This window comes from Mesoplodon densirostris, chromosome 14 (genome assembly GCF_025265405.1).
Source record: "Mesoplodon densirostris isolate mMesDen1 chromosome 14, mMesDen1 primary haplotype, whole genome shotgun sequence".
NCBI classification, from domain to species: Eukaryota; Metazoa; Chordata; class Mammalia; order Artiodactyla; family Ziphiidae; genus Mesoplodon; species Mesoplodon densirostris.
Window position 1 is genome coordinate 15237373 of NC_082674.1, and position 144179 is coordinate 15381551.

A 144179-nucleotide genomic window follows, 5' to 3' on the forward strand; every position below is an offset into this window, starting at 1 on the left:
TGGACAGGAGAGAGGGAAGCCGCCCCACCATGTTTACCCAAGCGGGTCTGCCCGATTTGCGTCCCACATCCTCCGGACTCCACGTTGAGACGCCAAGTCCTAGGAGGGACAGCAAGGTCTCCTTCACCTTCACAGGGCCATCTGACCGCCTACACAAATATTTAAAAGAACAAAACCAGGCACGAGAGTGGGGCAGCTGAGCCCTCCTATTCAGACCACTCGTGCCAGCTGTGGACAGTCGAGCTGACCCTCTAACAGGGTTCTGTTCCCCAAGGGACACCCGCAGCAGGGCTCCCAGGCACCTCCCAGCAGGCCTGGAGTACGGGAGCAGGGGGAACTGAGCGGCGACCAAGGCTCCAGGCCTGGCTCTGCACCAGGACCCGGGAAGCCCTCACCCCCGCCGGGACTCGCACACCCCATCCCTGAAGTGTGGGCGCAATGGGGATATAGCAAAGCACCTCTGAGGGCATTTGCAGCTCATATGCCCTCTGGGTCGTTGTGAGCCACTTACTTTCAAGACCCTGAGCCTTGTTGGCGTCAGGCAGAGCTGGGTTCGAATCCTGCCTCTGCCCTTAACCAGCTCTGTGGTCTTGGGCAAGTCCCTTAACTCCTAAAAGCCCATTTCCTCTGATCTAAAATAGGCTTTCAAAAGAACTTGCTTCAGGGTTACCGGGAAGATTCGATGATACAGTATATGGAAAGCACCCCCACACTGTACCTTTCCCATAACAGGTGCTCTTATTACTTAAAATAAGGGTTCTTTTAAATATATATATAACATGAAAATAAAATAAGGGTTCTTCTCTTAGCCTCAGCTCTACAGCACGTGTCGAAGACAGCTCAGTATGGAATTAACTAATGGAAGATCAGAGAAGGCATCTACTTCCTCTGCTCTTCCGCAGAGCCTCTCAGCCACAGACCCCACCCAGCCCTGATCACGCACTCCCACCCAACACGAGGACAAGACCACTCACTGACTGCCTCAGGGTCAAGTCCACATTGATCCCGCCCTGCATTCCATCCGGGAGCCCCCTTCTGATGGGGGGGTGGGAGAGGGGTGTTCCTGTTGGGCTGGGGGTTCTGCCCCGGCCCAAGTCCAGCCTCCCTGTATGACTGGAGACCATCCCACACCCACACCAAATGTCAGCAACAGCCCCCCGACCTCAGAGCTGGCCACAGTCTGGGGCGAGCACAGAGGGTCTTTCAACTCAGTGATTTTAGATAAAGGAAAACAGCTGCCCAGAGCCAGTAAGTGGCAGAAGCAGGTGTAATTAAGTTTAAGTGTATTTAACTTGACCTAATCTATCCAAATATGTTATCTTTTCGACCCACAGTCAACATGGAATATAATTCATGAGATGTTTTACATTATTTTATTGGTACTAAGTTTTCAAAATCTGGTATATATTTAACACAGCACATTTCAATTTGGACACTAAATTTTCATCAAAAGTACTTGATCTGTGAATCTGTTGTTCCAAACATCTTTTAAATTTTTCCAATAACTGAACTGAGTATTTTAAAAATTTAAGTTAATTCAAAGAAAATTAAATAAACAGTTCCTCAGCAGCAGCAGTGACGTTTCAGGTGTTCAGTAGCCACACATGCTAGTCTACCAAGTTGGACAACACAGCTCTAGATCCTTTGAGTAATTCTTTTTTTTTTTTTTTTCTTTTTCTTTTTGGCCACGCAGCTTGAGGGATCTTAGTTCCCCGACCAGAGATCGAACCTGTGCCCCATGAACTGGAAGCATGGAGTCCTAACCACTGGACCGCCAGGGAATTCCCAAGTAATTCTTAAATGAACCCACACCCAGAGACACAGACCTTCGAAGTCCACGTCTTTTCTTCTTGCTGTGCCCGGGAACTCAGTGTTTTTGACCTTCATACATTATTGGGCTGGCTGTGTGTCCCAAACCCCTCCTGACGATCCATGGGTATGTGTAACAGTCAAAGCATCAAGATCAGTATCCATAGAATAGAAAGGAATATGGCGCAACTTCTGAGAAAGTAGCCAGTGCCCCAAAGAGTCCACGCTTGTAAAGAATCAGAGGGATAAGTCCAGTCTGCACATCTCACAGACTCGAGGGATCCGAGAGGAGGTGCCATCCAGCTGCCACTCTGCTACTCAGACAGCTGTGCAGCAATGGAGGCCCGCACAGAAGAGTGACTGGTCCAGACCACAGAGGCAGTAAGTGGCAGAGCCAGCACTGGAGCCCAGGTCCTCGAATGCTCAATTCTGAGCTAATAGGTGAGACAACTTCACCAACTCCATTTCCTGCAACCTTGGGTTTCCCTAGGAAGGCCGAGTCCTCCACCACGGGGGCACCTGGGGGCAAACGTCCCACATGGTCTCTAGCCTGGGAGACAAGATCCCGACCCTCAGCAAGCCCTGTCCCCACTCACACTCATCATCTGTAAAAGGAGGGGTGTGTTAGTTTCCTGGGGCTGCTGGAACAAAGGACCACATACTTGGTGGCTTAAAACAAGAGAAATTTATTCAGAAGTCAGAAATCAAGCTGTCGGTAGGGACCATACTTTCTCCAATGGCTCTCGGAAAGGTTCCTCCCTTGCCTCTTCCAGCTTCTGGGGGTTCCAGAAGCTCCTCAGTTTGTAGCTTCATCACCCAAATCTCAGCCTCCATCCACATGGTCTTCTCCTCTTCTCTGTCTCAAATCTCTCTCTGCTTTTCTCTTAAAAGGACACTTATCATTGGATTTAGGGTCCACTCAAATAATCCAGGACGCTCTCTTCATTTCAAGATCCTTAACTTATTCACACCTGCCAAGATTCTTTTCCAAATAAGGTCATATTCACAGGTACAGAGAGTTAGGTCTTAGGCATATTTGCAGCAGGGGCGTTCTGGACCAAATGAACTCCAGGTCTCACTCAGTTCTAAAACTCTGACACAAAAATGTCAAAGGGCAACTATTTCAATATCTCTAATGCACCCAGGTAGGCTAAAAAAAAAAACGTCAACATCCCAAGAGGTAAATGGACAATTTTTACATACAATTTGGAAGATACTCCAATTAGTAAGCAGACATACATGGATGCACTGCCTTCCTCATGTCAGTCTTAGATGTGTTTATTCTAAGAAAATGCAAACCCAGCGCTGGCAAGGATGTGATGAAACTGGGACTTACACGTGGACCCGCCATTTCTTCCCAGGGAAAGAAAGGGAGGCACGAATTCAATTGAATTGAATTGCAGGGGGTATGTAAATTAGCAAAACGCCTTGGGGGAAAAAGTGTGGCAACATATTCCAAGAACCTTGAAAATAAAGATGTCCATTGGCTGAAAATTCCACAGCTGAGAATTCACCCTAAGGAAATCATCCTTGTAAACAAATGTCTGTCTTACATTATTTATAAAATCTGAATATTGCAAACAACGTACACTTCCAAGAGAATGGGACGAGTTTTGCATGGACACTCTGTAGCCACAAACGCAACTTTAAAACCGGGAAAGCAGCTAAGGCTAAGTGAATAAATCAGGATCACTGAGGAGGAGGGAAGGGAGTCTTCAGAGATGCAAGCGGCGTTTATTTGTGGGTGATCAAGAGTGTGATGTGTCTGCTTTATAATTATGTCATAAACTGCGTCTGTTTTAAGCATTTTATACTTAAGTCGCATTTGAGGATGGATGGATGGATAGATATATAGTTGTTTGGGGTTTTTTTCATTTTGTTTTGTTTTGTTTTTCCTTTTTAAGAGGTAGATCCAAGAACCGTTAGGACACCAACTGCCCCAGAAGCGGAACTCCATCTGGGACAGAGCCTTGAAGGGCGCCCAGAACTGGAAGATGAATCGGCAGCGATTTCTTTGTACTTCCATGAAGTCCACGGCTGTGGCACACACGGTCCTGAGTGAGGCTGAATGGAAGGAGGTCCCTAGGTTTTAGGTCCCAAGAGGTGAAAATGTCATGACCGCGACTCCCGGGCCACGCCCTTGCCTCCTAGGACGCTCCCCTCACCCTCCCATGGGACGCCAGGCGCGGGGAGCGGGTGTCACTCTGCAGCCGAGGAGCCTCCGCCGCCGCATCACCCCGGGGACGGCCGCGCGCGGAGCTGCAAGGCCGGTGGCACGCGACACACGCCTGCCCCTCGGGGCCACCCCTCCTCTCCCTGGCGATCGCCCCGCGCAGCCCACCCGGCTCACCCCAGCTGAGCGCGCAGCCCCTGCCCGCGCGGCCCTCCCGCCCAGCTCACCGTGCTCCCGGGGTAGGTGGCCCCGGTTCCCCTGCCCCTGGCTCCTCGCCGCCCTCCCCACCTGCCCGCTTCTCTGCCACAGGCTGTCCTTGCTGTTCCGGACCTTCTCCCCACGGCCGGGCCCTGGGGCGCCGAAACCGACCTCTCGCTGCCCCCGGGTCAGTGAAGGGTCGAGTGGAAGTGCTCGCGGGGACTTCCTGTAGGGGCAACCGCCGGGCCCGCCTTTTCCAGCTGACCCTGCACCGGGTCTTCCCAAGCTGCTTCCCCAGAATCTTCTGGATGAGGGTGGCCCGGGCTTTCTGAAAAACAAAGCCTACCGCTTAGAACTTGTTGGTGGGGACTTCCCTGACTTCCCTGGTGGTGCAGTGGTTAAGAATCCGCCTGCCAATGCAGGGGACACGGGTTCGAGCCCTGGTCCGGGAGCATCCCGCATGCCGCGGAGCAACTAAGCCCGTGCGCCACAACTACTGAGCCTGCGCCCTAGAGCCCGCGAGCCACAACTGCTGAGCCCACATGCCACAACTACTGAAGCCCACGTGCCTAGAGCCCGTGCTCTGCAGCAAGAGAAGCCACGCAATGAGAAGCCCGCGCACCGCAACGAAGAGTAGCCTGCGCTCACCCCAACTAGAGAAAGCTGGAGCGCAGCAATGAAGACCCAACGCAGCCAAAAATAAATAAAATTAAATAAGTTAATTTTTTTAAAAAAGCACTTATTGGTGGGAGGGGAAGGGTTCTTGCGGCTTCTTATGGTCCCATGTCCCCAGAGCAACCTCCTGTCCCCCACCCCACCACCCTGACCAACAGGGTAAGACTGGCCTGGCCGGGGGCAGGAGAGGTAATGAACTGAGGGGCCTCCCAGCAGAGCTGCCTTCCGGCATCGCCTGTCCTTCCATCTGTGGGCCCTGCCCGCCCCCCTCCTGACATGGAGGTGAGCCACTAGGACCTGGGAAGCGTGAGGAACGCCAGTCAGAATGCATGTCTCCAGGCCTGAAACCACTTCATTCATTCCTTCACTCTGTGAATGTGAGCCACACTCGGTATTTACATGGAACACAGTCCCTTCGTATCTAAGCCTTATCAGCCATGAACCAGATCCTTTCCTGGAAGCAAGCTCTGAAGAGGTCCTCTGTGGAAGATGACTGAGACAGTCACATCTCAAACTCACCTCCTGTCACTTCCACACCTTCGTGAAAACTATCCCATCTCTTCCTATGTGAATTCTCAGGCTTCAGAGCGCATTTCAAATGCTGCCTCTTCCACAAAGCCTTTCTGGTTCTCCCTTCCCTCTCCCCCAACCCTCCTTCCTTTAAATCAGAGTCATAACTATATTCTACCTTGTATGGTCATTTGTCCCTTATTGTTTGTCCTTATTTTCCTTTCTAAATGGATTTCCTTGAAGGCAAGGCCCATGATCTTTTCCTCTGGTGGCATTCAGCCTTGACATTCAACTCCTAGAATGTATGTGAAAATGAGTAACTTCTAATATTTGTCCACTCATCCTAGGTCAATGTTATTCTGCTGCTACTTGGGTAAAGAAACACTAACCCAAGTGGGCAGGCATGGGGACAGGCCAAGGAGATAGCTGTTCTGCCACCAGGAGATGGCTCAGTGGTGTTGCAGACCCAGATTAGAGGTCAGTGGGGGACCGAGGGAGAACTTTCCTTAAGTATTTCTACCTGGTTGCTCTAGGCTTGGCATTCTCGCTCAGTAGGGCCTATGAGGGGGCAGACAGACACTGGAGATGCAGACAAGGATGGCTAAAGGTGAGGGTATTCCAGGGTGTATTCTGGGGGAAGGAGGGCAGAGGAGAAAATTCTCCCTGAGTTCACCAAATGCTTCCCCTCCTAAGATGAATCCTTCACTGAGTTCCACTTTGGGAAAATGACTACCGTGAGTCAGACGTCAGAGTCGCTGTTCTTTTTTTTTTTTTTGCGGTACGCAGGGCTGTCACTGTTGTGGCCTCCCGTTGCAGAGTACAGGCTCCGGACGCGCAGGCTCAGCGGCCATGGCTCATGGGCCCAGCCGCTCCGCGGCATGTGGAATCTTCGCAGACCGGGGCACGAACCCACGTCCCCTGCATCGGCAGGCGGACTCTCAACCACTGAGCCACCAGGGAAGCCCAGAGTCGGTATTCTTTGAGATGGAACTGATGAGCTTGGTGGATATCACAGCAGAATTACTCCTGGGCAAGTGCTGGGTGTCAGTGTCACCAGAATTTGACACGGGAACACAGTGAAACATCATTGTAAATGGCAAGTGCCCTCAGCTAGAAGCTAAGAGGGCAGAACCAGAACCCCAGTCTTACCCGAGGTAACAGTCCAAGATTCTGTAAGGACACCTCGTGTGACAGAGCAAGACCCCTAGAGTGGGGGACCTGATCTCCTAGTGGATCTTAGTGTCACCTGAGCCTGCCTGAAAAATTTTCCAGCCCTTCTGTGCAGTTGCTCAGTCAGGATCTTCCCCTGACTTCCTAGCAGTTCCCTCCAGCCCCACGCAGGCTTCCTCGTGTGTAACAAGGGGCCAGAATGGGCTGTAGGCAGATGGTGATGGACACAAGTTTTCTCCAGAGTCCCTCGCACTTTGTCTCCAAGTTCTTCCTGGAAGCTGCAGAAAAGGGAGTAACTTGTCAGAGGTAGGCTTTTACCCTGTTTCCCAGAGTGAGGGAGTCCTGTACCCCTCACTGCTCAAGAGGCTGGTGGGGAAGCAGGTGGCATCTGCACCCAAAGAGGTGACCTCTCGGAGGACCAGAAAGCACCAAACATGAATCTAGACTCCCAGTTACAGGGACAGTTTGGAGACACTGAGCAAAGTCTCCGGGAGCCCCAGGCCCCAAGTACTTTCTAGATTTTGGGGAAGAGATCTAGCTCACACATACTGCTTGGTGACTTGGCGTCAATGTCCAGGTCAAGTCCAACAAATGGTGACTAACTCAGGTTAAGCGTGGTGGGAACAGCCTGGCGTAAGTTGGACTTCTAGCTGATCCTCTGCCCAGCCAGCTGTTAGCGGGTGACCTGGACCAGTCATTTCTCCTTTTTGAAACTCCCTACCTTCTCTAGCAAAATAAAGACTTGAACCTATGAGGTCACTGAAGACGTTCAAAGTGGTGGTAAAGCATCTAATTCATAGACATCCTGTTTGGGAGTCTCCACTGTTCCCCACTTCTGTTCTCATGAGTGTCTGCATTGCCTGACCCGAGTCTGTCTACATTCCGACCCTAATAGTCATTGTCCAGGCCAGTGTCCTGGGGAGGAGAGGAGAGGAGGTGAGAGCCAAACCCTACCGAGTTGTACAGCAAGGACACTAACAAGTTCTGCCCGTGAACAGCTTCATCTTTCCCCTCCGTTGCCCAATATGAGCCTGACCTTCTGACAACTGCCTCAAGGCCTGACCAACCCACAGACTCGCCTTTCTGTCGAGCTCTCTGAACAGCAGGCTGCGAATCACGGCTCCATCTCAGCCAGGCCCATTTTGTTCACTCAGCCCAAGGAAGAGGCTTTGCCTACAGATCTGTGTGAGTTCTAAAGACTCTGGCCCAAACCACCTGGCCCTCACCCATCAAGCTTCTCTAGTGTCTGGCTATGCTCATTTTCAGGCATTTTATGAGACATTTAACAAGTCTGGTTATCCTTCTAGAAGAAGGAAGTCCTGGAAGAAAGTCCACATGAGCCAAGAAACCTTAGTTTTCCTCGCCTCGGTGACTTCCCCTCTCTGCATGCACCTTGAACTTGGGCCAGGAAAGTGTACTTAACCTTATGGCCTGGGTTCTCAGTCAGGATCTTCCCCTGACTTCCTAGCAGTTCCCTCCAGCCCCATGCAGGCTTCCTCATGTGTAACAAGGGACCAGAATTGGCTATAGGCAGATGTTGATGGACGCAAGTTTCTATGGGGCCAGAAAGTCAAGATCTGAGAGGGAACCTCAAAACACAGGTCACCTGCGACCCTGCTTTCTTCCTCCTCAGAGGGTGGCCCCCAAAGTTCCTGGCCGTGGTTCTGCTGGGCTGTCTGCTTCCTCATCACGGAGGTAGCCACCGCGCCGGCACTATCCAGGATGACCTGTAAGTCATTCCATAAATCTCAGCAGGTTTCAAATTCCAAACGCCCTTAACCAAGGGCGTGTCAGCCCCGCTGCCCCGACAGTGGTGTTCCAGTTCAGGGATCTTGCACCCTTCCTTAAAACAGGGAGAATTCTCCTCAGCGTGCCACGGCAGGGGCCCTCCCAGCTTGTTACCTTAGAATTTGTTTTATGACATGAGATGAATGACCTCAGCCCGGTTGTCTGGTTTCCTGTCGGCAAAGAAAAAACATTAGGGACGAGGAGATTCACCACATGCAGAGTCCTTTTGCGGAGGAGAAAAGCTGCTCAGTAACTAAGTTCTCCACAAGCACTTTCAACAGCTCCAGTCGGTCTGTCCCCACTTTCTCACATGTCCTCACCTGTTAGGAGCAGTTGTGGTCTCCATAGCAGCACGTGTGAGGCCCAGTTGCCCACTTCTCCAGGTGAGAGTGTTTTCCAGTGGTGACCACATGACCGTCTTCACCCGCGGGGACCAATATTAACCCCACTGTGGGGGTTCACAGAACACAGTCTGACTTTGGAGGTCATCTTTGGCATGGCTCTTGCTTCCTCCACGTGTGATCTAATGGCCTCAGATGTAGGCCTGCAGTTGTGGAGCAGCCTCTGAGGAGGGCGGCAAGAATGCTTCCCCTGGGCCCAGTTATGGAGCTTGTCTCCTTTCCAGAACATGCCGTAATGGACTGAGCCCTCAGCTCGGCCCATTCTCCCCTTCCTGGCCCCCGTAACGGTCTCAGGTGGGCAATGTTTCTCACTGTAAAAATGGGAGGTCCGTCCTGTTAACCTAGCTGAATGTTATGGGTTGGCTAGCTATCATGGCCAGGGTGGTGTGAGTGGAGTGTAGTTCTTGGCTTTGGTGATAAAGAGCCCTGGCCGCAGAGTCCCTGCTGGGCCACAGACGCTGATTCAAGATGCTGGCTTCTCCCCATTGAGGACCTCAGGCCCCCAGTTCATTATGAGGATTTTAGAAACACCGAGAGCCTCAAAGAAAAGGAAGAACACAGTTGAAGTGTAAGTATTGGCTCACATAAAGGAGACCCTTAAAGGGCCCCTAAGAAGACAGGATTTGCATGTAACCACTGACTAAAACTTGCACTGCTTTAAAAAGCAGAAGCCCCTAAGTAGTGTGTATAAACTGATGGGCGTAAGTACTCAGAGAAGAGACAACAGCTCCGGGGAGAGTGAGAAAGTCTTCAGGAAGGAAGTGGCAACCCAGAGCCTCCTTGGAAGGGGAAGGGGCTCTGAACTTGAAGAGCAGAGGGTGTAATGTGCCCGTAGGGTGGACGGTGGCCGAGAGCCAAGGCCGTTGCAGCTGGACTATTGGGAGAGAGAGGAAAGGCTTATTCCCCCCTCCTGACGCCTCCTTCCATGCGGGAAGAGCTCTAATAGCAGTGACACTCAACATTTCTCCACCCCCTTACCCCCTCCTCCCCAACCTGGGGTAAAGCGATTCCCCTCCTTAGTGGGATAAAGAACCAAGCTGCATAGCTGGGACACGGACTCCCGTCCCTTCCTTCCTCTCCTGGGAGTAGCCTGGGTTTCAGAGTCTGTGCTTCTCTGGTTTCCTTCCGGCCATAAAGTCTTCCCTGGGCCGCAGCAGCAAGCCACGTCTTCCCCAACGATGTGGCAGAGCAGCGGGGGGGAATAAATTGTCCTCATTCTAAGTCACTGGTTGGAGGATACAGCTTACACTCTCTGTAAGCCCTATATGCTGGGCTTCCCAGAGAAGCCCAGCATCCCCACTAAATGTGTCTGTCTGCACTACCAGTTGGTTCAAAGCCCAGTGCTATTTCCTTGGGCCCTCAAGACTGGGGGCAGCTGGCAAGGGGTGGCCACTCCCATCCTCCCTCCTCCCCAAGAGCGCATGTGAAGCTCATTCTTGGATCCCATGAAACTTGTATCCTTAAAATAAAGTCCTGGGCTTTCCTGGTGGCGCAGTGGTTGAGAGTCCGCCTGCCGATGCAGGGACACAGGTTCGTGCCCTGGTCCGGGAGGATCCCACATGCCGCGGAGCGGCTGGGTCCGTGAGCCACGGCCGCGGAGCCTGTGCTCCACAACGGGAGAGGCCACAACAGTGAGAGGCCCGCGTACCGCAAAAAAAAAAAAAAATTCCCTTTTGACTTGAGTTGAATCTGAATAAGCTTTTGATCCTTGCACCTAAATTTGTCCCAAGGTGGAAATGGCAGGGATTGGCTTCCTAGGTGGCTGAGCCACTATTCTTCCTGTTTGTCATCACCTCAGTCTGGGCTGAAGCAGAACCAGGTGGATAGTGCCTCCTGCTGGCCAGTGCTCCACAGTGAAGTGCAGCCTGACGGGGGTTGGCGGACCCCAAAGCAGGGATCTTCTTGCCCACCTGATGGGCACCTGGCAAGACAGGCCAGGCTCAGGCCCTGTGGTGCCAGGATGGCTCCTGCCAAGATGCCTTTTGCCTGGGGACAAAAAGAGGGAGAGCTAAGTTTACCCCAGACTGGGGGTGTTCCCAGGATGCTGGACTTCCCACCTCGAATCCAAGAAAGTCTTGGGCAAACCAGGGCAAGTTGGTCCTGCTACAGGGAGCTTAGGTTCAAGGAAAAGAAGAACCTGGACTCTCTAGGAACCTTGACTCCAACCTAATTTATGTCAGGACGCGTCCCTTTTGGTAAAATGGATATAATGTCAATCTTGAAGGGATATCATGGAGCTTAAGTGAGAATGCAGGGAAGACGGCAGGCGTTTACCTTACTGGAAGGCTCTCTAACTAGTGCCCGACCCTACTCCCAGCAGGTTGCCTTGATTTTGTGAGATGACTGTTCTCCTTCCCATACCTGCAAGTCAGATTATAACAGCATTGAGGTGGGCGGAAACCCCATTGGGTCTATATGCCCTTCTCTACCCTCCCAGAGCTCTTTGTATCAATTCCTTCCCTGCAGCGCACCCCCCACCCCACCCCAGCTAGGGCCCCACAGCTTACCTGTGCCTTGGGCATCCTCTCTACCTCAGGGGTGTGATTTGGGTGCCTTTGTACATAGTGCTTCCCTGTGTTCGTTTTCCAGGCCTTTGCACAGGGCGCCCCAGGCCTGGGCCTGTGGGGCTCCTGTTCTGGGCAAAGAAGTGGATCTTGAAGCAGGTCCGGGTTTGGATTCATGAAAATAAGTATAAACTGAGGTGCATCGCCCACTGGTAGTCACTGTTATTCTTAAACTGAGGGTTCAGAAGGGCTGATCCAGTCATAGTTCTGTTGTTCAACAACTGCCTAACCTTGACGCCAGAACCTTCTCCTGTTTGTCTACAATAAATTAATAGGCAGAGCACAGAGGAATTTTTAGGGCAGTGAAAACCCTCTGTATGATGTTATAATGATGGATATCTGTCACCACACATTTGCCCAAACGCATAGGATGCACACGACCAAGAGTGAACCTTAGGATAAACTATGGGCTTTGGCTGATTATGATGTGTCAGTGTAGGTTCATCCATGGTAAAAGATGTACCACTCTGGGGAGTGATGCTGCTAATGGGGAAGGCTGTGCATGTGTGAGGGTAGAAAGCATATAGGCAATCTCTGTAACTTCCTCTCAGTTTTGCTGTAAACCTAAAACTTCTCTAAAACATAAAGTCTTTTAAATAAATAACAAACAAATAAAAATACACGAGGAGATGATTTCTTCCAGCTCAAGGGTCATATGACTCTGATTAAAATGATAGGCCCATTAGGCAATTCAAAAGGAATTATGTCTAGAAATTTGAAAGCTAGCAGCCAGCTTGAGGAGGAAGAACACTTAAGGAAACATTCTGGGACATTCTGCTCCCAGCCGGGACTGCTGGCCGTAGTGGTAGCTGACGGTGATGGGACCCAGCAGTGTTTTATGAGAGCCCAGGAGTAGGGAGCCCAAGGAGGCTATACATTAGTCATGTCTGAAAATCCTTCTCGCTGATGCTGTGTGCCAGAAGCGCTAGCCACCGCCACTTGCCCAGATGAGGGACTTAATTGATCCAGGGAAAGGAACCTCCAGCCAGCATTGTTTTACTTGCTCAATGGCAATGACTTTTTCCAGGGAGGAAAACCCACATAAAACTGTTGGAAGTAGAATTCTGGATCAAGTCAGGCCCTGATGTGTTATTAACCCATTATGCAAAATTACATGGTGTCCATTTGGTCTCCAATTTGAGAGAAGAAGCTTAATGCCCTCCCCCCCGCAAACTAAAATCCTAGAGAAACTCAGGAGAACAAAGGGAAATCTCCCTGCATCTTCCCTTTCACCCTCTCGCCTCCTCTCCAGTCCCCACACGCTTGAATAGAGACACTGGTCGGTTACTCTGGACAGCAGTCATCCCATGCTTAGACCTGGGCTAAGTGCCAGAGAGACGTAGAAACACTGCTCCTGTCCTCAGTGTCCCCAGCTTGAGGGGAAGGACAAACACACAGGAAGGGAAAGAGCATAATTAGATGCTGGACTGAACGATACAGACGAGCGGTTCGCAAATTCGAGTGTGCATCAGGGCCCCCTGGAGGAGGCTGGGCCCTACTCCCAGGGAGTCAGTGGGTCTGGGCTGGGGCCCCAGTGTTACGTTCTGACAAGTTCCTAGGTTATGCTGGCACTGCTGGTCCAGAAACCACACTCCGAGAACCAGCGAAACAGACCACCTTCCACTTTGCTCCCTGCACCTTAGTGTCCAGCCGAAGCACGTGGCAAGCTCATGAAAATGTAAATTCTGAGTCCGTAGGTCTAGCATAAGGCCTAGAATCTGCACTACTAACAAGCTCCTAGGTGATGCCAATGCTGCTGGCCTGTGGACCACATTCAGTGGCAAAGGTGCTCTGTCTAGACCATCATGGAAAATGGGAGAACAAGGAGTTGAGTTTGGGTTGATCTTGGCAGGCAAGGGTTAATGGTATTTGCTGAGGCTTGAAGGAGGGGCAGGATTTAAATAAATGAGGGCAGGAGGGCATTCTGGGAGAGAATGCCAGAGTAGAAGCAGGGAGGTGGGAGTGAGAATAACCAGGGGAGAGAAGTGGCCCCTGGCCACTGTCACGTGCTGGCATCAGGGACAGATGGAGGCTTGGGGCTCTGCAAGAAGGCGCCTCGCTCCATTCACCCTCCACCCCACCCTCCGCATCCAAGAGGCTGTTCCTATTCCAATAAGTCTACAAGCAGCTGGTCTTCATAATGGAAATGATTATTGTTCTGCAAGCCCCACTGACAGCTCCCAATCCTGCCAGCTTGGCCAACTTGGATGCCTGTCACCTGGCTTGTTGTAATGTCTTGTTGTTTGGCAGCCTGAAGGAACTCCCACTTTTCTTTTCCATTCTCAAGCCAGAGGAGCCTCTGTCCTCCAAGACCTGAGTGTCTCAAAGGCACGGGGGATGGTTAGGAACTTCTCAGCAGGCAGCCGGAGCAAAGCAGCCTGTTTTTGTAGGGAACTTACTCCTGGGTCCCTCTCCTGATTCAGTCAAGGTCATGACCAGATAAGGAAATAAGAGCCCTCTCTTTCCTCCCCTGCCTTGTTCTAACAAAATGTTCACCCTCTTCCCACAGAGCTGCATTTTGTGGGTGCAGGAACACGAAGGCATACGTGTAAAAAGTTTGGAAATGGAACTAATATTTACTGGGTAGTCTTTTAATTTTCCCAGGGCTGCCATAACCAAGTACCACAAACCGGATGGCTTATAAGAAATTTTCTCTCTTACAGTTCTGGACACTAAAAGTCTGAAATCCAGATGTCGGCAGGGCCATGCTCCCTCCAAAGCCTCCTGGGGAGCATCCTTCCTTGCCTCTGCCGGTTCTGGTAGCTCCAGGAGATCCTTGACTTGTAGCAGCATCACTCCAGTCTCCGTCTCCATCTTCACATGGCCTTCTCCTCGGTGTCTGTCTGCATCTAAATTTCCTTCTTATAAGGACACCAGTCGCACTGGATTAAGGGCCCACCCCTCTCCAACATGACCTCATCTTAACTAATTACATTGCAAAACCCCCAATGGGGTCATATGCTGAGGTACCAGTGCTTAAGACTTCAACATGTCTTTGGGGTGGGGTGGGGGGGGAGACACAATTCAGCCCATAACAAGAAGCCCGTTATAAAGCCATATTAAAACATCAAGTCCTTGCAGAATTTGACCTTGTCTTTTAGAGAGCTTTCGTCCTCTAAATTAAACTAGAACTATGAGCTGTTTTAAATACAATGAAAACGACTATAAATCAGGCCCTTTCTCAAGGACAATGTTGAAACAAGAGGTCAAACACCTGTCCACCCCATACCTAATAGCCAGGGATGAATCTGCAAGATCTAAACAGCAAGTCAATTGGCAGATTATGGTCACTAATTCATCTATCCATTCAACATATTTGAGGCCCTTCTGTGTGCCAGGCCCTGTTCTAGGTGCTGATGATACAGCAGTCAACAAAACAGACAAAAACCTCTGCCCTGGTATAGCTTACTTGCCCAGGGGTGAGAAGACATGCAGACCAAATCAATAAAAAGGTGGTACGGGTTGAGAGGGAAAAATAAAGTGAGATGAGGATTGGGATTTGCATTTTAAGTGGGGTGGTCAGAGGAGGTGACAGGCAAGCAAAGGTCTGAAGGACAGGAGGCTCTGGCCTTGGGGTGAGGGGTGCAGACAGGAAACAGCAGGTACAAAGTTCCTCAACAGAAGATTTTGTGAGAACTCTGCTTCTTACTCTGTGATGAGCCACTGCATGCTTTCAGACACTCACATGACAAGTGTTTACTTAACTGAAGAACCAGAGACCCACCAGGATGAGAGACTTTGAGGCACTGTGTAGTTACAGTCAATGAGGAAGGTCCTGATTTTACCTGGGAATAAAGTTACTGGGTTAAAATCAAAACTGGTTAATGTCCTCCGGGCCATAAAAACCATAAGATTTGGGGTTATCATTTCTACCCGGCTAAAATCATTTGCACCTCCTCTGGACAAAAATCTTCAAGTTATGTGTATTCTCACAGAGTCCAGGCCCTAATCAAGAGTAAATAGGAAATAAAAGAAAGACACAACCCTGGAGAATTAAAACAGATCATGGGTAGGTCTGTTAGGCTGTACTCAGTATGATACTGAAAGGCTATGCAATCCTCCTTTTGCCTTCTTCATAAATGTTGGACCCTTTTTCTTAACATAAGACACTAATTTACATATTGGCAGCCGAGGCTTTCAATTTTCCAAATGCAGTGTGCTATTAATATTAATCTGCTTTTCACCGTCTTCTGTGTCTGTTTTCAGTCAGGCAGGAAAATTACCAACAAGCAATTCTAGAATTACAATAATGTTCCATTATAAAAACTAAGTATATTTTAATACTCTTTTGATACTCACCTTTATGGATACTAAAACATTTTATGAGCAATTTAAATTTTGTATCAGGACAAAAAAATAATCCACATATCTGCTTTGAGTTGAAGCCAGCAACACAAAAACTAATTGACACTAACTGAACTGCGGTTTTGAATTTTATATGGATTTTGGGCATAACTTTGGGCAAGTTACTGAATTTCTTAGCCTCAGTTTCCTCCTCTGAAAAATAAAACCTTCGTCACTTCACTGTTATACATGTGATTGTGCTGACAGACACAGAGCTGGGATTATGCTGCTGTGTTCGTTTTCACTCTGTTAAATGCATATTCACAGGTCATAATTTCTGCTTTTTGGGCTTTCTTGTAGGTTTCTTCTTTTTATCATGTCTTTTGCTACATGGATGTGTCCTTTCATCTTCTTGTGATTGTAAAAAGTAAAAATCAGGTTTTTTAATCTTACCAATTGCTTTTTTTTCCCCAAGGGGAAAAAAAAAGTTTTACTCATATTTCTCATCCTTCTTTCATTTTGTAAAGAATGAAATGGTGTTTTCTGAAGTACCCTTAACATTAGATATGAAATTCAACAAACCTCAATCTCTCTCACTCTCTCTCAATCTCCCTCTCTCTCTCTCTCAATCTCCTCTCTGTCTCTCTCTAAATGCCATTTTTAACTGGAATCCCTTTCCCATAATTTAGTGTCACATTTTTGAGAAATATAGAAAACAACACAACGTGCATTTATCTAGAAGCTGTTAAAATTACACACTTAGCTCATACCAACTGTTCTGTTAACTCTTCACTAGGAAAGTTACACTGTATGTTTTTTAAAATAACAACCTGTTCACCCAAACGCATTAAATAAATATGCCATAAGAAGTGAAAGTTCCACATCACGGCTTCAGGCAGAGATGCACCTCCCGTATACTCCACACAAGTTTCTTGTCAGAGAACATCACATGAGCCAAATTGGAATCATGCTACTTATTTGGATGGAAGCAGAAGAGGCAGCAGTTTTTAGGACTCTTGCATCTGTGTTGTGTGTGTGCTACTAGGTGTTTTGAAACACTCTCATGTTTAGCCTTTAATGTGCCCAAAAGTGTTTTTCTGTTATAACTTCATGAAGTGCATTTTGCATGCCAGGAGACCATGAGACCCGAAAAGCTTGAAAAAGTTAAGAATGGTACAGAAACTCTGAATATACTTAAAAACCACTGAATTGTACACTCTGTATCTCAATAAAACTTTTTTTAATGGTACAGAAAAAATAATGAGTAAAGGAAGTATTCATGCCATTACAGTTTATGTAACTGTTGTAATTATGTAGTTCCAAATTATTACTTATATAAACTTGTCTTTATCAGTCAATTGATATATTTTTTTAAAATTTTTATTGGAGTATAGTTGATTTACAATGTTGTGTTAGTTTCAAGTGTACAGCAAAGTGAATCATTTATACATATACTTATATCCACTATTTTTTAGATTCCTTTCCCATATAGGCCATTACAGAGTATTGAGTAGAGTTCCCTGTGCTATACAGTAGGTCCTTATTAGTTATCTATTTTATATATAGTAGTGTGTATATGTCAATCCCAATCTCCTAATTTATCCCTCCCTCCCCTTACACCCTGGTAATCATAAGTTTGTTTTTACACCTGTAACTCTTTTTGTTTTGTAAATAAGTTCATTTGTACCCTTTTTTTAGATTCCACATATAAGCGATTTCATATATTTGTCTTTCTCTGTCTGACTTACTTCACTCAGTGTGACAATCTCTAGGTCCATCCATGTTGCTGCAAATGGCATTATTTCGTGATATATTTTTTTTTATCTGCAAAAAGTATTTGGGTATCTTGGGCTAAGATGGAATTTGTAATTTTTCCAATTTTACATGAATGTAAAATGTTTTCATGTAATTTTTCCAAATTTTACATGAATGTAAAATGTTTTCATGTAATTTTTCCAAATTTTACATGAATGTAAAATGTTTTCATTTTATGGCTTTTCACTTAGCAGAAGCATTTTCAAGGATAAATTAAAGTTGTTAAGCAAGATAGGGGTTTAATTATTTGAAGCTTAGAGTTAGATGTTTACGGGGGATTAGACTTGGCAGAGATGGAGATATTGAGATGTGTTGGTGTATGCTGAATTGATCTGTGCTGAGTGGCAGGGCTGAAATATATTCTGCCCATTGAGAAAGTCAAAGACCTGCAAAACAGCGGAAGGCTAAGACTATGTATAGTGTTGTGGGGGAAAGGGGTAGAGAGGCCAGTGAAAGGCAGAAAAACCAGAAAAAATCTAGAAAAGGGCAAACAGATAATGACTAAAAGCTGACTTGGAAATTTCATTTGCTCATCCAGCAGCTGGGCTGTGGTTTGTTATCATAAAGGAAGTCCACATGCTTCATTCATTTCCAGATTTCAGACAAAAAAAAAAAAAAAAAAGCTCCGTGCTTAAGAGTTAAAAGTTATTTTCTAAGCTCAAAAGTAATTTATATCCATTTATTCTCTCTTACCTTACTTTGTAAAGGAAAAACCTTAAAACAAACCACAATTTTCTGCCTTGTTTGTAGAGAGAAAAAAACTGGAAAACAATATAGTTTGGGCACTTTTCTAGTAGAAAAAGAGCTCAACAAATACTGAAATGTGGGAAATATAAACAACAGCAAACATAAAATAACGTCTTTTTTAAAAGGTACATAGTGGGACTTCCCTGGTGGTCCAGTGGTTAAGACTTCGCTTTCTAATGCAGGGGGTGCGGGTTTGATCCCTGGTCGGGGAGCTCAGATCCCACATGCCTCGCAGCCAAAAAACCAAAACATAAAACAGAAGCAATATTGTAACAAATTCAATAGAGACTTTAAAAATGGTCCATATCAAAAAAATCTTTAAAAATATTTTTAAAAGGCAGATAGCAAAGGTATTAGTCAATCAGAAATTTAGAATCTGAATGTGTAATGTCGAAAGTTTTGAAGAAAATACATGAGGAAAATATATTATTCTTTAGTTATTTCCAGTAACTTGAGAAAAGTAAGTAAGTGTCTGGGTTCCAAATCACAAGTGATGATTCTGAACTTCAGTGACTTTTTTCTGATAAAGGATGAAGAAATGTTGAATAAAACCCTACAAACCAAATTAAATTTTTAATAAGCTTTTTTTTCATGTTACCTCTGATCCCAGTCAAGAGTAAAGAAAAGAGAATATAAGCCAAGAGAAAATAAAGTTATTGAAGCATTTTTTAAGTATTTGATTTTCTGGACAGACTGGCTTTAAACCTTCCCAAGGTCTACGGACTTTGCTTTTTATTTTATTTTTTTAATAAGTTGTAAAATAAGTTTTTAAAATAAGTTTCCTTAAGAGGAATTTTTCTACATTTTAATGCAACTTTATAAATTCTTTTAAAGACAGTTCCAACAAATAGAAAGATAAGTCATATTGGAAAATGTGAATCATTCCAGAAATAGAGATTTTAGTTTCCTTTCAAACTTCATTTCTTTTTAATATTCATTCACCTGCAGCCCAAATTCTTCATGTATTTTGCCAGATATTATTTATGGACTACCAACGAGGCAATTACGTCCTCTGCTTTATGAGATCACTTAAACTCAAACAAAACAAAACAAAACAAAACACCCTTTTAAGGGTGAGGATGGTGATTGCATCTGAGGTCACAGTAGTTACGCTGAGCCTTCCTCTGGAGACACTGGGCAAACACACTCTTTTCTCCTGATTAGGGCAATTTCCACCCCAGAACAGTTTTTTCCACAGCAATAATAAACTAGTTTGGAAGATCCCCAGACACAGGCTCTGAATCTTTGAAAGCCAAACCTCAACAATAAAAACACACACACAAAAATGTAGGTGAGACATGGTGACTCTGGCTCATTTTCCCTTCAAATCCTTCCCAGCTCTTGAAAGCTTCATCATAGCCTAATCGTGCGTTGCAGCACCCAAATAAAATAGATTTTTTAAAAGCCTTCTATGTACTAAGTGCTTTTTGTCAGTTTCTCAACTCTCTAATCACCCCCATTCCACTCGCAATTTATTATATAGAGTGTGAAGAGTTCTTGGCTTATAGTGAGTATTCAGTAAATGTTGATGATGGCGATTATTAGTGTCATTATCCAGAGACAAAAAACGATGCTCGATATTTAAATCTTAACTACCTTATCAATGATTACTAGAGAAAATCAAGTGTAAGTTGAATTCTTTCAAATTGCTCTCATGCAAGACATGTGTTTATTTTTAAGCCCAAATGTTATGTCTCTCTAGCCTAGCTATATAAAATAGCTTTGCTCTCAAAGTGAATGCCATGGGGAGAAAATGGGCAGGGGACTATTGTAGATTAAAAGAACACAAAGAGACTTAACAACAAAATGCAATGTAACTTGATTGACTCCAGATCCAGAAATAAAAATCTACACAAGACATTTTGGAAACAATTGGGGAATTCGAATATGGGCTGGGTATGGATGATATTATAGAATTATTAGTTTTATTAGGTATTATAACAGTATTGTGGCTATAAAGAAGGCTGTCTCTATTAGAAAATGAAGGCTGAAATATTTAGGAGTAAAGTATTGTGATATCTGCGCAACTTATTTTCAAGTGGCTCAGCAAAAAGTTATATATTTAAGTATAGAGAAAAAGCAAATGTGACACAATGTTAACAACTGGTGAATCTCAGTGAAAAGTTTATAAGTGTTTATTGTACTATACCTCCAATTTTCTGTAGAGGTAAGATTTTTTTAATAAAAAGTTGGGAATAAAAAATAGCAAAATAAATAGTTTTACTGAAGAAAATACCACACATTTCTTTAAATATTTTACTGTAATAATATACAATTATACATTCTTTTTACTCATTTACACTTCATAAAAGCATACCTACTCAACACAGTTACTCAAGCTGAAATTAACTACCTTAAGTACATCATTTAACTTTCAGTGCTGATGCATGAATCTCTTTATCTTAAATATAAATCAAAATAGCTTAACACCAGCTTTAAATTAGAGACAGTGAGATGCCAGGTGGATCATGAGTTAGTATCTCAATTAAGTTAAAATTTTCAATAATTTCTTCTTTGCTTTTCTTTTTTGTCTAGAATAGTCTGTTTTAAGCTCAAAATAGCATCTTGAAATCCAGGATTTAAGTCTAATACTTTCTTGAAATCTTCCAAAGCATCATCAAAGTATCCTGTACCAGAACCCAAAAAAATGGAAAAGAAAAAACACTGAGTATTTCTATATATTATTCATAGCAAAGTTTGGATACATAAACTTTTGCTTTTATATTTACAAGCTTTCAACCACTCCTGCTAAAGGAATATTTTCCTCTTGATAATGATGTAGGGATGTTTGTATCACAGTAACTTTGTGTACCCTTACAGATTAATACACTTAAAATTAGTTATGGGTTTACGTACTGGGATTTAACAGGTACGTAGCCTAAATCATCACAAAATTTCAACAAAATCATATCACCTATTTTATATAATTACAGTAAAATTAAGAAACAGGAAATTAATATTCTTTTTAACACTTTAATGAGAAACGATCCTAACAGTCCCTTTAGTCCAAGAATCTAAAACCCCTTCACTTTATATTGTCTTGTATGCCTTCAATGATTTTAACTCAGAAAAGTTTCACAGGGAATCAGCAGCATTACCCTCATTTCACAGCTGGGGATGCAGAGGCACAAAGTAATAGGATCACTCTCACTCCAGTGCCCAGGTCCAGTTCCCACCCCAGTGCCCCGCTGTGGTCTGTAACACCTACTGGAAGCCTAAAATAAATTCAGGTAGGCTTCCTTTGCTCCAGGCTCTAAACCTAAATTTCACATCACTTTCACACTGGATGATTACTACATTAGTTTTACAACATTTGAGAGCTCTGAATTCACAGAATACAGTCAAGGACAAAAGGAGGGAAAAAAATTCTTACCCAGCCTATATAATATCAACCCTCTGTTGTAATATGGAACTTCAAAATTGGGTTGGACTTCTATGGCAGATGTGTAGTCATCCATGGCTTCATAAAAATCCACCCTGAAGTACTTGATTTGCCCCCTGTTGTTATATGCAGTAGCCAAATCCTCAGGGCTGCATTTGCTTTAAACAAAAAGTTCACATTAAAAACACAGTGTTGCCAAATTCCTCTTGCTTCCCCTTTCATTCTCTTTTGGGTGTTGTCAAACTCATAGCCTATAACATGCGGTATCTACAAGCGGAAGAAACAAAGTGCAAGGAAATAAAGCAGTGGAGTCAATTTTTGTTTAATCCTGTTTTCTACATTGGCAAGGTTATATAGCACTACAATGTCAATCTGAAAAGCACATTCATTTTACTGTGTGTTCAAAGCCCCTGTTCATTGTCAATTTGTTTTGTTGAATATAATATGAAAATGTTTATTTTCTAAAGCACATGCCAGTGAGGCAAAGAAGACAGCTCATAACTGAATGAAGCAAGGAGGGAAAGCCAGCCCAAAGTTCAAGTGTGCTACGGACATGTCATAAAGTGAATCGGTTTTATCCTCAAATTTTTAAATGATCTCAAAACACTGAGATTTTAACTCATTTTCCACCAGTAAAGAAACAGAGGTTAACTCTAAGTGAAAAATCAACATGCTGATCCCTAGGGAGTGCTCTCTGGGGAGAGAATCGCCCTCCCTCCAGCCTCAGCAGGTATCCTTCCCAAGGCCAGATTGGCTTCCTGCTAGTGGGACATCACGGCTCTGGTCCACACTCAGGGTCCTGTGTGCAGAAACGGCACTGCATCTGAGGGCTCCAGAGGTGGTCCAAGGAGCTTTGAGTGAGCAGACTTCTGTGAGTGGCTAGACATCCAGGCAGCTCTGACCAGCCACCAGCTCAACAGGACACACACACACACACACACACACACACACACACACACACTCACACACCAGCCTCTGCTGGACAAATCTTCTACACAGAGAATATCAGTGGGCTCTGTTCCATGTCAGAGATGATTCTGTTTTCCTTTCTTTTTTTCAAAGGATTCTCAAATTTGAACCAAACAGGGAGATGCAGGCTGAACTCAGCTGTCATTCTTTGTTATACTCCACAGTTCAAAGTCTAGTTCTCAGAAAATATTTGTGACTGCAGCCAGTGTTATTAAAAGTTACTTCTCTTAACATCTTGAGCCTTGAGATCTCAGACAGGGACTGTAATTACTGCTGTCAGGAGGGGTACGCACAGCCTAGGGGTCTCCTAACAATGGAAAGGAATCACTGCAACTTTAGAAAATGTCTGTTTCTGTGAGCTAGGACTGAGAGAGACTGGGTACATGGACACTTCTAGATGCCACTAGCACCACCGTTAAATCCTAGTGAACAAGAAGGGACACTCCGTTTATCTCTCTGTTATGATATAGCTGAACTGCTGCCCAGTAAAGAGTATTAAGAAAAATGCAGCCTCAGGACTCGGTAAGGCTTTAGTCATTAAATTTCTAAGCTTCAAAACTTTGTTATAAATGTCTTATTATCAGAGGATCATCAGATGTCTGATTTAGAATTAGATCTCATTACAACAAATTCTAAAAGCCTACTCTCCATACGGAAATCGTTTCATATTTTAAAGACATGGGCTAACAGTTAAAGCCAAATTTTTTTAATATTGAGAACTTTGTAATGATAGTGTTTACTTGGATGGAATATAACCAAGTCACCTAATCCAAAAGTAGATTTTTTTTTCTTTGCACTTGCTAACTTTAGCAAAGAAAAAACAATATTTGGAAATTAGGTTTATGGCTAAGGCTGCACTTTTGGATATTAAAAAAAAACGTTATAAGCCATTCAGAGTGGCAGGCATACAAAGAGTGTGAGTACTGTTTCAAAATGATTCACGGACCCATTGTTTTAAAAATAAACGAACCCTAAGAGATATATTTAAGGAAGAAAGTTGAAATGACAGAACTCAGTTTAACCATGAGTTCCTAGAAGAATTTCAGAACTATAAGGAAATTAGAAGGTTCATGCAGGCATACTGAGCAACCTTCTGCTAAACCTCCACAGATTTTCTCTCCTATGCTGGTAAGGGGCAGAAATTACATTTGCCACACAACAAATTTGTGATCTCAGGCTGAGATGAAAAAAGGAGGAGGAGTAACAAGACTAGAGGCATCGATGCCTGTTGCTGATGAATCATTTTTGAAACCTACTAGATAAGTCTAAAAAATATAACAAACTAGGGCTTCCCTGGTGGCGCAGTGGTTGAGAGTCCGCCTGCCGATGCAGGGGACACGAGTTCGTGCCCCGGCCCGGGAAGATCCCACATGCCGCAGAGCGGCTGGGCCCGTGAGCCATGGCCGCTGAGCCTGCACGTCCGGAGCCTGTGCTCCGCAACGGGAGAGGCCACAACAGTGAGAGGCCCACATACCAGAAAAAAAAAAAAAAAAAAATATATATATATATATATATATATATATACATATATATATATATATATATATATATATATATATATATATATATAAAACAAACTAGTGAATATAACAAATAAGCAGCAGACACAGATACAGAGAACAAACTAGTGGTTACCAGTGGGGAAGGGGGGAGGGATAATACAGGGGTGGGGGATTAAGAGGTGCAAAATATTAGGTATAAAATAAGCTACAAGGATATATTGTACAACACGGGGTATATAACCAATATTTTATAATAGCTATAAATGGAGTATAACCTTTAAAAATTGTGAATCACTATATTGTATACCTGTAACATATAATATTGTACAGCAACTATACTTCAATAAAAAATAAAAAAATAAAAAAATTTAACCTACGAGATAAGTCTATGCTTAGAGCTTGAAACAAGAATAGAAAACTACATTTTCTATGTTTACTAACTTTGGGGGGGTACCATCTTATTGCTTGCCCCAAAACTTCTATTAACTATTATTCTGGTGTATTACTGAAATAAGAAAGCCACTAAATGTTTCTGATTTAATTCCATGTGAGTTTAACAAACAGGAGAAGAATCATAAGCCTCATACAAATAAGACAAGCTGGCATCCTGTCAAGAAAAATCAAATCCTTGAGGGGAGAGGAGGGTGATAGTGCAGACAACTCAAAACTGTCCAAAAAACCCTGCTCATTCAGCTGTCCTTTCTTTTCTCATCCTGGACCACTCAACACAATCAACAAGAACAACAAAGGCAAAACCTGGAGTACAACACATGCTACACACTCAAGCATAAATCCAAGATGCTTTGAGAGAGTAGGTATTAGCAGGTGAGGTTGACACAGGCTGGGACCTGGGACCCTTTGCTACAGTGCTTGCACCTGGACAAACATCTCCTTGAGCAACAAAATACAAAGAAACTATACGGGACTAAAAAGTTGGTGCAAATTATGGACAAGATACAAAACCAAAACCAAAAACAAACCCCAACTGCCATTTCTGAAGAGCCGGGAGCAAAAACAGGGTGTCGGGAGCAAAAGCAGGGTACAGCGCATGCCCCCTGCACTCACCACCACCAAAGGGGTGGGCAGACCGCCTAAGCCACCCCTCTGGCCAGCTGGACCCCTGGACACCCCCCTCCCGTCACCCCTTATAAGGAACCAGCTCGCCCCTCCTCGGGGAGCACGGGAATCTGTTACTTGTGTTTGCTCCCTCCTGCTGCAGCAGGGGACCCAAGAAAGCCTTGCCTGAATTTCTTGTCTAGTCTCATCAGTGTCTATTGATGGGGGAAGGCCAAGAACCCTAGTCGGTATCAAGGTTGATAACATCACAAAAAGAAAGACATTACACGTTCTCTGACAGAAGGACACAACACCACCTACAATAGTGTTCTCACCATAATTCTGGATCTGAATTGGATCAAACCTCAAGATTTAACTACCAACTCACAAGAAATGTAGGAGACAGAGGACCATATTAAATGACATCAGGGGGATGAATTCAGCAAATCCAAAATGCGGGAAACTCTCAGGACACATGACCCGGTTTGCTCACCAAATAAACTGCAAGGCAAAAAAATGAAGGGGAACCTTAAAGGCAAAGACTTGATGCGCATCCCGACTTTAACCAACTGCTAAAAACCAACCAAACAAGCAAACAAAACAAAACAACCTTTATTGATCAACCAGGAAAATTCCAAAACTTGACATTAGCAATTATGTGCTAATGATATTGTGGTTACGCTTTTAAATCCTTAATATCTAGAAATGCACTCTGAAACATCCATGGATGAATAATATGATGCCCTGGATGAACTGATAATGCTTAAGCCCTGTGATGGTTACCTGGAGGTTCATTACACCATTTCCATATATTTAAATTTTTCACAGTGAAAAACAAAACACCTGCTGTGATGTCGTGGAGTTGTGGTACTGTGTGCTAGCGTGGCCCTCACGGCACCTCGCCCTCACCAGGTCTCGCTCTAAGACTCTGGATCAGAGTAACATGGAATCGGGACACTCGAGGTGAAAGGCAGCCGGCGCCTCGGTGTCCGGACACCCTCATGGCTGTCCCAGAGGAACGCGCACAGGGCTGCGTTCTAGGATGCTCCCTCACTGCCTTTCTGGAAACACAAACGTCTCCCGCTGCGCCGGTGAGCTTGGGTAACCTAGAAACCAGACTAGACCGGCCCTGCCGCCCACCTTGCAGAGGTCCCGCTGTGCCCACTTCTCGCGATACTTACCTCCCGGGCGCCTCTCCCTCGGAGGCCGCACAGGCGTACTGGCGAAGGTAAGCGGAGTACAGCGCTTCGGCCTCCGCGTACTCGCCCTTCTGGAAATGAGCTTGGGCAAGCGCTAGGGTCGCGAGGTTTTCTTGCCCTTGCTGCCCTTCCATAGCGGTCGGAGGCCTAGCTTTCCGTGTAGAACTGGGGTTGATTTCTGAGCGATTAGAGGCGGCACGACAAAGCTACTTCCGCACCTCGGAATTTAACTTGACAGCAAAAACCTGGGCTCTAGCAAAGGGGGAATTTTGTGCCTTCCGCGGACCCGTCGTCTCGCGGGATTAATGACGCTGCTGGTGGAGAGCGCAGGTGCTTCAGGAAAGCCTGGGCAGACGGACCCCTCTGAAGTGCAGTTCTCTTGTTACTGCCAGTCTCGCCAGCCTCGTCTCCAGAAGAGCAGTACATCGATAGTCCCAAACTGGTTTCTAAGTCCGTGGTTACATGTTGTAAGGACTTTGCCCTTTGTTACAGTGAATGGTGGGGGCAGGGGGGCGGTGCCGGAAGCGGAAAAGATGTAGGTTTGTTTTATGAATGGCTAAATGACCCAAGGATTTATTGTAGCACTTTTCCGGTTCCTGCATCCACCGGCTAGAGGTTGTTCTAAGTAGGCTGTGGTTACACTGAGACATTTTATGTCGAAATCCCATGAGCTTAGTTGTCACATGGACCTGAGTCCAGTTTCAAACACTGCCATTTATTAACTCCAAGGCTCTAGACTGCAAACTTCTCAACCTTTTTGAACTTCTAGAATAGTGTAAGGATTAATCGAATAGTATTTTGTGTTAATAGTCTGGGGTCGAGGACGTCAGTTTACATTCCCTGGCCCTTTATGCCAAAGGGAAAGCCATGTAGTAATGTATTAAGCACAATATGTTTAATCCAAGTAAAAATTACGTAAAATGAACAGTCCTGAGAGAACAATTCCATTTAACATAGCATTAAAAAGAATAAAATACTTAGGAATTAACCAAGGAGATGAAAGACTTGGTTAGATGAAAACTACAAAACATTGATGAAAGAAAGCCATAAATAGACAAACCATGTTGGTACTAAAGCAATCTACAGATTCAATGGAATCCCTATCAAAATCCCAATGATGTTTTTACAGAAATATAAAACTCTATCCTAGAAATTATAAGAAATTTCAAGGGATTCCAAATAGCCAAAACAATCTTGAAAAAGAACAAAGTTGGAGGACTTATACATCCTGATTTCAAAACTTACTAAAGCCCAGTAATCAAAACAGTGTGGTATTGGCATAAAGACGGTCTTTTCTGTAAATGGTGGTGGGAAAACTGGATATCCACATGCAAAAGGACGAAGTGGGACCTAAATACCATATTAGAAAATTCACTCAAAATGGACTAAAGACCTAAACGTAAGAGCTAAAGATTAAAGATTCTTAGAAGGAAACATAAAGCAAAAGCCTCATGACACTGGATTTGTCAATGATTCCTTGGCTATGACACCAAAGAGACAGGCAACAAAAGAAAAAATAAACTGGACTTTATGAAAAGTAAAAACTTGTGCATTAAAAGACTATCAACAAAGTAAATAACCCAGAGAGTAAGAGAAAATATCTGCAAATCATGTATCTGATACGGGTGGGAAATGCAAAGATGGAGGTTCCGTGGAGCAGGTTTGGGCTGGTGTGTCCATCTACTCACAGAACCAAGGGATCTGACATGGCGTCTCCATCACACTTGGGAAGCTCTGGTCTACAGGACACTGGAGGGCCCTGCCCCGGGACTGAGCTGCTGGGCCCAGGCTCAGTTGCTGTCCCTCTCCGACTCTCTTGCCCGTCTTCCACACCTGCACTCGGTGCTTTGCCTGCAGGGTGGCATCATCAAGATTTCCCTCAGCCAGCTCAGCCAGCAATACAACTATAAGATGATCTGCTGAAAGCGTCATGCACGCCTTTAACCCCACACTGTCATCTGCCTCAAGAAGTGTGGCCACAACAACAGCCTGTGCCCTGAGAAGAAAGTCAAATAAGACTCCTCCACAAGTTCCTCCTTCCTCTGCAGGGCAGCCCCCTGCCTGAGCCCCATGGCTAGGGGGCCTCAGTAAGGTTTCCCTGTCATTGACTGGGATAGTAAAAATAAATAATAAATAAATTTTAAAAATACGTGTATACACACACATACACTATACATATATATTTCCAGAATATACAGAGAACTTCTAAAACTCAACTTTTCCAGAGTGGGTGTACTACTCCGCATTTCCCCCAGCAATGTATGAGGGTTTCAATTACTCCATATCTTCACCAACATTTGTCAGTTTCAATTCTAGCTATTACAGTGGGTGTGTAGAGGTTTCTCATTTTTCTCTAAATTCCTCTATATTTTACTAACTAGAAATTTAAACTGTGCCAAATAAGAAATGAGTAAATAAAATAGAAACTCTAATGTCTACTTTTTCTTTTAATTTTTGAGAAATCTCTTAAAAACAAAGAGCTCTTATTATGAAGAAAACTTACAGAACAGCAATTTCTTCAGTTTCACCTCTTTTTTTTTTTTTTTTTCCTGGCCACACAGCGGGGCTTGAGGGATTTTAGTTCCCCTACCAGGGATCAAACCTGCACCCTTGACAGTGAAAGCATGGAGTCCTAACCACTGGACCACCAGGGAATTCCCATTTCACCTCATTTTTTTCTTCTCCTAAATTCAACTAAAATATAAATTAATGCCTTTTATTTTAAAAAAGGTTATTAAGACTATTTTTACTTTCTCATCTATACTCTTTATGTACTTTTGAAATTTTCTCACATGAGCATATGTTAGTTTTATACTCAGAAACCAGTAAGTGGGACTTCCCTGGTGGCACAGTGGTTGAGAATCCGCCTGCCAATGCAGGGGACATGGGTTCCAGCTTTGGTCCAGGAAGATCCCACATGCTGTGGAGCAACTAAGCCTGTGAGCCACAACTAGTGAGCCTGCTCTCTAGAGCCTGTGAGCCACAACTACTGAGCCCACGTACCACAACTACTGAAGACCGCACACCTAGAGTCCGTGCTTCACAACAAGAGAAGCCAACGCAATGAGAAACCCGTGCACCACAACGAAGAGTAGCCCCCACTCGCCGCAACTAGAGAAAGCCCACGCACAGCAATGAAGGCCCAATGCAGCCAATAAATAAATAAATAGATAGATAGATAGATAATTTTAAAAAAACAGTGTTAATTTCTTTTAAAAAATGAACTGAGAAAATGATAAGAATAGGCAGTAGGGGGCAACATAATATTGCTATTTTCATTTTAGAAACTCCGTAGCAATATTTTGGAGCTATAACATCATCAAATTAGGTACTCTTGATTTTCCATTAAAAATCTGGGAACAACGTTTCCCCCATTTCTAAATGTGAACTCTGTATGATCTCTAAGGAGTAATTCACTGCAACCTCCAGTCATCAGACATTTGCCTAGTATCTTTAATAAGTTGTTGTTGTTTTCCTGTAGGTAGCAAAAGTGATATTGTACAACTACTATACCTCCTGTCCCTATCTCCCCTTATCCACTCTGGAGCCCAATACCCTTCGACCCAACCCCCATCAAAATATTTAAATCAAAACAAGACAAATACCATGTTAGCATGAGTTATAGATAAAGAAAACAGGACAAATACAATTTTTACCTCAATATTTATTATTTTTATGTTTTTTCACTAATGCCACATAAAACCTAAGATCTCAGCTCTTAGAATACAAAAAGATAATTTCAAAGTGTATGTTAGCAAAAACATGTATGTAATATATATATAATACATATATAAAATAAAATTAGCATTTGTGCATGACAGCAGGTCAACAATGCTATGCTGCTTGTTAGCACACTGCTTATTTGTATAGCTTTATCAATCAGTTCGATCATCTCAATAGTTCGGCCTACCACGCTACTTTGAAACTAAACATAATTCAGGCCAAATTTTATGATAAAGAAAAGCATTACTTAAAGGGAGTCAGCTCATGTTTATTACAAGAAGAGAACAACCTTTATTATAATGTCTTCAATATACTGCCTCATTCTGTCTATCCGAATTCTCTCCAAGTATTTGTTATATATAGACTATTTTGCTTCTCACTGCCCCTTTAATCAGGGGAGAATTTGTTGGTGTTGTTATCCTGAAATTTCCTTCATGTTGAATAAAACCAATTTTCAAGCAGGACAAAGGTCTGTCCCCAAGACATTACGGCAGATCCCTAAAACATTCACAGATATAAATCCCAAATAGTCATAAGCTTTTACAGTAGTTGGAAAGATATGTCTGTGTGTGTATATATATATATATATACATATACACACACATATATATATGTGTGTATACACATGTGGGTATATGTATGTGTATAAGTATATATACCTACATACACACATATACATATGTGATAATCTTGGTCTACAAGGTATGAGAGGTTGTTTTTAGAGATTTTGGTTTCTTGATTAAACTGAATAAGAAGTAGTGACAACAACTCGGGATCTATCTGAAATAATTAGTTGGAGGAAAAATTCTAGCGCTCAGGTAGCAAGGAATTACTGGCAAATGAGAAGGCTCCAAAAGAGAGTTCCCATAAGATATGTTAGGAAAAGTCTGAGGAGTCAACAGCTGATTTTGGAATTGAAGCAAATGGGAGTGTAATCAACAGGTAACAGTAAGGGCTAGAGGATGACAATCTAACTTTGAGTTCTCAGCCGATTTCTGGGATGAGAAAGGGAAAGAAGAGATATTCAGGCATTAGACCATGGACCAAGAATCACAACTCTGAACATGCAGTCCTGAAGGAATTCCTAAACCTACATCCCTGAAAACTTCTCTCTCATTGATGAAACAGAGAATAGTTTCATTCTTGAAAAGAGAAAGTCTTGTGGGAAGATGTAATTAAGTTCAACAGGAGATATATTCCCTAGGGCTGATATCTTAGTTAGGATGTTGTTTTCTGATTTGGGGGAATACTGCATTCTGTTACAGACAAAAACAAATGAGATAGATGAAATTCACTGTCTTAAACTTAGATAAGTTAGAAACTTAAGAGACATGTTAGACAAAGTAAATAGAAAATATATGTGTGACTATACCTAATATTGACAAGGCACTAAAAATACAAAAGGCAACCAAGGCACTAAATATTCACGGCACACTAGGTATGCATAAGACTTATCAAGGGCTTCCCTGGTGGCGCGGTGGTTGAGAGTCCGCCTGCCGATGCAGGGGACACGGGTTCATGCCCTGGTCCGGGAGGATCCCACATGCTGCGGAGCGGCTGGGCCTGTAAGCCATGGCCGCTGAGCCTGGCGCGTCCAGAGCCTGTGCTCCACAACGGGAGAGGCCACAACAGTGAGAGGCCCGCGTACCGCAAAAAAAAAAAAAAAAAAAAAAAAAAAAAAAGACTTATCAAGTGCTCAATATGCAGGAGGTCTTAATTCAATTACCCACTGATGACACTTATTCTGGTCTGTCCTCTGCCCAGGAAATACAACTGAATCCTCAACTGCTCAGCAGGCTCACTGGCACCTACAGCTATGACCAGGTAAAACTGCCTTCTCTATTGAGCAAATGTGCCTCACTGGCCTCAGGCACACTCCATTCGATCAGGTCCCCTGGCTCAAATCTCAGCTCTGGTCCTCTTCCTAGCCACACTATCAGGGGGAAGGTGATGAGGCAGAGTAAGAGTCAGGACATAAGAACAGTATATAACTCAGGAATCAGGAACTGTACTCTCTCTACCTGACTGGCATCCTATACTAATAGTGTTAATCTAACCCGTCACTTTCTCCTTGTCCTTCACTGTATATTTCAAGTTGATTCAATAAACCATGTGATTTGAGCTTGTAACCCTTTCTGTTCCGTGACCTCTGGAATGGCTTGCTTGGTAGTGTATTTGGAGGCTACCATCATTATATCAAGGTAACTTCCCACAAGGCACGTGAACACAGTCAGAGACTTCGAAGATTTCTGGTCTTCTCATTTTATTTAGGCACAGGAGCCTGCTATCTATTATGAGCTCATTTAAGCTCTAAACCTCTTCTCATAGCTCACTATTCTCCATCTGCATCAGGCTTAACTTGGCTCTAAAGGACCAGAAACATATCACATTGAGAGAGTTAACTAACCTAAGTATTGAAGCTGCAATAACAACCTTGCATATTTCTCTTTGTTGCCTCTGCTAAATATCAGCCAAACTTCAGCAAATAATCTTGACGGAATAGTGCTTAAGTCTGGCCTGAAACCATAAAATGAGAGGAAGTAAGATCATGAGAAATGGAGAATATTATTAGCTATATAAAACAGGTAGGGCTTCCCCGGTGGTGCAGTGGTTGAGAGTCCGCCTGCCGATGCAGGGGACACGGGTTCGTGCCCCAGTCTGGGAAGCTCCCACATGCCGCGGAGCGGCTGGGACCGTGAGCCATGGCTGCTGAGCCTGTGCGTCCGGAGCCTGTGCTCTGCAATGGGAGAGGCCACAACTGTGAGAGGCCCATGTACCGCAAAAAAAAAAAAAAAAAAAAAAAAAAACCAGGTAAGAAATTACCCATTACTGATTACAATTTTTCTTTTTTAAATTAATGACAGTAAGTCAAAACAGATGCATATTGAGAATCACTCCCCACAACCCAAGAGTTGTTTAAAGAAAGGATAGAGCTTGGTGACAATGTTTCAAGTAAAACTACAGCTACAGGTTAGATGTTTTTGTATAAATGTATATCATTATAAACACAGCTAAGTGCTCGGCACAATAATATGAAGAGTAAAGTGCCAAATGTCATCTCTTAGATGAAACTAAAAGGGTAGATTAAAAAGGAAAAGCTATGTAAAAATTAAGCTATTAGAAACAATTCAAATTGTAAAAAACTATGTCTCAAAATGCCTTCTCTTCACTTCTGAAAATAAAAGAGAAGACTTTCAATGCTTATTTAATTAAACACAGCTAGAGACAGTGCTCATTTTGGTATTACAACTGTTTAACCTCCGTCTAATACAGGTTATGTCAGTTCCCTAAATTCAACTTTGCCCCATTCCCATGTTTCCCCCATCCCTCCCTGCTAGTAACCGTGACACTGTGAGAAAAATTTTCTTATTTGGAATATTTCCATAGTATCATATAACCAACCACAAGATAGATAAATAGATAGATAGATAAGACAGACAGGCAGATAATATGGTCCATTGCCATACATTTATATGACAATCAGCATCATTATTTCATGGTTGTATTTTTACACAAAATTTTATATATGTATATATTATGTATTTTATATATATATAGAAAATTTTTATAAAACTACAACTGAAATAATGATGCTTATTTACATAAAGTCAACATTGTTATATAAACACTCCTATTATATGCAGTTTGTCATTTCTTCATCCCACTGCACTATGGCATAAGGGACAGAAGTTATAGTTACTTATTTCCTGAGCCAGGACACAGTGCTTGCACACACTGCATGTCCAGAATTGATATTCAGTGACCGGGTTTCCTGTGGCAACACATGTCGGCAGCTTGCCTTCCCCCCTGTAAAATAAGAGGGGACAATTATACTTTGAAACTTCTAATTCCTTAAAACTTCATTACGCTACAAAAACTGAAGAATGAAAAGCATTTCAAGGTAAGTTTCAAATAAAAAACTTTCCTTACAATGAGAAAATCAAGTATTAATCACTTATAAGACTAAATTAAATAGGGTATAATGTTAAGGTAGATTACTTCAAAATTTAGTGCTTTAATTATTATATTACACTATTTAGATATAAAAATCCAAGCTTCTAGTAAGGTGTTATAGAATGACATCTACTAGTTACATTTAGCCTACCCTTCAAGAAGGCTGTCCAATTCAGATTTTCTGTTATCTTTTGGAGTATGTTTGGTGAAGATTTCTAGAGCAAGATTTTCATATTGCTGTTTCTGTTCCGAACCGAGGGTCTCTAAAGATTCAAGTTTAATAAAAGCTTTTGAACAAGTGCCAAAAGCCCTACTGGCACATGCACAGAGTGCTAACAGAGAGTAGATCTCAACGGCAGGGATAATGTCTTCATAGTCTCTCAGGTGAAGAGCTAGGAAAGAGAAGACAATTTGGATTTTTTAAAGCAATCATGATATCTTGAACATGCATGGGAAAAAAAATCTATGTTAAGCTGTTTCAGTTTAACCTACATGAACTTTAGCAAACTTAAAGAAAACAATGGTAGGTGCCCAGAGAACAAGTAGGAGGAAGGAGGCTCCATGATCTCCACATTCTGTGACTCCAGCTAACAGCTCAGGGCCTATAAAAAATAACCATCATCAAATGATGCACATGGCTGTGCCACTTAGAAATATATACACAGACCAAAAATAACTGGTGTCAAAACACCCATCTTTTGTTGCATATAAATATGTTAGAATTTCTGTGGATTCTCAAGATATCATGTTTCTTTTTGTTACAAAAGCAAAGCATGAAATCATGTTTTCTCTTTGTGTTTCTTTGAACAGATTATTGCTTTTGTTTGTCTTACTGAAACAATAGAACTTTGAGAAAAAAAGAAGTGAAAATGAGACTATAAGTTGTCAGTTCAGACAATTTATTTTGACAGCTACCATACCTTATTTTCAATTTTTCTATGCTGGAGATATAATCTCTTTCTTAAAAATGCACTGCACAGGGGCTTCCCTGGTGGCGCAGTGGTTGAGAGTCCGCCTGCCGATGCAGGGGACACGGGTTCGTGCCCCGGTCCGGGAGGATCCCACATGCCGCGAAGCGGCTGGGCCCGTGAGCCATGGCCGCTGAGCCTGCGCATCCGGAGCCTGTGCTCCGCAACGGGAGAGGCCACAACAGTGAGAGGCCCATGTACCACAAAAAAAAAAAAAAAAAAAAAAAAAAGCAAAAAAAAAAATGCACTGCACAATTAATATCAGATTGGTAACCAAACTGTATCTTTTTATTCTCTAGACCTTGCAATCTTAAAACTATCTTGTTATAGTATGATATTGGAAATTTCACAAAACAATTTAAAACAACATAATCATGTATTTTACAACTAGATTCCTATAAACTGGTGTTGGGGTCAAGTGTTTACAACAAAGTTCAGTGGAAGAAATTTATAAAAAGGAAATTCATTGAGTTACAATAAAGCATACACTCTAATTTCACAGGTTCACAGGCAATAACTTACAAAGTATACATTGTTTCAGATCATTTTATCACTGAATGACAACAATATTAAAGCATATGGATATCTTCACCCAACAGGTAAAGAATCTCAAGTTAAAAGTCCAACTGAAAAAAAAAAAAAGGGCTTCCCTGGTGGCGCAGTGGTTGAGAGTCCGCCTGCCGATGCAGGGGACACGGGTTCGTGCCCCAGTCCGGGAAGATCCCACCTGCCGCGGAGCAGTTAGGCCCGTGAGCCATGGTCGCTGAGCCTGCGCGTCCGGAGCCTGTGCTCCACAACGGGAGAGGCCACAACAGTGAGAGCCCCGCGTACCACAAAAAAAAAAAAAAAAAAAAGTCCAACTGATCTTGTAATATAGTAAGTCTAGATACTGTGCATAAATTATATAAAATACAACTATTTTAAACAGTACATAACTTATATCACATATTAATCAGTTAAAATTCAATGAAGGTAAGTTATAAACATACAAAAATAAAAATGATTCCTATGTATAGCTGATAATCAATTAGAAAAAAAGGTACATTCCCCAGTGCTAACAATGACAAAAACAGGAATCAGCTACAAGAGAAATGTACAGAACATACAAGAAAACTACAGAACTTTAGAAACACAGATATACAAAAGGTTTTTAAAAATTGATGTTTATGGATGAGAAAACTCAATATTATAAATATATCAATGATCCCAATATTAATACATTAAATTAACGTAATTCTAATTCAAAATCCACTAGGACTTCACTGAAACTCTTCCCACCTTCGAAAAGATTCTAAAGTTAATCTGAATGAACAAATGCAAGCGAATACCCAAAATGTTTTTCATAAAAGAAGAGGAATGAAGGATAACAGAAATTCCAGATATTAAAATGTAAAAGTAAGGTAAATAAGAGAAAGTACAGACACGGAGGTCCATGTCTAGAAAATAACTGCCTAGGAGGAGATTAACAAAATGTGTGAATTTAGTTTCATAAAGGTAGAATTTCAAATCCGTGAGGGATGAATATGTTTTTAATAAATGGTTTTGGAATAACTAAGAAGTTAAAATAAAATACAATATTTAATAACCTTGAAGGGAAGGACTTCCTCAGCATGACCCCCTATCAAGACTGATTGATAGGACTATGTAAAAAGCCACTGTCAATATCATCATCATGACTACCACTTCTCGAGGGCTCACAATATCCAGGCACTATAATAAGTAAATGTTCTTTTCATAAATTTCTCACTTAATCCTCAAAACAACCCTACGAAGAAGATCCTATTATCCCTACTTTTCACAGAAAGAAACTGAAGCTTAGAGAGGTTAAGTAATTATAACTTATAAATGCCAGGGAAAATCAACAGATATGACAGAGGGTTACTATATATAATTTCTAAAGAGCTCTTACAAAAATAATGAATAAAGAAAAAGAAAAGTCATCACTATAGAATTCCAGAAACATTCAAATAAAAGAATTTCTCTAAGAAGGTTTCTTTTAAAGATGATGCCATTGTACTATAGATTGATGATGTATTGGGGTATGATGTGTGCTGGTGATGGCTATTTCAGAGTGGCCCAACCAATGTGACCCAGGGTGGGTGGTGACAGTGCCGGCAATGCTGTCATGGCCCATCTGAAAGTGCTGTAACGATTCAGTCATTCATATGCTTTGGTTTATAACATAATTCTCATAACTATACTCTTTTGGAGTTAACCTATCTAAACTTGAAGATATTGTTAATCCAGAAATGAAGATCCTGATACTACATGTAAATAATCTTCTATAAATTATAGTACGTAAATACGATGGCACATTATATAGGTATTAAAAATGACAACATAGATCTACATTTATCAACGTAGAAAGATAACTGCAATATACTGTTGAGGGTAAAAATCAAACTCAGGAGCAACATACATTGTGTGATATTATTTTAAATAAAACTGTATACAATTTTATAGGCTTGGAAAAAATGTCTAAAAGGTGGTTCACCCAAATGTTAGCAATGATTATCTCTGAGTTATAAGATGATTTTACTTTTTTTGTATTTTTTTCTGTTTTGGTTGAAATTGTTATGTAAGTATCATTTTTATAAAAAACATTTAACATACAGTTAAATGCTATAGAAATCTATCTACTAATATGGAAATATTTTATAACATATCATTATGTTTTTTTAAAAGTACACAAAAGTATGGTTTCTTATACTCTCAATATTTTAAAAAAACAAATTATTTCTAAATATATATACTTATTTTTATTTAAATATATATTTTATATAATTCTTATATATAATGTAATACATATTACAGATATTAAATATGTAAATAGTTTATATTTTATATATATATATATACACATACACACACACACACACACATACACAAAAGGATATGAACTGGGCTATTAAGTGTTTAAGTGATAGTGAATGCTATGTATGTTCTTTTTGCTTATCTCAAACTTCTGGTTTTTCTGTGAACTGTATATATCGCTTTCCATGTATTAAAAAACAAAAACAACTTCAAAAAGGGAATGTGAAAAACAGATCATAAACAGCAAATCTCAAATATATGAAAATAAATCCACAGAAAAAAAGTGTTATTGAAATTAATATAGGGACAACTTGAAGGAGCTAGCCCTTCATTTACAATTTATGATATTTTAGACATGTTATATACATTAGGTAACATGCCCACCTGTCTTCAATGCACTGTCAACACAGCCCTCGTAGAGCTGCCTCTGCGCCAGTATGAAGAAGTGGTAAGCCTCAGCCCCTCTCCAAGCATTATCAGTGAAATGACTAGTTGTGGACAGAACTTCTTCTTCTAGCAAACCAGCCAAAGCAGAAGTGGCCTACAAGGAAAGCAGACCCACATTTTCTGTCAGCACAACCCTAACAATGGTCCTTCCAATAGAGATGATTTCTTTTTTTTTTTATTAGTTTCTGCTTTATAACAAAGTGAATCAGTCATACATATACATCTGTTCCCACATCCCTTCCCTCTTGCGTCTCCCTCCCTCCCACCCTCCCTATCCCACCCCTCCAGGCGGTCACAAAGCACCGAGCTGATCTCCCTGTGCTATGCGGCTGCTTCCCACTATCTATCTACCTTACGTTTGGTAGTGTATATATGTCCATGCCGCTCTTTCGCTTTGTCACAGCTTACCCTTCCCCCTCCCCATATCCTCAAGTCCATTCTCAAGTAGGTCTGTGTCTTTATTCCTGTTTTACCCCTAGGTTCTTCATGACATTTTTTTTCTTAAATTCCATATATATGTGTTAGCATACGGTATTTGTCTTTCTCTATATTACTCAGCCATAAAAAGAAACGAAACTGAGCTATTTGTAATGAGGTGGATAGACCTAGAGTCTGTCATACAGAGCGAAGTAAGTCAGAAAGAGATGATTTCTGAAACTGGTATATCAATACATTAAAATAGCTCAATTAGCAGATTTTATCATGATAAAACTGTCACTACAGACTTAATGTCTCCATTATAATTCACATTTTGTTAAACTGATATGATCAAATTTTTTCTTCAGTTTTATTAAGGTATAATTGACAAATCAAATTGTAAGATATTTAAAGTGTACATCGTGGTGATTTGTATACGGGTACATCTCCTCCCCATAGTAACATCAAATTTTTAAATAGAATTGATTAAACTTTAAGTTAATATAAGGCTGATCTGCACATTAAAATAATATATATATTCTAGGAAAGTTTTTAAAACTCACTGATTAGAAAGGATTTACCAAGTAAGGAATTTAAGCAAAGATTACAGATTAGTAAAAAAATATAATTTTCAGTATTTCCAAGTTGAAATGTCTAAATGTGAGCAGTAATTCCAAATCAGTCATTCCTTTTCCTCATATCATTTAAGAAAATAAATGCAAACAAGTAAATTAAATGGCCTGTCCATAAAGAGAAGTTTGATAGTTCTTTCTTCCTTAAACACTTCAGATGACTTAACGTTACTTAATGTTCTACCTTACCTCTGAGCTCTTTCCTTTAGCTTTTCCTCGTTGGGCATTTTTCATTTGTTCATGGTACTGCTCTATAAGTAAAGCTGATAGTACATAAAGCTTCTTAACACGTAAAGGTTTAGCTCTTTTCTTTGCCTCTTCATCTGCAATCTTCAAACATTTAAAGAATTGGGGGAAAATATTTCTTAATCTATACTTGTACACATATTATCATTTCTGAAATATGATTCTCTAAAAAAAGGAGGAAAGTCAGTAGGGTGGAATATAAATACCACCCATTTTCTTTTCCATAGTACTGATAAGTACTTAGTTCTTTCCTTAGTATTTAGCCATTAGAGTTAAAACTCAAAACAATTTTAGAAAATTACAGATGCTGGTAAATAATTAAATAAAAATGAAGAAAGCTTTCATAGAATGGCTAGTATTTTATATAACAAAGAGATTTTAAAAATAATGTTCCAAGTATCCAGAGATAAGATGGCTTTAACATGGTACATCCTTCAGAAATTTAAATTTTTTTAAATGATTCGGAGGGATATTTTTCCTTTGTCATTAAATCGAATGGGAAAAGTATAGACTAGAATGTAAAATTTGCATACATTAATACTGTTACCAGTCATGTTCCCTCCAAATGCATACTATGAAAAGTGTAACGTCGAGATTGGGATTGACATATATACACTAATATATATAAAATAGATAATTAATAAGAACCTGCTGTATAAAAAAAAGTGATATATAATAAAATCTTTCTTAAATAAAAAAAAGTGTAATGTCTTTAAAACTTGCACATTTAAAAGGATTTAAAGTTTTGTTATCATCAGGATTTAAATTCCAGTTAAGGGAATTTGTACTTTATGGTCCCTGAAAATTCTATAATTCTCTGTTAACTTCGGTATTAAGTAAATATAAAACTGCTTAAGCATCAATAAGGTGCTAAAAGTAATAAACAGCCTTTTTATTAAAATGTAATAATACTAAGATAACACATAGTTATAGTAGTAATAAATGAGAGGGATTTTGCAATAACAAATATTTGTCTCCAAAAAACGGAAAATGTATCCTTGAGTTATAAGAAAACACTGGTAACTAGAACAAGCCAAATACTCACCAAGATTATTACATTACCTTAAACATCAGCTTAGCAGCATCATAAAAGTAACTGGCTTTCCGATAGAGTTCTATGGCATCAAGAATTTTATTCTTTTCCAATAAATGAGATGCATACCTCGCTAACAGGGAACCAATTTCTTTCATATTATGACTTTTAGCCAATTCAACAGCTTTGTTCCACTGGGGAAAAAATATATATAGCGTACAATTACCCAAGCATTTATAGTCAGATATGTCTTAAAATACATACAATAAAGCTTTAAGTTTATAATAATAAATAACACTATATCAAAATTAAAAACTGGTATATGTTTTTAAAAATCACTTAAAATCAGAGCAATTATACATTTTAGGAGTCAAACATGTCAAAATAATCAAATGATCTAAGACTGATTTGCTTAAGAAGTACATCTGAAAAAGAAAGCGTCAAAGTTTATAATCACATTAATCTTATAATTCTAATTTTGCACAAACTATGAGCAAGAAAAAGATACATTTGTTTATAGTAAAAAAATACACAATTTCAGTTAAGAAAAGGTCCTATCAGATCTAACATTTTAAAGTTATTTTTATAAAGCAAATGGAGCTTTATAAAATACTTCAAGAAAATACTTAAAAGAATACATTGATAGTCAACAATTTCAACAATTCTGCATTTTAATTTTAGTTAAATTCCAGCTCTTAAAAATATCAAATATGTGTTTCCTATAAGGGGAAAGGAAAATAGATTTGCCAAAATAAATACTGATAAAATAACTCAATTCCTTCCTCTTGCAATGACCATTAACTGGTCTTTCTTTGGAAACAAAACCCAAGCCTAATAAAATGCAGAAAATTATGAAATTACTTCCAGACAAAAACTTGCCAGACTAAAAGCACAGGGTTTGTTCAGATTCCCATACTGAGTTAGTTATGAGCGGGTCACCCTTAATGGTAGCATTTCAAGAGGTAAATGCAAATTCCAACATTTTCTCAGTCCTCAACTAAGTAAGAAACTATCTGGCTCCTTTCACAAGATCCATTTCAAGCTCTCCAACCCTTACTGGCAACAGTCTTTAAAGCATCACTATGGTGACTTTAATTTTCAGTTCCTTACTCGGTTGAGATGTACACAGGTATCCACTGCTGCCTTTGGTTGGTTACATTTCAAAAACGCAGTCACTGCTTGTTCACACATTCCCGCTCTCACAAACATCTGTGCTATTTCCTGTGGACAAAATAATACTATCGATCTCATAGAACAAGGAAATCACTTATACTTTAACTTATAAAACTCCATAGGGACATAAGAATATTACATTTTCTGGTGGCTACAGTAATTTTTCTTTTAAATGGACGTAGGGGCAGGGGCTACAAACCAGAAGAAATGCTAAAACATCACCTTCTATAAAATCTGTGCTTCACTGCCTCACAGCACGGATCTTATTTTCAGCCAGGTTCTGAAGATACTGCACTCTTACCTTCTCTCAGTGCAGTAGCTAGCTTACAGAAATACCAAGCTCCAAAACAAACCCCACGCTAGTAAGTAAAAAAAAAAAACTTTAAGGCAATTGATGTTATACTCAATGTCAATCATTAATTAGAGGTTTAAGGGAAACCTGACACTCAGGGCTCTCAAATACCTCTATAAAGCAATGCCCCAGACAAGTTGGCCATTCATCAGTTCAGGAAGCTGGACCAAAAACAGAGGAGGAGAACCACAACAACCACCGATCATACCCCTTGGGCTGTACTTGCCATCTTCAGAATATCACTTTTTTTTCTTTCTTAATATCTAATTGGTCAGAGTTTTCTCTCCCCATCCCTCCTCCTAAAATATTTTGGGATATATCATAAAAGTACAATTTTGTACCCAACTATCTTTTTCAAAGTAATGCTTATATTTTCCTGCTTATAAAGTAATACATTCTTATGGTAAAAAAAATTAGAAAATATGAAAAAATAAAGGTACACATAATCTTATTCCCATAAGAAACCTCTCTCTATATTCTGGTGTAATTTCCTAATATCTGTGTCCTATGAATATATATGTATATGTGTGTTTGTGAATATATCGTAATCATATTATATATAGTTTTGTAACCTGTGTTCCTCACTTAAATATTTTGTACATTTTTCCATATTATTAAAAAATCCTCCAAAATTTGATTTAAAATTTGCAGTACTACTGAAAATTTTTAATTATTTTAAATATTTAATTATTATAGCTATAATTACTTAGTACTTAATCAGTAATATTACTGCTCTGGATACCGTACAGCAACATTTTTTTTCTGTCATCAGACACACCTAACAGATGACAGTGTAATGTCAGATACACAGTCCCTAATCCCAGGGTTGTAAGTAATTTCAGTTTTCCTACTCAAGTAAATATATAAGATTGAGAATAAGGGTGTGTAAAAATGCCATTATTACAGGGATAATTGCTCTGATTCACAACAGAGAAAAGAACTGAATTAACAGAATTCTATACTCATCTATTAAGTAACTGACAAAATTTTGTAGCAGAACCCACAACTGATATACGTCCAGACCCTGCAGTTGAGAGCTACTACCTCTCCAGGTCTTGTACAACTCAGTGATTTACCTTTCTGATAAAACAAATAAAATACAAGCTCACTTACATTATTCAACAATTAATTTAAAGAGCCTTAAAAAGAAAATTTAGAACAAAGTTATAGAGAACTCTGCTTTTAGTTTCTCTTTTTTTCAACATTAAATCCTTTATTGTTAATATAACCTAATAAAAGTCAAGCTATCTTGACTTTTATTGCTAATATAACCTAATAAAAGTTTATTGTGAACCTAATAAAAGTTGAAGCTATCTTTTCTTATAGCAAATTTCAAACATACATATGCACACGCTACTCCCCAGACCCACCTCAAATCATTTTGAAGCAAATCTCTGACAACATGTCATTTCATCTGTAAATATTTCACATGTTCAGCTAATTTTTTAAAGCAAGTTTACAAAACTGACAAGCCTACACAAGACTGTGATCATGTTAAAATAGTAGGAATATGACTGATTTCTTTCTCTCCAGTTTCAATCATTCGGTAATACTGGTAAATTGTTTTAATAACTAAAGCATCATTCCATGCCTAAGAAACAGTAAAGTTTTAGTTAATTTTTAATTTTCTGTATTGCAGAGGACATTTCCAGACTATGACATAAAAACCTTATAAAGTAACCTAACAACTCCAAAAACTGACATTTATAATACCTACTGGAAGCAACTTGTGGTTTTCTGGAAGTGAATTGGCAAGATTCTCCAACCCCTCATAATCCTCTAACATATAATAACACTCAGCTAAGCGTTCCTGGTTCCGGCCTTGTACATAATATTGTACAGCATTCAACCTATGGAAAGAAAAAAAAAAAACCTTTTAAAACTAACATGAATCTCCTCATAAATAAGCACTTTTACTAAAAATGTTCTTTCATTAGAATGCCAGCACTAGTATTATTCTAATCATCTTTAGTTACAGCATGTCTGTGAAGCATATAAATGGAACGAAAAACAAAACTAAACTAAAGACTGCATAGCATATTTTAGTTACAACATTCTTTGAATGTTCTTAAGAAATATGTTTTAATCTGATATACAGTTGTATTTCCAAACAGTGACATAAATAAATAAGCATACTGATCAAAATAACTTAAGAATAAAAGTCAATGATTTCTGAAAATAATCTATAATAACAAAAGAAAATATAAACTGTGGCCTCAAACAGTAGAAAGCTACCTGGAACTACAGGACAAGTCTTCTGGGTTTTGAAACTCCAAAGTCTTACGGTGCTTACCTGACAGCTTGAAGGATCTCTTGCTCCTCAATGTGAAGCCAGAGCTATGTGAATTTTGGGATCTGGAAGGATGATCTTCATTTCCCTAGCATTATTTCATAGGGAAGTACTCAGGCAGTTACAATTTTAAGTGCCAAATGAACGGATGAGGGGGTCCAGATAGGTTACTTACCACTTTTGCCGATCAGCAAAGTAGTCTCCGATGGCATTGTGGGCTTGTTCAAGGAGACTGTCATCCGCATCACCAGATCCAGTTTTCAGGAGCTGGAGTACTCGAAACCAATCTCCCAACTTCAGCCGGAGGCCAATAGCCAGATCTCTACAAAAAATGACATTCACTCATTCATTCATTCACCAAGTATCTATCAAGCGCCTACTATGTGCTAGGTTCAATTCTAGGGTACTGAGAATACACAACAATGAAGAGACAGATAAGGTAACTCCAAACATTTTAGAAATTTAGCTTCACCAGGTAAGAGGCAATGGAGAGAACCTGCAAAAGGAAAGAGGAAAACAATTTCCTGCCTCTTATTTTCCTAGACTTTCAATTTACTTGGCAAAATAATGACTTAAATAATAATCACTTCTTTTCATCAATTTCTTAAGACATAGTCAGACTTATTTCATGTTTACATGTTTGGTTTTATATTTCTTTTCAGGGCTTGAGTTGTATTAGCAACCTCCTGAAAGTACAAATCATAAAAATGAGATATAATGTTCACAGCTGAAATGAAGTTCATACGGTATTTTATATAAATAAAAATGAAATATAAAGAATAAAACTCAATCCCTAAATACCTTTGATTTTTATTTCATGCTCCTTGACAACTGAAAATTAAATAATGGCCTAAACCAAAAAAGAGAACCCAAATAATGAGTGGTGTAATAAATGATAAAGCCTCCAGTCTCTGCAGTCATATGAATTTTTTTCCTACGAAGTGAAAAATCTCCCATAGCCAGTCATTAATATTACATAAAACAGAGAAGAGAGCTGCCCCCAAATTACAAAGCATAAATTAATGAAGGTCATGTAGACTATCTACGTTGTAATCCAAACTGAAATTATTTTCTGAAAGGGATGGTATGATACATTTAGTCTATTTTACAATCCTCATTTGTGGAAAAAAAAAAAATCACAAATTCTGGAAGTAGTCCGGATGCCTGCACCTTTATCACTTACCTTCTGTCCATATCGAGATATATCCTTTCAGCCTCTTCGAACCTGCCAAAGTAGGCAGCCACTTCCGCCTGCTTCATGGACTCACTCTGCAGGTTACCCAGGCGCTTCACAAACTTAATGCCTTGGTAATCTTTGCAACGCACAAACGCTTGTTCTGCAGTGTGCAAATCCAGTTTCTGAAGAGCTGCTTCAGCCAGTAGGCGCCTTTATTAAAAAGAGAAACAGAAAAGCCAATGGTGAATTATGGATAAACAAGTCTTGACTCAGAATTCAATTATTACACCTACTGTTTCTAGTGAAACATGGTGGAAAGTGATTATTTTAACACATTTATACGTTTCATATAATATTATGCTTATGTTGAATACTTCCGAATCTAAAATAAATTTCTATATTTTAAAAAGAAGAATAAAAACAGAAGCCTATTCCCATCAGGAGCCTCGTATGAGAGCAAGGGACGACAGAGCTGAGACTTTACACCTGAAAATTTGAGAGGTTTTATTTATTTATTTTTAAATACCAAAGTCGGGGGTGTGGATTATCCTCTATGAATTGAGATGCATCCTCAATTCCAACCTTCTCAATCAGTGCTCGGCTATCTCTCAGGGACCGAATCTCAAAGTTAATGATACAATCCTTGTTTGGATATTCTGGATTCTAAAAGTAAAGATGAAAAGAAAGAAATTCAAATAGTTGCCTTTAGAATATATTTTTTTTACAGTAAAAACGGCAAACAAATAAACAACTGCATCATATTATGAGCAAAACTGGGAAAAAGAGAAATTGCCATGTGTGGGTCTTTTGAATTATCTGGAAAACACCCACAGTCCACAAGTGAAGTCCCTCCTGAGGCAATCAGGGGAAAAGGGGACAGTCGTCAAAGGGGTTCCTTACAATCATGCAGCCTTGTCTCCCTCGGCTCAAAATGTCTTTCCCCAGGAGCTACTCTCTTCCCATCCCAAGTGCCACCAGCCTCCACTGGAGCAGAAAACAGCATGTGCAGGGCCTCTACCCCTCACTCCTTAATCTACTCTTTTTTTCTATTATTGAAAAAAAACAATTATAAATAGCAGTAGCTCTGAGGGTGAGTATGGACAGATTTACTGGGAAGAGGCATGAGGGAACTTTCTAGCATGATAGTAATGTTCTGTATCTTGACAGGGGTTTGAATTGCACAACTGTATGCATTTGTCATAACTCACTGACTGGTACACTTAAGATCTGTGCATTTCATTGTATGCAAATTTTATTTCAAGTGAAAGAAAACTATAAGCAAATACTGAACTTGAATTAGTGAACTTTAATTAATGATATGCATGCTAAGGTATATATGTACTAACTGAAATATATTAAAAAATGACTGATTAATGGGCAGATAGAGAGATGGACAGAAATATGACACAGCAAGTATAGTAAAATGTTAAATAGAATTTAAGTGCTGTCCACATGCTGTTGGGCAGCAGACAAATTAAAAAAAAAAAAAAAGAAAGAAAAAGGCTGGCTTTCATCACTACTTTCCTTTTATAATTTAGCAGCCTGACAAAGAAAAAAAAATTTAAAGGCCAGTCTTGCAGCAAAGAACTAGCTAACAGCCAGAGAAAGAAAACAAACAGTTAAAAGGAACTCACCGATATTCTACATATTCTAAGTAACAAAAAAGTGAAGCATACAAGAAAATTAGAGCCCCCTTGTGTAAAAGAGTAATGGCTCCCATGGACCAGAGTTCTCTGAAAAGGTTAACTGAGCCACACATACCCCTTCCCCACCCTGCAACTGAACCCCTGTATCTAGAAACTGAAAAGTTCTTAGGGAACTACCGTACAGAGTAGGATGGAAAGAGCATGAGGTTTGGACTCAAACAGTCCTTAGCTCAAATCCTAACTCCATCCCTTGCTGGTTATGTGGCAGCTCTTTCTAGAACCTGCCCTACCCCACTCCCTACCCACCCAGGAAGCCAGGGCCATCTTCCCCAAATACAAACCTAATCATATCATTCTCCTGTATTACTCCGCCACCGACTCCAGGATCAAGTGCAAACTCCACAGCAAGGCATACGAGGTCACTTATGACCTGGGCCCCCTACCCCATTACCTCTCCCCAGCCTCATTTCTGCCAGCACTACAGTTACACACACCAGCTTTGAAGCCAGAAAGCTTGGAGTCAAACCATGCTTTTGCCTACTGCTAACCGGGTATCACTGGCAAATCAGCTTGTTTCTCCAAGCCTCAGATTCTTCCTCTGAAAAAATGGAATAGTAATCAAACTTACTTCCTAGCATTGGGAGGATTAAGTGAGATCACACATATCAAACACGGAGCACAATACCTAGCCGTGTTATTCTCATTATTCACAGTCTCAGAACTGACCCAATGCTCTCTTGCTTCAGACCTTTGAAGAGGTACACCTACTGACTCAACCCTGCCCCTCCTCCAGTTGCTGAAATTCTTGTCTATCTCCCCAACTCCTCTACTTGAAGCCAGGAACTGTCTTACTGGCTCTCAATAAATATTTGCTGAGTCAACGAACAGATGAATTTTGGGTAAATCATTTTCAGCCACTAAGAGCCTTCCTCACCTAAAAATGAGGTCTGTGTAATGTCTACCAGGTACAGCTGTAATCACAAACATCTCATACAAAGGAACTTTAGTGAACGTTAATTCCTGTCCTTTTCCTTCTGCACTCCTTCTTCTCTAGTCCTCCAAGAAATTTCTCATGTTATTTCTTTTTCCTATTTTATTGAAATATAATTGGCATATAACACTGTATTAGTTTTAGATGTACAACACTCATGTTGTTTCTTAAAACTGTATGCTTGAAGGAATCCACAGTTCAGCTAAATATTTCCTGGGTCAACAAGACCTCAGAGGGAACTAAGGTATGACAATATTCTTTTCTTTACGGCTTTGCATGTAGTAAGTCAGACGGATGACAAAATTGTCACACAGAACCTGGTTTTCCCTCACAGTTTAACAACGCCTGCCAGTAAACCAGGCAACAGTACTGTAGTTATGCTTTTTTTTTTTAACATCTTTATTGGAGTATAATTGCTTTACAATGGTGTGTTAGTTTCTACTTTATAACAAAGTGAATCAGTTATACATATACATATATCCCCATATCTCCTCCCTCTTGCATCTCCCTCCCTCCCACCCTCCCTATCCCACCCCTCTAGGTGGTCACAAAGCACCAAGCTGATCTCCCTGTGCTATGTGGCTGCTTCCCACTAGCTATCTATTTTACCTTTGGTAGTGTATATATGTCCATGCCACTCTCTCACTTTGTCACAGCTTACCCTTCCCCCTCCCCGTGTCCTCAAGTCCATTCTCCAGTAGGTCTGTGCCTTTATTCCTATCTTACCCCTAGGTTCTTCATGACATTTTTTTCCCTTAGATTCCATATATATGTGTTAGCGTACGGTATTTGTCTTTCTCTTTCTGACTTTCTTTATCCTAGTATTAGATATGCATAAAATGTGTATCAAGAATTTTAAAGTACATCTAACCAGTTTAAATATGTGTTTTTAAAAATTCTTCATAAAAGTCAATATAAACATCAGAGCAACACATCACAGGCATTTTTAAGCATTCCAGAATTTAAGGCAATCAGCAACTATGAGCCTTTCTTGACAAAAATTATAATGATGAAATCCAGCCAACTAAAAGATTAATCAAAATTAAGAACTCATGTACAGAGAAAATGTAGAAAAAGACTGGTAATAGCTTTCATTTAAATATAAGATACACATGTGGAAAATTAGGGTTACAAAACAAAATGTAAATGTTCTAAATCTTGACAACATAAAAATAACAATATGCCTAACAAAAAGAAGAGAGAAAGAGGGAGAAAATGTAAAAGCACCATCTTTTAGAATGGACAATCAATACTATTAAAAATTAAGATGTAGTTGAAAAGCAATAACCTCTTAGTTCTTCAGTTTTTTTCTTAACCCAGAAAAACTGTATCATTTGTGGTGAAAAAAAAATAATGTCCTACAATTCCTTCAGATTCACTGTCACATTATTGAATTCAAATTAAACACTAGGGCCTCCCTGGTGGCGCAGTGGTTGAGAGTCCGCCTGCCGATGCAGGGGATACGGGTTCGTGCCCCGGTCCGGGAGGCTCCCATATGCCGCGGAGCGGCTGGGCCCGTGAGCCATGGCCGCTGAGCCTGCGCATCCGGAGCCTGTGCTCCGCAACGGGAGAGGCCACAACAGTGAGAGGCCCGCGTACCGCAAAAAAAAAAAAAAAAAAAAAAAAAAAAAAAAAAAAAAATTAAACACTAAACAAGTAGATTGCACAGTGATGTCATTTTTATAAAATTACTTCTGTTTATTTATCTCATCTAGCAAATCTATCTTTCCACATACTGGTTACAGCTATACAGAATAATGTTCTGATGTTTATCTAACGTTAATCATTAAGAGACCTCGATTGTAACAGAACTTCAGGCCTTCCTTTCTGACTTTGACTGCTGATAGCTTTTAAGCCTCCCCCTCTCCCTTCCCCTTCTGCCTCACATCTGGACAAGATGATAAGAAAGCATAAGTGTTCCATCCTTTGGTGACGCAGGAGTTTCAAACCACACATATCTCTACCTACCCATGGGAACCCTCCCCCTAGGCCCACCCTCTAACTGCCCAAAAAACCCAAGCCAGTCTCCTTTCCCCGCTCTCAAACCAATTTTGGAGCAGCCTGGGAAGCCTATCCTTTCTCCCCGAAAAACTCATTAAGTGTGTAAGACCGTTTTACACCCTTTTGGTGTATCTGTGGTGTCATCACTCTTTACGCTCAAACCAACTTTTGGGTGGGGGCCATTCTGGCTGCGGCAGGGTGGTCATGACACAGAAAACACCTGGTTCCCAATAAAAGAGCTGCAATTTACATGTCAAACCAAAATATGAAAACATGTTACAAAATGCAACTAACTTCTGGAAATTTAAAATCCACTATTCCAATTCCAAAAAACATATGTAGTACATAGAAAAATAAATATTTTGGATAAAAGGAAGGTAAGCTTTCAATACATTCTTTTTTTTTTTTTTTTTTTTTTTTTGTGGTACGTGGGCCTCTCACTGCTGTGGCCTCTCCCGTTGCGGAGCACAGGCTCCGGATGCACAGGCTCAGCGGCCATGGCTCACGGGCCCAGCTGCTCCGCAGCATGTGGGATCTTCCCGGACCGGGACACGAACCCATGTCCCCTGCATTGGCAGGCGGACTCTCAACCACTGCGCCACCTGGGAAGCCCTCAATACATTCTTAAAGTTAAAATTTTTCAAAGAACGTTCAATGAAGGCCAAAGTAGGGATTCAAAAATTATCTGGAATTAGAAATAGATTATTTTATAAAACCTGAAAAATAAAATAGGAGAACAGTGGACCTCCAAATAAAAAAGTTACTCAAATGTCCTAGAACAAGCGAAAGACTAAAGAAAATTATCAAATATTTCTTCAGTATCTCTGTTATTAACATAAAAATAATGAAAACAACTAACTACCATTTATGAGCTCTTGGTCGTAGCACTGTGCTGTTTTTCACTCATTATCTTATAAAATAACAATCCTGTAAGACAGGTACTATTACTATCCACATTTTATAGAGGTAAAAACAGGCTCATAAACAGGAAAGGAAAAATGAAACTTTAAAAGATGAAGGAACCTGTCTAAAGGTTGTATAAGTGACAGAGCAGGGCTGGAACTCCTCAGTGCATACTCCGAACCAGGACACTACACTGCCTGGTACAAAAATGAATCCCAGTCAAGCCAGCAACAGAAATATAATTGTTTTTTAATAAGAATTACCTTTAATATCTCATCCAAAAGAACAGATTTAATTTCTAAATCCTCAAAATTACAAATATATCCAGAAGTCTGAATGGGTTCCTTTAAAGACAAAAACAAATGTTATGTTTAACTGTACAAAATTTTCCTTCTTTACCATATCATGATTTTAACTTTTATTATCAAAATTTTCAAAACAACAAAAAAGGAGAGAGAATGTCATTAACACCCATATACACATCATCTAAATAATTATTAACATTTTAGAAATATGCTTCAGTCAATTTTTTGGCTAAGGTATTTTAAAGTAAAGTAAATTTAGACTTGACATTTCACCCCTATTTCATATCTCTAAAACATAAGGATGTTCTCTTACATGGCCACATTACTATTATCACACCTTAACATAATCAGTATTAATTCACTAATAGGATTCAGTATCAGTTCAAATTTTATGAATTAATCCAAAAATGGTTTATACAGTTTGATAATTCTTATTCATTCCATGCAACATTAAACTTAATTCTTAATGAAATTGACAAACACTATATTTGTATCTAAGCACATATATCAAAGTCCCATACCATACTGAAAAGTATGTCCTCTGTAACATTAGCCAGAGGGCATCCTTGATAGATTCATTTCCTACATAAGAAGATTTAATTTGTCAACATGGAAACACATGAGCCTGCTATATGTCTGTTTCTTGTCCTAGTGTTATACAGGCTTGTAGAAATAAAGTATGGTAAATGCATATTATAATGTAAAGTAGTTGTCCTAAATCCCTAGTAAAATACACTCCCAATATACTTAATACCTCCAAGAACACTGTAAAAAGAATAGGATAACGTTGTCTGATAATGAACATAACTCCAGAATGCAATTTTTTGAAATGTGTGTGTGATGTCATAGTGAAATAGAAAGTAAGCTAAATCCAAATGAAATAACATATCATATTTATAACTCTGAAAGTTAGTGCTTCATATATAATAGAAACTACAAAAATTATTATCATGGGAAGGCACTAAAAAGATGAAAATAAGAAGTAAATATTGAATCATATTTAGTTTGCATTTAATATGCCTAAGTTTAATAATGAGGCTCTTGTAGGCACATTATATGTGCTTATTGGGTTTTTAAATGTATACTTTCTTTAAAAAGTAGAAATTGACTAAAATTATATGAGAAAATTTTATAAAATCCCTAAATTTCCTCAAAAAAATTATATTACATATAGGCAAACAGTATGCTTTTATGAACAGAAAAAATCAGAATAAAATTTAATTCACATAAAAAGCACATGTAACAAAATATTTCTTATAAATTATAGGGGCCTTTCATATACTTTATTTTGGTATTACATGTAAACTAAGTGTACCCTTATAAAAAGGTTAATCACTAGAAAATTTTTTATTTTTAGCTAGATAATTTTACAAAGCAAGAGGGTCAAAAGATAAAGTCATAAAAGATGATCTGTGGATAAAAAATAATACCAAAAACAAAGAGAAAAGGAGAAACAGAAGGATAAGGAGAGAGATCGGGCAGCACCAAGATGGCACAGGGAGACCCTGAGCTCAATTCCTCCCACAAACACACCAAAACTACACCTACATATAGAACAGCTCTCTGTGAGGATGACTTGAAGACTAGCAGAATGGCTCTTCTACAACCAAGGCTGCAGAAAGGAAAAACACACCGAGTCTGGTAGGAGGGGAGGGGAAGTGATCTAGCCGAGACCCACACCCCTAGCAGGCAACCTAGAGACGGAAGGGCTTATCACAAGCATGGGGATCTTCCCTAAGGAGCAAGGGGTTCACACCCCACACTGAGCATCCCAGCCCTGGGGTCCAGCACTGGGAAGACAAGCTCCCTTGGCTGATTTTTAAAACCAGTGGGGCTTACCAGAGGGCTGTAAGAAACTGAGACTCTGCTCTTAAAGGGTGCAAGCACAGTCTTGCTTGCAGAGGCAGCAGATTGAAAAGTGCCTGGAACCCTGACCTGTCTGCCAAGACTGCACCAGCACAGTCTCCCAGCCTGCACTGGGCTGCAGCTCTAGCACCCCTCACAGAGGTGGCAACCACCACTGCACCACGAGAGAAGACGCAGCATGCACTGGGCCCTGGCTGTAGCCCTTCCGGCTCCAGCCCCACCTTCTGCCAAGGCAGCAGCCCCAGAAAGCCCCGGGAGAAGCCCCCACCTGTGCTGGGTTCCAGTTCTAGCCCCCTACTCCCCTCCCCAGCTCCAGCCCATCCCTCCAAGGCAACGGCCCTAGCACACCCTAGAAAAAGTCCCGACCTACACTCACTTCAGAACCAGCTCTCCCACCAAAGCCACTGGGCACACACAGACTGCATACAGATGTTCTCACATAAGGACACACCTTAAAGGATGGGATAGGTAATTGTTTCACCTAATTTCATAGAGACAAAAAGAGAAGTAAAACAAAATGAGAAGATAGAGGAATATGTTCCAAATGAAAGAACAACATAAAATCCCAGGGAAAAACCCTCATGAAACAGAAATAAGTAATTTACCTGATAAAAGAGTTCAAAACAATGGTCTTAAGAGTGCTCACAGAACGTGGGAAAAGAATAGAGGAAGACAGTGAGAACTTCAACAAAGAATTAGAAAATATGAAAAAGAACCAATCAGAACTGAAGAATGCAATAACTGAAATGGAAACTACAGGAGAAGGAATTAACAACAGATTAGATGATATAGAAGTATGCATGAGCGACCTGGAAGACAGAAAGTGAAAATCACCAAGAAATAAGAAAATATAGGAAGGGAAAAAAAAACTCACTGGTAAAGGCAAATATATAGTATAGGCAGTGGATCAATCACTTTAAAAAGCTAGTATGAAGGTTAAAAAACAAAACATTGTAAAATCAACTATAACTACAATAAACAGTTAAGGGATATACAAAAATATGTAAAACATCCAAAACATAAAACGTGGTGGGGGGGGTGAAAAAATGTAGACCTTTTGAAAGTGCAATTGAACTTAAATGACTATCAGTTTAAAACAAATAGATATATGGACATATAAATATAGATATAGATATAGAAATGTCATATATATAAACTTCATGACAGCCACAAACCAAAAACCTACAATAGATACACAAAAACAAAGAGACAGGAACCCAAATATAACACTAAAGAAGATCATCAGACCAAAAGGAAAGAGACTAGAAGAAGAAGTAAAGAACAGAGAAGAACTACAAAATCAACCAGAAAACAAGTAACAAAATGGCAATAAGTACTGTACATATCTATCAATAATCACTTTAACTGTAAATGGACTAAATGCTCTAATCGAAAGACACAGTGTGGCTGAATGGATAAAAAAAGCAAGACCCATCTATATGCTGCCTACAAGAGACTCACTTCAGAGCTAAAGACACACACAGACTGAAAGTGAAGGGATGGAAAAAGATATTACATGCATAAAAATTAAAAGAAAGCTGGGGTAGCAATACTCATATCAGACAAAATATACTTTAAAACAAAGTCTATAACAAAAGACAAGGAAGGGCATTATATAATGATAAAAGGATCAATCCAAGAAGAGGATATAACATTCATAAACATATATGCACCTAACATAGGATCACCTAAATATATAAAGCAAATATTAACAGACATAAAGGGAGAAATTGACAGTAAAACAATAATATTAGAGAACTTTATTCCCTACTTACATCAATGGAAAGATCATCCAGACAGAAAATCAATTAGAAAACAGTGGCCTTAAATGACATATTAGGCCAAATGGACTTAATAGCTATCTACAGGACACAAACACAGCAGAACATACATTCTTTTCAAGTGCTCATGGAACGTTCTCCAGGATAGATCACATGCCAGGCCATAAAACAAATCTCAATAAATTTTAAAAGACTGAAAAGATATCAAGCACCTTTTCTGACCACAACAGTATAAAACTAGAAATCAATTATAGTAAGAAAACTGAAAATAAAACAAACACATGGAAACTAAACAACATCTAAACTAAACTAAAAAATCAATGGGTCAACAAAGAAATCGAAGAATCAGTACCTTCAGAGGGTCACTGGAGATGAAAATGATCAAGCAGGGAATATCAACATTAAATACTCATTTCCTAATTCTCAAGGAAAATATGCTTTATCAATGAATTAGAATTTTGCACACAAATGGCACCCTTTTCTCACACAGAATCTGAAGAAAGGTCTACAATTTAAGGAAAGGTATGAAACTAGAATTCATAATAACACTCAGATGTATAAAAATGTATTCAGTATTAACCATCAAACAACAGTTTATCTCCTTAATAATAACACAGAATACTATGTCCTAAAGGAGTTCTAGTAAGTCCAGTTTTGAAGAGTATGACCTCACATGCTAGAGGAGTGACTAGCAGAGTAACTAACCAAACAGGGACCACAGGCAGGGTCCTCATGAATGAAATGAACAGCACACCATGGTTTATAAAGAAATCCAGTCAATGGTAATGTTATAAGAAATTCACCTACCTCTAAATCTAATAGAAATTGAAGTACTTGCCAAGCCAGACAACAAACTCCAAAAATAAATAAATAAAAGGCTGTTCTTTTAAAACTACTTAAGAAAGAAACACTTTCCACCAGGCAAAGATTTCCCTTGGTGCTAGACTGACCATGTGTGCTACACACACATTATGAACAGCCAGGCATAATCCTCTCACTTCTCCAGGCATATGATTTTGGAATTAATACAAGTAGGGCCAAGGATGGAAAATGGACCCTAACACTCAAAAAGTATTTTACTTCCATCCTCAAGTTTATCCCATGGTTACCTGTCAAATTTCCACACTTGTTTTGTACCAAGGGTCAAATTTTCTTTGAACCCTTGAAAGAAGTCCATGCTTATATAGGTCAAATGCAGCAGCCCTGAATGCCCTTCCTTTGAGCCATTACTCAGGGCCTGAAAATTACAGAGATCCTTAAGACTCCTAAAAGCTTTAACAAAGCCTTTGAGAAAAATTTACATCAGGTCATTGACCAACCCAAAGATCCTGAGTAGGGCTCAAACGGGGAAATGTAAAAATAATTTAGGATATTAAAGATGTTTAGTTTACCACTAAATAATTACAGAAGATCTTCAGTAGCTCAGGGGACCCAGCATGTAATTTCTTCCCAAGAAGGAAACTACAGGTCCAAACATCAATTAATGACATAAAGCATTTATCAAGTCATCTCTTATTATTTCCACTAGTGGAGTATAACAGGAGTATTGAAAATTCCAAATTGAAAATCCACTGATAATTCAAAAATTGTTCAAAAGATTTAGCTTCTTAATGATGTTTTGATTAGGCTACCACTCAAATTATTTTGAATTCCCAAACACAACAGCTAACAGTTGATACACAGCAGACTGACAGGAAAATTCTGAGCCTAAAAATTAGCTGATGTGAGCCACAAGTAGAAAATAAAAATATAACTTTAAAATCGCTGAGAAAGCAGCTTTCTGACACCCCAGAGAGAGCAGATTATTAATCACAGTCCACATTTGCCTGTTCATAAGATTATCAGGATGAGAAAGAACATGGATTACTAGGTGATAAAGTTCATGTAAATATACATAAGACAAAGGTAAGCACAGAATAAGCACAGAACAGGCAAAAGAGAATGAAAGGGCAAGGCAATTCCAAAACCACATTTTTTTTTGGCTGGTTGTTTTAAGCAATTTTGGTAAATAAGACTACTTTATTTGTCTTAAACTTTGACAAGGAAAGAAATAAAGACTATATAGTTAGTGAGCATGGTTCTGTCTTTTAAAAAGAATAGATAAATGCTTAGGAAGTGCCTTTCAGTGAAAGTGGAGAATATTTAAAGGATAAATATTAATCCCACTTAAGACCAATATTTTTAAATTCCACAGAAATGTTTCTATTTATTTTCAAAATTCATGCAGCCAACACCAACAAACTTCTTGAAGAAACAAAGGGGAAATGTCCAGGTTTTGGTCTTGGCTCATTATTTATGTACTGTTAATGCTCATTTCTTGTTTTTACCTCAGGATCCAAGTTTCTGAAAACATACATTCTTGTCTTCTCCATCATTGCAAACAAATCAGGATTATCTTTGGCCCACTTCATATCCCAGACATCTTTTCGCTCCAATTTTAACAACTCGCCAATAACTTGCTGTCCTGTGCTGTCTGTTACCCGAGCATCCAAGTCAAAGAAGGTCAGAACTCCTGAGATGTCTATGATAGCAAGACGACTACAAATAATGAAATTGGAGAAGGGGAAAAAAATTGTAAAAGTACTATCTGCGTTCATGAATATAATTACTTATCACCATTCTTCAAAATAAGTTCATCAGAACCCGGGAATAAGGTAGAAATGGCTTTAAATAAATAACTGGCTTTAAACTAACATTTATAAATTCGATAGAAGACATGGCTGCTTTCCATTTTGCTTCCTTGTGGAAAAAAGTATCCAAAGGGATTAAAGCAACTGGTATGCAAATAATTTTTTTAAATTACACTAGAGTTTCTATATTTTGCCCAATGAGAGAAAGACATCTAGACACAGTATAGTAAATATAATATTTAAATACAAATAGACTATAAAACCACACTGAACTGTAAGACAAGTTTAAAACAAACACAAGTCTTTGCATTTATTACATAAATACAACAATCCCAATGGATGACTTCTAAGTCTAACATGTACGTGAGGAAAGTTTTCAGACTTACCTGGAGTTGCAATTCAAGGATAACTGGTAGGCTCGACAATTAAGGGAGTATTTTTGAATCAAACCAACATTAGGAAGACTGTATCTCTGAATGGTGCCAGATTCACGACTCTACAGAAAATATTTCTGATTACTAAAGCACATTTACCATAATAATATTAAATTACAACTACAGGTCTCTCTATATGTTCATACATTTGTTTCAAAACCAAAGTGATGGTGTCATAGTGAATTCTCAGTTCTGATCCTGATCGTGTTCTGAGTACAAATTTACCTCATAATTTAATTAAAACCTTTTTAAAGTGGCTGAAGGTGATCTAATTTTTTTTTCATGTAATATTCAAGAAAGAAGTCAGAAACCTATTTCTTTAATAATACACAAAGTCTTATATCACAAGGAAGATGTATCTAGGGTTATTTACAGTTGTCTAGGTTAACATTCGGGGTACATTAAAGGCTAAAATATAAAGCACTTATTGAACTAAATTTCATATATGTGAAAAATCAATATAAGATCACCATAGGAAACAGCTGTTACTGAAAGTCTATGTTTTTATCCTGTAGCCATCTATGTGATACCAGTTTGTGGCAAAGGGAGATGATCAGAAAGCAGTGATACAATGAGTATTAGTTTAAATGTGCTTAAAAATAAAACAGAACATAAGTTTCTATGCAACTCTGTGCAAGCCTTAAGGCTGACGGATCAACAGTTAGAGCAACAGACAGGAGAGAGCTGTGATTTTCAAACCCTCCTGTGCCTCCGGCCATAGCCATGGGGAAAAAAGCAGAAGGCTGCATTCAGCCCATCATTCCCTATCCCCTTCCTAATGGGAGCAGCTCTGCCCTCCCAGCATGCTTCCCCAGAGAGGCCTATCAGAAAGGCTGGGGAAGGCAAGAGAGTGGTGAGGAGGGCGGATATTTTTTAATGTACAAAAAGGAGGTATCAGCTTTAAAAGATTATATTGAAGTACACAATAAGATTTTGTTTTTGAAAAAGTGGGTCCTGTGGCTTTAAAAGTTTGAAAAAGGCAAGGTTCTAAAAACTGTTTATATTTCAACAGTGGAAAGTTTTAAACACAGAAGATACATTTTCCATTAAAATTTTTGGCCGGTATTAAAACTATTTGAGTGTTTCTTATAGGTAGACTCTCATTTAGGAATTAAGTCAATTTTTGTGACTGATCTGACTTGCATGTTTTTTTATTTTTCCTGTAAATGTCAGAAACACAACTAACACAACCAAAAACCTGCTGTATAGCAAAGAATCTAAAAAGAAAACCTGACCTGACTGTAAGACAAACTGCCTTAAAACATATACCAAATTTATTTGGTGAGGAAAAATGAATACTATGTTCTTAAGCTTTTTCCCCCATAAACTTAGCTAATGTCTAAAGAATGTAACTAGAACTGGAAATATACACACGCAAGGATCTATTTACATAATTCGAATTTAATGACTCTACCAGCATTACTATATTAAACATTTACTTCTAAAATTAATATTTTCAAATGTCAGAGCTCAAGAAAAGGCACAACAACACTGATACATTGATTTTATTTGAAAAATTCAGCAAAAATTTGCCACAGGCTTCTTTATTTTACTGGCTACCAAGCACACTACCTCTTCATTCTAATTCTTGTGGAAGCAGCTGAGCCAAAGCACTTTCTCCAGTATGAAAAAGCAGGCCACACAGAGGAGGAAACTTTCCAAGACCTACTACCACCATCCATCTGCTCCACATCTGCCAGCCTTTATAGGGCTCATTCAACCCAGACTCAAACTCTCCCCAGCTGGCCACGATTCTACCGTTTTCACAAAGTTATTTTTGGCAAATGATTAACAATTTGTGAGGCAATCTCTAAAACTTTCTTATTTCTTTTGTTGGACCTAGTAAAACTTGAGGTGCCCGCAAGATGATATTCAAATCCAAAACATGTTGCTTTATTCTATTTTTAACAAGTTAAACGATTATTATTCATAGAATAAGTTTTTCTTTTAACAACTTACCACAATCAATGTCTTATCAGATGCAGTTATGGCACAAATTGGATCCCTTGTGCCCTAAAATAAATCAGCATTACTCTTTGACAAATATTTATTGACTGGCTAATCTGGTACAAGGTAGTATACAATTCACTAAGAAGGATACTGTAACTATATATTTATTAACTTAACCAACATTTACTTACTGAGCACCTACTATATGCCAGACATTGAACTAAGCACTGGAGATACTCGGATAAAATCTTTGCCCTCGGGGATTACTCAGAAGTCTACTGGGAAAGACAGTGGAACCAACACCTAATGACAGTACAGTATGATCACAGTAGAGGTAAACCACAGGAGTTATAAGTGCACAGAGGGAAGAGCATAAACTTATACCAAAATGGGAAGAGAGACAAAAACTTGATCTTAGCTGTAAAAGATGAACATTCAGCAAAAGGACCAGCGTGTGCCAAAATAAAGAAGGGGGCAAATGGCATGGCACTGCTACAACCTGGATTATTTTTTTAAGCCAGTCTCAAAAGATGACATGCTATTACATGCTATATGGTTCCATTCGTAAAACATTCTCACAGTGACAAAACTATAGAGATGGAAACAGATGAGTGATTGCCAGAGGACAAGGATGGGGGTGGAGAGTGGGTGTGAAAATGAAGAAGTAGCACGAGGCAATTCCTTTATGGTGATGAAGTTACATAAAACTACATGTAAAAACTAGTGAAAACTGAATAGGAAGTGGGTCGTAGTCTAGTTCACAGCATCATTACTAATGTCAATTCCCTGATTTTGATATTACACTATAGTTAATGTAAGATGTCACCACTGAGGGAAGCTGGGTAAAGAGGTTCTATGTGCTATTTTTGCAACTTCCTGTGGGTCTATGATCATGTCAACATTAACTTTTTTTCAAAATCGAAAGAAGAAAAAACAGATCTAGAAAAATTTGAATTAGAATAGAAATTTTTAAAAGAATTACTAGAATAAAATGCTATTCATTGGAAACAAATTTTTTTCAGGTCTCAAAATAAAATTACAGTATTTCCAAACCTATGGATATTAACATTTGCTGGCAATAATAAAATCACCTACTTGAATGGCTTTACTATAATCAAGCACACCATCCACTGATCCAGAAGGAGTATCATCAACATGATAAATTCTGAAAAAAAAATCTTAATTTCAATGATAGTATAAGTAAGGTTTATACTATTTCATCATCTCTAGAACAATTAAAGGATTGGATGACACTGATGAATACTGTTATTTAATATTACTGTCCTGATTATTTTAAAGAGTTCTTGACACAGCTCAATCTTACAAAGGCAGAAACTACCTACCATGCGTTTACTAGTTATGCAAGTGCCGTATTCCTGAGAGCTATGCCAAAAATATATTTGGACACTGAATCATACATTTCCAGTGAATTTCGGTAAAAGCCCCAAGAGATATCTTCCCTTACTCCCCCAATGAACATCAGTCAGGAACAGCTTCTAAAGCACCAAGTTTCTCTGTTGTTTCTCCATAATTTCCCTTCTAACGATATGCTTAATAAAGGTAAAACTTAAGTGTACTTGGGAAGCTCTAATTAATGCAATTCTTCTTCTGAAGTAAAGAACCCTCCCCTATGCCTACTGTGTTATGAAGATGCACCACTTCTGGTGTACCATCTCTCAGATACCTTTACTGTAACACTTATTCACACCACAGTATTGCTGCTAGTTTCCTTGTCTCTCCCACTAGACGGTGATTTTCCTAGAGGCAAAGACTACATCTCCAGTGCCTGCCACACCTTGTCAGGCGCTCTATAATGTCTGCTGAAGACAACATTAAAATGAATGGAGGTGAACAGAGAAGACACATCACTGAGTAGCTATGAGGCCCTGGGCAAGTTATTTAACTTCTCTGAGCCTCAATTTCTTCATCTGTAAAAGAAGGCTAACAATTCCCTCTTTGCAGGATTTTTGAGAGGCATAAATAAAATGATGCTTGTAAAGCACATGTGCACAGAGCCTGATACATAAAAGGAGTTCAAGACATCGCAGCTGTAATATAATCACAGGAAAATTAAGTCATTTTCCATCTTTAAAATATCATGAATTTTATCATTGTTAAATTGAAGCCATATTTGTACTTTCACCAATATAATAAGGAGATCAAATGTTAAATAAATTTTAAAGAAATGTATTAAATACAGAAAGGTATACTAATTTAGAGGTACCATGTTTCTGCTTTCTTATACATTTTTATTAAGTACATACAGTCAATATTTCTACTTAGTTATCACAAAATAAAAGTCAAAGGTTAGAATAGGAGGTCTCTCAAGAGATAATTTGACCCAAATCCCTTTCTTAAAACAAATAGGGTACTACAAGAAAGGCCAATCTGAGTAAAGTGGCTCAGAGCCAGATAAACCTGGCATTGTGTCCCATCTCCTCTTATCAGCTGGGAACCTCTGGCAAATAATTTATGCTGTGTGTCTCAGTTTCCTCTCTGTGAAACAGGAATAATACAAGTGCTGACTAGACTTCCCAGTGTCTGGCACACAAGAAGTACTCCATCAATGTTGGCTCCTATCAACATCATCAACAATTTACAGTTCTCAAGCATGACAATTTGTAAATAGCTATGTCCGATTTAAATGTGATATGGTTGAGCTACTAAAAAATGTTCATCAAAAGATATACCTTTCTCTCCCTTCTTTTCGAGACCGGGTGATCTGATTAATTTCCAATGCTGTGAGCTTCTTTGCCACACGATACTGCCAGGTATAAAATGCTTCTTTTGAAGCTGCTATCACATGGGTTTTGGTCATTGTAACAAACAATGGTACTATTAAAAAGAACATTAAGGCAATTAGGTTACAATTAGACAGAACCACAAAATGTGCTGCAAAAGACTTCAGTGATCACTGAGTCCAATCTCGCATCTTATAGACAATATACCCTAAAAACAGTCTGAGAACTCAGAAGAGTCAAAAGTTTGTAGGACCATCCAGAAATATCAACTCAAAATGAATCAGACATAAGTATAGAACTCTTAGAAGAAAACTTATGTGTAAATCTATGTGACATTGGATTAGGCAATGATTTCTTAAATATGACACGAAAACCACAAGCAAGAAGAGAAAAAGTAGATAAACTGGACTTCATCAAAATTCAAAACATTTGTGCTTCAAAGGACACCAGCAAAAAAGTGAGAAAACAATCCACAAATGGAAGAAAATATTTGAAAAGCATATACATGATAGGGAATTACATCTAGAATGTATAAAGAACTCTTGTAACTCGATAATAAAAATTCAAATAGCCCAATTTAAAATTGGGCAAAGCATCTGAGCAGACATTTTTCCAATGAAGATATACAAATGGCTACTAAGCAAATGAAAAGATGTTCAACATTATTAGCCACCAGGCAAATGCAAATCAAAATCACAATGAGATAACACTTCACACCTACTAGCATGCCTAGAATCAAGAAGTCAGACAATAATGAGTATTTGCAAAAATGTGGAGAAATGGTAGGAATGTAAAGTGGTGCATCCACTTTGAAAAACAGCTCGGTAGTTCTTCAAAATGTTAAATATATCAATAGAATTACCACATGCCCTAGCAATTCCACTCCTAGGTATAGACCCAAGAGAAATGAAAACATATGTCTACACAAAAACTCATACACAAATATTCATAACAGCATTCATAAGAGTCAAAAAAATAGAAACAGCCCAAATGTCCAAATGGATAAATAAAATCCCACTCCTTCCTCCCATCCCCACTACCATTACTGCTTGGTTCAGGCCTTTATCCTTCCCTCTGATCTCATATGCCTTATATTTCCTCATTAATTTAGAAAATGAAATTATCCAAAGTTCCTTCTAATTTAGGAATATAGTCTCTTAAATATTTTTTTCATCTGTTCCATTTCTTAGAGAATATTTAATTAAATTCCTACTGTGTACCCTTTGATGAAGTAGTCTCATCAAATCCATCTTACAGATAAAGAAACAGAGGATTAAAGATGTAAAATAGGGCCTCCCTGGTGGCGCAGTGGTTGAGAGTCCGCCTGCCGATGCAGGGGATACGGGTTCGTGCCCCGGTCTGGGAGGATCCCATATGCCGCGGAGCGGCTGGGCCCGTGAGCCATGGCCGCTGAGCCTGTGCATCCGGAGCCTGTGCTCCGCAACGGGAGAGGCCACAACAGTGAGAGGCCCGCGTACCACAAAAAAAAAAAAAAAAAAAAAAAAAAAAGATGTAAAATAACTTGCCCAAGGTCACAAACAAAATAAACAATATAAAATTAAACACACACATTCACAAAAATATAGAAAAACAAAAAACTCTTTCATAAAAGATCATTTTAGTAGCTAATTTCTAAATTCACAATTAAAGTGGTACAAAACATATTGTTCTATTCAAAACTACTGTACAAAGTAATCATTAATACAGTCAGAATAAAGGAAGAGTGTTAATAACAGCTACCATTTATGGAGTTCTTGCCACAGTCCAAATAAAGGACATTTAGGGCAGTAAGAGACTTAGGAACTAAACAAAGAATTAGAAACTAGATTGATGGTGTAGTGTTAACTGAACAGATTAACAAGTCGAGATTCAAACGCAAGAATTTTTATATGCTAAATAAATAACTCAGTAGAGTTGAATCATATTAAAAAGTTTTTTTTAATTACAGTTGTCAAGATTTCTCTATTCAAAATGTGTACCACTACCAAACTCTAGAGGGAGTGAGAAGCCTTCCTGTAGGGAACAGCTGGTTGGAAGGCAGTCCTGAGAATGGTGGCAGAGCCCGATTCAGGGGGAGCCCTGAGTGGGACGAATGAACAGGCCAGGCCTAGGCTTTGCTGAGCTTTTGCTGATCCCATCTACACTAAATCATAAGACATTTGCTAAATATTCAGTAAATTCTACCATAGGTACTCTGATGCTGGTAACTATTATGCCTTTAGTGTGATGTGAAGTTCACAAACCTTAACTGCTTTCTAATAAAATAGTTTTTCCTAAGCATCTAAAAGCGTATTTCTAACCAATGTTTAGCTACAATTATAAATTATACTCGTTTCCTTTTTTTTGATACATCCTAAATAATCACAAGTTTATTATCAGCCTAATTAATTCAAAATTAAAAAGTGAGTGGTTCATAGCAAGTCAGACTTCTTGGATTTATATCACAGGCACTTGCTAAACTCTGTGGCCTTAGATGAATTACTTATTCTCTCTGAACCTCTGTTTGCTAACTGTAAATTGAAGATAATAATAATACTACCAACCTTATAGAGCTACTTTAAGGATTAAGAGAGATAACAACTATAAACCATAGTACAGTGCCTGGCATAGAATAAATGCTTAATAATAATAACTTTAAATGCCAATATTTATTGAATTTTTTAAATTATATGTCAGGCATTTTTATATAATTATACAGTTATGATACATAATTATATTAATATATAATTAATGTATTACATACATAACTCACACCTACCCTATAAGGCAGGCACTATTATTACCCCCATTTAGCAGATGAAGAAACTGAAGGATGGAATGGTTAAATAACTCACTGAAGTTGCACAGCTAGAAAGCGGTAGAAGCTGGGACACAAACACAGTCAATCTGGTTCTAGAATCTGTGCTCTTAACCACTATGGCAGACTGCTCCTCATTAAGGGTTAATAACTGTTGGGTGTGGTTGCTATTATTTTTTGCTTTTTATAATAAAACGATATATAAATTCACTAGTCAATACAAAAAACAAATACAATATATATGAAACATGTTCTTTTGAATCAGCATGGCAGTAATTTTGGCAAATTCATATGGGTAGATAATCCTATCTACATAAATTATGCTAGATCATTATTTATTATCTATCCCATCCAGGTGGTTTAGTTCTTAGTTAGCTAGAACTAAGCCTCTAGGGAAAAGTTAGAAGACCAAATTTTAACAGACTGGATATTTTAGGGAAAAAACATAACCAGGAAAAAAGCAGTCCATATCCTTCTCAACTATCCAGTATCCAGAAAGAAAAAATTTGAAATATCTAGAAAGATCATTGGGAAAAAATTGTAAAGAAAGTAATTATGTTTCCATTAACTGAAAATTGTAACACTAATAGGTAATAGTTACTAGCTAAGCAAGGATGTAAAATAATTTAGGACAATCTAGGAATTCACATATAAGTAAAACCTGCTTGTAATATTTTAATGCTGAGGTCTGAAATAAATGTCTACATCTGTAATGTTCCCCCACTTTTCTACCTGTTTCTCAGCCCTTTAAAGAGCTGGTAAACTGAAATTGCACTGAACTGTTTTCATCAAATCACCTCTCTCTGGCCTATATAGAAGACTTAGTGCAAATGCTACCGGCCACCATTAGAAAGCTCTTACGTGCTCCCCACAAAATGGCTGCAGCACAGGCACCTGGTACTTTTCAGGCACTTTTCATGCCTTCATTCCTCTGCAAATGCTGTTTCCTCTCCTTAAAATGTTACCTGAAGAAATACTTATCCTTCAGAACTCAGCTCAAATGAAACCTTCTCTGAGTAGAAAAAATGTCCCTGACATCCTTATGCACGATATCTACTTATCTGGCACCTAGCACAAAACCTAGCACACAGCAGGGGAGCAATTGTCATTGTTCAATAGACTAACTATATTTTAATTATCTGTTTAGACATTGTACAGGAAATGTCAGAGTTAATTTCTTATCACTACCAGTACCTAGTACAGTACTTGAAATAGTATATACTATTGATGGTTTGCTAAATAAATAGATTTTATTTTAAATATTTTCATACATTCAATAAACATTTGTTATGGGGCAAGTACAGCGTTAGGCAGTGGGGATACAGAAATGAATAAACATAGTTAGATCTTTAAGAAGCTCAAAATCTTGGAGGGAAGGTAGATAAGAAAATCAATAATCACAGTGCAGAGTAAGTACTCTGGATAGAAGCACACCAATGGTAGGTATACTGAGGGCTCAAAGGAAGAGGCCCCAAAAATGGTACCTAACTCTTACATGTACAGTACAACAGAGCCTCACAAACTAAACTTCTGTAATAATACATAATGTTCTTTTTAAAAGTTTCTCTAGAGATTTTCAGGAAGAGCAGATGACAAATCACATTTCCTAGAACAATATCAGTTATATACTTTTTTTGCTTTAGCCTCCAGTCCTCATGAAAATTTGGCATAGAAACTTAAAAAAGGAATTTCACAGGATATGTGTGAAGCAAAAATGTTGAATTTTTGGCTGAGTTTACTGCAGACCAGTGAAAGAACTGTTTGTTAAAATTTCAGCCAGTGAGACCGCAAAAAAAAAGTTTCAAGACTCAAAAATACAAATAATCATGCCCTCAAGCATTTGCCATTTTATGAAGGTAAAGGATTTACATCTGGCTTTATTAAAACATAGACTGCATGTGATTAAAATTACTTTGAGGTTAACCTTATCATCATTATGATATTATGTTAATATTTTTGATATTAAAAGAAAAAGCATATAATCTGAAGACTGACAGAATTCATCCCTTAGATTTAAGACTATTATATTTCTAATAAATAGAAGATATTCATGTGATAAGTATAATAATTTTAAGCTAAGGAATATTAACATTAACAAAGAACACTAACATTTATGTACATATATAAATATATAGAGAGAAACATATAAACATACCTAACACTGAACTTAAGACAAGAAGTTGAAAAGTTTCAATGTTTAAAAGTGAGTTACCAAGACCCTAAACATGGAGTATAAAATCTTTGAGGCCAGTAAGTATTCTTCACGTTTGCTTGTATCACCCAAAGACCTTAGCAAAATACTTAGAAGGCACACTTTAACATTTAATTGTTAAGGCTGAATGTGAAATCTAAAAACAAAAAAGACTAGTCCTCAGATTCAGAAAATAATTCAATGGGTTTTCAATTTTTGAAACTTACTATTTTTTTAACACCATATCCAATAAACTAATATACACTTTAAAAGAAAATCATTATTTTGGAAGTTATAGTGAAATTGGCAACAAAATATTTGGTAACAAGTTTTGACAAAATACTAAGAATAAGATTTGGAATTTTTTATGGTTAGTTTCATAGCTATTGGATAGAGGGAAGGGTAAATCTAAAGAAACAAATGTCTTCCGAAAACAAAAAGGTCAGGAATTTTTTTAAGTTGTCCCTATTAATAAACTAATTTCATCAGAAAAATCTGGACAGGGCAAACTCACTTTAACAAGCAGCTAAAGTGTTTTTTATGGAAGAGAGGTACTTGGCAGTTTATTAATAATAAAAGTGGTTTCATGGCAGAATCCTTTCTATAATCTTCAGTATATTACATACTAATCATTACACTGGATACCAATTCTCATACAATTATATTTCCCAGTTAAAGCAAATGATGGCAGTATAGCAGTCGTGAGATTATTGTGAATTTTAGACAGAGTGAACTTAGAAGTTATTGTATTAAGCAGGATCCTTCTGAGAGTGAAATGGGGCATTATTAATAATTTTACCATGACAACAAGCATAGACTGGTACTGAACCTGAACCTGGCAAACCAGGAAGTATGTTCATCCTTGTTTTAGAGAATACTGTTCTAATTAATAATACCATTGTTACATTTTAAAATTAGTTTACAAATAAGACTTGATTAAAGAGGGAGTAAATATTAACATTTCCTTACCAAGGTCAATGTATTTGGGATCCAGAGGTGTGCCAATAGAATTACAAAGAACGAGCACAAACTGTGAACAAATAAAACAGAAAGTATCAAAACTCCTGCTTATGTCCTGTAAAAGAAATAATGCTTAACATATCATGCTTATCTCTCTTTCAAGTATCACTAACATGGAAAGAATTGACAAAATTAAATACAAAGAACAGCAAAGATAATCCACAGCACAAAAGTAAAGAAATACGAACTAAAATTAAACTAAGGCTGATTTCTCAATATAGTGGAACACTGGTTTTTAAGAGACCATTTAAGAAACACAAGTACACTGGCTACTTTTCATTTTTATACTTCTAAAATTCCTGGTCAGCTATAACCTCAAAAAACATTTTTATCCTATAACCAGCTATGTAAGAGCTAACAATTTGTTACCGTTGCACCAAATGTTTCCATCTTGTTCTCCTCCTTTGAAGCAATATATAAATGACATGAGAAATTCAGAAAAATTCAGTTAATTCAGAAAAAAACATAACCCAACCCAATGAAAATAACTTAAAATGCCCAGTGGTTAACACATACACAATTATCAATGATTAATATTAGGAAAAATAATCGAACATAATGCACACTTTACATCAGATTATTCTAATGATAATTTCATTTTTTGCTGTTAGTCACCTTCTCTATATCTAGTACTAAGAATAATATTTTACATAGATGTTTTCCTGATTAGAATAATAATTTCAAATAAACCAATTCTCAATGTACTATTTAAATGATTTCTTTTCTCAATATCTCAAGTAAAGCTTGTTTAATTTCATAAACGTAAACTAAATGATAAAAATTACAGTAAAATATCATAATTTACTCTTCCACTACTTAAAACAAGCTTATTTACTGCCACAAAATACAAGTGTTTTACATACTTATTATTCACATGCTGATAGCTTAAATGAGACATCTTACTAAAAATAGAAGTCCCCCAACTTCCCATTTCTTGCTTCCTAATTACTTTCAGCTCCTGTAATTCTTTCTTTTGCTATTTACCTCCACAAATGTAAGTAACATGTTTACAGTGCTACTTCTTGTTCTGTTTTGTTTCAATTCAGGACATCATGTAACCATTACTTTCACCCCTCCTTCCCAGCCTCCCATTACACAGGAGCACACTCCCATCACTCCATCTTTCCACTACAGTCTTGTTAAATCAGAATTTAAGTTTTAAAATGTTATTATAGTTCAATTTTTAAACAATTTTAATTTTTCAAAAAATCTAGTGAATACATCATTTTGACGCTAAATGCTATTCACAGCTGAGGCAAGTATAACATGATTTATTTTCCTTTCAAGCATTTTTTTTTTTTTTTTGGCGATACGCGGGCCTCTCACTGTTGTGGCCTCTCCCATTGCGGAGCACAGGCCCCGGACGTGCAGGCTCAGCAGCCATGGCTCACGGGCCCAGCCGCTCCCCGGCATGTGGGATCTTCCCGGACCGGGGCACGAACCCGTGTCCCCTGCATCGGCAGGCAGACTCTCAACCACTGCGCCACCAGGGAAGCCCTCAAGCATGTTTTAAAGCTTTCCCTGGCGTGGATAATTGCCTTTATTTTTTTCTCTTTGCTTGGTTTTCTCTGTGTTTATTACTAACTCAAGTCCCCAGTTATCTATGTCTCCCCTCAGGAGGTCAACCACATTAACTATTCCACTAATTTCATCTTGAATTTCTTTTGGAGCCACCTGGGCTGCTCTCATGTGATGACTCACTCCCTAGGCATGTGCACAACTGCCAGCTGGTACCACTCCACACCACTGTTGTCAGGTTACCTTGTTTCTTCCTCTTTCTTAGTTTATTCTTCGTTTTGGTAAACCATATCCCGAAGTAACTTCCTAAGTTAAGAAAGCTCGGAAGGTAAATTTTTGGTGATCTCGTACATCTAAAAATGTCTTTATTCCACCCTCATATTTAATGAATAGTTTGCTTAAGGTATGGAATTCAAGGTGGGAAATCATTTTCCCTCAGAATTGTGAAAGCAATTCTCCAAAGTATTGAGGTTGACAAGTCAAATGCCATTATGCTACCCGATCCCATGAAATCTGTTCTGGAACCAAGTGGGAAATGAAGACTGCGGTAACATTAATTTAACTGCCCTGTTTTCAGCAAGAGCTCCTCCACCCTTCCCTGTGTTTGGTGCCCTTCAGTGCAGGGACTCCGTATCCTCTCTGGAGGGTAAACCAGTCTCCCTCATGGTTAAAAGGGCAGCTGCCCACAGGCTCAGTAGGGGGAGGGGACCTAGAAATCTGCTCCTTTCTATGACCCTTTTTCTTTTTCCCAAAGTATTCTCCTGCCTGCATAATCTCTGGTACTTCCAAATCGTTTTTCTGTTCACTTCCTTCTCCTACCGGGTACCACCACCAAGTCCTGTGTTTCTGGGATTCTGTGATGTAAACTCGTTGCTTCTTTCCTTTCTCCACTGATGGCTGAGGGTTCCATTTTCTTGGTCTGCTAAGGTAATTACCACTAATCTCCCTACTCTCTAAACTCCAAAATTATGTTGCTCTCTCCTCTCCCTTTCTGATCCCTATGGGCTTATAGCTTCTTAAAAAATACCTTTCCTGTTGTTTCAGTCAGTTTCAGGAGAGAACAGAGCCAAATGTGGCTGTTCAAATGGCCGCCTTAAACTAAAACTTCTATCCTTTTTAATGGGATAAAATAAGTTATGACACAGCCAAAGACATTGGTAGTCCTTTTTTGAAAACTTTGCATACTTCTGCAAATATTTAAATGGCTAGCAGACTTTTTTAAAGGGCATTATTCATATTATTTATCGTATGTTATGAGACATTGTCTTTTAAAGCAATATAAGTCCACATAAAAGTACATTTCTGAATGTCAAAGCTACCCAAATTGTTATAAATGGCCATTGTTACATAATTTCTTGAGCATTTGTACTAGACATCTGGTTATTCATTTCTACTTATGGAATTTTAAATTGGAAAAGAATTGTGGCATTTTAAATATATTTCAGAGACAAAAAGCTTCAGTACTGGTCAATATAAACTGCCAATGGATTAACTAATTGGAGAAAAAAATCAGGGGACACAGAACGAATGGAGTCATATAACTTTCCAAACAGAGGTCTAGACAGACATGGCCAGTAGACCCAATACTTTGCTGTACCTGCCAGTACAGAGGCCATGCTTGAGAAGACAGAGAACTATAGCCCGATTCTGCCAAGTAGTTAACCCATCTAAGTTTTAAGATATCAAGGAACACCTACCTGAGGATGATTTTCATCAGCTTTTGTAGCCAAAATGCAGAAATCTCCACAAGTAGTAATAGAAATGAGACTCTTCACATACTTAACATATTTCTCGTTGTTTTTTGTATCCCAAAATATAACACAGTACTCTGGACGATCAGGTCTGGTATAAGCATAAACTACAGTGTTTGAGCAATAACCCCACTAGGAAAAAAGGAAGAAGGAAAGGGAGGGAACAGAAGGAGGGAGGGAAGAGAGAGAGAGAGGAAGGAAGGAAGGAAGGAAGGAAGGAAGGAAGGAAGGAAGGAAGGGAGAAAGAGAGAAAAAGCAAGCAATTAACATTGGGACTGTCATATTATTATCTTTTTATATTTTTCCTCTAAAAATACTGCAGATACGTGGTTTATCGGTGCTGACAAATTAAATTCTTTAGAAATGGAAGAGAGAAGGACTGAATATTCAGCTTAATCTCTTTTCTCACTAAAATAACAAATCTAAAAGTAATAAAGACAGTTTTAAAAAAATGTACCGCAAAAATAAATTTGGTTTAACTTTCCTTATTTTAATTTGTAAGATTTAAGCTTCAGTGGTGAAAATTTCAGATTTTTCAATAGTCAATAACAGCTGCTTGGGGGACAACAGCAAGAGAGATCCCTGCCAAAGTTCAATTCTGAGTCCTGAAGCCAAAATTCAGAAATAGCGGCTTTGCCTTTTTTCTCCCATCCACGTTTTTTTAATATTTGTTTTTATCAGAGTAACATATGCACATAGTTTATAGTCAAATAATTCTACATGGCTTATTTAACACAAACACAAAATGCAGGACCCCCCCTGCCTAATTTCCTCCTTGGGGTAGCCATTTACAACTATTTTAGCTGTAACTGTTTTGGCACTGATTTCCATATCACATGTGGATTGATTACAGAACCTAGAGCTTCCCCTCTCCCAACGAATTTATACGTAATTTTGAATAAATCAATATTCAGTGTCTACATTATCAACACTGTGTTGACTCTTGTTTTTTGCGGGGGGAGGGGCCGTGCTGTTGGGCATGTGAGATCCCAGTTCCCCAACCAGGGATCGAACCCACGCCCTGCCACAGTGGAAGCACAGAGTCCCAACCACTGGACCACCAGGGAAGTCTCCAGTGTTTACTATTCAAAGTAATACGGTGATGACTTCCTAAGATAAACTTTTGAACTGTAAAATAATTTTAGATTTATACAAAAGTTGCAAAACGAATACAGTGTTCCCTATACCCTTTACTCATTCTCCTCTGTTGTTAACATCTTACATTATTACCACAGTAATAACACAGTAATGTCACAACTAAGAAACCAACACTGATGCGTTACTATTAACAGAACTCCAAACTCAATTTGGACTTCATTCGCTTTTCCCTGATATCCTTTTTCTAACCCAGAATCCCCTTTGGAACACAGTATTATATTTAGTTGTCATGTCTCCTTAGGCTCCTCTGGGCTATGATGGTTTCTCAGTCTTTCCAGGTTTTTGACGACCTTGACAGTGTGGAGGAGTCCTGGTCAGGTAGTATGTAGAATGTGCCTCAATTCATGTTAGTCTGATGTTTTTCTCAGGCTTAGACTGGGGTTACCAGTTTTTAGGAAGATCACCCCACAGGTGAAGACCTCTTCTCATCACATCACATCCGGGGGTAGTGATAGCCATGTGACGTCACGGATGCTGCTAACCTCGAGCGCCTGGACAAGGTGGTATTCTCCAGGTTTCTCCACTGGAAAGTCACTTTCTTTTTTCCCCCTTTTTTTCCATACTCCACTCTTTGGAAATAAGTCACTAAACGCAGCCCACACTCAAGTTGGGGGAACGAGGTAGGGGACTTTGCTCCACCTGCTGGCAGGGTGGTGTCTAGTAAATTAGAACACTTCTGTAAGGAAGATTTGTTTCTTCTCCCCCATTTGTTTATTTAAATAATTTATTGATATCCGTTTGTACTCATGGACATTTATTGTATGATTTGGGTTACAATCCAACGTTACATCACTTATTTTGTTGCTCCAATTGTTCCAGCCTTGGCCACTGCGAGCTCTCTCAGGCTGGCTCCCTTGTCCCTTTGGCGTACCCCATCCTTTTGTTTTTTGAGCACTTCCTTACTTTCTGGCACTATAAGATGCTCCAGGCTTATCTTGCATTTTCCCTGCCCTAGTCCTAGAATCAGTCATTTCTCCAAGGTGCTTGACCTTTAAAAATCAGATATATAAGTCTTCTCACAACAACTATTCTTAGTAGTTTACCAGCTCAGTCTCATACTTCACAGCTTGTTATGGGTCAAATGTTAAATTTAAGGTCAAATATTGATTAGTCATCATGCTGCTTAGTCTCGTTTTCCCCTTCTGATCCATTCTCCGCCCTTCTCTGCCCTGCTCCGTGCCCTGGAGGCTGACTTCTATGAAATCCATTACCAGGACTACCTTGCCTTCTGCTTTCCAGTTGGGCTTGGCCAACAGAAGGCACCAGCAGGTGGTGAGATGGGCTGAATTATTTACTCCCCAAGGCTGTCTCTGCCCAGCCAGCTAGCAGTGGCTGTGCCCCTATGGGGCAGCCCCTCTTGTGTAGCCACAGAGCTCGTGGGTTCCAGGAACAATACTTCCTTCTCTTGCCCACCGTTGCTAGTCTCTGGGTGCTTGCTTTGTCATCCCTTTCTGGTCCCCTTAACTCTGCTCATCCCTCTGTAATAAACCCTTCCCCAGCCTCTCTTCAGTTACTCCTTTGTGCCATCTGTTTCCTGCTGAGACCTTGACACTGTTGGAGTCATTTTACTAATTAAATATAGTATTCCCGGGACATTTACCAGTTCTAAGGCCTTCACACTGAAAAAAGTCTCCTTTCAACCGGTTTCTAAAACAATATGGCTATGAATATATGCAAGAAACACACATTATACTTTCAGCTGCAACAAAATTATATCATAAAAAACATCTTTTTTTTTTTTTTTACAACTGCTCTTAATACTCACCTTATAATCGGGTCGAATATTTGCAAAATATATAAAAGAATCAACAGCTAGTGCAATTTTCAGTCCACCTCCTTCCCAAGACAGTGCAGACAACTGCTTTCCAGGAAACTTCAAAGTACCCAGATGCTGAAAAAAGTAATTATATTTAACCTAAAGTATCACAATTAAATAAAATACCACCAATCACTTCACAGAGATCAAAAGTGGTACAAAAATGATTTTATCAAAGGTTGCTACAAACTTCAAATCATTTCCCTTCAATTTTTATAATGTAAAGCAAACATATGAGAGGAGAAATTTACAAACTATAGCCAAAGAATTCAGTATAAAATTTCATCAAATCTAAGATGCCAGAGATGTAAATACACATCTTTATTTCTATGTACAACTTAGGAAAGAAAAACACACTGCTAGCTAAAAATAGGACAACTTTTGATTTTAAGATGCATCCCAATTTAGGGTTGTAAAGAATTGCGCTTCTTAGAATCAATGAAATTTTGGAGTAATAAACTCAATCCTTAAAGTCTTGCCTCTCGTTCGTGCCCCATCCCACCCCCAACAGCCAACCAGATGCCAAGCGTTTTGTTTTCACTCCTTTCTATCCTCCACTACAACTGCCTTCTTTCTTGACTGAACTATGGGGACAGCCTCCTAACTGCAATTTTTACCTTTTGTCTCTTTTCTCATTCCTGCCCTTCCAATTCAATCTCCACTCACCTGCCATGATTATCATTCTAGAAGACATATCTAATCATGTCCCACTCTGCTTTTAAAAAATGTTTAATGATTTTTAAAAATCAATAGCTCCGGGCCTCCCTGGTGGCGCAGTGGTTAAGAGTCCGCCTGCCGATGCAGGGGATACGGGTTCGTGCCCCGGTCTGGGAGGATCCCATATGCCGCGGAGCGGCTGGGCCCGTGAGCCATGGCCGCTGGGCCTGCGCATCCGGAGCCTGTGCTCCGCAACGGGAGAGGCCACAACAGTGAGAGGCCCACATACCGCAAAAAGAAAAAAAAAAAAAAAAAAAAAAATCAATAGCTCCCCACCAGTACATTCTCTAGAATAGTATACAGTGACTTTCCCCACTTGCCCAAAACTCTGTGGCTCAATACCTTACGAGTTAGCTGTAATTACTGTTCTCCTCATGACGGAATTACTGTGCCTCCATTCCTTTGGCCCATATAATATCTCTTCTGCCTGAAATCCTCCTTTCCTTTTCCCCAAGACTCCCTCATCCTACTATTCCTTGTCCTCCAGGAGTACTCTTATTCATCCGTCAAGAAACAACTTAAATATCACTTCCTGCCTTCTTCCCTTCCTCTATGGTTCCAGAGAATTTAGACAATGAGCTACTTGAGAGCACTGACTTTATCATATTCACATTTATTTCCCTATCCCTTAATAGATTCCTTGGTAAACAAGTACTCAAAAAAATATCAAGTAAATAAATGTATCATGCCTTCAAATGAATTTCTTCATATACTAACAGTATAGTTAATGGCTACATTAGCAAATGAATAAATGAATACAAGACTTTTTTAATGTGGACAAAGAAAGAAAACATTTTTAACCTATGTTTATTTGACAAAACAGTATAATCCCAAGAATTTTAATAAATTATACTGGTATCCCTCGTTCTTAAGCAGATATGAGCTAAAATCAAATTTAATATATTAAACTCCACTTTGCCAGGGAAACCAATGGGGGGGAAAAAAAGTTGTAACCTAGGAGGGTCCACTCTATCTGTCCTGCTGCCTGTATGAAACCAGAAGGAAAAAGCAGGGTCTCACAACATCACTCTTGGTACTGACAACCCATACTAGGAGGAGAATAAGGCCATCTTCTAACTCTGCGAAACACGCCAGGCGGTGGCAGCAGCAGGGAAAGAACACTGTAGACATGTCCCCAGGGTTACCTCCTTTGATTTTTACAACAGTGCCATGAGGTGTTACCTTTATTTCAGGAGATAAGTTAACCGAGTCTCAGAGGTTAAATAACTTCTCTAAGTGAAATCACACTGTAGAAATGGAATTCAAAGCCAAAGCCAGGTCAACCAGTCTATAAACCCCATGCTTTGTCATCCCCTCCCATGGCTAAGACCACACTGAGAAAACTAGAAGACCTCAGCCCTCAGAACCAAAAGTAAATTCTTCCCTGAGGTTTTCCTTAAGTTTAAATCTTTAGTTAATTTCCTCCCAAGTTCTTTCTAATAACATAGATCCAAAAATAAATACCCCATATATTCACTCATTCAAAAAATACTATGACTAAATACCCCGAGGACCTATGCTAGATACCTTTAATTACAACTATACCAAAAACTACTTACAGTTTTCAATTTAACACATAACAGTTGATTTGCAAGATAAAGCCAGTAGGCCTTTGAATGCATGTTTTTATACTTGGAGAAGACTGAACTAACAAAAATAAGCTGATAAGATAATATAATGATAAATAAGCCAATGGCAACAAACAAAAATAACGAATAAAGAACATGAATTCAAAAGAAAGCTATAAACATTGAGATAACTAGAATTCAGATTTTTAATTATTTAGGAACCTTGAGAACTATACTTTTGTTTTTTCTTAGCTTTTACATCTACCAGAAATATTATTAGTTGACAAAGTACAGAGACTACATACTCTCCAGAGCACATTCTGCTGGGTAACTTTCAGCATCAGCTGACACCATTACTTACCCTTACAGAATTTATTAAAATATATTAAAAAGTATTAACATAGTGAAACAACTGGTATAGGTTTTTGTGCAGCCAAAACTAAATATTATTGAAGTCTAAGGTGAATTTATAAAAACAAACAGGATATCCAAAAAGAGACTGAATATAGTCTAAAGTTAGAAAATAAAATAGGTAAAAATTATTAAGCTTAGCTACTAATAAGTTCTCATTTTCTAAATTCTTTAAAATGCACAACATATTAATTCTCCTATTTTATATTTTCCACTGCTGCTTCAAGAAAATTCTCTTCAAAATTTAAATTTATTAATAATTCTATTGAGGATACCATATGTATTTATGAAAAAATGTTTATATTTTAATGTAGCATCACCTAAGATTAATTATAAAGAGATTTTCTTAAAATAATCTATTATTCCACAACAAATTGAAACAATCAGAAGTTTGGGAAAAGGATAGACAGCACATTTAATTTATCATATTAAACCCCCCCCCAGATTAATCTGAAACAGCTAAATTACACTAAAAACAACTCAAAAATCAGCTGTAAAGAGATGCATATTCAGATCACAGAGAAAATACTCTCAATAACTACTCCCTAAGATTTCTTATATGAAACATCTGGTTTTCTAAATGTAAAGATTATAAAATAAATTCCACAATAAAATGAAGGCTTATAATATAAGGATATTATTCAAAGATATACACCTGGTAGTTCATCATTTTTACTTAAAATGTCCATTTTAAAAAATGGGACAAGTTTATACCCCCTTCCTCCATTCTTCTTTCCCCTACCTTATTCACTGCATATTTAAATGGAAAGAAAGAAAGACAAAACCTATGATACATTTACCTCACCAAATGGAGTGTAAAACTGCACAGTGTTTACATCTTTGTCCTGAGTGATGGCCTTCTGGGAGCCTGCCACAGCCAACACACTGCCAGTGTGGTTCCACTGGATACTTACTACATACATGCCACTATCAATTAAAACAGGATCTACAAAAAAAAAGTAATTGTGGTAAAATATTTAGCCTAGAGAACTTTATAATCTTAAGAATAATTTAAATTTTTTTTTAATTCTCCACATTAAAAAAAGAAAAATTACATACTTTGGTCATTCTCATGTCTCATTATTTGGCATCTGCCATTGTCAAAACAAATCGCAAGACAGGGGCAATGTGGCTCCACATAGCCTTCTGTGCCATGGTACCAGTGAATTCCAGCAATACTGATTGCTCCAGTGACATTCACCAAACAATTCAGTTTCATTTTCATCTAAATAAAATCAGTTAGTTAGTATTTTATATTTTAAAACAGGGATTAGTATGAATAGAGTATTATGGAAAGACACTGAAAATAGGATTTAAAAATCTGGTTTTGAATACAAGCTCCATCACTTACTGCTTTACCAACCATGGACAAATCACTTCACCTAAGTTTCAGTTTTCCCCATTTGTAAAATGAGGATTTCAAAAAAGCTCATAGAGTTTTTATGAGACTCAAATGAACAAAGGTATACAAAATTACTCTGAAAATAGCAAAGTGTCATGTAAAAGTTGGTTACTATCACTTCCACCAATGAGTGGGTTCATGTGACGTCTTAACCCTCACTAAAAATAAAACTGTCCCATAAGTAGGATCAGAGATCTATCATAGCTAGATCTCACAAAGCTAGAGTTTTTCTTGAGATTCTGCTACCTAAGCCTATTCTATTTTGCCTTCTTTCCAGGACCTGATTTTTGTCCCTTACAGTTTAAATCTTCCATCCTTTTTATAATCTAGTACCTTGCTACAAAAATATCTTTGGTATCTCATGTCACCTTTGGCTTCAGGTATTAGAAGACACAAAGATCAAACTGCACATCATCCTACCCATCATCTCTCAGCTTCAATACACTGAAGCCTTGTATTGAAAAGCCTTGTCCCTCCCAGCTACCAGGAAATCAGAACTAAGAGCATTAATTTACCTTGAAGCAACCCAGAAGGTTTTTTTTTAATAAAGTGAATTTTTAGACAACTGGAAAAAAAACCCTGAATTGAAGACTTTCTTGATGACACAAACTATCACAATAAATGAATGTGTATACATATATGAATGATATATAAAATAATCATACAAAGTTGTGTAAATAAAAGTAAGGAATATATGTACTTACTATAAAATTCCCTTGATTATCATAAATGTGTATTTCTCCATTTGCCATTCCAAAAAGTAAGATTTTACTATCTGCGGACCATGCTACATGACATAACTGTATACCCTTCAGGTCTTTTCCCCAAATGCGATTCCCTAAAACAAACATAAAACATAATTATTTCCTTAAAAGTTCAAGGTCATGATTCTCTAACAACTGTTCTAGAGATCTTTGTTTCCCTAAAGAGCTCTCACATTCTTCACAGTATTCATGCATTTGTTCAATTTATTCAGTCATTAAATATTTACTGAGCATCTACTATGTGCCAAACACACACTAAGCATTTGAAATAGCAGCTGTTTCTAACTTTCTCCCTTCTCTTCTAAATTCTCACTCAGGACCTCACTCCCAAATAGCAGATGAATTCATCTTTTACTTTGGAAAGAAAATAAAAGCTTTCAAAAAAGAAATCCCGGGCTTCCCTGGTGGCACAGTGGTTGAGAGTCTGCCTGCCGATGCAGGGGACACGGGTTCGTGCCCCGGTCTGGGAAGATCCCACATGCCGCAGAGCAACTGGGCCCGTGAGCCAAAATTACTGAGCCTGCGCGTCTGGAGCCTGCGCTCCGCAACAGGAGAGGCCGCGATAGTGAGAGGCCCGTGCACCGCGATGAAGAGTGGCCCCCGCTCGCCACAACTAGAGAAAGCCCTCGCACAGAAACAAAGAACCAACAAAGCCAAAAATAAATAAATAAATAAAGCAAACTGTCAACAAGTAAAAATAAACACTATAAAATATATATATATATATATATATATTAAAAAAATTAAAAAAAAAAAGAAATCCCCCATTCCCACTTTCAAACATTCAGAACATAACTGAATCCACATTTATCCTTTCTACTTTGCCCCCTAATACAAAGGAAGAGGTATGTCCCCAACCAGACACCAATCTAAAGCTAATCCCTCTACCTGTTCTCTGATCTAATCCTTTCTGAGCTTTGCAAAGATCTCCCTCTACTGATTATTCACATTTTCTCTCTATTTTTTTGGTTTTGGTTTTGGGTTTCTTTGGCCTCGCAGCACGGCTTGTGGGATCTTAGTTCCCCGACCAGGGATCGAATCCAGGCCTGGCAGTGAAAGCACCCAGTCCTAACCACTGGACCGCCAGGGAATTCCCCTTCTCTTTCTCTTTAAACTCTTCTCTCCAGGCCCTTTCTTAAAAGCATGTAAACATACTCAGATCTATTCCTCTTCAAAACTACCACCTCAGATAAAAACAAACAAACAAATAACTCTCCCTTCAACCCTAAGTTCCCTTCTAACTACCGCCCTATTTCTACCATTCCTTTCCCAGCCAAACTTCTTGAAAGAGTTATCCACACTGTAATCTTTGCTTCCTCACCTCGCACTCAACCCTCAAGCCAACACAGTCTGGCTTCTGCCCCATAACTCCCCTGTGGGGAAGGTGAAACTGCCTTTGTGGAGATCACTAATGGCCTCTTGATAAATCCAATGGATGCTTTTTTCTTTTTCTTTCCTTTTTTTTTAAGTACTTAAATTATTTTATTTCATGTTTTTACTTTTTTTTATTGGAGTCTAATTGCTTTACAATGTTGTGTTAAGTTTCTGCTGTAAAACAAAGTAAATCAGCTATATGTGTACATATATCCCCTCTCTCTTAAGCCTCCCTCCCACCCTCCTCCCTGTCTTTTATTTTGTTTTGACCACCTCTTCCTTCCTTCTTGGTTTCTGTGACATCTCCAAGACTTCTACTTTTCAGTATCCTTTATGGAATTCTCTTCTCCTATCCATCCATTAAATGTGCTGGTTCTCACTCTACAGATGGCCCCTGAGTTTTCCATCTATTCCAATGGTTTAAATTACCATCCCTATGCTGGTGATTCCCAAAATTATGCCTTCAACCCAGATATTTCTAAGCTGCAGGCGTAAATATCTAACTGTGGTCTAGACATATTTACTTGGATGTCCTATGGGATGACAAAATCAACATGTTGAAAACTGAAATCTCCCCTCAAAACCAATCTTTTCCCACATCCCTTATTTCAATGAAAGGTACCACCATCCATCCAGTGGCAAAGCTAAGAACCTGATATCACTCTAGACACTTCCATCCTCTCATCCCCAACCCAATCAATAACAAGGTCCTATCTGTTCTACTATCTAAGTATCTCTAGAATATGTCTACTTACTTCCATCTTCCTTGTCATCACCCTGGTTCAGGCTACCATCCACCATGATCTATCACCTGAATTACCATAGTAATTTCCTAACTGGTACACCTGCCCCATCTTTCTTCCCTTTCTCCTTTCTTCATATTGCAAACATAGAGATGTTCCTAAAGAACAAATCTGACCCCATGGCTCCCATTCTTAAAAGCTTTCATTGGACAAAAAACAAAACAAAAAAAACCTTTCATTGGCTTCCCAATGATCTTAGAGTTAAGTCCAAACTCCTTGTATAACTTATAATCTGCATGATCTGGCCTCTGCTAATCTTTCTAATTTCATCACATACAGCTCTTCTTCCTTTAGTATTATACTATACTGATTCTCAAAATTGTTTCAATATCCCAAAACATGGCTAAGTTCAACTCCTCTGGACCTCCTCAAATGCTATCTCTTAGGCCTAGGACATTCTACACACCAACCTTCTTTGTGGCTAATGCCTCAGCACAGATATCATTTCCTTTAGGATGCCTTCCCTGGTCCCTCTAAGTCTAGGCTACATAATTCTTCTACATGTTGCTGTCTTTTCCCTGTCTTAGTACCTATCACAACGCATTGTAATTGCTTGGTTACTTACCCATCTCTCCTGATCTAGATCTGGAATATTTTTTTGCTGTATCTAGTGCCTAGAACTACAGCTGTCACTTTGAACACTCTCAGAAACAGAATTTTTTTATACCAAAAATTTTTTTTAAATAAATTCTTTCTTTAATAGAGAGAACTTCACACTAAAACAAAGGTACAGACTCTCAGAAGGCCTGGTGTTATCTACGAACTAGAATTTTAAAGACATAGGTTTGAAGGCTACAAAACAACAAACAATGACATGCTCAGTTCTATTAAAAAATGACTAGATCATTTCACAATATATAAAAATACTGAATCATTATGTTGTACACCTGAAACTAATGTTATATGTCAATTTTATCTCAATTTTTAAAAAGTGATAGATCTCTATATACTTTTTGAAACTAAAATCTACATATTTATAATACAGTCTAACAAGTGTAAAGATAAATCATATAATTAGGTAGACATATTTAAAATAACTGAGAAATTAATTCATTTTTTTCCAGTACTGTAGAAAAAAGAATTTAAATAGACTTTTTACTTGAATATACTTAAAAATAAGTAATTCTTAAATGTCATCAAATTGTACAGTAACTATTTTCTCTTTTAATGTTTATTTTTCTGTCAGAACATATGATAATTAATTTAAATTTAATTTAAACCTCTAAAGATTAAAAATGTCAGCTAAATCTTGATCTTAGCTCTGGATGTAAAAATGCATTACCATCCACTGAACCAACTATCACAGCCCCATCCTCATATACAATGCAGATCTTCTGTCCGTCAGCATTCCAGCTCATGCTTCGAACCACTGATTTATTTCTATTGTTGATCATCTCCTCATACCAAGAGCCTGTTTTCACAAAGAAAAACAAATGACAAGTCAAAACTTTCACATCTAATAAATGGGACTTCAGAGTTGAAACATTCCATAAAATACACTGTGGGATAAATAACTGCAAAGCTTTCTACAACCTGAGACATTAAACTATGAAATCTTTAAATCCAACAGAACAAGATGAAAAACTAACTTAGGCCTTGACGAATAATTGCTTCAAAGATTACCACAGAAAACACAATAAATGCCCATCTTTTTTTTTCTCTCTCTCTCTTTCTCGCTTTCTTTCTTTCTTCCTTTTTTTCTGTCAATTAAAAAATAAAACTTCATGTGCTTCTGAAGGCCGAAACAACTGATTTTTCTCAAAGTCTGACTTTTCCCACTTGAGAACACCTCAGATAATAACCAAGGGAAGAACAAAATAACCACAATTACTTCATAAGTATGCACAAACTCTCCAATGACTAATTATAGGCATATTAAATATAAGCATATTATGTAAAAGCTCTAAGACTGCTTGAAAAAACTTTTAAACAGTTCATATCACATTAGTGATATCACATCACTAATGCTGAGTGACAAAAACGTTCTTGTACATGAGGTTGGAGTGAGATGTGACTTGTCTCAAGGTGTAACCAAATGTGAGGCAAATCACAGGGCTATTCTGTTTTCTTTTTGTTTTTCAAAAGGCTTTACTACATTCTGGTACAGGAATTCTGGCCTGAAGCCAAGCAAGTAATCATGTAACATGGAATAACTAGTCAGAGCAGGGTATTATCCATCAAGACTGAGGCTCAGAGAAGATCTACTTTGGAAAAAGACAAAGTTTAATCTCCTATATTTTCACATTCTACTCACTACACACATATACACAGACATAAACTTTAAAAATAAATAAATGAGTTTGTGTACTACAGCATGTTTTAATTAAGAATTTTAAAAGGTATACACCATAAAGGTTTTTAAAACAAAACACATAAACTAAGGTACACTTTTCATTTAAAGATGATGGCTACAGGCCCCAAGAGAACATGTTTATGAGTTATTTATCTGGTAATAGTGATGCATCTAAATTAATCCCTCTCTTGTTCTCTCTTGTGTGCAAAAGACACAAATTGTGAGCCAGTAGTCAGAGCTGAGATAAAATCTATATCCAAGAAGGAAAAGGAAGCTAACTGACTCATTAAAGGAAATTAATTATTGCTTTTGACATCTTTATAAATGTGTTTTTATCTGCTGAACTAACTCCAGCCACTGACCACAGAGAAACTAATCTTACTGGAAACCTGAAAACAAGAGCTATCTCAAGCAGAAATGACTCTGCCAAGAGCCTAAGTTCAGTTTGAAGATAACCAACAGTCACATAATTCACTTTCTTAATGCAAGGTCACAGTTCAAAAGAAATAAGGTTAAAGGGAAAAGTAGGAAGCCATAAACCCAGAAATCTCACCCCTGTGAACTCCTACTGCCAGTTAAAATGGGTCTATTTCAAAGATGTTATTTCCCCATTCAAGTACTGTAATCCAGACTCCAATTTGGGAAAGATTAAATAAGCTCTCCTAAAATACCTTTATATAACATCCAAACAATGATAAGACCATTTTGATCACTGGTAGTCAACTTCTGATATTGTTCATTCCATGTTACAACTTGAACAGAACCTAAAAAATTATAAGACAATTTAGAAACTAAAAAAGAGCTACAATTAATTTCAAATTTATATTTTTATAATAAACACCAAGAGCATGTTAAAATCAATATTGTTCCTGGGCAACAAACAGCAATGAACAGTCTTTAATATTACTCAAAAATGTTCATAGGATGCAGTTACTATTATCACTCATTTCTACAATAATGCATAATACTAATTTTCATGTTTATTCCTATTTCATGCCAGCTAAGGTACCAATTATGATCAGCTGCAAAAGCTGCTATGTATCTGATGGCCAAAACAAATGTAAGTAAGATTTACCCAATTTGCCTGACTCCCCAAGATTATATGCCCAAAGGACATCACAATAAGTACTTGTTTTGGGGGGGAGGTGGTATTTGTTTGTCATTAATATGTCCCCTAATCTCTCCCCCTGCACCACACCTTGTTTTCCATCCTAGTAGTAACACACTCTTGAGCAGCTCTTAAACCTCTGGGTTATAGGAACAAATTTTTTTTTTTTTAGTTTTTTTATCCTTAAATATTTATTGTATATTTCCTAAGAACAAGGACATTCTCTTTCAAAATTATTTTACAAATTAGAAATTTTAACACTGATACAATATTATCTCCAACCCACAGTCCACATTTAAGTTTTATCAATTGTCCAAATAATGTCCTTTATAGATACTTGTTTTTCTCATTTCAAGATCTAGTCTAGGATCATCTAATACATTCAGTTGTCAGGTCTCTTTAGTCTACTTTTATCTGGGACTATAAAACAGACTCTAAAAAAGGATTATATCCTATCCATAGACAGATAACAGTATTTTTAATATTTAAAATTACAGCTACTTTTTTTCATATCTATTGAAGATGTTATTTAATCATGTGAAAGTTGTTGAATGATTCTAGGCTGTGTTAATTACGGCTAAATAGAAATGATTACTTTAAATATTACCATCATTACCATCATTTAAAATGATGACATTTTTGCATTAAGTATATGGTTTCTAAATACCTAAAGACAATACTATTCAAATATGATTTAAAAATTTACGTGACTCACCACTATGACCTTCAAGAGTCTGATTCATAGAAAGGTTACTAGGGGCTGCAAGACCCCTCAATTTTGCATCATCTAGAACAAAAACAAAAACAAAAACTACTATGGAAAATATATAAAAGTGACAGATTATAAGATTTTGATATTTCTTGCTTTTTTTGAAAGGAGTTCCTATTCCTGGACAATATTAGAAAGATTTTTTTAAGCATGCCTTATCCTGATCTGTTTTTCTCAACATGGACAATAACACCTACCCCCTTGCAAAGATGTTATTCTGGCAAAATAAAGCAAAATGTATAAAAGAACATTGTTTATTCAGTATACTGAATATATTAGTAATTATTATTGCTACTTATTCCTTCCCAAAAGATAACACATAGAAGTATTTATGACATATAGATTGAGAATTCTAAAGCATAAGAGGGATCAAAAAGCAAAGACTTTGGAAACTAGTTTTTACTAGATTTTGCAGAATCTTATATTCATTCATTCATTCATTCAACAAATATTTATTGAATGTCTACACTCTTCTATGCACTGTGGAAGACTCTGAAAATAAATGATGAACAAAAGCCCTCTGCCCTCAGAGAGCTTGTAGTCTACTAAGGGGACAGATATTAAATACACACACGCCCACAAAAATATATATGCATACATATAAAATTATAAACTGGGGAAGTAAAGGCATAATAGGAGACAGTAACAGAAGGGGATTAATTTAGATTGAAGGGAGAACCAGGGAAGGATTTCTGAAGAAATGATATCTAAACTGAGACTGAAGGAGAAACTGGGAAAAGCCAAGCCAGGTAGGGGGGAAAGTATTCCAGGCTAGGAAACAGCAAGTGCAAAGGCCCCTGGGTAGAAGTATAGAGCCTTCGGTAAACTGAAAGAAGGCCTATGTGGTTGAATTAGTGGAGAATGGCATAAGATAAGGCAGAAGTGATAGGCACAGAAAAAATTATAAAGTTTTTGCAGGAAGCGACAAAAATTTTACATTTTCTCCAAAGTGCAATGTAAGCCTTTAAAGACTGTTTTTTATTTAAAGTGACTTATTCTCCTTGATTACTAATCATACTATAGAGAAGAATACAATAATACAATAATATAAAATGTCATCTCAGTAAATTAATCTTCACTTAGAAAATCTGATTGTTACATGTAAAATATAACATTTAAAACATTCATTTAAAAATACAAATTTATGGGCTTCCCTGGTGGCGCAGTGGTTGAGAGTCTGCCTGTCGATGCAGGGGACACGGGTTCATGCCCCGGTCCGGGAAGATCCCGCATGCTGCGGAGCGGCTGGGCCCGTGAGCCATGGCCACTGAGCCTGCGCGTCCGGAGCCTGTGCTCCGCAACAGGAGAGGCCACAACAGTGAGAGGCCCGCGTACCGCAAAAAATAAAAATAAAAAAAATACAAATACAAATTTATCAAATTCTTAAGAATTTGTGAGAGTGGGAATTATAAAAGTTGATGCTGAAGAAAATTCTCCTTTCAGGTAACATGTATCTTAAAAAAATATGAAAAATATTCTTTATTCTGAAAACAATCTCAGGAAAAAAAATACCTGAGTTCCTCTAAAACCATTAGTTCTAATTATCCAGTTACTGTCTTGGTAACATTAACAATAATACACATATATAACATCACAATCATCTGTCAAACAATTAGGATAGAATAAATGTTGACATACATGTTAGGTTGAACGTTATTTTTTTAACAGAGGGTTCTTTCACTCATTGACTCTTTCAAAGATTGTACTACACACTTAAGCCTTATTCCACTCTTCTAAAAAAATTTTGATACATTCTTCCTAACTTATAGCACTGAAAATCCATTCTAATGCCTATGGTCATAGTGACTGTGACCAAGTAAAATTAGTGATATGTGATTCCAAGGGTTTGCAGGACCTCACATATTTGAAAGTGTGATGAAGTAGCTCCATCTTCCCATTTGTTTATATGGTCTGAATTCACAGTTCTGCATAGCGGGTATGTTTTCTCTTTGTTAAACCACAAAGTACAGGGCTCTTGACAAAACATATTCTGACAGATGACAAGAAGTTTTTGAAATTCTACTTGACATGGTGAACAAACAGCAACCACATCTGAACACTGTCTTTTGCTGGCAGCAACTCCAGAACTAGATCATGCAGAAAATATCTGCAAAACGTACCTGAAAGTTCTGATGTCCAAAAAAAAAAAGTCAAAAGTTTTCAAAGAGGTGGAGTAAAGCCACCAAGATCCCAAGACGCCACTGAGTTACATTAAACTCCCCATGGCCAATAAACAAACCAAACTGGCATGGTATGTGCTTCTAAAAGCACATACCAATAACCCTTGGAATTAAAAGGCCTCATGAAAGGAGGCACCGAAAAAAGAAGGCATTTGAAACCCATGAAGAGGGATTTCGGAATGAAATCAGTAACTCCAGCCATCCAAAGTATCTCCCAGAAGCTCAAAAAGTCCAAAGGATTTAAAAAGATTAAACTGTCATAAAGTGACTGAGAATGAGAGATAGAACAAAGGAGAACAGAAGACCCTGCTCAGAACACCAGTAACCAAGCACACTAAATCTCTGAGCACCTTTATCTTGGGAAAACCTGGCTGACATTCATAAATATAAGTTTTTACATTTTGCATTCATAAAACTTGTTAGCTTTTATTTGCATCCATAAAAGTTGTTAGCAGCCCAATTCCAAGAGAAATTCCTGTTATGTGCTGCATAGTAAGTTTGACAAGCAGGATCAAAATATATGGAAGACATTTTGGTAACACTTGAAGAGAGGGTGGGGTTCTGAGAAGGAGCTGCTATGGGATCTCCAGACTCCCTGGCAGGATCACCTGACTGCCTTGCTTCTCTGCGTGACGGGCTACAAGTGACTATGTGCACATCCATGGGTACAGCTATGGACACCTGACCTGGTATTTCTGGAGCTTGGGTTTTCAGCACATCCTTTAGGTACGGAGTTGGTGTGGATCATGAACATCTCTAGAACAAAGGCAAGAAGCTTCGCGTGTCCGTCTTGCTACATGGGCAGGTCGGAAGGCTGAGGCACTTCCACTGCCTGCAGTTCCTGGAGGACTATGCAGGTGGCTACAGTTGGCTTGTATGGTCTTGGAACACTTTTTCTCTGACCTGAATGTTTGCTTTAGGGTGATACCTCCTCTAATGAAGATGAGTAGACTGTACCCTCTGCAGCAGTGCCAGGAAGAGCAAGAGATGCCATCTCTCGTCAGGGCCATTTTACCCTCAAACCCCACCAAAAGCAACTCTGGCCCAAGCTGGCAGCCCTTTAGAGACTTTCAGCAGGGAAATAACATGATCTGGTTCCTTTTTTTTTTTTTTAAGATCACAATAGCTGGAGTGTGAAGAATAGACTAGAAAGAGGCAAGAAACAATGAAGGGAGGGAAACGGATTCTCCCAACAGTCTAGGCGAGAGCTGATAGTGGCTGGGACTAGAGAGGTAGCACGAGACAAAGGACAAGGATGGATTCAGATACTCTTTGGAGATAGAAGCCTTGGGGTGTTGATGAAGGTGATGTTAAGTGCAAAGAAGGGGGCTTCTAGCTTGAGCAAATGGGTGAAATTTAAGATATTTATTGAAATGGAGAGAAATGAAAGAAGATATATGGGAGAAGGTCAAGAGTTCAGTCTTAGACAAAGTTAAGTATGAGATGCCTGTGAAAGATTCTTGCGGAGATGTCCAAGTCTGAAAAATCAGAACTGGGCTACAGATATATATTTAGGAATCGTCACCCCATAGATGGCATTTAAAGCCAAGGGAATGAAAGAACAAGTCTAAAGAGAAAGTAAAACGAAGAGAGCCCAGAACCAAGTTCTCAGGAATTCGAACAGTTAGAGGAGAAGCTAGTAAAGAGACTGAGAACTTACCAGAAGGGAAAGGAGGGGAAGGCACTATGTATAGATAGAACAGTAATTTAAAACATTTCTATTCTCCTTTTGTCTTGAAAAATAATGGTTCAAGACAGAAGGAAAGGTCAGATGCTGATAAGAACCCAAAAAAGCCGTCCATGAGATTTGGAAAATGAAAGTCACTGGTGAGGGAGAAAAAAGAGGGAGAAAGCAGACTGATACTCCAAGGACAGAGAGAAGATAAAAAAGTGATGAGGTCCCTGACAAGGTGAGAGGAGGTGAGCTCCATCAAAACCTGTGGAAGTTGGCCTGTGAGAGAAGAAGGATACTGCCTCCCCATCTTAACCTGATGTAAGAAGCTGGGGCAAACGCTGATTCTAGTTCCTTTCCTTCTAAGGCAAGGGAGTGAAAACTGGGAATGCCACCACAGGGGATGCAAAGTAGTGCTTCAAATGTACTCGGCATGCAATATCTGGTGATTGTTACTGGAGGGATCTGTTGCATCACAACTATTATTATTAAATACAGTAGACTGACCTTTTAAGAATCATCCAACAATATTTCTCATACTTATCTCTTTCAACATGATTTACACTCATTAAGTTCCAAAACAAATAATTTACTCCACATTCCAAGCCTCTCAAGAAACTATTTCCCATCTTGCTCGCTAATTTCAAAGAATACTCTAACCACACTTCATCAAAAATGCAGAACAGGGACTTCCCTGGTGGTGCGGTGGATAAGACTATGTGTTCCCAGTGCAGGGGGCCAGGGTTCGATCCCTGGTCAGGGAACTAGATCCCACATGCATGCCGCAACAAAGAGTTCACATGCCACAACTAAGGAGTCCGTGTGCTGCAACTAAGGACCCGGTGAGCCACAACTAAGGAGCCTGCGAGCCACAACTAAGAAGCCCGCCTGCTGCAACTAAGACCTGGTGCAACCAAATAAATAAATAAATAAAATACCAATTAAAAAAGCATATATATATATATTTTTTAAGTGCAGAACAGGAAATGGCGTAATTTTTTTCTTGAAAAGCCTTCAATATTAAACATAATAAATGCATTTCTAATGTAACTAAAACTTCCTACATATTTTAAGGGAAAAAATATGTATATGTACATATACTTATATATATTTGAGAAATATAAGAGACAAAAATTTCTTTCAACACAGTTAGGAAAACTAAAGTGTTGAGAGATTAAATTACTAAACATCAGAAGCCAAACTCTGATTGGTACATAAGGATCTACCTTCCAAATTTGCCTTTTATTTCATATAGTTAATCTAGCACATCAAAACAATTATTCTCTCTTTGCTTAGGCTGCCATGAGCCCTGCACATAGTGAGTAAAAATGAGGCTTTGAAAGTGAAACAAACTAAGTTTTGATGGAAGAAATTTTCACATATTGAGGTATGCAGAAGTCATTCTGGCTTACATATTATTTAGCTTAAACTTTATGCTAATTAGAACAGTCTGTTTTGTAGCCTATCACACATATCTTGTATATGTGCTTTAACCATTAAAGAAAAGTGTGCATTGTCCAGAAGTAAAGAATGTCCATTCTGGAGACAGAGATCAATGCCTCCCTTCCTGGGACCTCAATGTTAGTACTCCTTTGATGATAAGGCTCCCTTCCCAGGTGCCAAAGCCATACTGACTTGCTGTGTAGGAAGCAAATATATTCCTTGAAGGAATGTACCCCTGTCGTGTTTGATGTTCTTTGCTCTGACAAGAGATAAAACCATGCTGAAAACCATCTTCTTCGGAATAGTTCCTCAGAGCTGTCTGAGAGGCTGCCTCCCCAGCTATAGTCCTCAGTTTGGCTCAAATAAAATTCTTTTCTATTCCTATTACTTCACATCTTAGCTGTGTCACTTATTTCCTTGGGCAAGTTATTTCCTCAATAACTTGTGACCTTGGGCAAGTTATTAACTGATCAGCACCTAGTTTTCTCATCTGGAATACCTACCTCTCAAGATTATTGTGAAGTCAAATTAGATAGTGAAGGTTAAACACCCCAGACATAGAAAGTGCTCAATAAATATTTATAACTACCACTTCAAAGCTGTAAAGCAGTGTTACTCAAAGTGCGGTCTGAGAACCAGCAACATCAGCATCACTAGAAATGCAAGTTCTCAGACCGAATTCCAGATCTACTCTGGGGCTTGGGTCCAGAAATCTGTTTTAACAAACTCTTCAGATGATTCTTATGCCTGATAAAGCTTGAGAAGCAATGCTGTAAGGACTCCAAAATGTAATTTAGTTCAACCCTTCAATTTACAAAAGACTGAACTAAAACCCAAATATACTCAGCAACTTGCTGAAAGACATTCAGAAATCTTATGGCAGAGCTGAGGTTCCAACTCCAATCTCCTTATCGAAATCTCCAATTTAGATTGGGAATTGTCTAGCTCTCCGACCTAGAGCAACACTAGATAATAAAGAAATGTGAAGCTGTTTGCTATGATTCCAGAGAACTAGAAAAAGAGAAAGCAAGCTGTAAAACACAAGAGACTGATTACTAAAACTGTTTGTTTTAATCCCATTTTCTGTTCTTGGGAACTAGGTGCATAATTATTAACACATCTAAAACGTGGAAAGGACAACATGGGCCTGTAAATAATCGACCAAAACGTGAGATTTTCGTGACCTTACTGAAATGCTGATTCACATCATTTTTATTTTATTTTATTTATTTTAGACTCCTACTTATATAGCACAACCAATACACACAGCATAAAACAACATAATGACTTAGTTTTCATTCTTCATTCATTTTCATTTGCCATCAATAATTTCAGCAAAAGCCATCTGATGTTTACATTCAATATTTTCTGAACTTTGTTACAAAAATACTCTAGAAGAACACCCCAAAATGTTTGGGGTTTTGTTCTTTTTCCTTTTGAAAGAATTAAAACTGCATACTGACAAATACCACGGGCAAATCTCTCTGACCAAATGATTTTCCATCAAGTTCAAACATTTGGGCTTGCATTCATTTACCTGTCTGTGTCTCTAATTTCAAAACCTTCAGTAATCCATCTTCACCACCACATGCTATGAATCCTTGGTCCTTGTTCCAAGATATACATTTCAGCTTCACATTATTGGGAATGGCAACCTGAAAAGCAACCACACCCACTCTCACAGCTTTTCACCAAGGGGTTGGGAATGAGTCTACAGGAAACGAAGCCTGAAGAAGAAAAACGGCCAGCCTTGCAGAAATGTGAGCCGTTATGAAAATGAGCATAGTCCCCTGAACTGCCCTGGGCCCATTTGGGAAAGAGAGAAAGGACTGCCCACAAAGAGAAGGGCAATGACTGCAAACGAACCCAATGGGGAGTGACCTGATGGATGTTTAAAAGGGGGGAGGGGGACTTCCCTTGTGATCCAGTGGTTAAGACTCCCCGCTCCCAATTCAGGGGGCCTGAGTTCAATCCCTGGTCAAGGAACTAGATCCCACATGCCACAACTAAAGATCCCGCATGCCGCAACCAAAAGATCCCGCAGGCATCAGTGAAGATCCCGCGTGCTGCAACTGAGACCCTGCGCAGCCAAATAAATAAATAAATATTTAAAAAATAAATAAATAAAAGGGGGTAGGGATAACGGAAGTATAAATCTATATCATCAATTCATATTCCATTTCTGCATACACTTTGGCTACCTTTTTATTACTTTTCTCCTGCCCAGAGGCCTGTGATGATCCAAAGAGTTTAAATCACCTGGATAAGCAACAGGTGAAGGAGGAAAGATAGGGAAGCACAAAGTGATCAGCCCTGCAGGCCCCCCAGAAGGACCTAACCGGGGGCAGGAAAGGGAAAGAATCATGCGAGGGGGCTGCTGTCTCCGCCAAGGACTATTTGGGTCTTGGAGACCATCAGGCAGAGGTTCGAGGCTGGACCATGCAGGAAGGTGGGCAGAGGGATGTCGAAGCCGGGATCACCACTCATGGCCTTTCCGGCAGGATGCGGGAATCGCCCGCAGGTCGAGAGACCAGAGGAGGAGCGAGGGCGAACCTCGGGAAACTCACTTTCTTGCTCAAGTAAAAGAACATTCTGGGAACCCCGAGAGGACGACGCCAGTAGATAAAGCCCGGCACAGGAAACTTCTTCTAAGCCGCCAATCGGTAGTACCCGCGGCTCTTGGAAGCTCCGGTCGCCCTGGCAACCGCCGCCGCAGGGTTGCATCCGGGGCGCCGAGGGACACTTCCGGCGTCGTCCTCGCCTCGCCGGGCGTCGTACGCCTGCGCAGACGTCGCGGGGCTGGTAGACCCGCTGTCGCGGGTAGGACCTGGTCTCCTTGCTTCTGGGCTTTTCTGCCCAGCGTCCTGGCTCGTAGCCTCAGCTGCCCTCCGACTGGGAGGGCTTCGAGGACCGGCCACACCTCGGACTGTCGCGGCGGAACTCGACTGCGGTGTCAGTACCAAGTCAGTAAGGGCGCCCATTAAAATGAGGTCGTAAAGATGAGGTGTTCTGTAAGCCCCGAAGTCCCAACATTGTGAAAGGGAAAAGTTATTTACTGTATCTGGTAGACTGGCGCCGTTGGCCAAATGAAGGTACAAACGTGCATTTTCAGAGCGTGCAAACCTTCCTTTGCGCCTTTGGGAGATTTTGTTAATTCTGTTTGTTTTAGTACTTTTTAACAACTTGTTTAAGCTGTTACTGCAGCCCAAGGGTCCTTATAAAAAGAATAAGTGTGTACACTTGAAACTAACACAACATTGTAAATTACCTACACTTCAATTTTTTTTTTAATTTTTAAAAAGAAAAAAATATGTGTGAGCTGTGGGCTGTTACAGCATATAATTGCCATTGGGGCATAGCCTCCCATTTTTAAGTACTTGAGGTGTTTGTTATTTTCTTGCCTGTGGTCCACTGTATTCTTTTTCTACCTTATTTCTTTCCTCAATTCTCCTTGTCCTTTCTGAATGCTTGGAGAGTTACAGACCACCACAATTTTAGACATAGCGCAGAAACTCCTATGAAATTATTCAGTCTCATCTGTCTTTTTAATTTGTCTCTGGTTTTACCTTTTACCATATTTGCGGCTGCGACTGTTGATTTGTATAATCTAGTGTGTACTTTATGCAACGGTAGCTAATTTCCCCACCTAGAGTCTTTCCCCATCTCAGGCAAATAATGTTCAAATCCTTTGACCCGAGTCTCTTGCCTCACCCAGCATACTCCAAAATTGACAATGGTCCTAGCCTTTCCTATTAAATCTAAACCCAAGCTAAAATAAGATCTTCCTTCGGTCTTAAAATGTTTACTTTGGTGCCCCCACTTTAAGCAAGCCAATATGCTTTTTTTAGTCCCACTATTCCTGTGTGCTTCCAAGGCCATTTTATATATCCTATGATGTTCCTGCTTCCTTGGCCAATTGCACCTAGCCAAACGCACACATCAGGTCTCCCTGAGAAATCCTTCCCAAACTTAAGCCCGATCCCATTCAGATAATATGTTTGTTTTCAAATGAATGTGTATCTTTTTCAGCACCAACTACATCCCTAAGATACGTTTGTTGGCACCGGATCACGGGCTCCCTATACTGGACTCAAGAAAAAACTCAATTATCTAAGCCAGGGGATTCCAGTCAACTGGTTAAGCTTAAGACATGATTAGTTCAAGCTACTGATGGTCACACTCTTGAAAATTTGTCTCTCTTTAAGTACCTTTCCCTAGTTCTTGCACATGAGCTCTCATTTATTCCTCCTATAACACCATTTCTTTGTGATATATTAATATAACTGATTTGTGCTCAAATAAGTTTGGAAAATAATACTTGCTCTATGTCAGTTGCTTTCAAAAATGTTGAGCAATAACAATATGTTTCATATAATATTTACTGCCTTTGATGTGTTCATTTTTCATTTCTTCCCTTTACAGTTTATATTTTAGATTTTTTACTGTTTCTGGGTTTGCATCTGTAGGTTATATTTTCTTTTCAAGTGCATATATTAATGTACCCTCATCATTATTTTATCTGAATTTATGTAATTTTGTTTTATTCCCTCTCCCACAACATTCTTGATTAAAGCCTTTCTGTTTAACCTGAGCTTAAATTTTTAATTTTAAGAGCATGAGATTAAATTATAGGAAGAGTCACAATATTGTGTCCTTTGACAAGAAACTGTTTCATTCAAAATAATTGTAATTCAGCTTAATTTAAGAAAATATGTTAATAGACAAAGTTGATATAAGAGTTACCAAAAAAAAGCATGACAATAATATATAAAGATATTGACATTTTTATTATACTAAACACAACATAAACCAAGAAAAGAATAAGTAGTATACAATTTAAAGAACTATTTTTTTCTAAAAGTTATAAGCATAAAAGCTGAAAAAAAATTTATCAAATATGTAAGTGAAAAAAAAGAGTTAGGCTTATCATTAACATTTTAAAAGACATTAGGTTTTGTTACTTATTATACCAGTATTTATAAATATATAATTTTATTGACTGGATCCTAGAGTAAAACAGTAAAGTAAATTTAGCGTTTTTTGTCCTTGGTAAAAAGTTTAACACTTAATTCACAACTAGTTGTGTGTTTCTTTCTAACATCAGAATGAATTAAAAATGACATATAACAGTTCACTTAATCTGTATTAACTATATTTAGGTATGTGTATTACAATCTCCTGATCACAGCTTCAACAATACTCTGGCAAAAATGAGAAAAAAACAAAAAGTGATAAAGATATAGTTCTAAATTGTATTCATCTCAATTTAATTATATGAACTTTTTGTGTGTAAATATCCTGTACAATTTACACTCTAAAGTAACAAGACTGGTTTACACTATAAATACTATCAAGAAAACGGATCAAAAGTTTGCATTTTAAGCCTGGTTATCTTACTAATATAAACATTTAAAAATTAAATGGTTCAATTAGTAAAGAAAGAAAGAAATTATAAACTTTTCATTCTGTTTCCTACCATTTCACAGTCATAGCTTAGAGACACTAAACTTTGCTCTTAATAAGGGACATTTATTTCCTTAGAAAAATGATACAGATTCTCCAGAAGATCCTCATACTACTTATCCAGTAACATTAAAGCATTGGTAATGGCAGATTACTAGCAGGAACACTGGAGTATGCCAAAGTATTAAATATACCAAATGCTTCATATTTCCAGGTAAAAAATTTGAGGAATTTAACGATGTATTTGTCCGTATTCATTTGCTTGCAACTTCTCCAAAATGTCATCAAGTGGCTAAGCTGTTAAGGCTAACACCATATATTTTTAGACATTAGAAAATGCAAACACACTTTCAAACACTTCAATACAAGATAAAATGTATATATATATTTAAGTTTTGTTTTGAACAAAAAGTGAAATTGTTTTCTCACCAAAAATCTAATCTATCTAAAACTTAGATATTCTGTTCTTTAGCGAACATGATATAAAGCAGTGGTCTTCAAACATTTTTCGTTCATATGTCTCCTAAAATAATTTTGACAAATAAGTGATATCTTGTGCATATTTAGATTACATGAACATTTTCATCATAAGTTTTAGTTGCAAATATGCAATTTCTGCTATATGATAAATATTGATGCTTTAAAACAAAATTTAAATCAGTCTTTTAAATGTATCCCATGTAATATTAATACCATACTGAATTGTTACTACTGTTGTTCTTCTAAAATAAAATATTTCCTTGAATTTGTATTTCTACTTCCTCCACAATTTTATTCTACTTTGAATCTTGGAAATCTGTTCTTTATCACTCTATTATACTTCTCTGATGTAAACTTTATACAAACATCGTTGTTGAAATTACCTTTGAATTAATTTTCTTTGACCATGAGGTGCTAAATTTTTTTAATCGTCTCAGTTGAGTTACCATTACAACTATTATGGGGACACAATTGATCCAAACAACGAATAAGTCAAAAGTTTTGACATAAAATCATTAAAAATAAAAGGTAAATTTTAATTAGAAAGGTATCTCCTAATGGGATGAATTGGGGGAGATGTGTTTATGAAGGCTTAATTTAAAAAACTGTTGAACTGGCCCTTTATTTGGCTCTCTGGAGATTTTACCTTTCCAAGAAATTCACCTTAGTAAAGTTCAGGGTAAGTAAGAGGTATGCCTTTCTTGTATAAACTTAGGAGAATGGTGACACTGAAGAGAGAGATGGGAAAAGAGAATGCCAACTGACCCCAAGTTGCATTGTAGGCAGATCGATTTAAGGAAGTGAAGGATTTGGAAATTGATTCCTTTAAAATTTTCTGTGTCCCCACATACCCTTGGAAAGTCTCCGCATACCCCTAGGGTATCCCTGTCACAGTCTGAATACCATGCCTCTAAGATCCCTAGGCAAGGTGTTGTTAATTTGAACTATGCTAAGAAAAAGTACTTTTCCTGAATTACTCCTTTGGCTAAAAAGCTGATTTTGAAAGTTTCTGAGGTAGTACCATGTTACATTTTGAAACCTGCTTTTTGACCACTTGGCTAGACAAAACACACAGCTATGTGTCGTCTGAACTATCACACTCCATTAGTCAGCTGACTCGTTTTGTACACGTACAGATTCTGAATAAGAAAGTCATATTAAGGGATCAGAATAATAGCACTGTCAAATAGAGCTCAATTAGGAGCTTATACTGCTATGGAAAAGCACTAGAAAAATAAATAATTACACAGCTCTTACATGTAAATAAGAATGGGTGTAACGGTCTTAAAACATTTTAAAAGAACTCTAAATTTAAAAAATTAAAGCTGTGTAGTACTATGGCTCATCTTAAAACTTAATGAATAAGGCACTTATCCTGTGGAATGTCCTAAAATGTCAGCTCAATTGTAGTACCTAGGCTGGCTTCAAGCAGAAGCAGAAAACCTTCCAGAAAGGATATGCTTGGTGTTCAGTCTCTGCAGATATGAGCTGACCTTATCCTGGAATGCCAGTGTGGCTTCACATGCACAAGCATCTTCTGTGGAGATGAGTCTTCGTGCTTCTGCAATGGCTGAAGACAATGACAATACACAAAATGTTATAGCTAATTAGAAATCATAGCAAATCAGGAAATCTGTGATTCAATACTTCCATTTTTAATTCTTACCTAAATGCATTTTCTAGGAGATAAAAGAATATAAGAGCACATGGAAAGAGGAGAAAGTACTGTGGACTTTGTCACCAAGGAAACTGAGTTAGAGATGTTGAGGAAACGTTTACAGTTGTCAAAGCTGGGTGATGGTTATATGAGAGTTCATTCTATTGTTCTCTATGCTTTTGTAATTGTCTGAAATTTTCCATGATATAAAGTAAATATTTAAGTTGATGCAGGGAGAAGCCAAGAATGCAGAGAGAAGACAATCCCTTGTGATACTGTGTACTCATTATGAAATGAAAATGTTCACTGTGGAGAACAGTGTGAGGTTCATTTAAAAACCAAAAATAGTGTCCATCATCAGATGAATGGGTAAAGAAGATGTGGCACATATATACAATGGAATATTACTCAGCCATAAAAAGAAATGAAATTGAGCTATTTGTAATGAGGTGGATGGACCTAGAGTCTGTCATACAGAGTGAAGTAAGTCAGAAAGAGAAAGACAAATACTGTATGCTGACACATATATATGGAATTTAAGAAAAAAAAATGTCATGAAGAACATAGGGGTAAGACAGGAATAAAGACACAGACCTACTAGAGAATGGACTTGAGGATATGGGGAGGGGGAAGGGTAAGCTGTGACAAAGTGAAAGAGCGGCATGGACATATATACACTACCAAACGTAAGGTAGCTAGCTAGTGGGAAGCAGCCGCATAGCACAGGGAGATCAGCTCGGTGCTTTGTAACCGCCTGGAGGGGTGGGATAGGGAGGGTATGAGGGAGACGCAAAAGGGAGGGGATATGGGAACATATGTATATGTATAACTGATTAAATTTGTTATAAAGCAAAAAAAATAAAATTAAAAAATTTAAAAATAAATAAATAAATAAATCTTCTGACTAAAAAAAAAAAAAAAAAAAAAACCAAAAAATAGACCTTCCATATGATCCTGCAGTCCCACTCCTGGGCAGATATCTGGAGAAAACCCTGATTTGAAAAGATACATGCACCCCAATGTGCATAGCAGCACTATTCACAATAGCCAAGACATAGAAACAACCTAAATGTTCATCGACAGATGAATGGATAAAGAAGATGTGGTACATATATAAAATGGAATACTATTCAGCCATAAAAAGAATGAAATAATGCCATTTGCAGCAACATGGATGGACCTAGAGATTGTCATACTAAGTAAAATAAGTCAGAGAAAGACAAATATCATATATCACTTACATGTAGAATCTAAAAAAGTGATACAAATGAATTTATTTGAAATAGACTCACAGACATAGACAACAGACTTATGGTTACCAAACGGGATTGGGGGAAGGCGGAAGATACATTAGGCGTTTGGGATTAAGACATATCCCTACTATATATAAAATAGTTAAACAACAAGGACCTACTGTCTAGTACAGGGAACTATACTCAGTATCTTGTAATAACCTATAATGTAAGAGAATCTGAAAAGTTATATATATATATATATATATATATATATATATATATATATATATATATGTATATATTACTGAATCACTTTGCTCTATACTTGACACTAACACAACATTGTAAATTAACTATACTTCTATTTTAAAAAATGAAAATGAGGAAAACAGTCCTCTATTTGGGTGGCCAAAACATTTCAAGGTTTAAAACTAGATAATTCCTGATGTCCTATACAGACTATTATTCTACTGAATGGTTTGAACTGAGAATTCTAGTTCTTACCCATAAATACTTTGGAACTAAAAATTCAGGTTTGTATTGACATTTAAGCAAAGAACCTGGGAGAATGATAATTCTAACTCCAATTGCTTTCTGTAATTCAGTGAGGCAGCTATTCCTACTCAATATCATAGCCCCTAAAGTTGCCTAACAGAAACAAGAGTAACTTCCAGGTCTGAAGACTGATGAATAATCTTCCAACTGAGTAGTAGTCCTGCCTGGGGACAAAGAGTAGTCCTTTGCTCTTGCATTTTCTCCACATTCTATCCGTAAAATGTTACAGAAAAACCCAAACGAACTTTTTGGTCAACCCAATACAAAGATAAGATACAGGGCTGGAGGACCATAAATTCACTTGATTAATCTATCTAGCTGTCTAAATCCTATTGAAACTTTTAGGGACAGCCAGCTCAAATCCCCATCTCAATCAGTAAATTAATTAGTAATCCAAAAAGTATCTACTGATTATCAAGCACATGCCCATCATCCCTGTACAGAATATAAAATTGGTACCTATGATACTTTTCCAGTATATCTTGCCTGATAGCCTATAAGCTCCGTGAGGGTAGAGGCTCAGTATAGTATTCTCATTAAAACACCCCATAGAAAACTGGAAAACTGGGATGTTGCACAATTGAAAGTTGAGAGATGGATCCATTCACACTGGCAGTAAAAAGAATAAAATATTTAGGAATAAATTTAATAAAAGTAGTGCAAGACTTGTACAGTGCAAACCACAAAACATTAATCTGTCTCGAGTTCCTTCCTTGGGACCTAACAGAGTACTAGATATAGAAGAGAAGTTCCATGAATACTTGCTGAACAAATAAATAAGTGAACGGCTAAACAAATGAGGTCAGAGCCTAAGCCATTATAAACCATTCTGGAATCCTCAACTTCCAGGGGAAGAAAAAATGCCCAAGACTGATTTTTCTGAAGATTAAACACTTAAGATAGGAAGACGGCACCAGAAATACTCAAATTCTAAAAGCAAGCTGCTCCTTGTAAGTCCTCACCCTCCCCAAGAAACTGATCCACACTTCACTTCAAATGAAGAAGTATCTGCTGAGTAACTGTCACGTGTTATGGTAGATGCTAAGAGTACAGACAAAGTCTCCTACCCGTGGTGGTTGGGGTCTACAGGAGCATTAAACCACCAGTCCAAAACTTGCATTTTCTTCCCCAAATCTGCTTCACTCTCAGTCCCCTCCGTAAAGATCCCCCATCCTTCCAGCTGCTCAAGTGGAATAGGAAAGCCATCCTACTCCTCCCCCATCCCATCCCCACATCCAGTTTATCACCAAGCGCTCCCTGTTCATCCTAGCTTCAAAACATGTCTGGAATCAGTTTACTTCTATCACATTGTCACCATCCTAGCCCAACTGCAGTAGCCCCCGAACTGGTCTTCTTCTGCTCTTCATCCTCTTCAATCCGCTGTTCACACAGCAGCTAGAGTGACTTTTAAAAATATAAACAGCATCGTGCTGCTCCTCTGCTAAAAACCCTCCATGACTTCCCATTTCTCATAGAATTTTCCATGCCCCAGAGGAGCAGCATGATTTGACCCCGCCTAACTCTCCAAACTGCCTTACCCCACACTTATCCCTGGCTGGTCATGCTTCCGTCACACGGGTGGCCTTTCACTTCCTCTCCCCACTAAAGCCACCACTCAGGGCCTGGCGTTGCTCTCCCTCCTTCCGCCAGCACTCCAATCTCAACCTACCTGCCGCTGGTCCTCAGCATTCAAATATCACTTCCTCAGAGAGCCCCTCCCAACCGGAAATATGTTCCCCAACCCCCATTCTGTTCGCTTCCACCAGTGCTCTTATTTCATTTATAAATGTGTTATGTACTTGTCTTTTCCCCCTAGACTGTTACCAAAGACCATACCTGTTTTGTTCATGATTGTATACCTAGTGCCTAGAACATAGCAGACGCTATATTTATTGATTGGATGAAGGAATGATTGAAGGAACACACAAGTAACCACAACACAAGGCATCCAGTGCGGAAAAAGAGGACACAGTTCAATGGAAGAATAAGGGGAATTCTGGTAGAATTCTGGTAAAAACTGAACTAGTCCTGGAAATTAAACAAACAGACATTATTTTGTAACATTTGATTCACAAAAAGTAATTTATAGGACATTGATGTAAGTTATGCATAATAAAGACAAATGCCTCATAATGCACAAAAACGAATGCATGATAAACCCACTGCACAACTTAAGAATTAAAACATAACGAATGCTGTTGCAGAGACGTCATTTAAGAAGTGGAAATATAAATACAATCTAGGAGAAGAGATTTGCAACACATGAAAACAACAACGAATTTATATCCAGACATGTGAAGAGCTGTTATGATAAGAAAAATATAAATAACCCAATAGAAAAATAAAGGCATAAATAGATAAGATCTTATTTTCCAGATAAGAGACTGAAGTGACAAATAAATATAAGAAGAGAAGCTTAGCCTCTTTAGTAACCAGGAAATGGGGAAAAGAAAGACTACAGGGAGATACTTCTTTACATCTACCAGACTGACAAAAGTTTAATCCAACAAAACCGAACGTTGGCAAGGATGTGGTTCTTGGATTTTGACAAGCAGAAGAGGCAGGGGAAGCAGATCACAGTAAAGGATGGAGCCAGGTGAGTACAGGGCATGCCCCAGGAATATCAAACAGTCCGTGTGGCTGGTTCACAGGTCTTGGAGAGAAGGAGTGAATCTGGGGCCAAATGTAGTGGCAAGATGAAAAAGACTGGTTACCAGCGGTAGGGAGAGTGGAATGGGGCGTTTTTGTTTAATGGGTACAGAGCTTTAGTTTGGGATGATAAAAGTTCTGGAGATGGACAGTGGGATAGTTGCACAACAATGGGAATGTACTTAACACCACTGGACTACACTTAAAATGGTTAACATGCTAAATTTTATGTCATGTATATTTTACTGTAATTAAAAAAAAACCTGGACTTAGGGAAAGACTTTAATTAGGAAAAAAAAATGGAATCAGACCATGGAGGGAAGGATACCTGGTGGAAAGGTAGAATTATTTCATTCTGAAGACCTTTGGGAACCACTGGAGAATTCTGACCAAGGAGCAAGACTCTGAAGCGTGCTTCAGACTTGGAGACAGGAAAGCTTACTCCTAAGACTGTCCTAGCACATGAATTACGCTTAAAGGGACAGTCTTTACCTGAACATGTCTTCTTGTCTTCATTCAAGGTGTAGCCAGTATAACAATCGCAGTGGTAAGACGCGGCCCCGTCATTCACACAGATGTGCTGGCACCCATGAGAGCCCAGTGCACACTGGTTACGAACTGACCAGGAATAGGGCATGAAAGAGAATATTCACAAATTACAACTGGAAACTAAACACAGACTTGCGGGAGAAAGAAGCTTTGGTTCGGTGCCAACAAGTGCAGCAAATGAATCCTACGGTCGTCAGCAACGCGTCTCTCATGTTTCAGAAGGAGAGAGCCTCTTTTCCCGTTCCCTATCCCACACCTCTTTCCTTGTTATCTCTTGCAGCTATCTCGGTGCCTTCTCTTTTTTGCTATCCGCAGTCCTGGGGCTGCACTGAGTCTTGATTCTATTCCAGAACTTATCTCCAGCCTTTCCTGATGACCATGAATGCCTCCAACCTTTCCAGCTATACACAGATCATCTTCACCATCACCAAAAATAAATTATTAGGGACCTACCTGCACATGGAGTTACATTTGACGCTGCACAAAAACTATGTTGACCAAGGGCCTGCCCCTGATGCTTAAAGTGGGACAGAAAACACTGGCCTACACACACACACACACACACACACACACAAACAGATAGAGGAAAAATAATAACAATAATGATGATGATGATGATGGTGATGGTGTGTATGACTGGATAGGGAAGTATTTGTGTCTGTCACAAGTAAATACATTACAAGGAACAAGGGCTTCCTGGGATACATAGGTTCTTTCTCGGCCATTGCAGAAGCCAAACTACTTTATTTGTTCTCCTCTAACTCTCCTCGTAAGTGTCATTTTATGCTCACAAACCTTCCATGGCTCACTATTGCCTATAAAACAGCTGTTCATGAAGCATAAGGCCCTAGGTAATCTATCCATAGTGTCTTTCCAACTTTCACACCAATATTCCCCTTCACCACTACAATTCAGATGTTTCCAGCAAAATGCCTACTCGTAGAACATTTTGTTTTCCCCTCAGCCCAGCTTAGCAGAGACTCTAGCGATAACAAGTGGATGTGCCTCCAGCCCCTGGCCCGTGATCTGGGGCTCCACATTTAATTTACAGGCCTTGCCACTGCCCAGCAAGGGGAAGGCAGGCCATTAGAGGGGATCTGACCCATGTCGTGTACCCCAGTTTTAGAATGGCATCCATTATTGCTGTAAAATATATAAATACCAACTTCCCACCATCTCGTCTTTTTCTTCTATCTCTTTTTGCTGTCCTGTGCTTTGCACCATGAGACGTGTAGCTTAGTGTTTGAGAGCATATGTAACCACCAGAGCAAGTGCCTGGGTTCAAATCCTGGCTCTGCTACTCACTAGGCAAGTGACCATAGGCAAGTGACTTTGTCTGTGCCTCAGTTTCCTTGTAAAGTTGCTGTGAGTAAAGTTGCTGTGAGCAGTAAATGTGTGACTGTGCCTAAAATGCCTAGAACCATGCATGGTACCCAGTAGGCACTGAAGAATGTTGGCAAACCGTTATCTGGAAGTGTTGCCTGGAGTGGTCTGCCTTAACTGAAAATCTCCTTTGATTTCTTTTTTTACTAAAATGGTCCATTTTATGCCGTAATATCTGTTAGTTTACACGTAAATGTGTTTCTGTTTCCTTTTCCCAGGTCTCCAGATTAAAGGTCCTGCTTAAAGTACCAAGAGGGATACTTGTAACGGTTTGAGAAGTGCACCCTTGAGTCCTTTCCATCTAACTGACTTAGTCCCACCCCCTGAACAAACCAATGCAAGCCACTCCCCTTGCCCTTGCCCTCTCCACTCCTCCCTCTAAGCCTTATCCGCCCTCCTGCCGAGGCCCACCTCCAGTCCCAGCCCTGTGTCCATCCCAGACCTCCTGCCTCCCAGCCCCTCCCTTAGTTACTGTCGGTCCCTCTCCCTGGCTAAGAGTCCCTGCTTTCTTAAGGTGCTGGTTCTCTTTGCACCCAGCCTGTACGTAGCTCAGAGGCAGAAGCTGACGCTTCCTTACATCCCCACAACGCTTAGCAGAGTCCTGGGAACAAAATAGGTGCTCAGTACTCTTTTATTGATCTCATTTTTTTTAAAAAAAAGGGGAATTAGTGATATGCCACTTCCTTTCATCTCTCTTGAAAAGGTCACACATTACATCTCAAGGAAGAGGAAAGCATACATAAAATCTAAAAAAATATTGAATATGCCAAAACTAAACACCACCTTGAGAGCTAGGAATTTCTCTTAGGAGTGTTTTTACATTACAAATGCCACTCTGTTCTGCCAGTGAGTTTAAATCAAATTAATGAGGATTAGCAGTTCTGGCACGGGCTTCCTCGCCAAGTTATAAGTCTCAGATTCACCCAAGACTGATCATCTAGAAACTGTCAGGGAAGGACTTGCTTCAAACTTACTGGAAGATCTGTGTGGGTCTAATTCAGTCATTTACAAAGCCTCCTTTACTAAAACGATCTGGCTTTAAGATTAAGGCTACAGAAAAGTTCCAGGCCAAGTTTTAATTGGAAAAAGATCAGTTCAGCCTATCACACCAAATAGTTACTGTCCAGCTGACTTCCTCTAAAGTTTCCTATTTGCTTTACAGAGTTATAAAATTTTCCTGGATCAGGACCGTACATTCAATTAGCTTTTCTTATATCCCCCACTCCCTACCCGTTACCCAGTAATTTTCTGAAGTGAGCTATGTTTGCAAAACCTAGTGAGCTCACTGCCTCCTGAGCAATGTTTACCTTGGTCTGAAAAGCATGGTAGAATGTCTGAAGCCCAATTCCTTACATTACCTTTAAGAATCTCTCTTGGTGAAATGCAAGTTGGTTTCACTGCAGTAGAAAGAGCCCCGGATGAAAGAATTTAGTGAATAGACCTTACCTGAACACGTTTTTTTATCTTCATTCATAGTGTAGCCCTCATAGCATTCACAGTGATGAGACCCAGCTCTGTCATTCACACAAATGTGCTGACAGCCGTGTGTGCCCAAAGCACACTGATCTTGAGCTGCCCAACAAAAGTCCAGAAGAAAAGATATTAAACGTGGGAAAGTCTTTTATCAGCCATATATAGAAATCTTCTTATTTGCAGCTAGCAGTGCAGAAGAGGAAAACTTATTAGAAACCACTCAAAGCCGTCAGTAATATCTGTTCTCACTAGGAATTAGCTGAGTAAAACAAACTGCTACACACACAATATTTATGCTTCTATTTTTCCCCACCCCTTTTCAGAATCATCTATACTGAGCTTTTATAATTGAAGTATGTCATGAATACTTTCTAAAGCGTTCCTTTTAGATTTGTTGTATTTATGCTGAATCAGAGGGATTCTAACAGCTCTGGGACGAATTATACTAGAATCAGAAAGACATACAATTAGAGTTTGAAGAAACTGTAGCTCGACCCTCTCCTGTAATAAATGAGGAAACTGAGTCCAAAGGAGACCAAATGCCTCAGAGCAGCATCAGAACTCAAGACCCAAATTGCTACTAAATGTATTTTTCTCTGTACTGACATGATATTTTTAAACTATTTTTTTTATCTTTGAGCTTTTTGTTTCGAAATCACTTCAGGCTTATGAAAAAGTTTCAAAAATAGTGAAAAAAATCCAGTACTTCACCCCGTTTCCCCAAATTTTAATATCCTATATAAGCATAGTGTAATTACCAAACCCAGGAAACTAATACTGATACAATGCCATTAACCTACAGACCTTATTCAAATTTTGCCAATGGTTCCACCACTAATGTCCTTTTTCTGGTCCAGGATCCAATCCAGGATCACACATTGCATTAAGTTGTCACATCTCCTTAGTTTCCGCCAATCTGGGACATTTCTTTAGTCTGTCTTTGCCTTTCATGACTGTGACACTTTTTTTTTTTTTTTTTTTGCAGTATGCGGGCCTCTCACTGTTGTGGCCTCCCCCGTTGCGGAGCACAGGCTCCGGACGCGCAGGCTCAGCGGCCATGGCTCACGGGCCCAGCCGCTCCGCGGCATATGGGATCCTCCCAGACCGGGGCACGAACCCGTATCCCCTGCATCGGCAGGCGGACTCTCAACCACTTGCGCCACCAGGGAGGCCCTGACACTTTTGAAAATTACTGAAAAATTAGTTTGTAGAATGTCTCTCAATTTGGGTTTGTCTGAGGTGTCCTCATGATTCTGAATTTTTAGCAAGAATACCACAGAAGTGCCCTCAGAACATCATGTCAGGAGATGCATGACGTCACTGTGTGTTATTGCTGGCAATGTTAACTCTGATGTCTTGGTTGAAGTGGTGTCTGCCAGGTTTCTCCACTATGGAATGACTGCTTTTCTTTCTGTAAGTAGTAAGTACCCTGTGGGCTGTTATTTGATTTTCACATACTAAATTGTCTTTAGATTCTGGAAAGGACTCTTACGGCTGGGTACAGAGGAGGAAATAAACAACACACTCACACATGTGGGTCATAGACACACATGCTGCCATTTATAACTTTTCTAATAAGAAGGAGGAAAAGCCCAAGATGGCAAGAGAGGAAAAGAGACCGATGTGACCCCCACTGACTGGGGAGATAGGTAAACAGGGAGGCAACGGTAAAGCCTCTGCCCCCACTTACCCGAACATGTTTTCCTGTCTTCATTTAAGGTATAACCTTCATAGCACTCACAATGATAAGAGCCAGTTCTGTTGTTCACACAGATGTGTTCACAGCCGTGAGTGTTAAGAGCACACTTATCAATAACTATCAAAAGATGATCAGGACAAATGTCAACACGTGGAAAACATGGTAAATAAATAACTACGGGCCACACCACACACACACACACACACACACACTGCTAATGAAATGGGACAGCTTGGCATGAGAGGAAGCCTGCTGGACTGGGTGGGAACCCACTTCCTGATCTTGGCTCTTTCACTAACAGACCCCATGACATGGGTAGGTAAGTCTTCTCCCTTCTTGTGGAGGTCTCAGTTTCATTTTCCATAAAATGAGCAGGTTGAATTAAATAAGCTCTAAGTTTTCTTCCTCTCAAAAACTTTCTTCTAGGTTTTAACACATTGGACCTAATTCCCACTCTTCATTGATTGTATGTGAGTATTCACAGAGCAGATGAGTGAGAACCTCCCTAGATTTTCTTCCACTTCTAGATTCCATGAGTCTTCTATGGTCACAGAGAGGTAGGAGGAGCTTGTATTTAATTAAATAAAACCCAGGAAACAAAATCCAAAACCTCAAAAGGACGAAGAGTTTTGGCCCCCTTCCTCACTAGCCCTTTTCCCTACTAACCTTTCTCTCTAAACCTGGTAATAAGTACTGTAGTAGGCTGTTTTAGGTATTACCTCACTTTTCTCCTCATGTTCCTTTTCAAGGAAAGTCGTTGATAACAGTAAATCCACCACAGGGCAGTTAGGAGAAAAGCATAAAGCCAATCCAAAGCCTGGGGTGAGTCCCCAAATAAGTTGCCATCAGCCACCACCCCTTAAGCAGCCTCACCTGAACACGTCTTCTTATCGGCATTCAAGGAATATCCTTGGCTGCACTCACAGTGGTGCTTGCCTTCCCCGTCACTGACACACACATGCTGGCACTGGTGTGTGCCCAGAGCGCATGGGTCCAGAGCTGTGCAAAGGAAATTTACAACAGTCAGCATCGACAGGTAAGAAGCATTTCAGATACTTCCTCCTGTGTCAAAACAACATCACTCTCCAGGTTCCTCTCTGATTCTATCTTTAGTTCACTCTAAAAATTGGCTACTTGTTTCCTGTCCCTGGCTTATTATAAATACCATTCTTAGTAATGTTTAAATTAGTAACTAATTTAAAATCCTAGATCTTGTGGTTGACTTTCTCAAAAAAGAAAGGGAATTTTGAATTTGGAGCTGAAGCCAAACACTTTACATGAATCAGGCAATTCGATATTTTATTCAATGTATCCACCTAGCCAGAAAAAAAGACTTTTGCTTCCCAACAGAAAGAAGGGAACAGTAATGTACTTCCTGAAGTTCTTTTTTTTTTTTTTTTGCGGTACGCGGGCCTCTCACTGTTGTGGCCTCTCCCGCTGCGGAGTACAGGCTCCGGACGCGCAGGCTCAGCAGCCATGGCTCAGGGTCCCGCCGCTCCGCGGCGTGTGGGATCTTCCCAGACAGGGGCACGAACCCGTGTCCCGTGCATCGGCAGGCGGACTCTCAACCACTGTGCCACCAGGGAAGCCCCTTCCTGAAGTTCTATGAGCTAGTGGTCCCACTGCCACCAGAACCCAGTTTCCAAGGGTTCTATAGTTTGTGTCTAAACAGAATTCACACCCAGGCTTTCCTCTAGGCCTGGAGCCCACTCACTCTTGGGCAGCAATACATGTTTGAAATTGTAAATGATGGAGGGCAGCGTAGGTAACTGCCTTCTGAATATGCGGCATGGGTTCCTGAGCCCAAATGTATACGCATGCGACTCTCATATCTGCCAGGAGAATAAATTCACATGCTATATACAAACCAGTAAAAAGAAAAGGAAGAATACAACAAATTAGATTACATTAGCTAAACGGCATCCTCATCTTTTTGCTCCTGGAGCCATTTTTAACCTCAGATTTTTTTTCCCCCAGTGACATGTTTTGATAAAAGAATCAATTAATTCAGTCATTTCTGAGAAACCAAGGAGACCTGTTGCAGGAGGCTGGCACCCCTGTGGCAGGTCACCCAGCCTCCACTGTTTTGGCAACAGGACAGGTTAATATTTTCCCAAGAAGGGCCTTCTCATGGAACAATCTTTCCAGCTCATTGACTACAACAGCTGCCCCTCAGTCTTTTTTCCATAGAGAGGATATTTTCCCCCCAGAACAAGCAGATCTTTCGTACCAGCATGAAAAGATGGCCACTCACCACTTGCTACTTTATGTCCTTCAAGCCCAACCCCAGGTGCTATCTTTGAGACCCAGGCTTGCCATAGACCAGCATCTTTATGGAAAAGTTCTCACCCACAAACACAGGGGGGTTTTCTGGGAGAAAGAAAGCTATTTTCTTTTGGGAAACCAGTGAATGCTGAGTCAATGCCACCAAAGCCAAGGACAGCTTGTGAAGACCCAGTGTCCTAGGGCAGGAAAGATAAGGGGTCCCTGGCCAGGTCTGGTTGAGATGAGGCCAGACTTTGCTCCAGACCAAGACTTCATCTCTCATTTCCTGACAAATTGTTGATTCCTGAGTTTCACATTCATTTATATATAAGTCTCCTTGAAATTTACAATTGTAATTATTGGTTCACTTGTTTGTCTCATTCCCAGCCACAGATTGTTGCTTGATGGTAGGGAGGGGCTACTTTATCTTTGTATCATCAGTGATCAATAAACATATGTTGAAAAAACAAATGTGAAATAGATTATATAGCAAAAGGTGTCTACATTTTAAAATTCACCTGAACTAGAAATTTGTCCACACTTGCTTAGATAATTCCACAGAGGGATTTGAAAGATTATCTCCAAATGATAAAAAATAAAGCATGACTATAGAAACAAAGAAACAAAGGAAGATGTAAATTTTTAAAAGAAAAACAAAAATAAATTTAAAAGTAAAAATTAAAAAGTTTGAGTCCCACAGATTCATAATTCTGGTCAGTGACTACAGATAAACCCGAGTCTTGAATGGATTCATATTCATGGGTTTGGCTGATTCATGCTAAAAATTCTAATTAAATCAGCATGTTCAGATTTCAACTCCATCCTAAAGGAAGAAAGGAGAAGAACAGTAACAGAATAATTAAAAAATTAAAAATTAAAATAAAAAAACAAAAAATACCCTGTTTCTTGCTATCTCGCAAGTGAGCTGAAACCCTAACCTTCCTGGTCCCTAATCCTCTCCCTCCACAAGGAATAATCAGACACCGAGCTGAATCTGAAAACTGGAGTATTCACTACGTGTACACACTGACTGAGAGTTACACTGGAATATAAGCCAGCTGATCTTTCCACAGACAGACACAGCCCCCGTCTTCTGCCCAAAAACAAGCAGAGTTCTGTTAAATCTAGAGATGGGAAAACTAAAGAAAATATCGTGGGCAGAGGGGAGAAGAGAGGTGTCTGGAGATTTTTTTTTTTTTTTTTTTTTTTTTTTTTGCGTTACGCCGGCTTCTCACTGTTGTGGCCTCTCCCGTTGCGGAGCACAGGCTCCAGACGCGCAGGCTCAGCGGCCATGGCTCACGGGCCCAGCCGCTCTGCAGCATGTGGGATCTTCCCGGACCAGGGCACGAACCCGTGTCCCCTTAATCGGCAGGCAGACTCTCAACCACTGCGCCACCAGGGAAGCCCTGGAGATTTTTTATTTGTATTTTTTTCTGACCCCATCAGGGAATAGCAGGGTCATGTACCCTGGATATTTCCAGAACTTCACATTTCTAATGCAAACACGAAGATTTTTATGAGCAAACCAAGTTATATATAAGGCAGCTCTATATTTCTAAACCAACGAAGTATGTTTAAGTTGGTAAAAAAAAAAAAGAAATACACACATATGAAAAAGCATTGCTTATATTTAAGTTTTCCATTCCACCAAAAAAAAAAAGAATAAATCTCTTTTTTTTTGGATACACAATGTCTGACTATATAACATCTTTTCTAGTTGGAAGCAAAGACTTACCACAAAAGGTTTCCTGGAATCTAGAGGAAAGTTTCTCAATGACCCCATAGGTCTCCACATAGAAAACGTGCTCGTCCAGGGGCTCACTGGCCATCATCCTCAGGGACTCCATGTCTGCCCGGTCCACGCCCACGGCGTACAGCTCAATACCGGATGCCTGGGCCCGAGCCGCCACCTCATTCACCTGATCCTGGGGCCGCCCATCTGTCACGATGATGGCCACCTTAGGGATGTTGGAATTGGGCCCCCGAGCTCCTGCCTCCACTGTGAAGGCTTCGTCCATCGCTGTCTGGATGGCCAGGCCCGACATGGTGCCTGTGGACAAGGGTGTGATCCGTGCCACAGCCTGTTTCAGGGACTGCTTATCCGAGTGGGTCTGGAGATGGAACTCGATCTTCACGGTGCTGGCGTAGTTCACCACTGCCACCCGCGTGTCTGCTGGCCCGATGTCCAGAGTGTCAATTACCCGCGAGACAAAGGTTTTTACTTTGGTGAACTCCGGAGGCCGTACACTACGAGAACTATCAATGATAAACACCAAGTCCAAGGGCATGGTCTTGCAAACACCTGCAAAGAAGGGTGTGGGAAACAGACATGACTAAGTGATGAGCAGACCACAGTCAGAAATGGGGCAGTTCTGGGACTTCCTTGACAGTCCAGTGGTTAGGATTCCACGCTTCCACTGCAGGGGGCGAGGGTTGATCCCTGGTCTGGGAACTAAGATCCCGCATGCCCGTGCTGCCAGGCCAAAACAAACAAGCAAAAAAAACCAGGAAAGAAATGGGGGCAGTTCTCCCACCCAGAGAGCTCTGGCCAGCATCCCTTGATCCCAAATACCCCACTGTCTGCTGTCTTCCCCAAGACCACCCTCCCTTTGGATGTTGAAAGCACTGAGGCCTTCAGGATTCCCTAGTGAGATTTCACATAGAGGTGTGACATTTCCCCAAATATCTCCCCTACAGGCTGGCTGAGTCCTGAAGTTTCACTGGGAACCGTATCCTTCTGCTTAAAGTTTTGTTCAAAGGTTCCTCTAGACTCCCAGGAATGAATGGATTCCAGACCTCTCTTGGGCATCTTGACCATCAGAGGCAATGGGACAGTGACTCTGAATCGTGTGAAAGGTGAACTCAGGGCACCCTCACTGCACCCTCCCCTGCCTGCCCAAGCCTCAGAGCCCCTCGGACAATGGCAGAGTGTGAGGTAAGGCACACTGTGCTCTCATGCTGGCCTCCTTTTTTATTTTTTTGCGGTACGCTGGCCTCTCACTGTTGTGGCCTCTCCCGTTGCGGAGCTCAGACTCCGGACACGCAGGCTCAGCGGCCATGGCTCACGGGCCCAGCCGCTCCGAGGCATGTGGGATCTTCCCGGACCGGGGCACGAACCCGTGTCCCCTGCATCGGCAGGCGGACTCTCAACCACTGCACCACCAGGGAAGCCCTGACCTCCTTCTTTTACTCCACTTCCAAGGCGGTGAAAGCTGCTCCAGAGTAGCCCTAAATTCTCCCTCCATCTGGTCATTCACTCATGTTTAGTGAACTTTGAGGTCCAACTAGCCCTGAGTTACAGTTTGAAAGTGGGAGAAGGAAAACAACTTAATCTGGTCCATGTTGACTTCCATCTTTGTCAGCATGTCTTGTTTCAAGAAGCAGAGATTTTGACTTAGTATCTGTCCTCCTGCCCCCACCAAAGTGTGTTAGTCACCTCTCTTTCATTTTTTCATTCACCAAATATATATTTTTTGAGAGCCTACCATGTATTAAGCCACGGGGCTACAAAAGCAAATAAGCCAGATTCCCTGCCCTCAAGAAACTTGTATTGTTCCCACACAAAAGTACCTGGCACATTACAGCAACACAATACATTTTTGTTTTCAGCACATCCTTCTTATCCTTTTTTCCTCTAATCTCATTCTGTACTCCTCCCTCTCCCAGCCACCCAAATCAAATCCAAAAGTCAGGACTAGCTAAGAAAGAAGCCATTCCTCTTCTTTCAACACACACACACACACACACACACACACACACACACACACACACACACACCAAGCCCTGAATGGAAATGAGATCCTTGGGCATGAAGTGTCATTCAAGGTCCTTTTCTTTCCTAATAGGGAGCTGGAAATTGATGCAACTCTAAGAAGGCAGTTTACTCAGTGTATAGGGGGAAAAGGTGTAGATATTTATTCATTCAAAATAAATTCCTAGGCTAAGCAGTTGATGACAGAAAAAGCCCAGTCTGGAACAGGAATTATGCCTCTGTATAGTTTTCTTTTAAAAACTGAAAAGTATCCTCTTGGTGTTAGCCTGATTCCTAGAGGTATTAACTAAAACAATAAATAATATCCTACTTTCAATAACACTTTAGAGATCACAGGATTCCAACACAACAACCCTGTGAAGTTAGACATGCAGAGGTTGTTTTTATACCCATTTTACAGGCAAGAAAACTGAGTCTTAGGAAGCTGTAAGAGCTAGAAAGTGGTAGAAAATGCGGTAGATTGCACTCCAGGTTTCCCGACTCCCAGCCCAAAGGGACTTTTCATTTCATGGTTGCCTCTCTCTGAAGGAACATTTTCTACTACCAAAATTAACATTACCTCATGTACCTAGTAAACAGCCCGCTTTGTGACTTTGAGCCACCAGCCTGAAATATGCTGTGCGTCACGTATTTAGTTAGGTCAAAAGGAATTAATTCTTCAAAAAAAAAAAAAAAAAAAAACCTCCAGAATTTCATTTCATCCCTAATTACCATGCACCGAGAGCAAAGAAGAAGAAAATCCTTCCAGGAGTTGGATCTGGATGTTTTTGCATAATTTGAGTAAAGGGAAAACTACATGTGATACGAACCCATATCTGACAATGCTGTCAGTAACACCCAAGTGGTGTCCTTACTAACATCGAGGCTATGTTCTTGTAAGTAAACATGCAGGATTCCTTCCTTCTTCACTTGATTTTTCACATGGAATCATCTATGGGAGGTCACGGGGTGTGGTGGGTAGGATAACGCCCCCCAAAGATGTCCATATCCTAATCCCCAGAACCTGTAATTATGTTAATTTACATGGTAAAGGAGACTTTGCATGTGTGATTAAGTTAAAGACTTGAGATTGAGGATGTTGTCCTGGATTATTCTGGTGGGTCCAATGTAATTACAACAGCCCCCAGAATGGAAGAGAGAGGCAGGAGAGGAGATCTCAGAGAGGACATGTGAGGACTCATCCTGCCTTTGGCGGCTTTGAAAATGGAGGGAAAAGGCCATAAGCCAAGGAACGAGGGCAGCCTCTACAAGCTGAAAAAGGCAAAGAAACGGATTCTCCTCTAAGGTCTTTCCGAAAGGAACGTGTCCCTGCTGACACATTAATTTTAGTCCAGTGAGACTAGTGTCAGACTTCTGAGCCACAGAACTCTTAGATAATAAATGTGTGTTGTTTTAAGCCACTAAGTTCATGGTAATTTATTACAGCAGGAATAGAAAATACAGGGGGCTTGACTCAGATGGCAGGACATTCTGTGAGCATCTGCTTACTTCCTGATTCAGACCCCCTCATCATTAACTGTTTTTGAATCTCCCTCCCCTTTACTAGATAACTGCACTTTGATTCTCAGAAACCAAGAAAATGAGAATCTGAATTCCCTAAAATGTTTCCTTACTCACAATAATTGTCAATTTCTGATAGCTCTGCTAGAAATAAAAGCCCATAGCAAAGCTTAGCAGTTTCTGGGTGCAAAAAGAAGTGAATTTGAAAAAGGGTGGAGTGTTGTGTTTATCAAAGAATTATCATTCAATATTGGTTTGGGTTTCAGGTAATAAAGGACCAGTACTGCTTAGGAGGAACATTGACCACCCCAGGCAGAATCCCTCCTCTCCCTTCCAGATGCTTCCCCAAGGGAGGTGGATCAGGACCAGAGGTAAAATTTACTTCTGGGGGCTTCCCTGGTGGCGCAGTGGTTGAGAGTCCGCCTGCCGATGCAGGGGACACGGGTTCGTGCCCCGGTCCGGGAAGATCCCACATGCCGCGGAGCGGCTAGGCCCGTGAGCCATGGCCGCGGAGCCTGCGCGTCCGGAGCCTGTGCTCTGCAACGGGAGAGGCCACAACAGTGAGAGGCCCGTGTAACTGCGAAAAAAAAAAAATTAACTTCTGGGAGAAAGGCTTCTCCCCTATCCCCATTCCTGGCCTGGAGCAACCAACTGGTTAGTAACTGAAGTTAACCATTGTGAACCCTGGCACTCCCTGTCTCCGTGACAATGCTCTCGCCATATCAAATCCAGCCCACTGGAGCTGATGCAGGAACGAATCCTTTGTGCTCTTCCTCAGCATTATCCAGAAAGGTGCAGGAGGGGTAGACAACACAAATCAACCTGGGCCATGAAGCATCACTGGCCAGATGAGACTGGACGTCCAGAAAACGGTTTGATGCAGCCTCTCTTTAACGCAGGACTTTAACAAGTCTGATGCTGGACTGTTTGGTAATGAAGATAAAATCTTATGTAAACCATATTGAGAGCTTGGTAGCTTGAAGCAGCGGAAAGGTCCATGCTTGGGATATCTGAGCCCTGAGTTTTATTCTGGGCTCTGACACTGATTTGCTGGGTCCCCTCCCCTTGACAAGCCTCGGTTTCCCTATATGTGCTGTCAGGGGCTGTGTCAGATGATCTTCCAGCTCTGCTGCTCTAGGAGCTTTGCTCAACCAGAGAACTAAAAGCAGAGTCTCAGGAAAGGTTTACTGAGCTGAACCAGAGGTGGGTCTAGGACAGAGAGCTGAGAGGCGCCTGGTGTTCCCATCCTCCCTGCCCAAATCTCAGGGGGCAGTTGCTGGAGTTTGACCTTCAGGAGACCCAAAGTCTAGCCCTGACCATGAGTGACCTTGGGCATCTCTCCCTTCCCTTCTCTGGACCTCAGTATCCCCACAAGATTCATCGGGGAGGGGATATTTCTCCTGCACCACAGTCTGGCTCGGGCTGGGATGGAGGGAATACCTGGTGGATGACGGAGGCTCTTCCTCCTCATTCAACGCCTGATGCCCCTGCCCACCCAACCATCCCGCCCGGCCCCGGCCCCGGGATCTCCCTTCTTCCTGGAGGGTGTCCCTCCCTGGGGCCCTCTCAGGTCCCTCTCGGCCTGGGGACCCTAACCCGTCCCCGCCCAGGCCGTGTACCTGCGCCGCGGGTCCCGCCGTGCTGGCCGGCCCCAGAATAGGGCGTGCCGGTGGGGGCGGCCGGAGCGGGACGTCGTCCGGGGCTGCCCCCTGGGCCGCGGGTCCCCAGCCTCAGGAAGCCGGGGCGGTCCAGGGGGCCGGGGACGGCGGGGGGTGGCAGCAGCAGCAGCTGCCAGAGCAGCAGGAGCAGTCCCGGCAGATAGCGCAGCATTGTGGGCTTGGCGCTGCTGCCCGTGTCCGTCGGGGGGTCGTCGCTCCCTCGCTGGCTGGGTCAGTCGTGGACCCGTGCGCCGCTCCCGGGCGGCCAATTTAAAGGTCCCGCGGCCGTGGGCCCCGCCCCGCAGCCTTGGGTCCCGCCCCTCGGCCGTAGGCCCCGCGCAGCGAACCCGTCCCGGTCAGCGCGCCCCCTGCTCAGTGCATTCCCGCGGCTGGCGGGGAATGTCTGGGGCCCCTCGGCCAGAGGCGCGGTGCCCGACTCCGGCCCGCCGCCGCCGCCCCGCCCGCCCCTGCCCTGCGCCGGCCCGGTCTCGTCTGGGTGGTCTCGGCCCGGTGCCTCCCGGCCGGGCTCTGCCTCCCTCGAAACTTCTGCCTCGCTGTACACCCGGGGCCTGGTCGACCCCACTCGTCTGGCCAGGGCCCCAGGCTCCCGGTTCAGGAGGCCCGAGCTCTGCCGTCCAGCTCCGTTCAGGTTTGCCTGCCTCAAGGTTTCACCTCCATCCTCACACTACGTTCCTTTCCCCTACCAAGTAACCCAGGTTTTTCTGTGGGCTCTCTGTAAAAAAAATAACAAAGGCTCACAGATTCTACCAGCATGAATAGACATGCTTTCATCGCAGCTTCAAAAATCCATAAACATTTGAACTTATATTACCGGGACTAGAAAGTCAAACATACATTCCCCAGGGAGCCCCCTGTGAGCTGGAAGGACAGCCTGTACCACAGGCTTCCAAGGCTCTCCCTCTATCCCACTTCCTCCCCAGAAGAGTGATGGTGGCAGCGCAGGACTGGAGGCTGCCCAGGGGACCCTCCAGGAACTCACAGTCTACTGGCAGAGAAAGAAGCATAAATGATGTACCTGTCTAAGAGAACACACTGAATTCAAGGAGAGACTGGCTCTGCCTGAGGAAACCAGTAAGGCTTCTAAAAGCAGGTCACCTCTGAGCTGGATCATCAGACATGACAATGAACATGAGTTCCAGCAGATCCTGTCTGGTCTTCCTGCTTTCAGACTACTGCCTTTTAAAAGCTACACTCCACACAGTAACCTTAAAATCACTTCTCTTCTTAAACCTTGCAACTTCACTTCCAGTAAAATCCGAGCTCCTTTTCATGGCCACCTCGTCTACTGAACTGACCACATCTGGAACTATACTCTGCTCTCCATGCGTCAACCACGCTAGCCTTCCGCCTGTCCTGGAGGACACCAAGCTTGTTCCCACCTTGTGGCCTTGGCACCTGGTTGTCCCACTTCACATCTGCCCTCTTCTCCCCCGACCCTAACACACCCATCTCCCTCTCATCACCTCAGAGCAGTGGTTCTCAAACAATTTCTCATCTCATCAGACCTCACAGAATCTACACACTCCATCAGTATCCATGGGAGCAGCTTATTAGGACATTGAGATTCATAAGGAGGGAAAATGTCTCTCAGGTCCCAGTGAGAATTCACCAATTTCAAAGAATCTTAGAAGAAGCTAGAATGTTATCATAATGGGAAAGGGACACTAAGAAGATTGAAAGAAGTTATGCCAAGGTGAGAAGGGCTTGCCAAACCCAATGTCTGCCGGCTCTATGGACATAATGTCATTTTTCAGTCATTATACTCTTTGGATGATTCTCAAAGCCTTTGAATACTCTTACTAAACTTGAGGATTCCAACTTTATGAGTCAGCACCTCCCCAAGTAGAATCCAGCAACTTGCTTCCCAGCATCTCTTGCAGCTATATATGCAAGGGACCCAGACTTCATTGACCAGATGAGCTCGGCCGTTCTGTTTCAGCAGCTAGTGGTGAAAAGAAGCAAGAACTTTGTAGACTTCATTCTGACAAGGGTGGGGAGACAGCTAGCTTTCAAAGCAGCCATGGAGAGGGTAGAGCTGGATTCAGTGCCTGGGGAAAGCAGGGTGAGCTCTGTTGTCTGTGCCCAGCAGCAGTAGCTGTAGATGTCCCCTAGAACTGACCTGCAATATCATCTGGGAGTGTTTCATGACTGTGTGATTGTGATTCTGTTAAGTCTTTGACAATAAGCAGAAAATGTGGGAATTAAGTTTAAACTTCATGTTCTAATGTCTGTGCAGTTTTTAATGCCAGCTTCCTTGCTACATGAGAGTTGTTTGAAGGCCGTGTTGGCTGCTCTGGAAAAGAAGAGGACTACTTTTGAAACTTAGGTAGCACATTTGTATCATTGCCAATAAGTTCTGAAGAGGCCTTTTAATGACCTACTGCTATTAATTAACATTTAGAACTCAAGATGTATTTCTATTCAAAACAATTGAATTAATATTTGAAAAGAGCAACTCACAGCAATTTTGCTTCCTTTAATAAAAGATTGGCATTGATTTTTATTGTTTCATTTTATAGGTGTAAGCATGAGTATTAAGTTTCATTACTTAATAAAAAAAAATGTCAACCAATTCATTAGCCATCAATGTAATGTCTTCCTCCTCAGAGCAGTCTCTCCTGAGGCCATACCTTAATTAGTTTTTTCAAGCCTATTTTTACCACTATCTACTATAACAACTACATTTTATATCATGAATCAGGAGCTACATAAATATACGATAGGGATATATACAACAGAAATAGTAATTTCCTGAAACAAGTTACCCTTACCACATGTGACATTCTCTAATGTCTTCTGTTTTATTCATGTCCATTCAGTTCTATTTCATTTTTTTTTTAAATCTGGTCATCAACATCTAAACAGAGTTCATGATTCACTAATGTTTCCCAGTCAGCAGTTTGAAAACAGTTTTAAATAGATTCTTTCCTAGTGGCTCTTCCTTTCCAATCTATTACAGTACCCTGTGTGTTTCTTTTATATATTTTTTAAAAATATTAAATGTATTTATTTCTATACCCCACTAGACTGAAGGCTCTGGGAGCGCAGAGCTGACGCCTGTGTTTTCCGCTGCTGAATTCCTGTAAATTCTCCCTCACTGCATGCAGGTTCCCGGTCTATGGTGGGACCAGGACTTCAGGAAGTGAAAGCTCATAGAACAGGACTGATATTTAGCCGTGCCTTGGCAGGACAGTAAACAGGCATGACAGATTGTTTGTAGAAGAAATTAATTGGCATTACTTTTCCAAGAGTCAAATGATGCTGAGGAAATGGCTTTTCTCAGATTCACTCCACTGCCTGACAAGAGCCGGCTCTGTGCTGGGCATGGGCCCCGCAGACAGGCCCTTCCTCTGGCCTCCTCTAGCGGGGGAGTTGGTGCTCCTCCACCACAGGCTCCTTCTCTGAAGAAATGCAGGGGGAGAAGCAACATGAAGCATAATGGTCTGTTTCAGCACATTCGCATGTGGGCATATGTAGAAATTAAGACCATTTCGGTTTTGATAAAGAGGTCTAAACTGGTTCAGCTAGTGAACAAATTATGGGTAACTTTCTTTAAAAATTCGTCAATACTGCTATTTTGTTTGTACAATTCTAAAAGACTGTTTCTTTATCATTCAGCTCTAGCTAGGTTATGCTCTGATAACTAATGACTCCAAAATCTCGGGGTCTTATAGCAACAAAGACTTACTTCTTGCTCTGTTATGTGTCTTTCATATGGCTACATCTTCATTCTGGCACACAGACTTACGGGGCAGCCTCAATCTGGAATATGCTGGTCTTGTGACAAAGGGAAGAAATGAGAGATGGCAGAACCAGATGACAGATCTTAACGTTTTTGCAAGGAAGTGGCTTCTGTTAATTCCACTCACGTTACCCCAAGTTAATGAACTCCAAACCAAAACCCCATCACGCGGGCAAGCCTGATGTCAGTGGGTGGGGAATATAAGCCTTTTACAAGAGGTATACCAAATTGCTAAAAGCCATAATGCAATCTAGCACAATGTATTTATACATCTTTTATAATGCGATGGATGGGTACCCCCTGGGGTTTCCTCTCTTGGTTCAGTAAGAACTTTAGGGTTTTTTATCCAGATCAGTCTCTCATCAAGAGGCCTGATCTAACCACTTTCTAACAGCTTTTCGGCTCCAGAGCGAGACAGCCTCCATGGATTGGTCTCCATGTTCTTGCTGCTTGGTGACTGGTCAGTAAGGGAGCTGCATAAGCTCCCCCGCCCAGGCCAGTTGGGAAAGTAACTGAAAGCCTTGTCATCACTCCCAGGAGCCAAGCCCTTTCCTTCTGGTCATGTGCTGCTGCCCAGCTTCAAAGGCTCCCAGGACACATGCAAGGCTGTGGTGTCGGTTGGACCTCCGAGAGATATTTTCTCCATATTCTGGACTTACTGATTTATGACAAAAGTGCCCAGTTGTGCTATTTAGAGAAATTCTCAGGTTCAGTCCTCTCTGACTCTGCTGGGAACCTAGAGAAGTAGGCCTGCTGAACACACAACCTAACCCATGCTTAAGAATCACTCGGGAGACTTTTAAAGGCAGAGTCCTGGGTCCCCACCCCAGATATTCTGATTCAGATGGTTTGGGAATCAGCCAGGAATCTGCATTTAACAACTTCTGGAGGCAACTGCCACACTGAGGGAGACTGCAACATGGTGGTTCTAAAGATCTCAGCAGCAAGCCTGGATGGAGACCCACTGCAGGGCAGGGGCAAGAAAATAGCCACCCAGCATGGAGGGTGCATGGTGGGACCGCGTTCCCGCACCAAATGGGCCTTGCCTAGGGACCAGCTCTGTGGTCATGAGACATCTTGGACCAGGGAGTGACTGCCCTCTCTCCTCCTTCTCTCCACACTTCTCAAGAGCAGTCACTGATGACTTGGATCACCAAATGCAAAGGCCTCTTGGGAGAGTTCAGACAGTTCCACTTTGGCCGATGCTCCAGTTTCAGCCCCTTCCTGCCGGGCTGGGGTATGACCCCAATTCTGTACCAAGTGTCTATTTCCTTCATCACTTCCTTTTCTGTCTTCCACACTCTATAGAGTCTGGAAATCCACAGGCTTTTTTCTAGGTACTTTTAAAAAATTGTAATAGGTGTTTTTCCTTGTTGTAAAAGTAATATAACACTGTATAGAATCTAGGAAATGTAGGTAAGCAAAAATAAGAAAAAAAAATATCCATGACACTACCACCCCAAAGATACGCTATGGGGTATTATCTCTTTTTCTCTGCTTATATATTCATCTATTTTATTTAAAATGAGATCATACTGTATATTGTGGTCTTGTAACTTGCCTTCTGTACTTCATGTATTGTGAACAATTTTCCATTATAATTATTCTTCTAAGACATCATTTTTAATGGCTATACTGTATTCCATTGTATATTCCATTTATTTAACCAATTCTCCATTGTGGGACATTTAGTTTCTACTTGTTTTTAAATTATAAACGGTGCTTCAATGAATCTCCTTTTATGAATTGCTGTGAATTCTTGTTCTTTCCCTAGAATAAATTGCTGGAAGTGGAGAGTCTGAATGACCAGGGCTTCTTTGGTTCTCTGTGTACCATCTCTGTCAGGAATTTCATCTGATGTGGTTTCAGCTACCACTCCTCTGCTGGTAATTACAAAATCTGGGTCTCTTGTCCCAGTCCTGCTCCTGGACAGTAGACCTCCATTAATAACCCTGCCTGTTGTACTCTCTATTCACAGGTCACAAAAGCACTCCAAGCTCAAGCCTTTCCAAGGGTGAACTCAACCTCTTTCTCTTTAATGAACTCCCTCTCCTTTATTCTCATTTCTGCCAGTGGTACCGGTATTCTCCCAGCCACACAGGCATGAAGTCGGTGTCCTCTTTCCTCTCTTGAGCCCTTTATATTCAATAACTTACCAATGGGAATTCCCTGGCGGTCCAGTGGTTAGGACTCCATGCTTTCACTGCCGAAGGCCTGGGTTCAATCCCTGGTCAAGGAGCTAAGATCCCACAAGCTGTTTAGCATAGCCAAAAAATTTTAATAAATAAATAAAGTTACCAAGTCTTCTACCCACATCTTCACCTGTTCAGATCTGTCCAATTCTCAAGGCTTATCTCTAATCACCTAATTGTAGGAAGTATATTCTTATCTTTCCAGCCAGACATGAGCCCCAAAGGAGAGGAAGGGGAAGACAAGAAGAAATATTTGAAGAAATAATGGCTGAAAAAAGTTCCAAACCTGATGAAACCTATAAATCCACAGATCCAAGGTCAATGAACCCCAGCCACAAGAAACACAAACACAGAACATAAAAAATGTACATAATGGGGCCTCCCTGGTGGCGCAAGTGGTTAAGAGTCCGCCTGCCGATGCAGGGGATACGGGTTCGTGCCCCGGTCTGGGAGGATCCCATATGCCGCGGAGCGGCTGGGCCCGTGAGCCATGGCCGCTGGGCCTGCGCATCCGAAGCCTGTGCTCCGCAACGGGAGAGGCCACAACAGTGAGAGGCCCACATACCGCAAAAAGAAAAAAAAAAAAAAAAAGTACATAATGTAAACACTGTACAAATCAAAATGTACAATCAAGGAACATCATAAAAAACTGCTCGAAACCAGTGATACAGAAAAACTTTTAATCACCTGGAAGAAAAAAAAACAAAAAGAATTTCCACACAGAAGAACAAAATTAAGCAAGACAGCAAATTTCTCAATGTAAACAATGTGTGCAGAAAAACAAGTGTAGCAACATCTTAAAGTACTGAATGAAAAACCCTGACAACCTAGAATTCCATATCCTGGGAAAATATCTTTTGAAAACAAAGGTAAATTAAAGATATTTTCAGACATGCAAAAGCCAGAAGAATCCAGTAACAGCAGAACCACACTGCAAAAAAATGTTAAAACACGTCCTCTGCCTTAAAAAACTAAAAATAGAATTACCATATGACCCAGCAATCCTAATACTGGGCATGTACCCAGAGAAAACCATAATTCAAAAAGACACATGCACCCCAATGTTCATTGCAGCACTATTTACAATAGCCAGGTCATGGAAGCAGCCTAAATGCCCATTGACAGACGAATGGATAAAGATGTGGCACATATATACAATGGAATATTATTCAGCCATAAAAAGGAACGAAATTGGGTCATTTGTAGAGACGTGGATGGGTCTAGAGACTGTCATACAGAGTGAAGTCAGTCAGAAAGAGAAAAACAAATATCGTATATTAACGCATATATGTGGAACCTAGAAAAATGGTACAGATGAACCGGTGTGCAGGGCAGAAATAGACACAGATGTAGAGAACAAACATATGGACACCAAGGGGGGAAAGTGGCGGTGGTGGTGGTGATGTGATGAATTGGGAGATTGGGATTGACATGTGTACACTGATATGTATAAAATGGATGACTAATAAGAACCTGCTGTAAAAAAAATAAAATTCAAAAATTCAATAAAAACCCAAAAAACCGTCCTCTGGCTGAAGAATGTTAACAGATGGAAATGTGGATCTACAAAAGGAATGAAAGCACCAGAAATGGTAGCTAAATGGGTATATATGTAGGTTTTTATAAATTTATTTTTTTATTATTGGCTACATTGGGTCTTCGCTGATGCGTGTGGCTCTCTCCAGTTGCGGTGAGCGGGAGCCACTCCTCGTGGCGGTGCGTGGGTCTCTCATTGCGGCGGCCTCTTCCGTTGCGGAGCTCGGGCTCTAGGTGCACAGGCTTCAGTAGTTGTGGCACGCAGGCTCAGTAGTTGTGGCTCATGGGCTTAGTTGCTCCACAGCATCTGGGATCTTCCCAGACGAGGGCTCGAGCCCGTGTCCCCTGCATTGGCAGGTGGATTCTTAACCACTGCGCCACCAGGGAAGCCCTAGGTTTTTAAATTAGTTTTCTCTTTAAAAGATAATTAACTGTTTAACGAAAAGTAAGAGTCACAGAATGTCAGAGGAAGAAGGAATCTTGGCAGCCACTTGTTTGCAGAGTTATTTACTAATATCATTCAACTGATGGGAGGGCCAGGAATATAAATCACGTTTCCTGATGCCTTGTCCAGATTTTCAGCTACCTAACTGAATGATGACAGATACAAAGCTCCTTTCCAACAGACCAGAAAAGTTACTCTTTTTCTGGTTTCCAGGTCAAATACTTTTCTTCTTCCTTTTCAGACCTTCCTCTAGCCATTCTTGCTCACACACACCCTCATGATAATATTTGCATAGGGCTTTACAGCTGCCAACCCTCCCACATCTGTTCCCTCACTTGATCCTAAGAACAACTCCAAGAAGTCTGTAGGCCAGGAATTTACATCTCCTGGATTTTACAGATGACGAAACTGAAGCTCAGACCCCAGTGAAATTTCCCAAGATGAGGGAATAATATCTTGGTGAAATTAGGAACTGAATTTCAATCTTCTGTCTCCTGATCTTGTGCTCATTCCACCAGCACCATTCTGCCTCCCTCATGTGCCCGAATTTCATGTTATTTGGCAACATTCACCTTGCTCTTATTTTCTCATACTTGAAGTCATGCCTTTTCTAGAAAAACAAAGCAACCTCAGAAAAGCAAAGGCACAACTTTTTCTTTCAGTCAACTCTTGGGCTTATTTATAACACATGCCTTCTCTGAAAGCAAAAGGAAACCTGAAAATGGCACACATAGCATTTGCCTACAAGGAACACTGGAACAAACGGACTTAGAACAAACTAAGTTCCACAATGACTGAACAAATTAGCCTAGAAAACAGAGCGATTAGTACACCATCAAACAGAAGGAACAAAATGTATAGTTTAACAATGGAAAGTCTCTTGGTTTCATATTTTAAGACCCTTTAAATGTAGGTGTGCTGTACCCCACATTTAGATGATAACCCAACTTATACTGAAAATAATCTATTAGCAGTGAAAATTTTGTGGCGACTAATTGTTTCATTCAGCAAACATTTAATACCCCTGACCCCATGCCCCCGGTTTGCATAGGTCATTGAATTAAATGCTGTGGATGGAAAAAAAAGAAAGAAAAAGAGGCCCTTATTTCCAAGTTGTCCACTAACAGGGACACAGATACAATATAACATGAGCTATAATGGAGGTAGGTGCTGGAGAAGAGGAAAGGAAGCAGCCCAATTCACCAAATCATTCTCCAAAGCCAATTCATTGAGTCCATTTGTCAAATGATCAGAGAATGACCAATGTACAGAATTCACCATTTAGTAAAATCTTCTTTTAAGTAGTATTTTTAAAATATTTCAGTATATAAAAATGTATCCTTCTGAGTACTTACTACAAGTCTGCCCTTGTGCTAAACACTGTACACACTGGATTCATCTTAGGAAGTTACTGTACGAATTAAAGCTCACAGAAGTTAAGTAACTTGGCCACGCTTACATGGTAAATCAGTGGCAAAACTGGGGTTTAAAACCAAATTTGTCTGAATCCATCATCTGATTTCTCAGCAACTCCCTATACAGTCTGTCTTACAGCAGCTACTGATTTTCGGTTATGTACTAGGCACTGTACTAGGGTAGGTACATGAATTACAGCATTTATTTACAACTCTGTGTTATGAGTCCTCTTCCAGATGAGAGAAGGACTCCGAGAAGCTGTATAATTCATTTCAGGACTCTCATCTGTTTGAAACCCGTAGCGTCCTGTCCACTAAAAGACAGTCTTCAGGGACTTCCCTTGTGCCGCAGTGGTTAAAAATCCACCTGCCAATGCAGGGGACACGGGTTCCATCCCTGGTCCGGGAAGATCCCACATGCGGCGGAGCAACTAAACCCGTGCATCACAGCTCCTGAGCCTGCGCTCTAGAGCCCGCGAGCCACAACTACTGAGCCTGCACACCTAGAGCCCGTGCTCCGCAACGAGAAGCCACGGCGATGAGAAGCCCGCGCACCGCAACGAAGGGTAGCCCCCGCTCGTGGCAGCTGGCGAAAGCCCGCGCACAGCAACGAAGACCCAACACACACAAAAATAAATAAATAGTCATCACAATGACCTACAATAGCCAATTCAAAACCTCTCTGCACTGTCTCCCATCATTCCCCACTCTCCTCCCTCTCCACTCACCAAGCTACTTTTTGAACATACCTGGCGTGCTCCTGCAGGTCCCTTGGCCTGGGATATTCTTCCTTCCGCATTCTCCAGGTCTTACTCACATGTCACCTTCAAAGTGTGGCCTTTCCTGACACCGTTTAAAACTGCACTCTCCCCCCACCCACCTTTCCTTGTTTCTTTTTTTTCTCCATAGCTCTATCACTAACTTACTATACAAGTTATTTTAAATCATCTGCCTCTCCTGACTAAAATAAGACCAGGGAATTTTTTTTTTTTTTTTACATTTTGCCCATCCCTACATTTCTTGCACCTGGAACAAAGTACATGCTCAAAACTTACTGAATTGCATTAAACTTTTGCTCAAGATTAAACAGAAGTGAGAATTGGGTATTGAACCCAGCAGAGGACGCCAGAGAATGTATATTCTGGTGAGCTCAATTTTGGGAACAAGGGCCTCATGCGACCCTTGAGTTGACAGATCTTGGAAACACTTGGAACTTTACAGAGCTTTTGCAGCTACACAGTGTTAAGTAAAAGTTGAGAAAGTGAAGCAAGATAGCCAAAACCACAATACAGAGTGGCATGGACAAGTGTAGATGTGGGTGAAGAAAGCTAGAGAAGGAAACTGAATAATTGAAAAGATAGGCAAACCTCAATACAATATTTTGAAGGCCAAGAGAAGAGTGACTTTGAAGGTTAGGTAGTTGGTAACACTGAATGATTTTAAAAAATGAAGTTAGAAAGGATAACAGAGCTTTGTGATTTAGGAGGGCATCAGCATCTCATGAGACCCTTTTGTGGGAATGCAAAGAGAGTATCAAACTTGAGTCAGAATGGTGAAATGTATGAGCTACTCATGGTGAAGTTGCTTTAAAAAACAGGGCTAAGCATTTATCTTTCAGTGTTACCTCTATCTGAATTTCAGAATCAAATATACTAAGTAACCTAGTTTTTCTCTAGCACTAGCAGAAGGAAAAAAATTAACTTTTAAAGGCAAACAGTTTGGGTATATTTACTAGGATATTTAACTGTTACGTGTCAACAGATTTTCCTCTGATGGAAAATGATCCCTTAACAATAACAACATTTTCCCCTTCCTTGGTGGAAATAATTGGGATTAATACATTACGACTGTTCTCCAGTTAAAAAGTGTAAGGCCTGTGTCCTTTCCCAGAAGACAAACCTGCTGCGAATGAAGTAGTGATCAGAAGCTGTGATGGTCCACATATCCACCACAGTGAGAGGAACAGTGCCCAGTGGGGTCCACCGAGCTTGGCTATGGCTATTCTCAAAGTACTAAAAAACTCTGGCAGTCTGAGTTTATTGTAATAGAAAATGTTGGGTTTCACCTACCAAAAAAGGATAACAGATTTTTAAAAAAAAAACAATAAATATTTAAGAGATTTATTAAAGCATCTTATCACAAAGATGGAAACACATACAAAATTAGAAACATGCAACCATCATCTTCCACAGTCAAGTTAAAATGTTATATATTTTTCCTGTTTTCAGAGCTGAAAACCTCAGATCTTATAACGAACTCGCTCACCCTGAATATTTCATTCATTCTTCCTGGAAGTATCCAGGGCAGCAAATAACCAAAATGCAAACTATTATATAAAGAAAGTGCAGTTAAAAAAGAGTATGTGTAGAGAATGCCCACTTCCCACCCACCCCCCAACCAAAGGCAAACAATGGCACTTCGCTCTTGCTTGACCTAGATTGTCTTCAAAAACTATTAAAACGTAATACACTTAACAACAACAAAATCTGACTTTTAATAGCTATCCAAAAAGCTTGTTAGTGTTTAAACAAAGGAAAATGTACTTTATATCCAACAAGTTTGAAGAGCCCTGTGCTGCAGCATTTTGTAAAATAAACAAGACAAAAAGCTGGTATAGGGTTTATTGACAAAGGCAGAATTTCTTCAGGCAGGTATGTAAGGAGGTGGTGGTTCCTTCTCAGGCATCTTCACTGCCATTTCATAGGTTGGCAAAACATACTGAAGAGAGACCAAAAATTGTATTAGACTTAATTCTCCTTTAAAATTCTATCTGAATAATTCAGCTTTCAGAATTAATACCTTTAATAGGGGTATATAAACCTACGGAAGAGCTGAGGGAACCATTAGCTAAGTACACTTCACCCTTGAGTACACCTGACCCTTGAGCAATGTGGGCATTAGGGGCGCCGACACTCTGCACAGTTGAAAATCCACATATAACTTATAGTTGGCAGTGCCACATCTGCGGATTCAACACAGACTGTACAGTACTGTAGCATTTACTACTGAAAAACATCTACATATTAGTGGACCCTCGTAGTTCAAACCCATGTTGTCCGAGGGCCAACTATAGCTCCTGAGAGTAGAGATGACTAATAACCTGGAGCTTTTACACACAGGTGAGATGTCTGATCCAAGATCACTAGAGATGGATGATGGAAGGAGGGAGGGCAGACAAAATTTTGCTTCTGAACTGACGCTGAGGCCACCAGGACGCCTTGACAGGCGGTATGTGCCGCCACCCTCCCCTCGCTCCACTGTGACTGATAAAGCAGCAGTGCCAAGTACACCTCAGGAACTTAGGATCTCGGTGAAGGGTCCCGCTGAACCATGCTAAAGGAACACTCCATTATGAGGCTGTATTTCATCAGAATCTGTAGACAAAGGATCAAGTACTTGTGTCTTCTGCTCTAAGGTAAAGGGCACATCTATGTAGAAGAGTGGCATTTTTAATCTAAGTGACTCCAATGTGACAGGCTGGCCTTACATGGGTCACATACACTCTACATGCTGGAAACCTGGGAAAACAGTACAGCAGCAACTAGAGGGCCTGAGAGGTAGGCCTCCCAACAGACTCATGGCATCCACTGCATTCATCTCCCCACAGGAAAATCAGCTTCCCCTTTGGATCATATGGATGTTTTTGGAAAGCAACACAAGCTTCAGCTGATGGTACCCTATCCTTAGAAGTTCCAGAAGCCAAGAGCCTGGCATCGCTCACACTGCTGTTCCCTGTCTGATCTCCCCCTCAAAATGTAACACTTGGAGACCGATTACAAATCAAACCTATTGGCCAAACAGAACGAGATGAGCAGTGCAGGGTGCCTCTAGCCCATGTACCCAGGATTCCAAGTGGGAAAGGCTGAAACTTGTAGATACAAGGTATCCACAAGTTTAGGATTATCCCTAAACCATAGTTATGGCATTGAAGAGAAAGTCAAGATCCAGGTTCTTCTCTTTGGAATAACTGATAAAAGCTAGTGAAGATTTAATACTGTAAAGGATCATTCACCTGTGGAGGTGCTTCAAAGGCAGGGTACACAGCAATCTCTGGCATGTTTCTGTTGTTGATATATTTATAACAGTTCCAAACACAGTTGATTAGATAAGCCTAAAAGAACACAAACAAAATTTACATATGCTCAAAACTCAACAGACCACCTGCTCTAAAATTAAGGTGACTTATAATGCTCTCCCCACATTTTCTCCACACAGAAGGAAACTGGCATCCACTTGGATCTAGCACAGGCCAGGAGCTTTCCCTACCTGCCCTCACTTAAATGTCACAGGTTTTATTACCACTGTTTTACAGAGAAACCAGAGTTTGGGGTTCCAATTCAAGTGTGACAACCATTGTGGTGCAGAAGAAATTCTATTTCTGAACCTTGGGAATTTTAACAGATTTTCAATCCAAATCATGAACCACATCCAAAAACACAATGATGTTCCTTAGGAAGAATCCTGGTGTTTCCAACCACTGCCTGGAAACAAGAGGGAGGACGTTCCCTGGAAGCTGTCTCTACCACTACCTCAGAACAGGAGAACTGTAAGGAGACACAGCAACAACAAGGTTTAGACAGACAGTGTCACAGTCCAAATGGCCCCCAAACATTTAGTGAGCAACTCACCTTAAAAATGATGAACAAGGCAAAGAATACAAGAACAATGAACAGGAGGCAGCTGGAGTCCAAAGCCAGGAGGTCATCTTTATAGGGAAAATCAGGCTATAAAAAAAAGGGGGGGTGGGGGATGAACAGGCAGAGCAGAAAGGATTTTTAGAGAAGGGAAACTATTCTGTTATGATATCACAATGATGAGTACATGTCATTATACACTTGTCCAAATCCCCAGAATGCACACCACCAAAAGTGACCTCTAATGTAAACCACGGGCTTTGAGTGATAATGATGTATCAGTGCAGGTTCATCAACTGCAACAAATATCCACTGTGGTTCAGAATATGGATTGTGAGGGAGGCTGGGTGGGCAGGAGGGGGTACATGGGAACTCTGTACTTTCTATTCATTTTTGCTATGAACCTAAAACTGCTCTAAAAATAAAGTTTATTAATTAAACATATACACACACACTTATAATTCAGCCATGGCACCTGTATTTTATGATAACCTAGAAAGCATCTTAAGAATACACACAAAAGGCACCCAAATCAGAACTGATATTCTAATAATAACTTATAAACAGAATTTAACTCGAAAGTGCTTTTTAAGCCTCATCATCATTAATGCATGCTATTGATCACTTAAAATATATGTTTGAATACACAGAATACTCCTGAGAGTCTACACTGAGCTCATTTTCTCTTTACTCTTCACTATTTTACATCTTCCTGGCCTTTGGGAACACACTGTCTCCTGTACATGACCCCAGATTTGTCCCTCGGTCATTAAGTCAGGAGGTGCTGAGATTTACCTAAGTTTCATGGACCACTCAGTCCTACATGGGGAAAATGATTTTTTTAAAGCCAAGTGTCAGCAATTCCCTGGTGGTCCAGTGGTTAGAACTCTGTGCTTCCACTGTGGTAGCCGGGGTTCCATCCCTGGTCGGGGAACTAAGATCCCACAAGCCCCATGGCGTGGCCAAAAAACAAAAAAAAAGCCAATTGTCAGTCTCAATGCTCATCAGAAAGGGGCCAAAAGAAGGCAAGTCCCTGGTTATGAAGCCAGGCAGGCTTATACTATTTACTGGACACATAAAATGTTCTGCTGAGAAAGATCAGCTGTATTTACTCAAATATTTCTTTAGCATTTACTGTGTGCAAGGCACTGAGCTAGGTTCAGGGAGAAGGGCATTACAAACTAATTTAGGATTTACAAGCTGGCCAACAGAGAAAGCATCTTCCAGTCTGGGACACCAAGTGAATAACAGAACAGAGAAACCACTGGGGCTCTGCCAAAGGAATAGTTAATTCCTTTTGATGTTCTTCTATAAAGTTCATTTACTCTTTTAAAACTTGTAACTGTTTTTAATGGAAACATCAACATAAAGGTCCAAATAATTTTACATTTTCATAAAAGAAGCACACAGAAATCCCAAGGACCAGAAGAAAATCGTATCCACACACCAACCCCAAACCCTAGCTACGAAGTGTCTCCTTGGAACAAAACTGTTCTTTAAGCCTTCATCTATAAATAAGAAAAGGACAAAAACTGAATGGGGCCAGCTCCCGGGGGAATGCTATAAATTTTATTCAGAAGGCTTGCAAATTTTCAGCCAAGGACTACATGATCAGAGAGGACTATGCTCAGGAAGCTGCTGACCATGGCTGACCAGGCCAGCAGGCCCTGCCCCGGGGCCACCTCTCTCCAGCCCCATCACATGCTGCTCCCACCACGTCTGCTGGGCCACCGCGGTCACCTCTGAGTTCCCTGACTATGCCACGTTCCTTCCTGCATCAAGGTGTCTCTTTTATCTGGAACTTCCTTCTGTACTTTTCCTATCTGAAGTCCTACTCAGACTCTTGAGTGCAATTCAAAGCTCACTTCCCAGCCCAGGTGTGGTATCTGTGTGATACCCACTCACAAAGCAACCGACACTTTTACTTCACCGTTTTTATCACAATTTTAATTCAATAATCGTCAACTTCCCAATTCTTCCACTAGAAAGTAAGTTTTAACTGATGTAGCCCTAGGACTGAGCAGCGTGCCTTGCACACAGGGAGCCATCAACAAATGTTTTTTGAATGAACGAATAATAAATTTGTGGTATGCAAAATGGAGTATCTGAAGTGGGTTTCAAGAAAATTCCCAAAAAGACAGCATTTTTGAAATAAACTTCCATGTACTGGATCCTACACCTCCATCCAGACCTTACTTCAGCCCACAGTGTTCCCTGCCTCTCCATCCCGTGTCATTAACTTATGCTCATTTACTGCTGTCACAGGACAGCCCTAGCTTATTATCACAAATGAGATCTTCATGTCTTGACTTCCCAAATACATGCTTTGCTCCTCGAAGAGAAGGAAGTTATGTTTCTATTTATACCATTCCCTAACAGTTTGCCTAGAAGAGAGTGAAGGCTATAGAAGGCATCTAATATTTGCCACAGATGCTTGCAAAGACAGAAAGCTACAACTCCAATGAGTGCCAAATATAGTCGAATTATTATATTTTTCATATACCCAAAACAAAAGATGAACTACTCCTGAAGTTCTGTGATATCCATCTTTAGGGACTTTTAATATTGGATTATCCACGTGGTATGGCAAGAAGATATATTCTATTTTCATCTTTTTGGTTTCAACATGGTCATTAAGAGTAGAAATGATAATTGCTTTAAAACATTTTAAAAAATAAACAAGGGAGGTTAAAATAAAAATAGTGCCCAAAAGCTGACTCTGAATTTCAATGAATGAAAAAAAAAGTTTAATTAGCATACACACTTACTAACTGATCCAGATATTCTTTGATTCTTGGCAAGTAAGTGAGAGAACTGATAGCAACCAGGCAGCTGAGAACGAAGTCAAAAAGCCGGTAACAGAAGAACGGAATCAGCCAACCCACTTGATACTGAAGGAAAGAAAGAGCAACCACAACATCACATCACGTATATGCAACGACTGGGTACCATTCAGTAAAACTCAGAACTCTAAAAGTTAAAATCATAGAATACTTACAGAAATTGCTCCGTATACCAGCATTGAACTGATGATAAACATAAGAACAGAGACGGCAAAAAGAACACAGGCATTATCTAAGAAAACGAAAACAAGAATCTAATTAAGCTACTTATATAACAAAAAGAATAAAACTCTTTATGACAAAATAATGTTATTGAGTAATGAAGTTTGAGAAATCCGTGCCTTTTTCTTGTTTGTTAAACGGCCACAACTCACTGCCACTTATTTAGGATGGCACATGAAGCAGGTACTCTGCCAGCGACAGATCTCTGCCCAGAGTCTAACTTCTGAAGATGTGAAATAGATAATTATAATTCAGTGTGGCAAGTGCTACAACAGAAGCAGAAACGATTAGTTTTGCCTGTAGAATCAGGGAAAAAAATATGAAAGAAATGGTACAAGTTGGGTCTTGTGAGATAAGCAGGGTTTGACTAGAGCAAAAGGCTGGTATTTGCTTAAGAGACAGATGTATTAAACACAGAGTTATACAGAGGCCCCCAACTGCCTTAGATAAAATACACAGCCTGAAATTCAAGGTTCTCCCTTAATCCCCCACCCCCATTTCAACACCCAAAATCCCTGCTCCGCATCCCTTCAACCATGGCTTCTCTGCTACATCCTGGTCTATTTTCTTCTTTGTTCCTCAACCCTTCCTCAGATTGCTGCCTTTCTCTACATTAATCCATGTTCACTAAATTCTCTCACAAAGCACTCATGTAATCTCAAACAAAACAAAAACAAACCAAAAAAGCACCCACACTTGACCTTGATGAGTTTCTCAGCACAAATCTAAAGCTGATTCTCTGACTCTGGCTAGTTAAGAACCTGAAAGGCACTAATAATGATGAACGATTACACTAACTGCTGAATGTTCACACTACTGGATAAATGTTATGTATCATCTTGTCACTTGGCAATGCAAACAGCATCAATATCTGGCACTAAACTAAGTAAGAATAGCCCTCTTTAAATTTTCCTAGAGGATACAGGATAGCTAAATGTTGAGGACTTAAAGAACTTCCCTGCTGCAGCACGCAAAATGGCACTCAAAGGGAAGAATTCAAATATAAACAAACTTGAAAGCAAAATTTATCATTCAAACAATCAGCTTTCAAAAATCTGTTACTGGATGACTAGGAGTTGATTCTGACTTCTTAAAGTATCAGAATAATTAAAGTGAAGTTCAAGGTCTTCCGCTGGAGCAACTAATAGCAAAACAGAGGAGAGATGGGGTGGTGGGTGGGAAACACATTTCATGCCTGGAACAAGGGACACTCCAGTATGTGTGAATCCATAAGGCAAACAAAATATGAGAGGCTAGATGCCAGAGAAGAACTTCAGGCTCCCACCCACCACTACATTCAGCACCTCCTTTGGGAGGCCCCAAGTGTTCACCCATCTCCAAAGTGAGTATAAATAAGGATAAATTCATATTTGAAAAACAGCTTGCATATGCTGAAGTATTTCCTATAAACTGAGTGTCACATCCTATTTGGTTAATTAAAAATAACTAATCACAAACCTCATTAAAAAAATCAGTTATCAGGCCAATGATTAGAAATTAACTTACCTTTGCAATACTGGGTCTGTGGGAAAGTAAAATCTTATCTTCCAAAGAAACACCAACTACCGTATGACCAAGAACTATGTATTTTTTTTTTATATTTGCTCAATAACAGGGCTTCGGTAGAATATAATCAACAAAAATATGATAATGAATAGATCTGATTTTCTCTATAGCAGCGACAACACTCACGCAACAGGCAACGAATCTGTGACTTCTTCCCTGCAGCTCTAACAAAAGAGTCAGTTGTACAGACCTACGAGAATCTTAATAACCATAAATCTTTTTCTACACCTCAATCTTAAGAGAAACACACATGACAAGGGAAAACGCTGACATTAGCAGGTTCAGTAAAATTTTACAGCCTAAAGTAAAATTTTATAAATGCCAAAAAATCGTCACTGGAAGCTGAAGTTTTATTTATTGTTCTATTCTGGCTTTTAAATAAAAACAGATTACTCAGAAGAAAAAAAATCAAATGCCAGAAAGTATGTTTCTGTATGTTCTTGGTATTTCTGCTATCAATTTGACAACAAAATTAAAGGATTATACTGTATTTGGAAATACAATCAGGAAACTCATTTAAAAAGAAAAAACACTTTAAAAACACAGTATGAACAACTGTTATTGTTATCATACTACAATGTATAACAGATGGCCAGAAAACTCTACTTGGCTCCTAAAATAGGTTAGCCCTGAGGACAATGAATCATTTGAATTAATAACCAAAATTTTTTTAAAAAACTTCATTAATGGAACAGAGAAGATCATAATGTACAGAAGTACAGAACTTTATGATAAAAGCTAATCTAAAAAGATCCTACAATATAAATACAACACACATGTGAACTGGGAACATTTTTCTGAAATGAAATTTTTCTGAAGAAATTGTTCACACTAAAAAGTCTGAAGCATAATTTTCTGTTCAAATATTAAATGTTTAACATAATTTTAATATAAAATTAAACCTGTATTTTAGAGAAAGATAAATAATGAAAAATACTGCTATCAGGGAATAAATAGGTTTAAAAAGGTAATTTCCAAGAACATTCATTCCATGAATGTTCTAGGAGTACTCTATTTTTAACGCCAATGTCAAATCTTCATCTAAACAATAAAAATATATTAAGAATTGAGACCCTGGGCAAAAGATACCACCAAATATTCAAATAATTCACATTTTATATTTTACTGTAAGATTTTTGCTCCATGAGCAAATCCATCCTCTACTACAACTTGTCAGCTGACCCTCAAAGGCTCAGTCTTTTTTGTAATTACTTCTCCCCTCCTCTCTCCACAGTACCCCAATGTATACAATACATATTTCTCAAAAATCTTCTAGCAGTCTATTACATTTTCTGGCTACAAATGCTCAATTATAATTCTCAATTATAATGCTCAATTATAATTACTAAAAAACCTACAAAAACATTTTGTGCCTCGGCAAGTATAATAACAAACATAATTTAATCAATCCTCCTCTAAGTTAACTGTACGTGTGTAATTAGCAAGAGATATTTTCAACTAAAAACATACCAGCCATTCTCTCAGACGAATAGTAATTGCCAATGACTTCATACTGAATGTTGACAGCTGGCATTGAGTTTGGATGTGTTACTTCCACAGTCAGCAAAATTGCCATCAACAGGTTGACGACCTGTGAAAGATAACATTTTGTCAATTATACTACTAACCAGGGAGTTAGCAGTCCTCAGCACAATCTTTAGATGTCTTCCCCTATTCAACATTGTTTTCCCTGAAGTAACAGAGACACAAAAAGGGGACTACCTGTGAGACAAAATACACAATACCATTTTAAGAATACTTTAAAGTAAATATTGCATAAAGTGAAAGTACAAACAATCATTTCAGAGAAAAGATGTTTGACTGATCCTGTGTCAATATAACGGAATAAGGCGGCACAACAATGAAAAATGAGAGATCATCACAAATTGTTCATTTGAATCACATATTTATTCATATCCCAGTCTCAGAATTTCCAGATTTGAAGAAGCTAATCTATCAGATAAATACAATTTCCATGGGCTAAGTATGTAATGATCCATCAGATAAGCCTAAAGCCCCTCCACAGTTATCTCCTGTCCAGCGACAGGGAACTATAAACTCTTGAGCTACACTCAAATGCTTAAAAAGATTTTGACTGTGCCATTTAACTTTCACCTATTGGTCTTAATTCTACAGTTTGAGATAATTTGCTACGCCTTCTGAATAAGTGCTCCTCTGACACGTAAGGGCAGCCAACATATGCTCCAAATATTGTCTTTTCTAGAATAAACACTCAGGTACTTAAACCAGTTTTCTAACCAGCGTATTTTCCAGCTAGCTCACTAGTTCCTCTTCGTTCCCCTCCATACACATGTTCCAGTTTGTTCAACATACTATTAAAATGAGAGATCAGCCTGATCGCAACACATCGGGATCTCAGTTCCCATATCCTAGGCTAACAACTTTCAATTAACGCAGCCTGAAACGGCACTGGCTGCATAAATCTTTTGAATGTCACATGAGCGACTCCCTAAACCTCCCAGTTCTTTTTCACATTTGATCCTGCTAAGCTACCACCTATATCTACCTGTAGAGCTGGATTCAGAGGCCCAAGCATAAGCCCTTATATATATTTGCAATCAAATTTCATCTTATTAACATTCTTGCCTATCAAGATTTTCTCCATCTAGATTCTGACACCCTGAGGATAGACTTACTCTCAGCTTCCTGCATTTGAAAATATGATCATCATATAATGAGAATCTCCAACTAAGTCATAAGCAAAAGAACAGGGCTGATGGCAAAGCCGCCAGACAGAGGCTGTTCTCTTCCCATCAGCCGGCAACCTTTGAATAAAAGTCTTTATCTAGTCCAGAGAAACATCTTGAGACTTGGTCAAACATCTTGCTGAACTCCCGTCACTGGTATCTGGTGAATTTTCTTAGTCTACCAGGGTGTAACTGCAATTCAAAAAGGAAATTCTCTAGACCTCTAGTTGTTAGTGAATTGTACAGTTATCCCAGGAGGCACTACTTCCTTTAAGTGATCAAAACAACCCTAATGATTTGAGGACTGGAGTAGGCTTCCCTATCTAAAGTTCACAGAATCTGTCTTCCTTCCCTTTGTGAACATTTGATACTTTCAAGGGATATGGGAGCTTTACCAACAGGGTTTTAAACAATCTCTATTATGTAGCTTTCTCCTGTCCACCCTGAATGATAACGCAGCTTATCAGCTGAAGGCATTTCACATTCTCTAAGACATGCAGCCCAAGTTTTATATTTAAATAAGATAAACAATGTCACAATAACTAATTCAGAATCAACTGATATTTCTGACTGTATACTATAAATAAGTAAATTCACATATATTACTTCACTTATTCCTCACAACAATCTTGTGAAGTAAATATTACTTACGCCCATTTGCAGATGGGTAAACTAAGGTTCAGCAAAGTGAAATAACTTGTGTTAAGTTCACTGAGCTGAACAGCTAGGACACAAATCTGGTTCTTTTTAAGGCATCCTTCTTCTTACCACTATAGGATTACTTATAACCATTCCTAAGCAACCCTTGTTTTGAGATCTTTCCAAAATAAACCATTATTTAAGGCTATAAAATGTTTATAGTTTACCCTCTAAATAAATATGTTCAGTAACATGCCTGTTTCCTTGCACTGCTCAAAAGCAAGGTATTTTATCCTTCAATGCTTGAAAGGTCTTACAAGGGACAATCATATTTGCAAGGTGACTCCCCAGTTGAAGGCTGATTTTTTTTTTTTTTTTGCCCATTTTTACTGCAATGGGTTTTGGACAGTATATGTGGTGTATGAGTATGAGTTAATACAATCACGTGAATTAATTATTGAACAATCAGATATATCTACTAAAACACTGTATATTCTGTGTATGGAAATGAGTTCAAAATCAATTCACCAAACTCTTCTTTGCTAAGCACAATACGGTCATAGTTTAAAAGCTCTGCACTGTACAGAAAAACACTTTCATGTCAAGAAAAACATGCAAACTCAATTACTAAGTGAAGGAAATGACACAACAAAAATATTTAGGAGTTTAATTTTCCCTTCTTAAATATTTGTATCACATGTAGGATTTATAAAAATCTCTTTTCTTCTCTTCCATGGGTAAGTCACAGACTCACCCATTATTATCTTCTAGAATTAGTGACATTTCAAATTTCTTTTCACTGTGAGTCATACCCCCGAATATTAAACAAAATAAATAAAGGTCTAATCAAAAGGACCAAGAAATGGTAAAATAAATTCAGCACTATTTCATTAAACGCTCAATTTTTCAAACCTTCACTGAATTAATTATATTTCATTAGCACCCCAACTTAACATTTTAAAGTACTAATCTGGAAAACCCATCCTTGTGATCTTAAAAGATACATCACTGGGCACCTATCCTATGCTCATATGTAGGCCCTATCTTATTTACTTTTGATTACAGTTGATATTTCTACTAAGTTCCATGTAGCGTTTTTCAAAACACACATAAAACTTTATTGTTTTGTAATATAAAATTTCTATGAAGAGAGCAACTATATACAAACAATTCTGGAATATTTATTCCTGATTCATTTTTCCCTTTTACTGCATTCACGAAAGATAATTAGTAAAAATGTAATTAAAATAATGAATAACTTCTAAACCTAGTAATATGGAGAAGTATAGAATGCAGCAAATATGTCAACAGCATGGGCAATGGACACACCAATGTAGGAGCAGTATTGTATTTAGTGAGATAAACAATGTGGTTTGTGTTATAAGCCTAGTGCACACTTTATATAAGCAAACATACAGCAACTGAAGACCAGATGTGTTAGATTTCACTTGTTTCAAAGGAATAGTATCAGATCCTTGGAAGCACTCAGCCTGGGGAGAGCAATTCCTCTTTGCTTCTCATTTCATCGCCACATCCATCCCAGAAGACCCTTGAGGACCGGTTTTGTTTCTGTTTTATTTTTTAATCATTATTCTTTAGTTTTCCCATAGCATATTTTGCCACAACCCAGTATCTGTGAAGACTATAATTAGAACAGTGTTTTAGGGCAACCTGATGGGGTCTCAAGCAAGTCAGAGAGCTGTCATCAGATAGAGACCAAAATGGACTATCTTTAAAAATGTTGTTAAATGTATATATAGTTAAATGTATGTATACAGTTGTTGTTTATCATTAAGTGCAGTTACAAATGAGTTATTCCTACTATTTTTGGAGGAGATAATTCATTTAATAAATGTCTAGTAAGTACTTCAAATGCTCTAATAAGTTACTATTAAACACACAGTTTATAGAGAAAGGCATATCATCTTCCTCCCTCAAGGAGGACATCTTGTTGTAGGGGGTAAAAATTTTTAAAAAGATAATCATACTAATGTGTAATTAGTACTATTTAATAAGTACATACAAGAGGTATGCAGTAACTTTTCCAGGTACACAGTGAGGAAACCAGATCCCTCTGGCTGGGAGTCGGGGACACTTCATCAAGAAAACAAGTGAACTATTAAAAAAACTGTATAGAGGAAAACGTAGGAAGAACACTCCTTGACATAAATAACAGCAAGACCTTTTCTGACCCACCTCCTAGAGTAATGGAAATAAAAACAAACAAATGGGACCTAATGAAACTTAGAAGGTTTTGCAGAGCAAAGGAAACTAAAAACAAGACGAAAAGACAACCCTCAGAATGGGAGAAAATATTTGCAAATGAATCAACAGACAAAGGATTAATCTCCAAAATATATACACAGCTCATGCAGCTCAATATCAAAAAAAAACAACCCAATCCAAAAATGAGCAGAAGACCTAAATAGATATTTCTCCAAAGAAGATATACAGATGGCCAAGAGACACATGAAAAGCTGCTCAACATCACTAATTATTAGAGAAATGCAACCAAAACTACAATGAGGTATCACCTCACTCTGGTTAGAATGGGCATCATCGGAAAATCTACAAACAAAAAACGCTGGAGAGGGTGTGGAGAAAAGGGAACCCTCTTGCACTGTTGGTGGGAATGTAAATTGATACAGCCACTATGGAGAACAGTACAGAGGTTCCTCAAAAAACTAAAAATAGAATTACCATATGACCCAGCAATCCCACTACTAGGCATATACCCTGAGAAAACCATAATTCAAAATGACACATGCACCCCAATGTTCATTGCAGCACTATTTACAATAGTCAGGTCATGGAAGCAACCTAAACGCCCACTGACAGACAAATGGATAAAGAAGATGTGGTACATCTATACAATGGAATATTACTCAGCCATAAAAAGGACTGAAATTGGGTCATTTGTGGAGACAGGGATGGACCTAGAGACTGTCATACAGAGTGAATTAAGTCAGAAAGAGAAAAACAAATATCATATATTAACGCATATATGTGGAATCTAGAAAAATCACACAGATGAACTGGTCTACAAGGCAGAAATGGAGACACAGGTGTAGAAAACAAATATATGGACACCAAGGGGGGAAAGTGGGGGATTGGGGGTGGGATGAATTGGGAGATTGGGATTGACATATATACACTAATGTGTATAAAATAGATAACTAATAAGAACCTGTTGTATAGCACAGGGAACTCCACTTCACTGTACAGTAGAAACTAACACAACATTGTAAACCAACTATACCCCAATAAAAAAAATAATAACTAACTGGAATTGGCAAAATGATTGTTAATGGTTGAAGCTATATGATAAGTAAATGAAAGGTTTTTATACTATTTCATTGTTTTTGTGTATTTGAGATTTTTCTCAATAAAGTTTTTAAAAAGTGACTTGGGGGAGAGCATTTTGGAAAGCAGGAATAGCATATTCAAAGGCACTGAGGCAAAAAAAAAAGGTATTTGAGGAAAAATACTAACTTTGAAATATACACAAGCTATACTTATTTAAAGGAGTCGGGGGTGAGGATTGGAAAGGAACACAGCTTGAGGGAGCCTGTCTTCACTTCTACCTCAGCCACCTAACTTTTAGACTGTTTATGGTGAAGACACTCATGAAAAATTAGCCATATATTAAATCTTTCCAAGACCTAAAATTATAACAAATGCTCAAAATGTCTTCTTGTAATACACCATTGACCATGAAAGAGGACACCCCTGAAGCAGACCTTTAAGCTCATTTTCAATCGTTCAATAAGCATCTGAACTTATACCACATAAGAAACTGTTGTTTAAAATCACATGGCTTCAAATTTTTCAATAAATGATAGAAAAAACAATTTATGAATGTCAGAGTTTAAACTGGAGCTCATTCTGAAATTTCATATTACTTAAACCAGGTATTAAGCCAGGCATGCTTCTTTCAACTGGCTCTGGCTTCTCTGTGTCCTACTGCACTATTTAATACCATACAATTAATCCTTTACTATACAGTGTGCAATCGCCTAACATGAGACCAGTAGAGGCAGTTCTAGAAGGCAATGACACTGTATCAGATACAAAGTCGTTGCTACAGTGTCTGCACCCAGCAGGAGGGAGGACTGAACCCCCAGGTTCCAAACAGCACAGGGCAATCTAAAGAGAATCATATTCTCCCACCTGGAACAGAGGAGGAAGAGTATCCTGACAAGGTACTTGGAGAGGGAAGTGACATTCCAGTTCACCCACTCACATATTATTTCTCTTAGTAAAGAAGCTTCTGGCAAAAAAATGCACTGTTCAGACAACTCCTCTTTGTGTCTTGGTGATCTTGTTTTCTGAATGTTACATGTCTCCCCAACTAGACAGATATTGTGTCTTTATATTGCCAGAATTCTGAAGCCACACTTTTTAAAG

At 39.7% G+C, this 144179-nt stretch overlaps 4 protein-coding genes and 1 pseudogene across 4 annotated transcripts in view; all 5 read right to left on the minus strand.

Moving 5' to 3' along the window:
- Window positions 1–20416: 20416 nt before the first annotated feature.
- Window positions 20417–26717, minus strand: TTC32 (tetratricopeptide repeat domain 32). Its single transcript, XM_060117634.1, has 3 exons — window positions 26225–26717; window positions 21508–21674; window positions 20417–20761 (listed from the first exon to the last, which is right to left on the minus strand). The coding sequence occupies exons 1-3, from the start codon at window positions 26374–26376 to the stop codon at window positions 20634–20636; spliced, it is 447 nt and encodes a 148-aa protein (XP_059973617.1). The 5' UTR covers window positions 26377–26717; the 3' UTR covers window positions 20417–20633.
- Window positions 26718–33341: 6624 nt separating this feature from the next.
- On the minus strand, window positions 33342–94183 carry WDR35 (WD repeat domain 35). The gene is made up of 27 exons (XM_060117323.1): window positions 94039–94183; window positions 93009–93126; window positions 86123–86194; window positions 84971–85063; window positions 83289–83417; window positions 79770–79903; window positions 78723–78888; window positions 78464–78609; window positions 74917–75042; window positions 71940–72125; window positions 68674–68734; window positions 62666–62810; window positions 61071–61140; window positions 59985–60038; window positions 57978–58087; window positions 57289–57499; window positions 51273–51353; window positions 45995–46131; window positions 45475–45678; window positions 44467–44613; window positions 43719–43851; window positions 41587–41697; window positions 40506–40670; window positions 39387–39527; window positions 38086–38242; window positions 34071–34311; window positions 33342–33772 (listed from the first exon to the last, which is right to left on the minus strand). Exons 1-27 carry the CDS (start codon window positions 94060–94062, stop codon window positions 33622–33624), a joined length of 3513 nt encoding a protein of 1170 aa, XP_059973306.1. The 5' UTR covers window positions 94063–94183; the 3' UTR covers window positions 33342–33621.
- LOC132502079 (E3 ubiquitin-protein ligase RNFT1-like) lies at window positions 87999–89366 on the minus strand (annotated as a pseudogene).
- Window positions 94184–97166: 2983 nt separating the features above from the next.
- Window positions 97167–117981, minus strand: MATN3 (matrilin 3). The gene is made up of 8 exons (XM_060116921.1): window positions 117771–117981; window positions 112615–113181; window positions 109488–109613; window positions 108606–108731; window positions 106889–107014; window positions 104003–104128; window positions 98874–98984; window positions 97167–97222 (listed from the first exon to the last, which is right to left on the minus strand). Exons 1-8 carry the CDS (start codon window positions 117979–117981, stop codon window positions 97167–97169), a joined length of 1449 nt encoding a protein of 482 aa, XP_059972904.1.
- An 11283-nt stretch (window positions 117982–129264) lies between these two features.
- LAPTM4A (lysosomal protein transmembrane 4 alpha) overlaps window positions 129265–144179 on the minus strand; it is a 17835-nt gene continuing 2920 nt past the window's right edge. The window contains exons 2-7 of the mRNA XM_060117466.1: window positions 137896–138016; window positions 134793–134869; window positions 134563–134685; window positions 131789–131884; window positions 131173–131271; window positions 129265–129878 (exon numbers count right to left, since the gene is read on the minus strand). Coding sequence (XP_059973449.1) covers window positions 129804–129878; window positions 131173–131271; window positions 131789–131884; window positions 134563–134685; window positions 134793–134869; window positions 137896–138016 — 591 coding nt within the window. The 3' untranslated portion in view covers window positions 129265–129803. The remainder of the gene's footprint in view (window positions 129879–131172; window positions 131272–131788; window positions 131885–134562; window positions 134686–134792; window positions 134870–137895; window positions 138017–144179) is intronic.

What these genes read in the sequence shown, in the direction of transcription:
- MATN3 (XM_060116921.1), bottom strand. Translation starts at nt 117,981, where the DNA reads ATGCTGCGCTATCTGCCGGGACTGCTCCTGCTGCTCTGGCAGCTGCTG. An exon ending in CGGCGGGACCCGCGGCGCAG is followed by an intron (nt 113,182 to 117,770) that starts GTACACGGCCTG and finishes CCTTCTTTGCAG; the next exon opens with GTGTTTGCAAGACCATGCCC. An exon ending in CGATAAGAAGACGTGTTCAG is followed by an intron (nt 108,732 to 109,487) that starts GTGAGGCTGCTT and finishes ATCTTTTGATAG; the next exon opens with TTATTGATAAGTGTGCTCTT.
- WDR35 (XM_060117323.1), bottom strand. Translation starts at nt 94,062, where the DNA reads ATGTTCTTTTACTTGAGCAAGAAA. An exon ending in GATAGTTGGTTCAGTGGATG is followed by an intron (nt 79,904 to 83,288) that starts GTAATGCATTTT and finishes TGTTTGTTTTAG; the next exon opens with GGAATCGCATTTGGGGAAAA. An exon ending in ATATTCGACCCGATTATAAG is followed by an intron (nt 72,126 to 74,916) that starts GTGAGTATTAAG and finishes CTTTTTTCCTAG; the next exon opens with TGGGGTTATTGCTCAAACAC.
- TTC32 (XM_060117634.1), bottom strand. Translation starts at nt 26,376, where the DNA reads ATGGAAGGGCAGCAAGGGCAAGAAAACCTCGCGACCCTAGCGCTTGCC. An exon ending in GAGGGAGAGGCGCCCGGGAG is followed by an intron (nt 21,675 to 26,224) that starts GTAAGTATCGCG and finishes TTTTGTTTAAAG; the next exon opens with CAAATGCAGCCCTGAGGATT. An exon ending in GTTGATATTATATAGGCTGG is followed by an intron (nt 20,762 to 21,507) that starts GTAAGAATTTTT and finishes GTTCTGGTACAG; the next exon opens with GATACTTTGATGATGCTTTG.